The 144,179-nt window shown below is 39.7% G+C and overlaps 4 protein-coding genes across 4 annotated transcripts; 2 read left to right on the plus strand and 2 right to left on the minus strand.

Moving 5' to 3' along the window:
* Positions 1 to 3,539: 3,539 nt before the first annotated feature.
* LOC149067967 (uncharacterized) lies at positions 3,540 to 63,594 on the plus strand. The gene is made up of 20 exons (XM_089251997.1): positions 3,540 to 3,664; positions 9,137 to 9,239; positions 23,669 to 23,745; positions 26,350 to 26,469; positions 27,557 to 27,611; positions 28,964 to 29,052; positions 31,127 to 31,164; positions 31,333 to 31,467; positions 31,756 to 31,824; positions 40,053 to 40,181; positions 42,504 to 42,626; positions 43,658 to 43,757; positions 43,976 to 44,071; positions 52,604 to 52,791; positions 55,470 to 55,700; positions 55,884 to 56,012; positions 56,108 to 56,173; positions 56,252 to 56,552; positions 57,931 to 58,151; positions 61,555 to 63,594. Exons 2-20 carry the CDS (start codon positions 9,137 to 9,139, stop codon positions 61,643 to 61,645), a joined length of 2,361 nt encoding a protein of 786 aa, XP_089108123.1. The 5' UTR covers positions 3,540 to 3,664; the 3' UTR covers positions 61,646 to 63,594.
* A 2,069-nt stretch (positions 63,595 to 65,663) lies between these two features.
* LOC149067968 (protein GVQW3-like) lies at positions 65,664 to 67,282 on the plus strand. The gene is made up of 2 exons (XM_089252133.1): positions 65,664 to 66,134; positions 67,256 to 67,282. The coding sequence occupies exons 1-2, from the start codon at positions 65,664 to 65,666 to the stop codon at positions 67,280 to 67,282; spliced, it is 498 nt and encodes a 165-aa protein (XP_089108259.1).
* Positions 67,283 to 72,446: 5,164 nt separating this feature from the next.
* On the minus strand, positions 72,447 to 73,706 carry LOC149067969 (uncharacterized). The gene has a single exon (XM_089252134.1). The coding sequence runs from the start codon at positions 73,704 to 73,706 to the stop codon at positions 72,447 to 72,449; it is 1,260 nt and encodes a 419-aa protein (XP_089108260.1).
* Positions 73,707 to 82,038: 8,332 nt separating this feature from the next.
* On the minus strand, positions 82,039 to 83,545 carry LOC149067970 (uncharacterized). Its single transcript, XM_089252135.1, has one exon. It carries the CDS (start codon positions 83,524 to 83,526, stop codon positions 82,039 to 82,041), a length of 1,488 nt encoding a protein of 495 aa, XP_089108261.1. The 5' UTR covers positions 83,527 to 83,545.
* Positions 83,546 to 144,179: the final 60,634 nt, after the last annotated feature.

Below are 144,179 nucleotides of genomic sequence, written 5' to 3' on the forward strand. Positions count from 1 at the left end.
CCCGGTGCGAGTGCTATGAAAAATTTTCATTTACAAATACAAATACAACGCCACAACAGGCAAATTGCCCAACGAGGTGGCTGACTTAAGAACATCATGGATCCCGAACCCTTTTTTACCCTACCTACGAGCCCCACCTACTACTGCTACACCACACATGCACCCCGCCCACAACCCCCCCCCCCCGCGGAACCCCCAACGAATCGGTACATGCGGGAATGTGCGTGTACGTGTAGTGAAACCTGACGTGAAGTTTTTTTGTTTCTCTGTAATGCTTGTTATGTGTAGTGCTGCCATCTGCCACCAGTTTTTCAAACTATGAGTGAAGTGTTATGATTGAATGATTTTTCGTTGTAGGACTGTTGCTCTCTGTGGCGAGACTTTTTAACGGGGAGATCGGCTCGTATTTGCGCCTTGAAGTTGGGAACCACAGAAAACCAACTTCAGCCGACCACCACTGTGGGGTTCGAACCCGGATCCTCGCATCGCGAGTCCGTCACTATAACCACTCGACCACCACAGCGGCAAAAAGTGTAATTATTTGGAGGTGGGTGGGTTTGAACCCATGTAACCTGAACCCTTCCCATCTTTAACCCTGTACCTTACCAACCCACCACTACAGCACTCTATATTCAAAAGAAAATATTTCACATAATTTATGTATTCGTTTTACCAACGAATAAAATCCAGGACCCCCTAACCAATTACCCGGGACACCAATTCGCATACTTTTGGTGGGGCCCCAGACTGGATATATCTTTTGCTTCCGCTATCGAAATTTTTCAACGTTAAAGCAGCAAGAAAACAATGAGATTCATCAAGGGCCCCTGGAAATGAAAACTTTTTACTTATACGTGAAATCTTCCCCGGGTACCCCGACCCTGTGTTGGGAGCACTGCTGTTGTGTGTGTATATTATACATATATATACCTCTCGGCATGGACCTCCCCCCCCCCCCACAAAGGAAGGGCTGACGGGGCCACAACGATTCTTATCACTTTTTGATTTTTCACACTATAAATTAATCACAGAGGGGCCCCTGAAAAGCTGGTTTGGGGGCTCGAAATCTAAATTCCAGCCTAAGGGCTCTGCTGTAGGATGTAGGAGCCTCTTGGTACATGCACATAACATGGTCCCGATGGGTCAAATGGGTCCCGATATGTGAATATCGACCCAATATCGATATATGATATATGATATCATATCGATATATGAATATATGAATATGAATGTACGATATATGAATGTGAATATCGATATATGAATCGAACCCACTTCCGTAACAATTTCCGTCACTCAAAAATTTCACCCACTTCCGTCACTCGGTTGCTTAGCAACAGGCCCTTTTCGAGTTTGTTTGTGATTTTATATTATAGAAAATAGATATAATTATTATTATATAATATATATAATTATTATTATGATCGTTATATTATAGTATTGTTAAATTATATCATTGTAATATTACCGTGTGAGCAAATGAGACGTAATGACAAAATAATAGCGAAATCGTTAATAGACGCTGGGTTTGGCGATAAGTTGCCAAACATAGCAGCAGGAGGTACACTTCACAACGTCACAGATGCTTGACTCTGATTGGCTGCAACGAGGATCATCAGAATTTCTAAGCGTTAGTCTTACGTATGGAGAGCGACATCATCTCCGTGTAAGAGACCGTTCAAGTATTTCGTCATCAGATTTTTAGCTATTTTTGACCCCCTTTCCCTGCCCTGTCAGCGAAATTTTGTCAGCTGTCTCCCCCAACGCATATTATAATGCGCATCCCTAATGGGATCAGAGACGTACGTAGGAAGGGTATACTAAATGATCAAAGTTTATTTTTTATGCAAAAAAAATATTTAAAAACAATTAGGTAGAAAATACCTTTTATGCTAATTATGATAAATTTCTGTTAATTTCAATGCTATTTGAAGGGTAAGAACACGAAATTTCTCTAATAAATTCATTGCGACTCACCTTCTAAGCCATATATGATAAACCCATGGTGCCATCTCAAATTAATATAGCAAAAATGAATTAAGCGGCACATTTACAGATCGCTTAAGTGACCAGCGCCAACACTTAAGCTGTCCGTGGCACATTTAGAGATCCTATAAGTAACATGTGGGGCAGTTTTAGAGCACTTAAGAGGCCCGCATGCCTGTTCTACAGCACTCAAGTTATTCGTGGCACATTCCCAGATTACTTAAGTGGTCCGCGGCATAATTACGTATCATTTGAGTAACGCGCGGCACAGTTCCAGAGTACTTGAGCGGCTGCGACAGATTTCCAAATCATTTGAAGGATCCGCGGAACATTAACGGCCGTATTCACCAACACAGTTTCAACTGCAATCGCAGGTTAAACGATCAGCGATCGACAAGGATTGGTTAAAATCCTTAATTTAACCAATCCGTTTCGATCTTCAATCCTTTCATTTGCGATTGCAGTTGAAACTGTGTTGGTGAATACGGCCGTTAGAGATCACTAAAGTGGCTCTTTAGAGGACTTTTCAATAGGGAGAATGTTAGTTCAGGTGCACACAGATTAGGGATAAGTATTTTTCGTTCTTGGCACACCCAGTGAACATGCCATTAAGAATATTTCATATAAGAAAGACTGGATGTTGTGAAGATATTTATTATTTGAAATGTTAATTTTTTTTTTTTAAAGGAAGGAGTAACTCGTCTCTGCCTTTACCGGGAGTCGAACCCGGGTCTCTCGATTGCCGGATGAGTGCTCTGACCACTAATCTACAGAGGAGATAGAGATTTTCCTTCGCTAGAGCGTATATATGTGCTATCATCTCAAATAATAAATATCTTCACAACATCCAGTCTTCCGTATATCTTGTATTAACAAGTGGAGAGCGACATTCATGTCATATATATAGCCACCTGGTGGCTCGTCGTCCATGAGCTATTGGCTGATCGGTTCACCGTTCATTTCACGGTTCCGTTAGGCACATATATACGCTCTAGCGAAGGAAAATCTCTGTCTCCTCTGTAGCTTAGTGGTCAGAGCACTCGTCCGGCAATCGAGGGACCCGGGTTCGACTCCCCGTAGAGGCAGAGATGAGTTTTTCCTTCCTTAAAAAAAATTAACATCTCAAATAATAAATATCTTCACAACATCCAGTCTTTCGTATATCTTGTATTAACAAGTGGAGAGCGACATTCATGTTAAATATTTCATATACAATATTTGTAAAGGGTGGTTTGTCGACGTAAGCGACCTTCTAACCCCCATTGTCATCAAACGTCGGAAAACTCTAAACTTCCCCTATCGATGATGACGTAATACATGAATGATCCCTAAGTATCATACTGATCTGGTGAGTGTGGGCAATTGTGAGTTTGGCCTGAGTTAGGATAACGCGAGTTTTCTTTTTTTCCTGAATTCTTTATCGAATCAGCACACTGTTGAAAACCTTCGTAAGAAAATATGGTCAGCGTATTCATAAAAGATAAAAACAAATTTCGTGTCCTGCATTTTTGTCTTCTTAATGAAATTCGACCACGCAGGGTGAACAACCTCGGTTCCAACCAGTCAGTGTAATCCGTTCGATTTAATCTCGATTCAAAGTTTCTCGAGAGTTTTGTCACTTTTCGTTCTTGGCGCTAGCGAAAATTCTTTGGTGATTAAGATTCAGCGAAATTTTACGGTGAGTTTCCATGTTCTACATCTATGTTGAATCATGTTGACATGTATTTATACATCACTTCTTTATTATAGTGTGATAATTAATATTTGCCCCCCCCCACCATCCCTCGAAATCAAGTAGATGAACACGTGGAATCGGTTTCATTTTCCATGTAGATCCAACATGCGAATAGAAAGTGCACGTGGCCCTCCCCCGAAAGGAGCCATTTTCTCCCCCTTTGGACCCGGGTAATACCTTCATGTTTGTAAGAAATTTCCGCCTGAGGGCCCCCTCCACAGAAAATATTGCTGTAGGGGCCCTGGTCGAAGTTCTGGGGGGGGGATAGGAAGAGTTGTAACTATTAATAATGTAAAGTGATTTTTTATGGGCACAGGGTGGGTTATCAGGGTCCCCCAATCAATAAGGTTCCGAAATATTCTAAATGCTTCGTTCTATGTTAATTTTATGCGTTGGTCAGGCCTATAATTGGGCTGGGGCAACCGGGGCACTGCCCCCACAGAAATGCACATTTTTGCATAATAATTTCAAGGATCCCTGAGAAAAAGGTCTGCCTCAGGTCCCCCGAGAAGGCTCTCTATGGACCTGTCGTAAATGGGGCCCTGGGACCCCTAGAACTGCAGGGTGGTTGTAATCACCGGAAAATAAACTTAATTTTGTTAATGAGGTGTAGTCAATGATATTGTGTGTTTGTAATGGTTTGTTGAATGTATTGCGATGAGTGTAATATGTTTATTATAGCGAGGAGCCCCTCACGGTTCTTGGATGGGGCCACCCACTGCAGCATTTTTCATGGCCACCTTTAAGTAAATTTATAGCTTGAGAAAAGTAACACTGGTGTTTCCATGCTTCCCGCATCGAGTTTGTCATCACTTCAGTCTTCTTGATATGGGAGGGGGGGGGGCCTCCCATGGATGGCAAGGGCAGGGCTAACAGGGCCCGGGACAATTACCCGCATTGTTTTTGTTTTTTCATGCTGTAAATTCACTATAAAAGGGTTCGGGGGCCTCTGCCCAAGATCCCAGCCTGGGGGGGGGGCATGCTACATTAATATTTATGCATGGGGGGGGGGGAGGGTTCCAGCAGGAGCGTCTTACCAGGCTCTAGTTATACCCCCCTGTGATTGACCTTGTACATTTTTTAATTTATTCCATAGCTTGGAGAAATGTATGGGCCCATAAAAAAAAAAAGTTCGCCGTGGCCCTCCCCCCACCACAAGGGTGGGGTTGACAGTTCTTCAACGTGGGGACTTGAGACGATCATTATCATTTGTTTTGCTTTTCAAGCTTTGAATTTATAAGGCGAGACCCACGTGAAAAGTTTGGCCTGGAAGACATCCCAGCCTAGGGGCGGGCCAGGATGTCGGGGGGGGGGGCATGGGCAGCGCCGTCCTAACTCATGGCCCACGCGTTGACTCGAAGTGCCGAAGGGCTTCCCCACGTGATAATTAGATATCGTCTAGATAAGCGGTTCTCAACCGGTGCTCCGCGCGGAGTTCTCGGGACTCCATGTGCATTTCCCAGGGGCTCCTCCGCGACTCGGGTAAAATAGATCAGTAAATAAAAAAAGGCCTACAGGGCTCCGCCATAAAAATTATATACAGGAAAAGGGCTTCGCGAGTCAAAAAATGTTGAGAACCGCTGGTCTAGATTTTCGAAACAAAGCGTGCATGTATAGTGAGGTAATGTTGGGCCACAGAAAGACTGATTTGCCCGAGGGCCCTCCATGATGCCCTTTAGATGGCACTGGTCATGGGTCCCGCTCAAAAGCATGGTCGCGGGAAGGGCATGTGTTGGTATTTTTTTTTATTAATGAGCATTTCAATATTGTTGATATTTGTGTACCAGCACTTGATTTTTGTAAAAGTCTCGCTCAGTTTCGTTTTTGATAGGGGCCCTCAAGAGGCTCCTGTGAACGATAGGGGGGGGGGAAAAGGAGGGGATGTCTGGCGATCCCTCGTTTTTCAGCGGGATCAGGGCTTTATTTTGCTACTCTAGTTGGATTAGAGTACAAGAATCTGGGCTCAGTTTCATGTAAGGGCGATGTGATAGCTTCGAGATTCATTCATGCCCCCCCCCCCCCATATATCCTGTAGCATTGCGTAGGCCGACCTCTTTGGTCGACTGTCCCCTCTTCCCATCCTGCATTAAGGCCTCTGGGCTGGTATCTTTGACGGGCCCAGGCTAGATTTTTCGCATTATTTACAGTGCGAAAATGAAAAAAAAATTGTGTCGGGCTTCCGGGCTGGAGCCCTAGCAGCCCAACCCGTGTAGTAGTACTGCTTCATCTATAGCACCGGGCTGTACCTACTGTTGTTTCCCTCCTATGTAGAGGCCAGTGTCGTCTTAACGCATGGGCCCATCCGGGTGCCTGAAGAGAAGAGGGGCCCCAGAAAAATAAAAAGTGATTGAATTTTGAGAATTTTTCAGGTAGGGCCTCAGAAAAATCACTTGGCCCTGGGGCCCCATGATGCTTTTAAGACGGCACTGGTAGAGGCCACGTGTTTATTCATTTTTCCCATGAAAAGCTTTCACAGCTCTCTGTGGGGCCCCTTAACGACCTGTGATGGCTTAATTTTTTCACTAGATTTTCAACCGTTACCCCCTCCCCATTAGAACATAGGACCACAGTTATACTGACCTAAACAAGGGACATGAGGCCCCCAGGGTCGAGGGATGCCCTGAGCCTTCCCCAAGTTCCACGCAATTGATGTAAATAGCCATGCAAGGTTATCAGAGGAGGCCTTGCATTAAGAAAAGAGTCCCTGGGTCGTGTAGGAGGGGGTCACATCAAAATAATCAATTCCTTTTGAACTTTTTTTAACGCCAGCACCTTTGATTCCCCGCATCAGAGGAAGAGCACCCGTAGCTATTTCAGCATATGCTCCGACGTAAATGCTTTCTCTCCAGGATCTTCTCGTGTGAATCCGTCTTGAAATGACCAATTTGAGGTGGACTTCTTTTACAGTCGTGAGCACCGTCTATTGCCAGCGTCAGGGAAAGAGCACCTTTACCCAATGCAGACATACGTTGTTACCCTAGTGCTTTCACACTCGAGGATTTCTTGGTCTGGACCACTATTGAAATGACCGATTTTTGGTGATCTTTTCGGTCAGTAACGAGCACTGTTTCCAGCATCAGGGGAGCACCCATAGCAATTCCAACATACACTACGACTCGAATGTTTTCACTCGAGGATCTCTTTGGCTGAACTCGTATCGAAACGCCACATTTATTGTGGACTTAATTTTATTTGATTCGCGAGCACCATCTGTTTTGCAGAGGATCTAATGTATATATGAATTGACATCATCGTGCACCCCCCCCCCCCAGTCTATCTCCGCCTATGATCAGAAGAGCACCCATGGCAATTCCGAAAAATGATGAGACTCTGATGCTTTCAGTCGGACAAGCACTGGTTTTGAACCGATATTGAGAGGACTAATTCGTGGTGATTTCATTTTTACGTCACGAGCACCATTTAATCCCAGCGTCAAGAGAGGAGCACCCCCATTACCTATTCTGACATATCATTCGACGCAAGTGCTTTCTCTCTTCGTCTCTAAAACCATATTGAAGTGACCGATTTGTTGTGAATTAATTTTTTTCAGACGCGAGCACTGTGTTTTGCAATTTCGGGGAAGGAGCACTCATAGCAATTGCAACATACGCTCCAACAATTGTTTCCTCTTGATGTGGAAACCATGACCAATTAGTGATTTTTTTTTCCCGGTCGGTCGCGGGCACCCAGAGTCGAATCCCGTTATAGCGAAAATCTCGTTTCAACAAACACTTCTAGTCTCCCAGATAAGTTTACATAGGAATAATGCAAAAACCTAGAATTCTTTTCTAACGAAATGTCGTTAGAATAAAGTGATTTCTCCGGTCTCTTGGTGTTCGTTGTAACGGGATTCGACTATTACCAGGGTGGTTTGGAGACGAGCACCTTACGTGTTTCCGATATTACGTGGTTCCGATGCAAATGTTTCTTGTCTATATAAAAAACCAATGTTGAAAGCAGGACCGTAACTAGAATTTTCGCCGCCCGGGGCTGCCCTCACTATAAAATTCAGCTGTTTTATACAACGGTGTTTTTTGTTCCCACATTAAATTTCCACCCCCCCCCCCAAATTTTGCCGCCCGTGACAGTTGCCCTATCTAGTTCCGGCTCTGTTAAAACGACCGATTAGTGCTGAAATTTTTTTCAGTCCCGAGCACCATCTGGTCCCAGCCAGAGGGGCATTTATGGTTTTGCCGCCCTTCTAGTCGAATTTTCTTAAGACTTCGCCACCCTGGGCTATAACCCTTTTGCCTCCCCCTTTTCCTGCAAGTACACCTGTGTCTCTTAAGTCACTCTTCTGAACATTCCCATGTTCACAAATTCTCTTGATCACTCCCATGCCCACACTTGCTAAGTGTCACTACTTCAGTCATTCATTCACATGCTTGCACACTGTCACTCGCGTGCTTGCACACTCTTTTGGTCTCTCACTCAGTGCCGTCTCAACGCATGGGCCCACTCGGGCTTCAAGAGAAGAGGGGCCTCAGAAATAATTAGTTGAATTTTTCGAGAATTTGTCAGGTAGGGCCTCTGAGAAATCACCTGGCCCGCGGGTCCACGTTGCTCTTAAGACTGCCCTGCTCTCACTGACATAGTTCCTTGTTTTACAGGTCGCTCTTTTGATCATTCACACATGTTCTGTCATTGTACGCTAAGGACCGTTTCAAGAGCATCATGGGCCCCCGGGCCAAGTGGTTTTTCCAAGTCCCTACGAGACAAATTTTCGATAATTTCAACCGGTTCTAATTTCTGCGAGGCCTTCGGGCCCATGCGTTAAGACGGCACTGTGTACTCTCTCTTGGTCACTCACTGACCTGGTCTCACTCTGTAGATCACTGTTTTAGTCACTCACGTGCTTTCATACTCTGTCATTCTTTTGGTCATTCACATGCTTGCTCACTCTCACTCTTCCAGACTTCCTAGGTCACTCTTTTGATCACTCACTGACCTAGTCCCTTAATGTCTCGACAGAGGCGGATTTATGTAGTCATACAAATATTGCCGCCCTTCTCCCATTCTACTGATTTTTTGGCGACTCATTCCTAAAATTAGCCGCCCCGGAATATAGCCCGCTAAGCACCCCTGCAAATACGCCGTTGATCACAGCTTTAGTATAAGAGCACCCATGCGTGATTCCGACTTGAGCTGCTATTTGGTTTCGCTCAAGAACTAATACGATGGCGAAATCGTTGGTTTTGTTGTCCGTCAACCAAGGATAAACATCGTGAATCGCGCCAAAAAAGTCGCCAAGAAAAATGTTAATGGGGGATAGATAATAAATTCTGGACTCTTAGAGTGGAATTGCATTTCATATGTATACAGTATTTCAGTTTTGATTAGATAGAATGGGGGGGGGGGGGGGGAAAGGGTTGCATATAGAACTGTTACATGTTGTAATTGTCTATTTTCTTGCAGATGGATGATAGAGGTGTTGTAAACATCTCAGATGATGATGATGATGACGATGGAAACTCGTCTGCTGCTGAGTTTCCGGAATTCAGTGAATTACTGGCAAATCGTAAGTACAGTTTATCGGTTATGTTCCGTATTTCTCTTACTATACCCTCCGTAATAAACGCTTTAATTAGCGCATGTATGTCTTCATGTCGATCTTCATTATCCACGGCTATTAGCTATCGGGGCTGCCTTTACCGGACGTGGGGCCACAGACAATACCTTCTAAAGCAGGCTCTAGAAGGTATTGCCACAGACGTCTTGATAATTTCGGGGGGCCCCCCTTATTATCCCCGAGTTTTAATGTTCTGTGGGAGAATCAAAAAATGAAAAGCATGAAAATTCGGAATAAATGAAAAATGCTTTTAGCGTTGATGAAAATCCAAAATAAGGCAAGGAAATAATATTCCAGAACATTAAGAAATGATGAGAAGTTCAGAATTATTTCTTTCTAGATCAGAGGTCTTCAACCTTTTTCTAGTCGCGAACACTGCCTGTATCCATCATCAAAAAGAGAAGAGCACCCTTTTTCGGCAAACGAATGAATGAAATGACTATTTCAATTCTAGAACGAAATTTGTACAAGGATTTTAATTGGAACGTTGATCAAGTGCTTAAGTGCGTAATTTCATCTGAATTTTTTTTCTTTCAATGTTTGAGCTGAAAGTTGAAATTCGTTGCAATCTGACGAGATGTGTTCAAAAAACAAATTCAATGAGATTCATTAAGAATTACATGTAAAAGAAAATAATAAATTGCAGTGATTTTTGTCCTGTTGATGCTTTGCTGGTTTTTGGTCAAGAAAGGAGTGGGAATCCTGCGTTTGAAATTGCAAACAATTGCAAACATTAACTGACTCGTATAATCACCTGCTTGATTTCTAAAGGAAGTACATGTGAAAGAATACCAAAATAATCTGATGTCACGGGGCCCCTAAAATCTCCAAGAACCCTGGTTAAAAACCTCTTCTCTAAATAATCAATAAACAATTAATAGTCGTAGCACATTATTTGAATATAGAGTTTGTGTGTTTCGATGCATAATTTCGGGCAAATTTATTGAAGAGTGTGATTTCAGAAACAAAATTGCGAATTTTAACAATGGTCGAAATATTTCTAAAATTTTATTTCGATTTCTTATTCGATATGAAATTGTAAGAAAATATCGTGAAAATTACGCCATTAGAAAAATTTCTTCTAATTAAATGGAATCCCTCTCCAAAACAAGTTATTCAGTTATTATTGTTCTATTACATTATACACACACCTCTAGCGACGGTTCAGTTGGCTATCAAAACCTCCCTGTTGGTGGTGGAGGTAATGGAATTTCAGTGTTATAGTGTTGTTTTGTAGGCCAGATCAATGTACAAATACCAAAGTAATTTTTGTCACATCGGTGATCGTCGTACCACGTATAGCGAAAACCCTCGTTTGGGGGGGGAGGGGGGGGAGAGAGGCGTGTCCCTGTAAAAGAGTGATCGTGTTGAGGGGTTTGAAATGTGTATTTTTTTTACAGAAGGGAATTTTATTATTTGGTCGCAAAAGAAGTGTTTTTACTGTATTGATCGCCTTTGTAACGACTTTTGACCCCGCAAGTTCTTGTGGTTTTACCTTATGAGTTTTATTTTATTTACTAGCCATAAATACCCGGCGCACAAACCATTATAAAGGCATATACATGTCTGAAATGTATTGCTAGGGAGGCACGGTAACCAAAGTAAACATTCCGAAAGTGATTGTTGAAGCCGAGAAACCATTGTTGCCCGATAGTTTTTTTGCCCATTTCGGGCATTTGCCCATCTCTGACAAACTTTTAAAGTAGCCTATCGTTCAAGTCGCGTCCCATTTGGTATATATGCGAAATTTGGCGACGATAGATCTGAAATTCTAGATGATAGTACCATACATGTTCAACTGCGGGCCACAGATGACTCGGTGCCGTGACCGCCAACCTGATTTTTGAAAAAATGAAAGCGGCGCATTTCTAGATCACTTAAGTGACTCGCGGTGCAGTTACACATCGCTTAAGAGGCCCGACGTTAATGACCCGCGACGCGAATTAGAGTTCACTTAAATACGGGGCCGCAACAAAAAAGGTTTAGAGGAAGGTGGTACCGAATTCATCTTTCAATTGCGCCTTCCAGTATTAGACGAGGGCCCCAAAATGAGTGCTTGCCCCGGCTGACGTGTGGGGGCGAAATCGTGTATCACTTAATTGAGTGTTTCGAAATAGATCGATCAAAAATCGATGTTTCTAAATCAGTGAGAGTGGCCCGCACTTCCCACAGGTTGGAATACTTTGGTTTAAATCATACATGTTCAAACCATGGCCCCGCAGGCCAAATGAGGCACTCGGAGTCGTCTGATGTGGCTCGCGATCTCAACCCTAATTTTGTGAAAATGAAGTGGCACATACACAGATCTGGCGGTGCAGTGCCACAGGCCACTTAAGTGATGTGGAACATTTGCGGTGCAGTTCCAGACAGTGGCGTCGGAGCCGGGGTGCTGCGGGTGCTCCATCACCCACGGTAATTGTGACTAATTAACGGTTGGTCTAAGCGCCCGCCGAATTGATTCGGAAATCGAAATTCCCAACATACTCAAGACACCCACGGATTCGAAACACTTCTGACGTCACTGGTACTAGAGCGGCCCGCGGTACATTTACAGATCACTAAAATGCTGATCAGCGGCGCTGTCCCAAATCACATAATCAAGTGGCCCGCGACCTGTTTTCAAACCGATGAAAAGACCCGTGCTCTCCAAAAAGTTGACCTTGGTTTAAATCCCGTTTCCATATTCTTTCGATGAGTGACCAGATTTCAATAAAATGAAACCGGTACGGTTTGGTAAATATCCTTACTTTTAGGGCAGGTGCTGATTGGGCAGCGTACAGCGTGCAAGACTCAGCGCGCTCGACTGAACACGGCGCCGCACGCTCCACTACCTTCCGCTGAAGACGCTGTTGTTGAGTGCCGCAGCTTCTTGCGGACCACTTGTGAAAAGTCAAAACAAATGAAAGTATTGATCGCAATTTTAAATTAAATAATTCTAAAACTGCTGAAAATGCATATTTAATGAAAAATAACTAGATTAATGGAACACCAGAATTAGTGAAATTAATAATTAAATTTCAGATTTAATGAAAAATATTTCCTCCATCGATCGAAGGAATATCATAACGAATATTCGGAATTAAAGCCAAATTCAGAAATTTGACGAAAATTATTTCGTAGCTAATTTAAGAAATAAAAATGGATTTTTTTTCTCTAAAAATTAATGAACATGCAGAATTAATGACCATTCAAAATTTTTAAACAATCACACAATTAGTGAAAACTCGGTGTATCAATGAAAATTTCGAAATTAATGAATCCCATAATGAATTCCAAGATTAAAATAATTCCATAATGAATTCCGAGATTAAAATAATTCCATAATGAATTCCGAGATTAAAATAACCCCATAATGAATGAAAATTTAGAGCTAATGAGAGAATATTTAATAAAAATTCAGAAATAAATAAAATGATTCCGTTAAAGAAATAATTTATAATGTCGTGTTTATGTAAAAATCTATAGTAAACAATATTTCATACGAGAATTCCATTAAAATGACTATTTAAAAAAAAAAAACCCTAGCGGATAAAGAAGAATCGTGCACGTGTGGGGGGGGGGGGGACGCGAAAATCTGCGGCTCAACAGCAGTACGCGCGATTGGCGTAGTGTCGACACTGTGCTAATTGCGTGTATCTATCTGAATCGTTTTATTTCTTTCTGAATTTTTAAAAAATATTATTGTTCTTTCATTAAATTTTACTTTTCATTAGCCCTAAATTCGAAATTCATTATAGAATTCATTAATTTCGGAATTTTCATTGATACACCGTTTTGATTGCTTCAAAATTCTGAATTTTCATTGATTTCTATCCAACCATCCGTTTTCGTCAATTTTTAGACCAAAAAAAAACCTTTATTGAATTTTCTTTAAATTTTATCCATCCTAAATTTGCGTTGATTTTTATCCATTTTCATTAATTTATGTACTTTTAGTTGTTTACTAAAGGAAAATTATTCCGTAACTTCTGAGTTTTCATTATGATATTTCATCAATCAATTAATAATTTATCAGAAAAATCTGAATTCGAAAGTTTTATTGATTCACTAATTTCGAATTGTCAATTCCGATTTTTTATTTTTTTGTGTTCACGTTTTCTATGCGGTATTTTAATAGATACTTTTCAGCATTCCCGTACCTTATATTTTAATTAATGTTATGTCTTTATTTTGATGCCAACTTTTTTTTAATGACCAATATTAACATATCCAGGCTCCGGGAGCCTCTCAAATGCCAAAGTCCCGAGTCCCGGGCGCGTAACAATCCCTACTTAGTAACACAGGAAGCATTAGCACGCCAGTGATTGGTTACTCCGAGCAAAAAAGCTAGCAAGACGTCACAAGATTTTCAGCCATTTTTGACCCCCCTTGTCAGCAAAAGTCAGCATATCCGAAACCCACCCGATGCTGACGTAATACTTGCATGACTCCTACAACTGAGTGAGACGGGCAGCATATTTCGCAAATGCACCGCGATTACACGTTTTTTTCCCACACAGCCAATCACGTTGTTTTAACCTCTACGATAATTTGCGTAACTCTACGATATCTACATTTTCGTATCTGATCGCGGAACAATGGTGCAAACAAGGTAGACATTTCCACTGATGTACCGCGAGGTATTTCAAATGTGCAATCGCGCTATTTTCAATGCTATATAAACGATTTTATTTTTTAAACCAACAAATTTATGCATTGAATGCAAACAGTTAAAGGAGGATAACGACTTCAAATTTCAGAAAGTGATAGAAAGTCCTTGTAAATTTCAGTTAAAAATTTCTCCAATTTATCAATGCATTTTTCGATAGCAAATCGACTAAAAATAAACGAAAATTATTGTATTAAAAATATATGTATTCAACGTTAATTAGTCGTAAACGGCTATAAAATATTTAAAAATCGGAACTTGGGAAAAGAAGACACTAAAAGACAACGTTTTTTGTAACATCGGCCTTAATTTCTTCTGCATGCTTTTGTATAATATTCAACTGTTACAGTATTTGTGTGTATTTTAAGAGTCCGAAAAATATAATGTAAGATGTATTGCATCAGCAAAAAGAATTAAAATGTTTAAATCATTTTCTGACGAGTTACAAAAAAATAGATGACTTTCGCGAACTGTTCTCTCTCTGGATTCGAGCCTTGGTCTTCAGGTTCGCAATCCGATACACTATCACATACACTAACTTGGCTGACAGAAAGGTCTTAAAACTGTTTATCACCAAAAGCATATACTTTTAGTGAAATTTTTTTTTCAAAATTTATCTTTCATCACTCGCTACCATTATAACCAAGGAATTTTAATCCTTCCCTTACGCGAATTAAAATTATGTTTGTTTGGCATAACAGCGTGTTAATCTTTCAGTATACATTCCAGTAATGGTCATAACGAAGCCACCTTGTGACCCAAAGCACAACAGATCGTACGATATTAAGGTAGTGGGAATTATCGTAAACCAAGAAGAGACGTGATTAGCTGAAATCGTGTAGCCGGACAAGGTGTGGCCACGCAATATTCCCTTAGATAAGGTAAATAAGGTGGGAGAAATAAATATTTCTTACGAAGGTTTTTTAACAACTGGCTGTTGCGAAGATATATTTTGGAAAGAGAAAATTCAACTGCCCCTGCGGGGAATCGAACCCACGTCCTTTCACTTCCCGGGTGAACGCACTTGACTACAGAGGCACCGGATCTCTCAATCTTTCCTTGGAGCTTCCTTGGTACACTGAAAGGGACCGTACATGGACGGCCGGACAAGACTCTGGCCAAGCTCACAACTGCTGACGCTGCCACCAGATGGCGACTTATACAATGATTGACGTCACTCTCCCGCAGGAGCAGTTGAATTTTTTCTTTCCAAAATATATCTTCGCAACAGCCAGTTGTTAATAAACCTTCGTATGGTAGCAGAGAGACGTCATCCTTGTATAAATATTTCTTCTTAATAAATATTCCTTGAGATTGCTGTTATGACGCGTGCGCCCTCTCCGGCTGTACAGTCGTCTCACGCATTCACGTTTCTGTCCGATATTCTCATGCACCTGTATAATTTTTCCGCTTGTGGTTGTCGTATCCAAAGCGCTTGCAGAGAGCGTTGGTTGTATCTAAAACTTTAAATAGCAGAACTGGGGGTAAACAATCCCACTTTCCTTATATAACGCCCGTTCCCCGCTTGTCGTTAGATAAGGAACTATCGTAAGGAACGTGCTAAGCAGAGTTGCCAGGTCCTTAAAAAAATTCCAGCCAAAATCGTCTTCAAAAGTAGCCCAAAATATTTGAGCTTGTGCTGCCATCTATGAAGCAACAAGCGAGCTACAGTTTGACGATATTCTAGTCTGCAAAGGTGTGGCTTATAGCTCTCTTTTCTTGTTATAGTCACTTACTTCCCCCCCCCCCCACCTTTTCGTAAAAAATATGTTTGTTTTTTTTTACCGAATGAATTGATTTTGAAAATTTGCGAAAGTCAGGGCTACAAATTCTCTCTCCTAGAAAAACGGCCCGGAGATGGCCTGGAGTCACGGCCGTCTTAAAAGCATCATGGGCACTCGGGCAAATTGATGCTGCTCAGCCCTCTATCCAGACTACAAATGCCTACTTACCAATTCACATGCTTAATCTCGCAAATCTTAACTATATCTTATTTTTTATCCCTCCCCGCCGCTCTTCATTGAAGGCCTCCGTGACGTGCCCGGGTTGGCCCATGCGTCAAGACGGCACTGTCTCAAATTGTGCATAGGTGCCTACGAAATTTGGCACAATGATTTTAAAAATTTGGTATGGGTTCCAGACCAGATTTTTCACGGTCTAGTAAACAAAAAATTTAAGAACTCTTCTGGGTTCCTGGCAGGGCCATTTTAAGAGCATCATGGGGCCCCGAGAGCCAAGTGATTTTTTTGATTCCCTACATGGAAAATCCCCGAAAAATACCTTCTCTTGAGGCCCCCGGGCCATGCATTAAGACAGAACTGGTTCCCGGGCTTGAACCCTGCCAGCTTCACGTTTGTGGAGGCTACGGTTTTTTTCACAGGCTTCTGTGGTCTAGATACTGTGTTTCCCAACCGTCGGGCCGGAGCAACACCTTCTATAGCAGAAGGCCTCCGCGCGAAGCTCGTGACGTCACTGAAGTCTCCCATTTCCCTTATAGTGTTGGATATACTACTTCCCTTATACTACATTGGATATATTATAACCGATTGGCCGCGGTATCATAAAGGTTGAAAACCACTGATCTAGAGCCTAGGACAGTTTCCCAAGTTTTTGTTTTACGGTCCCTTCAATTATTGGGTGGCAAAGGCATTGTGGTTGAAAGTTCTCGCTTTCCATAGTTGGGTGAGATGCCCCCCCCCCCTCCCATCCCTTCTGCCTTGTCAGGAAGAAAACACAACATGAGGTGGGGACTGAAGTGAAAAAGAAAAACTTCTTTGCTCGCCAGCAAAGAAAAATAAAGAAAAATACGGAGAAATTCGCCATGAACACAATTTTGGAAAAACCGCCCAAAAAACCGCCACCCGCCAAAGCCAAAAATTTCCCGCCGAACCGTTTTCAAACCAGCCCAATTTGGCGGGAAAACCGCCAATCTGGCAACTCTGGTGCTAAGGAAAATTCCTTAAGCGGCACTCTCCCCTTTGCTAGGATCACGTGACGGGTTGCGGAGGAAAAAACCGGTCTTTCGGTTCATTCGTTCTTTTCTACGGTTCAGCTCACTATTCAACCAATCAACGTAAAGCAAAAAGTTTACAACTACTACGTATTAAAAATCAATATTTCGTCAACATTTGTGGCAACGGTTGCTTTATTTACTTTAATTTCCCGCAATGTTTTTCTTTTTTTCCCGTTAGATTGCGCACAAGTTTCCTCGCATTTTTAATAACTTGTAAGAAAATTATTAAAATATCTTATTGGACAAATAAATTTGTTTTAGAGACAATTCAAGTTTTTTTTATATAAATTTTATATAAATTACAATTTTTCTGAAAGATAATTTTAATTTCTCATGACATTACATCATAGAGGTTAATACAGCAAGTATCATGTTCAATCATGGGGGAAAAATATAGATTTTCCAGCTCTATGAATTTAACGCTCATGTTTTAATGTTAAAACGATTCTCACTTAGGAAAATGTATTGAGATTTCTTATTCTTCCATCAGGTCTTGACATGTTGGAACTGTAGCTATTCGCCCCATATACATGTTCGGCAAATATTATTTGATACTATATATTTCGATATTACAAGAACCATGTCATTCACCATATCTCGCAATAAAATTTTAATTTCTTTCCAATCAAATACAAATACAACGCCATAACAGGCAAATTGCCCAACGAAGTGGCTGACTTAAGAACATCATGGATCCCGAGCCATTTTTTGGAGTCCTTACCTACTACTGCCACACCACACATGCACCCCCCCCCCGCGGAACCCCCCAACGAATCGGTACATGCGGGAATGTGCGTGTACGTGTAGTGCAACCTGACGTAAAGTTTGTTTCGGTGTAATGCTTGTTATGTGGAGTGCTGTCATCTGCCCCCAGTTTTTCTAACTATGAGTGAAGTGTTATGGTTGAATGATTTACCGTTGTAGGACTGTTGCTCTCTGTGGCGAGACTTTTTAACGGGGAGATCGGCTCGCATTTGCGCCTTGAAGTTGGGAACCACAGAAAACCAACTTCAGCCGACCACCACTGTGGGGTTCGAACCCGGATCCCCGCATCACGAGTCCGGCACTATAACCACTCGACCACCACAGCGGCAATCGTTTTATTAAATTTTTTATCAACTGCAGTGAATCCCGCTTGTTTTTCAAGAAACACTCATGAGAAACTAAGCAGGGAAACGCTTTGGACAGAAAATTTTGATGAGTCGACAAAAATAAGTCATTCTAAATGGGAAGGTTATTATTCGTTTTGTGATTTCAGCTGCATTTAATCAAAAATAAATTATATGACTCTGGTTCAGATAAATCAAAATCAACACTTCATTCCACTGAGCTGTTTAAATCTTTGCATAGAAAACTGTTTTCTATGCAACTAATTCTCAAATTTATTGTAGTACAAAAATGTAACATTCATAAACATTTTTTCTAATTATAATCACAAAGAAAACACTCATTTTTTTGCTTATGATCATGGATAAATTTATTAGATAAATGTGTGAACAGTATTTCATATACATGTATGATTGCGGCTGTGTATGAATATACATATAGGTGCTGGTTAAATGAGTTGCTTGAGAAACAAAAATTTCTAGTTTTACACTCGTAAGCCATAACTTGTGTCATTGCATTCAACATTTTTACCTGAAATGAAAAGGGTAAATTGTATGATAGTTTTGAGTGTTAAACTTTGTGCACGCCATAAAAAATTCCAAAGATAAAAATGAAAAATATTCGACTTACCTGCGGTATCTATGTTTAATCCATCAGTACATAAGTGCACTTCATGAGCACCGATTTGTCTTCAACAGGCATGTAATGTCTTCATTTTGCGACTCTCGTTTCAGCAAATGGTCAAGAACCTAATAAGCATTTCAAATAGTATATAACAAAGTACCAATATATAAATAATAGTACCAAATAGTATCATATTTCAATGTATCAGCGGTGTGATGGAAGAAAATATGTTAGTTGTCAACTAAAACAATTTCCCAACAAACTGCTAGTACTACTAAACCACATATACAAGTGATATAGTTCTGAGGAATTTCTAATTGACATGCCTTGGAAAGTGTTATGTGTATACATAAGTTTTTGTGTCCTTAGCAAATTAATTGCAATATATAAGGAATGCATGTTTCATGCTCGACTTACTACCATCTATGTTTGATACTGAAAGCGATGATATGCGTTTGAATTTTTGTGCTCTAAGTACTGTGTTAAGGGTCCATCTGTTCTGTGGACATATATACACACACACACACACACACACACACACACACACACACACATTTCAACCACCACGTTAGGCAATTTGTCTGTTTTATGTATATATATATTTGTTAAACAGGAGAAAAAATACACCTAGGAGCAATTACTAATGAATAACCTACCCTCAAGTGTCAATTGTACAATTTGAACAACTACATTGAACACTTGTAACAGTGTTCCTACTTAATAAGTATAACACAGTAGTACAGACAATTATTTTCTGAAATTTCTCTACAGACCCATTAATATCAAGAATTCGTTCTTTATAATTTATTATGATTTATGCTTATATCTTATGGGTGGGGGGGGGGGAAATCATCTGAAGGACCCCAAACTTTAAATCCTTCTTCGCCAGTGATTTGAACAAGTTCATAAAACAAAATTGTACAAGCCAATTTTAAATACATTGTTTAATGCAAATGACATATATTATATTGTATTCATAGGTGCCGGAACCTAGGGGCTGAGGCCATTTGAGCCCCCCCCCCCCAATAAATTGGGAAAGAGGACTGAACCCCCCAAATAATTTCTGAAAAAACAATGCACTACACCTTCCCCCTCCTGCATACGTGCTCATGTCACATATATACGGGACAACCAGCAAGTTTCAGCCCCCTCAATGTTTTCATGTCTGCATCTCTGATTGTACTGTACAGTATATCGAAAGATTTAATACATAACTGATAATATTGAACATTTTTCAATCTGTGTCTGCAACCAACCTATCACTAAGAGTGCTGCAGTAATTTAATGCTTACAAGTTCTGCAGATAATGTAGAGGAGGTGCATGTGTGGTTTGGTAGTGCAAATGAGATTTGCGCACAATTTTTGACTGCAAGTATGTAAATTGGTCACGTATTTCTAATGCTGGGGGGAACCTTCAGAAAAATTACTCGTCCCGGGGGTCTATGCAGCACCTGCTAGAAATAGATGGTGCTGGTCTACGACACTCTTTAGATGGCACAAAACTATGTGCTAACACAAATATAAAATGTGACCTTATCCATATAGTCCAAACATTGTTATTATAATACATGTTTTCCCATGTTTATATATATGAACGAATTAATATTTGTGAATATAACTTGCATATATGATCATCTCGCTATCTGTACATAGAGCCGGAACTGGGTAGGGGGGACAATTGCCCCGGGCGGCAAAATTTAGGGGGGGGGCAATTTTAGGTTGGAATAAAAAACACCGTTTTAAAATTGCCGAATTTTAAAGTTGCAGAGACGGCAAAATTATGTTTGCCCCGGGGAGCAAAAATCCTAGTTACGACCCTGTGAGTACATATTATACAACGAGGTCGGTCGATAGGATTTTTTCTCCCAAAGCCTCGAGTATGTATAAAGCATCAATATTCATTTAAAATGAGTGAAATGTCATGTTAAGAAAAATAAAAAAAAATTGATTTCATATCATAAGTTAGCCTACCTTCCACTCAACAGCAACTCTTGTCTTCGGCTCAAGCTCCTCGCATAGGTGTGGCTGTATTTTTCGTTAGCCTAAATATATTTTCTTTTTTACATTAAATGCGTGTATCAAGCACTAAACAGCACGGAAAAACACGAGGAGAATTGTTTGAATCGAAAATATCTTCCATCCAAGCACACATCACGCCGCCATTACAGAGAAAAAGTTGTCGTTACGAGCTAACGAGAGGGGCTTCTTTGTCATTATCGTTATAGAAGGGAAAAAAAAATTTCCTTATTTAGGGAAAGGCGAGCGTGGAGTGCGGAAATTTCCCCTTTTTCGTTAAATAATGACAAACAGCGCGCATAAGGAAAAAACTGGTTCTAAGGACAGCGGGATTGTTCACCCCCTGCCGCGTGGTTTGCTCAAGTGGCATCAGTTTTCAATTTCTGGCATCTCCAATGATTTAACAAAATTCCATTCTGTTGTCGCCATGGCCACCACAAGGGGGAGGCCCCCGGGGTCCAGCCCTGGGGCCCGGGACGATTTTCATTATTTTGTTTTTTCATGCCATAAATTCACTATAAGGGGCCCATGAAAAGTCTGGTCTGGGGGCCCGCCAAAAGTCTCATCCTAGGGGCCTTGCTCCTAAGGGCCATGGTTGTGGCGTAATTAGATTCCAACGGTTTGAAATGTGACATATCATTCAGCCTCCCACCACTGATGCCCATAACACGCTCAAAAAATGTGTGTTGGCATATTTCGAGCAATCGGAAAGTTCAAGACTCCAATTATTGTTCAACGATTTGCATTTAAGCAATCAACACCTGTCACAATTACTTTGTGAAATGGAAAGTCTTAATGACGGAAAGCACACTGTATGTTATGGACCCAGCAGTTATCCTGGCATGTACCATTTATTCTCGGTGCTTGCAGTTACGAATCTACAAATATGTTTGTAAGGTATCCTGAAACTACTGTAGTCGCGACTGTCAATTCCCATTCTGAAGTCAGCACCCTCTGCACAGAAATTACCGAACTGAAAAATGTCTTTCAAAGAGTTCAGCAGCAACAATTCATTTCGAGTCGCACTCGCTATCGCAACCGATCCAGTCCATACCAAGGGCTGTGTTGGTATCGCAATAATTTCGGGTGAGAGGGCTCGCAAGTGTGTCACTCCTTGCAACTGGTCTGCGAGAAAGTAGTTAGTGCAGCTGCTTCGTTGGCTACAGGCTATGGTACATTAAACCGATTTTCATCTTCGAACGTAAAACCCGGGTTCGATTCCTTGTGAACGGCTGTTATTAGTTGCTTTTCAAAACAGCTAATGTCTTCCTACCAAATTCAGCTGTATGCAGCGAATGAGTCTCGGATCCGGACTTAAGGTAAGCTAGCACTAGAACTTGATTTTGGGTTAAGGCGTATATTTATACATGAAATTTTATTATTGCTGATATTTCTATCCCAATTTTGGGCGGCGATTTTCTTGAACGATTCAACTTACTAGTCAATGTCAAACAAGTGTATTCGTGATAATGAAGCGTCCTTATTGTCCTTTACTATTTAAACGCCCTTTACTATTGTCAATGGGAAATATCAATATGATGCCATTGTAGCTAAATTTTTCCAGTTATTGGGTTCTAACCCTCAAATCAAGCGTGGCTACGACATATTACTTCACTGTATAGAAACAACCTGACTTCCCGTATTTTCCAAACTGCAGAGACTCCAAAAAACCAGCTGCTGTGAAATCCGAAGTTCAATTGCTTATGAATCAAGGTATTTTGAGGCCATAATAAGCCCACTGGCCATCCCTATTTATTTTGTGCAAAAAAATACTTGGTGCATATGTCAGCCCATTCCTTTATCTAGTGACTTCTACTTAATTTTGTGTGTTTAACCAATTATTAATTCTCAAGATTCGATCGTAAGGTTTCGTTGTGTTTGACATAAAAAACAATTTCAGTAACCCAGTGATAAACGCACAGAGGTAAGTTTAAAGTATAAAAATATTTAATTTAGAAGTTTAACATGGCAGACGATAGACGATAATATATGTATTTTCTTAACACTTTAAAATTTTTTTTATGCTATCAGCACAATCGCAGGTAACCTTTTATCTAATGTATCTAAGATGTTGCACATTACATACCAATTCAACAATCACATAACTAGACATTACGGGTTAAAGGAACAATAGATGGTGTACTCACCGCGGTCCTCGTTGGTGATCTCTTTGGGAAACACTGCTCTAAAGCATAGTTTGCTGTATTATTTGTTCCATCTATCTTTCAGAAATTTTTTTCAAATCATTCGCCTCCTAACTCAAGTGAACCCATAGGATCCTATATGACAGCGGTTCTCAACCAGTGTTCCGTGGAACTCTTGGGCTCCTTGTGCATTCTCCAGGGGTTCTGTGGCCACTCTAGAAAAATAAAAAAAACCATTAAAATTTAAAATAATTATAAATATTTTTAAATAGTAAAAATAAATCAGTAACTTTAATGAATAATTAAAAATTGGCCTACAGGGCTCAGTGAGTCAAAAAGGATGAGAACCGCTGCTATATGATATTAGTAGCCTCTATTGCCCACTTTGGGAAACATTGGTACTGAGGTTAAAAGGTTATTCTATTTCTCAAATTTATAGAATTAAATTGATTTAAATGTTGTATTCATAGAATGCTAGCATATGGTAAGCATTATAAATCAAAATCAAGATCTAGAAGTCCCTAAGTGACCAGTTTACATGACAACAGAAAACTACAATTTTTTGTTTGTTTTCTCCTCAAATTTGCTGCCTCTGCCCCAGAGTTTGACACCCAGGATAGTTGCCTCCATCTTTACTCTTTATCCCCGCTAATTGAATTCTGACCTGCCCTAGGGCGAGATATTTCTGCCCTCCACCACCACCTGGATCACCGTTCCCTGTAATAAAGTAATTTTCAGGATCCCATAGTGTTAACGGAAAATTATTTTCCAAGTAGGTTGATTGACGTATCAATGGCTAATTGTATCTCGTTTCTTTCTCTTGCAGTCCTGCCCGTGCCACCCTTGAATTCGTTCTTTGACGATCAGCTGACCGAATTGGACAGGAAGAAAAAGTTCTACAAGGTGAGTAATGGCACCATTTCATTGTTCAAAATGAGTATTCACTTGGGGTTGTATTATGGATTGCTTGTTTGAGCACCTCATTGGTGGAGAAGGAATTGGAAGCGGTGAGGTGCTCTCGTAGCTAGATAGATAGAACTGCTCACAACCCTAGACTGGTGCAAAGCACCTTATTTCCATTACCTCAAAGAGGCAGAGTTGTGTTTGTAGCTAGAAGTGTTTTGAACCTGTGGGTACTTGTCTTGAGTTTTATTTGGAAAATTTCGGTTTCTGAATCAATTCCAAGGGTGCTTGGACCCTACCTTTGATTACTGTGGGTGCCCACGGTACCACGTACCCACAGCACCCCGGGCACAGTCTGGATGGTCTTGAAGCATTTTTCAGGGGACATCTGTTACATGTCAGTGGCATCTGAGATGACGCACTTTTGGGAGTGGAATCCCTTTGGCCGGAATCTTTGGTACCCATGTCCAGGATTTTCCACACCCCCTTCCCTCTCACTTGCAAATTTGAATTGTTGAAAAGCCCAGGAAATGAGAAATTCATCTTGCAGCTTCAAGTGGCTAGATCTCTGTTACAGCCTCAGCACTGTAGCAAATTAGTTTCACCTACGTCCCGTGATTCTAGCATCCATAATATTAACTCGCAGGCAAACTCAAAGAAACATTGTGTTTTTGACTATTGAACAACTTAATCTGGAAATTGCCAAATTGAGTTACAATGTTAATTCAAATGTTATAGTTAAACATGAATAGTCATTATCTCAAAAAATAAGATATGAACAGATCTCGCCCACTTATGTTGTTGGCAATCCACACAGACTATGAAGATTTAGCTGACTTCTCAGGGGAATCAGACTGGGAATGGGGTGGGTAATTAGATGAGTAAAATTATCATTAAAAGACAACGAATATCCGGACCAACCAGAGTAGTTTAGTTTTAAAAGCTCGGTAGGATTAGTCACACATTTTAGCGATTAACACAACATCATAGGTTATTAGTAAATTATCGTGAAAGGCCTTAAGGCTGCTCTTAGCACAGCAGGATAAACGAAGAAGAAATGCCATGATGTGATGTCTAGCCGGACTATTTATAGTGGAGGTGAACAGGTTTATTCTCTGACCAGTCGTCATACGACAGGCACTCAGCGTAGGAAGAAATTGATGACGTCATTCAGATGATTTGCATACAGATATGTGGCATTGAGTTATGTTCAACATTATGTTTTGGTGGCAACAGTCTTAACAAGGTGGAGGAAGTTGATCAGGCTCTCCCTATGTTGTTTACACGGCTATTTAATTATGAGATCATGGAACTATTAAGACGAATGGAAGCGGGTAACTCCGCCGGAAAGATAAGGTGTTTAATAATGCTTCATATTTTCACTATATATTTACATATATCAACACAATAAAATATTGTGACATTAAGCACAAATAAGAAATGTAACAAAGCAATTCTTATGATTTCTGACCGGATCCTCTCCCAGGGGACCACTTAGTGTTAATGGAACATGTGAACCCCCTAATGTAACATCCCTTTAATAGGGTTACATGCCCGGTTCAAAATACCCACTTAAAGCAGATAATAAGCACGAAATAAACAGGTTTGTTTTGTATCACTTCAATTGCTTTATTACATTTAGTGGATTTTGTAATTTTGCATCAACAGGTTAACCCTTAATTTTACATTTAAGTTTTTTTCCAGTTCAAAAATTCATTTTAGTATATGTGGTTGGATCTCGCCATATAAAGTGAATGGTGGAAAGGTGAAGTTCTGCTGAACATCACCTTTCTAGTCGTAGACCAGGGTTAGTACTGCTAATTGAAGAAATCACTTGGCCTGGGGGCCCATGATACTCTCAAGACTTCCCTGCCCTGAGTTGAGAGTAATGAGTTACCCACCCTGTACTGCAAGATAAGCATTCAGTCCTAACATTTTACTGTGTTAATGACACTGTTCACAAAAAACTTGAGTAGTTTGTAATACCATTATAATTTCAAACAGTTCTGCAAGATATTAAAAAATAGTTTGATTTTATTAATCATTGATTACAAAACTTAAAACTGAGGAAAACTAGTGTCCAAAAAGCACTTTTGGAAATGCAAAAACAAAAAGTGTTGGGAATTTCCTAAAATATTAGGACATTGTCACTCTCCATGGGGAGAATGGGAAGGTCTGCAATTGAAATTCTTGTCACAAGCAGGTTGTGCATCAAGAAGTTTCAGAATCACCGGACTAAAGGATGAGTCAAACTCAGTTTAACAACTTAGACATTTCAGATTGCGCTACAACAAGTCATTGCGGAGGCTTACCAAATGCGTATGAAGTTTCAGCTCTGTAAGGATGGGCCTGAAGAAGTGTGTTATATTGGTGATGGGAGGGAAGGAATAAGAATGTTCCTTTTGTGAAATATTTGAGTTTGACTGAAAGGGGCGTGAGAATGTGGGTGCCCATAGCAAGGCATTGGGGATCGGTCACCCAACCTCTGGACCTGAAGTAGGACATTTCCAAATGAATTTTCTATGGATTTTGGATCTATTTTATATCTTATTTCTCATGTCTTGCTTATCCCCCATGTTGAATTATCCATTGTTTTTTTTCCAGATAAGCAAGAGATTCAGCACCATCTACGGGTGCATCGCAGAGAAGGATGTTGATGAATTCCACTTCATTAAGGTTCTGTGCATGGACTATGAGGAGAAATTTGATGATTTGGACATCATCGTGAGTACACACATATTTTTGTACTGTGGGGATGTAGGCCCTTACTTTATATAACATGAGGGGAGCCCCAGACATGACAGGAATCTGAGGGCGAGTTGCCCTCTGCGGCAAGGGACAAAGTTATTTGATTAGCCAGCGAATACTTTGCATTAAAATTTAGAACTTTTTGCAACTGTCCCCCATTCTCCCTAGCCCCCAAAGCAGAATGTGCCAAAATCTGCGACATACGTTGCAGAACAATTTGGAAGAATTTTAAGAAAAAGTGAAAAAAAACACTATATATTACATGTATGGGGATTTTTACCACAGAACATTTCCAGTCAGCCGAGGGCTCGTCGCAGAACAGTGCTAAACCTTCTGCTTTGGGGTCCCTAGCTCTTGCTGGAATCGGGGCCCTGCTTGTGATGTAGGGCTTGTTGTTATCTATGATGTTTGGCTAAGTAACCAAATTTTCTTTGTCACACAATCCAGTCATCCTGTTATGAATTTTTTTGGGGCTCTCCCAAATATATTGTGATGATTTGAGAGGGGCCGTCACAATTTTTCTTCAAGTAACCACTACTAAACCAAACATGAACATCATCCGTATTCCTTTGTGGAATCTCTAACAAATTGGTACATGTTGGAACGTGCATGTATGTGTAGTGAAACCTGATGTGAAGTTTTTGTTGCAGTGCAATGCTTGTTATGTGTAGTGCTGCCATCTGCCACCAGTTTTTCTAACTATGAGTGAAGTGTAATGATTGAATTATATATCGTTATAGGCCTGTTGCTTTCTGGTGAGACTTTTTAATGGGGGGGATCGGCTCGCATTTACGCCTTGAAGTTGGGAATCACAGGAAACCAACTTCAGCTGACCACCACTGTGGCGATGGTGGGGTTCGAACCCGGATCCTCGCGATGCGAATCTGTCACTATGACCACTCGACTACTACAGCGGTTAAATTAAGGTTCTGCCGAGATTTGAACTCAGATCGCTGGATTCAAAGTCCAGTATGCTAACTATTACACCATGGAACCGCAAACCGTTGGACATTCAAAAAGATATAATAAACATGGTACTTAATTTCTTTGTCTTTCTTTGCAGGTTCTTCTACCAGTTGAAGAGTTGGCAGAGGCCTCTGATTACTGCTATGTCAAAGGTAAGTTGCGCACTCCCCTCCCCATATTGTCTATTTTTTGTTAGTTGATTTGATGTAGAGATGCAGTTATTACCCTTCCTTTCTAGTGTGCTTGGGGGGTGGGGAGCTGAAGTTTTAGTGCCTATACAATAGGCATGTTCTAGCAGTCACAGTCTGAGCAGTGCCATGGGCTCTGGGTACAAAGTGATGTTCTGGAGGCTCTTAACTACATCAAAAAACTTTCCTACTTATTTCTATTCTTGTATAGAAATGTCTAGGATGCTGCGGGTGCTTGAACACTCCTGCCCAAAAATGAATTCAGAAACCAAATTCTCATGCCAATAATGCACAAGCTGAGTACCCACAGGTGTAAAATTATTCCCAGTGCACTTATGATAGCTTATAGGTTACCCATAAGATCCTACTGCTCATCATTCCTGGTAGTATGACTCTACAAAGAGTTGTAGGAGAGGGTGGGACTTGAACTGTGAGAACAAGACTGTTCATTTGTGCACATTGGGGCGGGTTCTCTCGACCCTATCGTGATTTAGGAATGCTTTCATGCAGTTCTATGCCTGATAGTGGAATTAAGAAATGACCAGCAACCAATACCAAAAATAGCAGATTCTCGTTAAATTCTATCAATTTTTGCCAAATACCATTGATTCTTGCCAAGTTTTTCAGACCTTGGTTAGTTAGACTTTGGTTAGTTGCAGCTAAGATTAGTCCGAGCAGGCTTCACCTACATAAATAGGGTAGCAAAAATTTGCTGTGACAAATTAGAGATGTGTAGTTTATTCTCACTAAATGTCTTTCTAATTCTTGTCGAATATCACTGATTCTCGCTAAAGATAGTAAATTCCTGTCAAATATCACAAATTCTTGCTAAATTTCTCAGACCCTTGACTGGTTGCAAGACCAGGCGGGCCCTGCCCTCCACGAATAAAGCCGCCAAAATTACATTAGACTGGACTGAGTTATGTAGCCTACTCTCTCTAAATGCTATCACTGTTTCTCGCCAGTTTTTCAGTGAGATACAGTAGTAGCTGCCACTTGTATGAATCAAGTTTGGTTTGACCGTTTCAATTCTCATAGGTTTAACCGATTCTTGCAGGCAGTTGAATTTATATCTGGAAATTTATAAACCTTATATTGATCTTATATTGATGCGAGTAAAGGAACGATTCTGCTTCCCGTGATTGGTCACAATGGGTGAATAAAAAGTTGCCATACAAGGCATCTTAGCAGCTCGCTGTATTGTCTGCGGGAAGATTTTCAACACACAGACATGTTCCATCACCTCAAAATTCTGATCATTTCAGATGATTGCGTGTTGTCCTTCAGATTTCTGATCTGATTTCTGAATTTTTTAGCTGTGATTTTTGGCGCTTCTATGACTGAAAAGAAGATTATTGCCACAATCCAATCAGACAAGTTACCACAAGATCTCAAACAGAATCTGGTAAGTTTTGATTCCTATTCCTTTTGTTTCCTAGGAATGCTTGGTTTGCGGCTCTATTGGCCTATTTAAATGCCCATTAAGTCATTATCAATTATTAAATGAAAACAGCGCAAGTATTTTATTTCATAGCAGTCCTTGTGATTCTTTATTCATGATGTGTTATTCTTTTTCACCACTAGAGGTCATTGTTTGAAAATGAACATAGTTTGAATATATCTGGGTGGTCCTTTTAGTTATGGGTGAGCAAACTTGTTCTCTTAGAGAACCATGTTTCACCAAAAAATTAGTTACTTTTGCTTGCTGGCTGTAATGAGAGCTGAACTTTTCTTTGTGTGTCTCAAGAAGTTGAAGTGTTCTTTGAGTTCCCTGTGACACCTGAATTGTTTGTTGTTTGAGGATCATTTTAAGGGCCATCTTAAGAGCATCCTCTGGCAAAGTGATTTTTGCAAAGATAATGTCGCTTTCTGCTATTATTATAAAGGTTTCGTTAGCTGGTTGATGTAAAGGAAAGAAAATTCAACTGGCCTTGTAGGTAATCGAACCCATGTCCTCTCACTTGCAAAGTAAGCATTCTAGACCACAAAGCAGGGTTGTAAAAACCCAGGTTTTTTGGACAAAATGGGGGATTTTGAATTTCCTATTTCCACAACCTCAAAATATTTAATTTAAGCATGTATGTATGTCCTTTATGTGTACATCTTACATTATATCTCAATATACGTTTTTGGTGCGCGTTAAACTATGTATTTGATTAATAAAACTGACCATACAATAAGGGAATAATTCACATACAAACACACCCACTTCTGCATAATATGTGAACCTAGAGTTGTATGCAGGATGGCAAGAACATTGAGTTAAGAGATATAGATGGCTTTTTTTTCTCAGCCTGAGATATCGAGGAAACAGTTATTTTCCGGATATTATGCAGAGGTGAACTCGGAAAGAAAAGACGTGTAGATGGTAGCATGTAAAATGTTTAATATTTATTTTCGAGAATTTTAACTTGATCTCATTTTGAAGAGGCCTCTCTGCACTGAGGTTCCCTAGGCCGTAACTGGGTTGGCCCATTCATTAAGATGGCACTTGTCAAAGATGGATTTTTTTGATCTTGTAAAAGCTGAATCATCTCAAGGGTCATTTAAAAGCTGAATCATTTGAGGGTAGCATGAAAGTTGAATTACTTCTTTGTGAGTTGTTTGGAAGCTGAATTGTACTTTGAGTGCAGAATAAAGTGAAATTATGCAATTGTTTGATTGTTTTTTGAGTGTCTACAAACTGAATCATTTCTTCAAGGATAGTTTAGAAGCTTAATGAATTCTTCATAGGGTGTTAAAGGCGAATTAATTCTTTGATGAATTGTTCATCAAAAGCTGTATGAAAAATAAAGTACACTTTTTCAAGGGCTGTATGAAAGCTGAATTACTTCTTCGAGAGTTGTATCAAAAACCGAACTATTTCTTTGCCTCATAATAGCTGAATTAATAATTCTGTGTGAGAGAATTCAAAGTTCATTATGGGTGCAGTCCGATATAAAAGCTTAGAAACCATTGCTCCAGTCCAGGGTTCTTTATCTTTTGTGTTCCACTAACCCTTTGTGCCAATAAGACTAAGTCTAGGGCAGGGCTAAAACTGGGGGGGGGGGGAGGACAACTGCCCTGGGCTGTTATAAAATTATTGAGTTATGAAGTGATGAGGGCAGCAAAATAAGTGTGCCCAGAGTGGCAAAATACCTAGTTATGGCTCTGTTCCAGGGACCCTCAGAGACAGCAAACGCCTTTGTAGAATAAAATTTGGCACATAATGCAAAAACAATAAATCAATTGTTTTCTCACAGATCTCCTGGAACATCTTCAACGACTCCTGGTTAAGATCCCCTGCTGCAGGCAGACTTTGTGAGAATAGGAAAGACTGTAACTGGTCTAAGTCTCCTTATTTGTTTTCTCTCTCTTGCATCCGCCATTTCATTCATGTTGAATACTGATGGTGTGTAATTGGCATATTTTCATGACTTTTGTGACTTGTTGAATACAAAATGACGATAAATGTGTCCATCCTAATTTTTATTTTCTAGGGGCCCATAAATTTTGAAGAGTTGCCCCTCCATTATCGGTGAGTTCCAATAATTTTTTTTCACTTTTTCTCGAATATCTGCGATGTGAAGGAATTTCCAGATGGTGTAGGGGTTCTCTTCTCCCAAAACGTCAGCCTTTAATATATTGTAAGGCCTCTCTGACCATAACATGTAACTTCTGTTTTCTAATCGTAACCTCAATTTAGGTTGATGGTTGAGTATCCAGAGCGTGCTCTGTCTGATTACCTGAACGTTGTTGCCGATTTCGGTGTGGAAGAATGTGAGGTGCTTTTCAGGGGACTTGGGCTTAACCCAGAGCTTCTCGCCATGCCAGCGATAAGGTGAGTATTGCCAATACATTGACAAATATGCATAGTAAAATGCAATGTGTCGTTTACTCATGTTTCGCATGATAAGGGTCCCCACCTCTAATTTTGGCATTGTGTTTGTAGAGGGGCACACTACTACACCTTGAGGCCCTCCCAAATGAATCTTATTTCTTGTTTTTTTTATGTCATAATTTCACTTGTAAGGGACACTGGCGTCATTAAGTGAGGGACCCGATTCATTTGATTGTAATTTTGAGCAGTGTATAATTATGGATATTACAGTGTATGTATTTGTTATAGCGATCTTGGTGAAGAAGACTACGCCTCGTCCATCATGAGAGCCCGGGAGGCAAAACTCTTTGAAACATTGTAAGTGTCTTTATGCCCATTTTTTATTCTTTGTAAATTAGTAATTCGTGTACTAAGTATTTTCATAAACATTGTTATAACATGTTTTCTATCCTTCTACAAAAGGCTTTGCTTTCCTTGGCATTGGCAAAGATTTGGGGTGGGGGGCAGCATCAGTGACAGAGCTGGCGGATCTTATGTATGTGCATATATATGAGCTGGAATCATGTCCCTTCCCAACATTCATTATCGTGTGCCCCCCAGCCTTTCATGTCTATCTCTTATGCATTGGCTATACACTGGAAACTTTCATGAGAATTTCATTTTGAAGTGTTAAGTGGGCCAACTTTATATGTAGTCCCCACCCCTGAGATAAGGAATTTGTATCGGGTACTCAGGTGTAGGGCCTCTTCCTGATAAGTTTGGGTGCTAGGCAAATGTGAATTTTTGGGGCTCCTTATACCTAGTCTTTGAGGCAGATGTGTGCGCAGGAGAAAAGGGCAGGTGGGCTGTGCCGAAAATATAAAACGTAGCTAATTTTTTGGGCCCTGAAAATTTGAGCCCTATGCACATGCTCCATATGACCATGCTAGAAACAGGCCCTGCCCAAATGAATGCTTGCCTCTCCTCTCAAACTCATTAAGACACATCCTTTCCCAATGAACGTCTCCGGATATATTTGATAGTGCCATGTTGAAGCTTTCACAAACAAATATTCTCACTAACCCTGATGTTCCTTTAACTTGGTCAGTTCTTGCCAAGCCCCATTAATTCTTGCTGAATTTCTTAGATGCTTGACCAGTTGTAGTTACGAGTCCAGGCATGCTCTTCCTCCATAGATAGGGCGACCAAAATTAGGTTAGACAAGAATGCCAAGTGTGCTGCAGCATATTCTCTGAAATTGTGCCGAATGTAATCGCGATTTGTACAAATTTTTTCGTGTCTGTTCTGACAAACATAACCAATTTTCTTAACGAGTCATCCGACCAATAAATTTCTGTGCGCTACCCAGCCCCTTTTGTGAAGATGCATGTATTACCCCCCTTTTTTTTAAAGTTTAAGCTAATATAATATTTAAAAACAATTTTTTTTCACATGTGCTATAATACCTGGTGCTGCCCGGGTTTTCCCCATGCACTGGCAGCATTAAAGAAGCAACAAACCATTATAAAGGCATATACGTGTTTGAAACACAGTTAGGGAACCATGGTAGCTAAAGAAAGCGTTCCAAAAGTCATTGTTGAGGCCTAGTAACCATTGTTGCATAACAATTTTTTGCCCAGCTATGGTGAACGTTTTAAGTAGCGTATTGTTCAAGTTGGGACCTGTTTCGTATGTAAGTAAAATTTGGCAACAGTCTAAAATTGTAGATTTGTATAGGGGTCATTCCCAAAAAAAGTGTACATTCCACATTTTTTAGATGAAAAATTCAAAGTTGAATTTTTGAAATAAAATTGATCTCAAATTATAGCCAATGACTTGGAGTTTAATATTTCATAAACATTTTTCACTTTTATTTTGTAATATTTTATTTTTTGGGTTTTATGACTGAAAATGATGGATTTTGTCCTCTCTGTTATGAAAACAAATATCGCGGTAAAAAAATAAATATTATTATTTCTGCTGTTTTAACCTCATAAAATGAAATCGGCTTATTTCTTACACATGGGCTGAAAAAAAAAGTGGTTTAAAAATTTTTTTGACTTTATTTTTCTGTTGTTTTGATCGTTTTTCATGATTTTTTCGAAATAGCACGTAGAAAAGTTTATTTTTTACATTTTTTCAACTACTTAAAATTAATTTTTTTTATTTCTGGCAGACAATGGGTTGATAACTTATAATTTAGCATCTTAGTTTGAAGTTTTTTAAAATTTTTTTGCCTGTGAACTGCAAAAATGCTTCCCGTACCAGTGGACAAAAATGTTAGTAAGCGCACGCACACACACACACACAATCACAATTATTCTAAATACACATATTTTTTCAACAATTATATAGACGATATGAAAAGTATCCCAGAGACTCCTCTATGACATCTCAAAAACATCCACGCTATGAGGAAATTCATAAAACACGTGCCCCCCCCCCCCTCGTGGTTTGAATTTTGGCTCTGGCAAAATTTTTTAAATCTGGTCAAAGTGGATGTAAGAGATATCTTTGTCATCAGCTCTGAACAGCTTTCTAGCATCATTCATAGTTTGAGGCATATAACTTTGAACTCCCCATCATCTTCAATGTCATTTTGGGCTACAACAACGTATCTGTGTGTAGATTTATATACACCATCAGAATCAAATTTCATGAGCATACGAACACCTGCTTTAATTGACCAGTTGACATTTCTCCATCGCTGTTTCCTTTAGAGTCGATAGCATAGTTTTCACTTTTCTTTCTTGAAAATCATTTTCCAGAGATTCAAACTCTGAAATCGGTTGTGGAACTTGCAGTTTTATACTTCTTTGGCAAGAGTAAGTTTTCTTTTCGTAGCATTCACAGAGATTAGCATTTCTTTCACAAAAGCAAGAAACATCTCTGTATTGCAGCAATCCATTGCCAGTTGTTACTATTTGGTGGACTGCAATAGTGCTTTTCAGCACAGGTATATCATTTGGGATAATTTTTTTTATATATTTTATTTCTTCATTTTTGATTTCGTACAATTTTACATTGGTGGCATCTTTGAGAATTGTGAAAAACTGAGTAGCATCTGATGTCATTCCCACATGTTATCAGCTGTCCTTTTCAATATATCACTAACACCATCAACCGTTCCTTTCCATGGTTTGCTTCAAGAAAATTCCAAGTAAACCCACTTGAAATATTTTGGGATATATTTGTCCAATAAGTAAAAGTTTTTTTTTTGTTTGTACTGAGTACAAGGTCCATCAGAAAAAAAGTGAACCACATTTATTTCATATTCTTTCAAAATCGGTTCCAAATGAGCCCAAAGAGATGAAGGCCCCATGCTCCAAATTCTGTGACACTGAGCAGAACGAAATTGGCTTCTCATGTTCCGCAACATACAGCACACAGGTATGAAGACATACTTGATTTCTGGACCCATCGAAATGATGACTTTGCAAATTATCTGAAGAAGCGCAATTATGATTTTCACTGAAATACACATGAAGAACAGCTTCATGTTTTTGTATGTTTCTAATGCACATTTGGTAAGCTCTATATTTGTGTTGGATGTTAAAAATGTGTTTCTTGAACAATTTCATTTCTTTTTGAAAAACATTGATCAAGTCTGTTAGGTTCCATGATCTCTGCTCTTTTGTAACGTTTATCATTTTTCCCTTTTCCACTTTTTCTTGTTTGCACTGCCATTATTCACACTGTAGTACAGGTGCTATTCTCATCCAGCGATTTAGAAATTTCATTCATTGATACCATCTTGTCATGACAATTCAAACATTTGCCATACATACAGGATTTGGACTCTTTGCTGCATGTGATATCATCAACTATGGTTTCAGGAGATGTTGTTTGGATTAATCTCAGTTTATATAGTGCAATCAATTAATATTTCATATTACTGTGCTGCCAACGCACATAAGCATGTTTCCCTATTTCCAACTTTCTTTTACTTCAAATTTTTTTGTTGAAATTGAATTGTAATTTGATGTTGGTATAAATCTCGCATTTATGTCTTTCACATTAGTGATTGAGTATATCCAGTGAGACTTGGGGGGGGGGGGGGGTATAGAGCCAGGAAACAAAAATAATATAGGGAAATAATTCTGTGGTGTTTGGTCAGAACATGACATCTCCAAAAAATGGCTTTTTGATCTAGTGGTAAGTCTTGCTAATTATAACTAATTAGAAGTGAGATAAATGCACAAATATGTGCATACGGCTAAACAACATGTTAATGTACGATATTTTCATTTGTATTTGTGTGTATACTTTATTTTTGATTTTTAAATGATATTGAAAAGGCTTATATCTCAAAAATGTGATTTTGGAGTTATGTTCTGACCAAACATCACAGAATTGTTCTGTCCCTTAAAATACAGAATGTATTGCCATATTGTCACATAATGACCTTTATTCATACTAAAATGGCCCTTATGTCAAATCTCCCTGGATCTGTACCTGGCAGTGATTTTGACGATCTGTACTATTTAATTTTTGTATTTAACTGAAAAAATATGAGATGGAGGAGAATGTAGTAAAGGGTTTAAATTGAATAGGTAACTTATCAAATTTAATTTAAAACTTCAAACCTCTTAACTGAGAAAACTTCACTTTAAATCATAGTTTCCATTCTGTTGTGTTGGTTGAGTTTTTGAAAGACTTAACAGAGTGGACATCTGACAGAGAAAAATCTGGTACTAAAGACATAAAATGAATATTAAGTCATTTTGCGAAAGTCAAATCCAAAATTGTTAATCAAGCATTTAAAATAAACCCTTTGATGAGCTCAAAAGTGTTATCAGATTTAATCTGGTATAAAAATATATTTTCCAAATGATCGTAACAGAGTGGACATTTTAAAATGGGAAAAACTTCGGGACATGAACAAAAAAATAGTTTTTGATAAGAAAAAAAAATTTTTTTTCAAAACTTTGTCAGTTTTATTCATCTATGGCACATATATAAAATGTGATTCCAAGTTATCTGAAAAAAACTTCCAGGTTTGCACCACGTCTCTTTGTTTAACACTTTTTTTGAAGCTGGGACAGCCAGATTTTGACGTTTTGCTACAAATAAACACTGCATGACAGAGAATTAAATGAACTAGAAAAAAAATTAAAATTACCACCAGAGTGCTCTGAAATTTTTATTAAAAAAATTACGAAGTCTCTGAAACAGTTTGTACACTTTTTTTTGGGAATGGCCCATAGACAATACAGACACAGAAAATCAATTTTATGTACAGGGTGGTAACTCTTGGACAGTCCAATAATAACACGTTATTCCTTGTGAAAAACTGATGTAAAAACTGTTTCATTTTAAGATCGGACAAATATTATATTCTGCTATATAAATATAGCGGAGTTATAACGCTTTGAAATTTTGTGATATGTCAATTTTCTAACAGTCAGTTACTCATCAAACACTGAACGAAAGCTAATTTCTCCCTCGGCAGGAAGGCTGCAACTTTGAAAATAAACTGAAATATTCAATCCTGGTAGAAACCAAGTTTAACGTTCTTCTCTTGCGATTAGCGCTTTTCTGTTCGTGTAGTGTGATGTTGTAAACTTGTTACTACATTGTACCTTCGTTCACTATATCGACAAGTTTATCTCCAGATTTGTAAAGTGTTAGCTAAATGAGATCTATTTGAAAAAAATTTCCCCAAAAAATCAATACTTTTTTTGCCAAAATGTAATTTGTTCTCCACTATCAAGTCAAATTTTTTATGGGAAGGTGCATACAGTACAGTGTTTACTGCACGATAGCTTTCTACACTATCGTTTTGATCAAATTACATGTGATCAAAAAAAGGGCAATATTTTTGAACAGTTTACAAATAACTTTTGATGAAATTTTAAGAAAAGCTTCAACGAAGATTGTAAAAAATTGGAGCTTGACGAAGGTGACTTTTTGAAACAGAATTAATACGAATGATTCAAATTTTAATCAAACTAATTATTTTATGAATTGACGTTCAATATAATTAGGGGTGTTTATAGCTCGGTAACACGCCACCAGATGACGTTGTGTTTTTATTTTTTCTTCTAATTTTCATGTGGACGTTGGGTCTTATGCGCTTAATGTGTCCGAGTTATGTTGTTGTTTACCGCTGTTTCCAGAAGTATGGCAGCTTTATAATCTGATCAATTCAAAGTTCAATAGAGTTTTTGGTTTCATTTATACCCGGAATTCTTCTGTTTCGCAGTCATGAATGGGGCAAGTGGTTTCTCAGATTTTTTCAATTGATTATTCATTGAGTTATATTTTCATATCTATTTATACATGTTGCAACAAAGATTTTTTATTTTCTTATGACTGCAAATGATGGTTATCACGCTGAAATGTTAATATACTCATTTTTTAATTTATTCCAGTTTAGATCATTTGGTCACTTTTCAGATGAATTTTAATTCTGGAGAGTATATATAAGGGGGCTGTTGCCCTGGGCCCCTCTTAGTAGAGAGGGATTTCAGGCTCTCGCTGCCCTAGTAATTATTAATGCCTACTAATTTTATCATTCTTTCAAGATGCTCTTATATTTCATTTCTAACCCCCCCCCCCCCTGAAAAATCACGCCCTTTAACTCTGAAGATGAAAGCCGACTCTTTACTGCTTGCTTTTTTAAATATGGTTTTGAATATTGTTTCATACACACACTCATAACATAAATGAGATGCCATAGAAATTTCAAACTGTAATTATTAGACTTAATCATGGCAATTTGTAACTGTGATCAATTTCATTCAACATGCTTAAAGTTAATCAAGTTAATTGTGTTGCAGAATTGATATCAAAAACTGTGATGCAACATGTAAATTTCCCAAAACATCTAAATTAGAACTTGGAAAAATCTCACCTCAAAATTGTTAGCAATACTTTATTCATTTAAAAGGTGTCTCATCCTCTGAAGTCGATTTTTCAAACATGACTAAAATATATTTCATTCGTATGAAAATCAAATGTAGAATATTTCGTGTCAATTGGGTTACTTTGTTTTTTTCATAATATTGAATTATAGTGCAAAAGGGAACAAGAAAACACACTTTGAATGGAATTTTCTCACATTAGTTTTTGAGCTTGCATCTGTGAAATTAAAAAAAATTCTGAATGAACTTCGATACTTGATCATTCGAATTTGAGTTTTTAAAAATTTAAAAAAATTGTATAAATTTCAAATTTGAATTCGGTATTTTTAAAAACAAAATACTGGGGTTAATTTCTAAATGAGATTTAGTTATTACAAGGCAAGTGTAAACATTTCGTAAAATTTCAGAATTTTTGGAGGCAGTTGTTTTTTTTTTAAATCTTGGGATGAACTATATAAAAAAACAGCATTCTGAGAAAATTGTAATGACAACTGAGTAAAAATTTGAAAACTATGTGCGCATGCAGAAGGAAATTTTTTTTTACTTTTCTCTTTAAGGTTATATACCATTGTTCAGTTTCAAAACGCCAAGTTGTATGTTTGGTGTGCATTCAGTGAATTTGGGAGGAAAGTGACATCATGGATTTTTAAAGTGTGCTCATTAATTATATTAGTTTGAAGAATCCTGTGTAATTATTAGGTGGTTGATAGCTACCACCCTGTAATACAGATTAAAAAACACGATTGAGTTTATCATGTTCTTTGCTGTTTTTTAAAATCATCAATGAAAAAAGTAATTGAAGCAATATTGTCTGCGGCTTTCATGGCCGGTGTTAAATGACTTGCAAACAATTTCCGGGCTATTAGGCCCTAGACCATGGTCTAATAGCCCGGAAACCGTTTGCAAGTCAATAATTGAAGTTATTACTTTTCCAAATGTAGAAATATTTAATTCTCAATTATGTTCAGGATAAACGGGAAATTGACGAGCTATTTAGTCATGGGCACCCACGGTACGTTTGGCCATAGCCAGATGACTGCTAAAGCCTTGACTAGTGGAAATTGAGATGAGTGCATGTAAGGTCCATCTGCATAAATATGATGGCCAAAATTGAATTGGTCAAGAGTGAAATAAGTAACATATTGTCAAATGCCACTAATTCTTGTGAAATATCACTTATTTCACTAATTTTTTAAACTTCAATTTCTGCCATTTACTCTCACCAAGTTTTTCAGACCTTGACCAGTACCAGTTGATATATATGAATCCATGTACACAAAGGCTGTACCTTCATAAATAGGGCGGTCAAAATTAATTGAGGCAAGTTAAGAGACCTTTTTTACCTATTCTTGCCAAATATCCTCAATTCTTGTCAAGTATTACTAATTCTTTTTCGGGTGTCACTAATTCCCATCAAATGTAGTTAATTCTCGTTAAACATTACCAATTTCTGCCAAGCACATCAAATTCTTGCCGAATTTCCTAGGTTTTCGACTAGTTATGAGACAAGGTGAGTTCAGGTAGGCTGTACTTCCATATTGTATAGAGTGGCTATAAAATTGAATAGGACAAGTCATATAGCCTGTTCTAGTCAAATAATTCTCACCAAATGTTTTTGGTCAAATATTTCTCATTTATGACTAGAGTTAGATCATCAGTATCAAGGTGTGCCTGTCGGATTTTGGCATGTGATTGCCATTGTAACCCAATTATGGTTTCTCTTTTTCCTTGAATTTACAGTTACAAGGAGGGCATGGACCACATCCATGCTAAGGAGTTCAAGAAAGCTGAAGAAGCCTTGAAGATCGCCCTGAGCTACGATTTGAACCAGGCTGACCGCCAGAACACCACATTCTTGCTGGCCATGGCGTGAGTATTCCCCCTTTTTCTCTTGGTCATTTCATATGTTTTTTAAAGAATATTTTAACCGTGCACCTTTGCACACCACATCCTTGAGCAGGGACCTCTAGCCCAGAACTTTTAGCAGATCTCCCTTCTCTTCTATTGATTTTATGGCAAGTTCTAAAGAAAAATTTCTTTGAATTTGGGCAGGGGGGGGGGGGGAACCATGTCTTACATACCCTCCCCACTTGTTTTCTATCTTTGGATGTTTTTACTGTCATTACTCATTATTTTCTGCGAATTCCCCTTCCCTCGTTTCTTCACTCAACATTGTTGCCCTGCTGCTTCAGATGTTTTGTTCTCCTCAATGTCTCTTGTACAAGTAGAGGTATAAGATCCTACATATCTTATCCGCACCTACTTCTGTCCCCCGACCCATTCCAGCTCCCCTTCGGTTTCGAATTCCAGATTTATTTAAAGGGTCCAACTTATTTCTCCCCCCTCCAAACCAATGATTTTTTTCCTTCCTTAGTCCAGGGCCTAGATTTGACACAAAGAGGACTAGGAAAAAGAAAATAGGAAGGCTGCCAATGCTCCTGTGCCAATGACGTGGTTAGTCCGTCAATAAATATATATCTTAAATTATGGGGGGCAATAGGCAAATTTCTTGCTTTTCCATGCAGATGGAAATCCGGCCTTGCCATGAGCAAAATCGTGAGACTATCCTTGCTCTTCTTTTCAGGCCCCCATGCACTTTGACTCTGGTTCATATTAAAAATTTTGGGTTTCTGTTAGAAAAAGGCCAAACTTGATTGTTCTGCCCCTTCTATTCCATAAGCAGATCCCTCTCACATCCTGGAGGAAGACCCCTTGACTGTGATCTTTAGCCACTTCCCAAGTCAGAATTTTTATTGGCCCTTATATAGTGAATTGGGGAAAAAATGTTGGTAATTATCCTGGGCCCCAGGGACTGCAGCCCTTTCCGCCCCACCCTTGTGGGAGCCATGAAGCAGATATGTCCAACTTTACACGCTTATATATTAACAATGAAATATCAGTACTTTACGTTACACGCTTGCATGGCTCTATAGTAGAATTGCACGCGACATATATGACACTGAAATATTGTAAGGACATTGCAAAAATAATACTTCACTTTCACTTAGAAAATTACAAGTTAATTTTACTCGTTCGTGATAATCCTTAATTATGGTTGCACTACACTAAACTCGATATAGAATATAATCGAACAAGGGCACTCTCACACAATTACTTATACAGAAAAAAGGTTACATAATAATCAGTATTAAAATTTGGTTCACTCGCAATTTCCGTGAGAAGTCTTAACAATTGCTTTCGCCTACCAGTCATCAAGGAACCCTCAACCTGGGTTAGAAAGAGAAAGATAGAGTTACAGCATACTCAAACGTGACATGTTGGCCGACCAACTCCTAGAATATCTCCTGGCGAAAAGCCTTGTTTGTTCTCACATCAAGTCTGAAAAGCCTGCTATTGGTTGAAAGCAATCACCTGATATCTATCAAGGGTTTTCCATTGGCTCAGAGGCACATTGTCTGTTTCAGGTGACGAGAGAGAAAATTGTGACTGTGTTGCACAAATTGTATGTATCTCAGTACAAAAATGTGTTGTGTAGAATTCCTGGCGAGGGGAAAGAGAACTTGTGTGTTGCTTCTCTAATGTATTTGTGTGTAAGCGTGGGATTTCCCTATGAAGAGGGGGGGGGGGAGAGAGTGTTGGGTGCATTCATGACAGATACAGGCTTTTCAAATCAGGGGGGGGGTGGCAATAGGGTTCCTTCTTTTATGGTACCAAGTTTTGTCCACTAATGTTTGCTCTCATTAAAAATGTCAGTATATATAAGAGAGTTGTATAAGAAAATTCTGCCAACATAGGTGGATACAGAGGGGGTGATTCCCCCCCCCCTCTGTATCTCCCCTAGCCTTAATAGGCTAGGGGAGATTTACAATTGCTCCCTCCCAGGGGGGCATAATTAGACTCTTAGAAATAAAAGCTGGTGAATCACAAAGTATGTATACAGTGAGCGGGTTGGGGGGGGGCTATTGTTCACTGCCAATCTCCTGCCTATATCACATACATATTTTGTGAATGGGGTGATTTTTCGACACCTCAAACTTTTCCTGTGTCTTCTCATTTCGTTCCACTGTACTTTTTCGTTATTCCTTTTTTTTCCCACTGTTAGATTCGTCCCAAAGTCTGTTTCAGCTCCCCCTTCCAGGGGTGGTATCACATTGGAGAAACACAGCTCAAGTTTTGAAATGCTGTTATTCTCACTCATCCATTCTTTTTTTATTTTCCCCATTATTGTAGGTTCTACCTGGAGAAGAACTACGAAGAGGCTGCCACAAACTTCCTAGAGGCCTATAAGCTGGACAAATCCCGTGAGGACATTGCAGGGAGGCTCGTTGATGCCATAGATAAGCTTCTTGAGATGTAAGTTTGTACTTCCTTGTCACATGTCTTCTGATGTGAACCTTTTTACACTCAAAATCAGTTTTGTTTGCTGTCTTTTTTATTGCTGGCCCCTTAAAACTAATAAATAAGATTGATCCCCCAAATTGGAACCCTGCTAGCCCCCCCCCCCCCCCTCCATGTGACCCCCTGAAAGGGTTATTATGTGAAAATAAGTATTTTTTTTGTGTGGGGCTCATTTTTAAGCTTGAGGCCTTGAAGCAGTGTCCTAGTTTGCCTCAGCCTAATTACAGGCCTGACTATGAATAATTCAACTAGGAAGGGAAGAACCAAAAAATTTTAGGTCTGGAGTTCCAGTATTCTACTCCAGAAACACCACAAGCATTAGGACCCCCATTCCTAAAGATAGTAACTGTTGACAGAGTGATAGTTGTAAGAGTGGGGTCCACAGGCAGGGCTTTTGGATTGTCCTAACTTGAATGTTTCTGCATAGTGTTAATCTCAGCTCTCTGCATCCATGGTATAGTCTGGCGAGGCTGTTATTGTTTTAGAGGGCCGTAGGCCATAACTAGAGAGGAGCTATAACTAGGAGTGGGTCTGGTGCTCTGGACCAGTGGGTGTGCAAATTTTACCCTCAAACCTTCCCTTCAATATATATGGGGGGGGGGGGCAAAATTCATGCCTGAATTCCATTGATATGCTGATCCTATTGCTAAAGAGCCTACTCCTTCCCCATCTGTAACATAATCAAAAGTAATTTAAGGGGGCCCCCCCTCAGTGTTCTGCACTGCCCAGTGATGCAGTGGGTCATTAATAGACTTCAGGCCATAAAAAAAGGGGCTTCAGTACTAGGCCCCAAGAGGAATGTTAATTTTCATATCTCACTATAAATTTGCTTGGAGGGGGCTGTCAAAAATCTTGAAAAAGAATGTTGGGGGGGGGGGGGATACTGACTGGTATAGGCCTGGTCCGCGTATGATGGAAATGGCCTATCTATAAAGAAGTTCTTTTGTGTGTGTTATTAACGTGTAAAAGGTTGGCCTATCTTACAGGAAAACCGCGGCCATAGAGGACAAGATCAAGTATGCCATGTTGCTGTCGGACATGCAGCCTGATGACCCAGTGAAGTCTTGCAATGTCGTGAGGCTGTTTGTAAGTTTATTTACATATCTGTATCATGTTCAGAGCCTTATCAAAGGCCTGCGAGAGGCCCTCGGATATATTCATCTTTCTCTGTGATTTTGTTTGAAGCTCTGGGCTCTTAGGACTCCCTACGCAGCTATGGCTCTGATCATGTTTCACTTTTGAATATACAAACATGTTTTTTGTTTTCTTGGTGCAAAATTGTTTTTTTCCCTTATGTCTGTTAGTTGCAGGCCTATTACATAGCGGTGGATGGCCTAGTGTGGTTTAACAACTACAGCGAGGCTTCAGCCTCCAACGGTGAAGAATCAGTGGCCACAAGAGTGAGTTTTGTGTTTATTTCATATTTATTTTGTGTAGATATATATTAGAATGGCTCTTAAAAGGGCCATCAACTCAAAAATGCTGTCCTTTGGAAAAGGGGATCCATAATACTTGTATGCTAGACCATCGTTGTATTTCATCTCTGAATAGTAATTTTCTTATTTGGGTAGGGGAAACAGTAGGATGCCTTAAAAAAAAAATTACCTCTTTCAAGGCCTCTCCTCTTAGATGAGTTGCACAGTGGGGGCGTTCTAATAAACTTCAAATATCAGACAGATGGTGGGATGGTCAAATAGAAAGTTGAGCCTCTGACTATAAAATACACTTGCCAATTTTGGGAATAACTGCCTGAGAGTAAAGATCCTGTTGTTTTGCGAGCCAGACCTTGGCAAAGGAGGGGAGGGCTTTGAATGACTTGAGCCTGAAATCAGACATCCAATTATTTCCCAAAAACAAGACTTTGCAGACTTCCTTTGAGAATGTTCAGCTTGTGGAACAATGGGATCTGCATCTTCAGATCCCAGACCTTCTGGGCGTTATTTGAGAATGATTATCTGTTCGCTGATACCTTCATACACAGGATCCTCCAGGCCTTCTTTGAAAACAGTTATCTTCAGGAACAATACGATAGCTACCGTAAGCCACCCAAGATTAAGAGAATGACACTTCAATGACTTCTTTAAGGAGGTCTGGCTTGGGGAACAGTGGGATTGCTGCCATTCAGACCACAATCTTAAAGGAATTCTTTTAAAACGAGCTGGCTGGACAATGGGATTGCTGTTTTTAGGCTCGAGACCTTACATGCCATGTTTTAGAATGGCTGTCCTCTGGAACTGTGGGATTTCTACTAGGGATGGGACAAATAGTAATTTGCCTGAATACTGAATACTCTGCTAATATTTCAGGTGAATATCAATTTTGTTAAAATTTATTATATGTGTAATTGATTTTCTGTGTATGCACGCGCATGTGTGTTCTCCATACAAATCTACAATTTTAGATCTGTCGCTAAATTTTGCATGTATGCCAAACGGGACCTGACTTGAATGATATTACTACTACGAGGCTACTTTAAAAGTTTGTTAGACTTGGGCAAAGGCCCCACATATGCAAAAAACTGTCAGGCAACAATCGTTTCTTGGCCTCAACAATCATTTCCGGAATGCTTATTTTGGTTACTGTGGTTGCGATGCGTTTCAGAAGTGTTTATTAGGGTGGAACGAATTTTTTTTTTCTTTTCGAAATTGCCATTGCAATAGAATTTAAAATATGCCTTTATGTGAAGAAATGCCATTCCTAATTTTTTTCTCCAAAATTCAAACTTCTTGAGGTTCCTCATCGTCCCTGAAGTTTTACGCACATGTGTTGAATTCTGTAACATGACTTGCGGAGGCAGCTTTCCTATTCCCCTGAACACGATTCATTCAGTAACCTCTTTTTTCCCCCCCCCCCTTGTTTTCAGTATTCATTTGCAATCTTACCCCTTAACTGAGAGGGTCCATAGCAGTCAAAATGACCACCAGCAGCTTTTATCGTTATGACATTTTTGGAAATCCTAAAGAGGTGGATTGTCAGGTCTTTCCCACCTATGGCGATGTTAAACTTTGTTATTTGCTAACTCAACGCAATATGAAGGCACAACAATCAAGAAAAGACCCAGCTATAGCAGACATTCTTGAAATTATCGTGCCAAAGATAAAAAAATATTTGGAAAACTGCTTCAATTCCTACGGTTTCTCACCAATGGATATGCCAAATTTTCACACAAAGACTTTTACTGTAAATATGAAAGCAAGGAAAGGTTCTCAAACTTTCAAGTTGAAATCTTTTCAGTGCGAAGCACGGAAATTGTTCGACATTGCAGCATGCAAATGTGATTTTTAAGAGTTTAAGTGTGACAAATTGAGAGAGGTCCCAAATTTAGAGCGAGATTTCTTGCAAGATCAAAGAAGTACACGCAAGATGGCCATTGGTCGAGTAGATGTCCTAACAATGAAGAAATTGAAAAACAATGAACAAAGGAAAATGAAAATGGTATCCCATTTGAACTCATCTCAAGAAGAAACGGCGGAAACTAGTTTATCAACCACTGAAAACTCATCCATATCCGATTCTGAGGAAAATGGTCATCTATATTAGCCAAAACACAGTTTACTGTTGAAGTTAGCATTTCCATCTACCGGTACTGAAGCTGGTCCATTAGTCGGTGCTGAAGCAAGTACTTCATTTGCTTTTGAAGTTCTACCATCATCCTCACAGATGAGAACTAAATTACGAAATGTTGCTCTTGCTTGTGATAGAACTGGTGTGTGTGATCGATCAGCTGTAATTATTGCAAATGCTGTGCTGGAAGATGTTGGGTTATTGACGAAAGAAAAGCCAAATATGACAATAGACCGGATGAAAATAAGGCATGAAAGAGCATCACAGAGAATTTTTTTGCAAGATAAAATTCCTAGAACAAAATGTGCAAGGAATATATTTTGATGGTTGAAAAGACAAAACCTTAGCTAATGTCAAAGAAGATGATTCTTTCCATAGAAGACCCATATCTGAAGAACATATAAATTGCAGGAACCAGAGTCAATTTATCTCGGTCACACAAATCCAAGAAGCAGTAGAGCAATATTTAATATAAATATATTATATATATTTATATTATATATATAATATTTTAAAATAATATTGGAAAATATTTTAATATCTTGAGGTTCCTCACAGACCCTAAAGCAAAAAGACTTTTCCAAGTACACATTATAAAAAATCTTTTTAGACATAAACGAAGTTTATGATTTTTAAAAAGTATTTTTAAAGAAAGAAAAACACTTAATTAAAAAGTTATTCAGTATACATGGGTAAGAATTTTTCAAGCACTCCGAATATAGTGATTGATAGAGGGAGATGAAAATGACCTTGTTTTTGGGGGGTGGGGGGACAAAACTATAACCATGTCCCAAATTAAAAAAAACCATACATTTGACGATATATGTCAGGAGAATGCTTCTATTGCTTCCTCTGTTATCACATTTCACTTTTTTGCAAAATAGTCCGTATTTTTTTTTCAAACGATGGAAGTTTTCCTTGGTTTTATTCTGGCTTGAATGAAGCCTTCAAGAGACTCTGTTGTTGATACAGCAAGAGATGCTTCAGTTACGAGTCGTACGCACCGTTCAACTGCTTGTGTGTGACATGGAAAATTCGGTATAGATGGAAAAGTAGGTTCAGATCATTTTTTGTAGGTCCATTTCCTGATTTTTTATAATAAGAGGTTCAGTCACTCGCACTTGATCCCATGCAATTAGTTCCGAATAGTGTTTTGCAGTAAAGTTTATTTTCGGAACATGGAAGGTACGGATTTCTGCTTCTCATAATCCTTCATTTCTCATTTTCAGAATTCTCTTGATTCCCAGTTTTTTGTAAATGAGATTCTCATCTGAGAGTAATAAATTCTCTGGGTGGGCGTAGAAGTTTTTTTTTCTCCCATCGCCCCCAACACAATCTAACCCATAGGATCCCATGTTATACCCATAGCTTTTACCATTCCCTTGAAACAATCCATCCCCTCCCAGAGGGCGTTAACGCCCACGATGGGAATCACTGATCTAGATGCTTCACAAGATGCTTTAGAGGTAACTCATTTAAGTGAAAAAGACAAATAAGCCATTGCAAGGGATGGTCTATTTTTTTCTCTATTAATTTGATAACACCATTTTTATAACCAGTATTGGTAACAGCCCCGTCGCATCCGATCACCATCAATTCCTTCGTATCAAAATCTTGCTTTAAAAAATTTAGGATTGATGACTTTATATTCACGTATCTCTAAGCGAACTCAATATTTCGAAATCTAGAATTCAATAAAATTTTTTAAATTATAGATGTAACATAAAACACCAGATTTTTGCATTTCTACAGTGAAATCTGCAATTTTAACACTGACTTCTATGAGGATCACCGTTTTCCTGACCCTCAAAGTGATGCTGATGACGATTATGACGTCTATTCAAAATGCCTCACATTACTGGGAGTATTGAAAATGTGGCCAACCATTGTAAAGGCATAAACTGTTACAAATATGCTAACAGGATTAGAGAAGTGATAAACTATATTGTAAAGGCATAAAACATGTCTGAAAGGTATTGCTAGGGAACTACGGTAACCAAAGTAAATGTTCAGAAAGTGATTGTTGAAGCCCAAAAACTATTGTTGCCCATTTAGGACACTTGCCCTGCTCTGATGAAATTTTAAAGTGGCCTATCGTTCAAGTCAGGTCCCATTTGGTATATATGTAAAATTTGGCGACGATTGATCTAAAATTGTAGATTTGTAGAGAGAACACACACACAGAAATTCAATTTGATATATATGGAATATGTTGGATTATTATTAATCCAACAAATCTAATGCACTGAATCCCTCAATTTCTACCTCCACTCTGAGTCTCAAGAACCTCATCTCTACCCGAAAGTCCAAGTACCTATCCCACTCTTGACCAAATTACTTAAAAACAAATCCTTCCAAATTTTGGAACTTCTTCAGACCTTAATGTGTTGAACCCAGTCCTCTCAAAATCTCAAATAAAAACGACTCGTCTCCTTCAGCTATTGCTTTTGAGTTCAATTTGGCTTTCTACTCAGTTTTTTCAGTTGATCCCACTGCACCACAATACTCATTCGTCAATTCTATCCATAACTCAAATCCGGTCCTTTACACTAAAGAAGGTATTTTAAAGTGACTAAAAAAACTGAAACCCCATTCTGTTGGTCCCGATGACATTCCAAACTCCATTCTCAAAAATTGTGCAGAAGAAATCTGACAATCTTCTAATTTTATTTCATCTCAGTGAACACTGCCATCCTCCCCACCGATTGGAAAATCAATAAAATTATTCCCCTCTCTGACCCCTTCAGACCAATATCTATTACTTCATCCCGTTGTAAGATTTTCGAACATGTTATAGCAAAGGAAATCCACGCTTATTTAGGCTCCATGAACTTTTTCCCAACCAACACTGCTTCAGACAATCCCTTTCTACTACATCCCAACTGTCCCTTTTCATCCATGACCTTTCCAAAGCCATTAATAAGTTACAAACCGATATCATCTTGGATTTTTCTAAAACCTATGATAAAGTTCCACACAATAGACTCCTCCTTAAACTTTCAAATCTTGGTCTTAAAGTACAATTGCTCAAATGGTTAGAGAAGTTTTCCTAAAAAATCGTAAACAATTCGTTCATTTTAAAGATCATGATTCACCTTTTTCCACTGTAAATTCAGGTACTCTTCAAGGAGCTGTTCTCTCGTCTTTATTGTTTTTAATATATATAAACGATCTCCCTGAAACCGTCAATTGCACCACTAGATTTTTTGCTGATGACTGCAATCTACCACACAATCACAAATCTGATCAAGAAACTCTCCAACATAATCTTTTTTCCATCTCAGATTAGTGCTCATTTTGGCATATGCCTATCAACCTATCTAAAACAGTTTTTGTGAGAGCTGCTCGTAAAACTTTTCCCCTGCAATTCTCATACGTGATCAATAACGTAACGATATCCCAAGTTTCCCAATTTAAATATCTGGGAGCTATAACCTTGGCTGATTTCCTTTGGAATAATCATATAGATTGTCTACCAGAAATGTCTCAACAAATTTCTTTTCCTCGCCGCAACCTCACACATTCTACTCGTGACGTCCAACCTCTCTGCTACCGAACTTATATTTCTCCTGTTTCTTATGCAGCTGAGGTCTGGGACCCCCCACACCTCTAGTACCATTGACAAACTTGAATCTATCCAAAATAAATCCACCTACTTCATTCCAGACTGCTGGTCATCTTTTAGTTCAGTTTCCGATCTTAAACTTGAATTTAATCTCCACCCACTCGCTACTCATCAACGTATTTCCTGCTTAGCCATGCTTTACAAGGTTATTCATGGTCATTTAAATTTTGATACATCCGGTATTCTGACTAAGCCTTCCTATGTTTCCAATAGACTTGACCACCCAAAAAATTAAAACCTGTTTTTGCCTCTACAGATTGTTTTAAATTCAGTTTCTTTCCCAATAACATAGTTGAATGGAACAAGCTTCCCTCTACTATTGTTAACTCCCCCACGATCTCCGATTTCTTGTCAGATGTTTCAAAGCGTATGTGTACAAATCTACTGCATCCTCTTGTATAGGCCTTGGGCAAACACAGGGATGGGAACTCTGCGCCAATTGCGCTGCATTGTGCCAAAACTAATATCTTTCGCCATCCTGCTCCAATAGTGTATTTTTCTGCGCCAAATAGCGAATTTTGCTTCAGTATGCCCGGAATTTTGGAAAGGATGCCAAAAAATTTTTGCTCCTGCTTTCTGCGAAACAATTCTTTCTGAGAAGAGCGTGTTTTATTTCACTATACTTAAACTATTCCCTTATTTAAACTAATCAGTTTCCTTTTAAAAAGCTGCCACTGGAAGCAGCAGAAATTACTGTAGTCGATCGTCATTGTGTTAAATCCCGATGTTTCATGAAAAAAGTTTTCATTCCGGGAGTAAAAAGCGCATGTCCGCTGACTTATGAATGTTAATTTAGAAACTTTGCCGAATAATAAGCGTTAAATCGTCAATCTCACCAAATAACGAGTGTCAGATCGCCCATTTCGCCAGATAATGAATGAGTGCTAAATCGCCAAACATTGTGTTGATTTTTCTGAAATTCTTTCCCATTTTGCAACAATTTTTTTCCAAGTATAAAAAAATTGGAAACTTATAAAAATTTTTTTAGCCCATTTGAAGTGCTGCTGTTCAAGGCAGCAAATAGTGCCCTCAGTAAGCAAAAATCATCTTAAACAGATGGGTGCAAAAAATTTTTTGACAGCCACTCTTTCAAACAAGGTGTCAAAAGCCTAAACCACCAAAAACAAAAATCAAGCTGATGAAAAGATGTTTGATAACAAAAGACAGTGCAGTTGTTTTATTTTGAAAAGGGTTGAGAGTTAACGAAAATATTCTTGTTAATTTCACTGCTCCAATTTATAAATATCTGCTCAGAATCCCATATTTTGCTGCTCCAAAGCTGCTTCGTAATGTACTTTGTTACTTCCCACCCCTGCAAACAATATAGCATAAATAAATAAGTTTTATACAGGTACATCAAGGCTTTCATAACTATCAAGAGACAAAAATAACATCTCGTAACAAAAAGAAAATCCCCAAAGCAGAATATGCCGAAATCTGCGACGTACGACGCAGAACAATCGGTTCTACTGCTGAACAATCTGAAAGAATTTTAACTAAACACTATTATGGGAACTTTTACTGCAGAACATTTCCAGTCAGCCGAGGGCGTGTTGCAGAGCAATGTAAAACATTCTGCTTTGGGGAAAAAAACTTTGTGAGATTCTTGAATTGAACATTGGTAACGAACACCTTCAAGTGAAATAGAACAAAAATTAGTTTCTCTCTAAAAATAAGATCTAACCAGAAAATTAGCCTGTTAAAATTGTCAGCCAGGTGAAGGCATTCTGTTGCTATGCATGGCAGGTTGTCTTGTATAAAGTGATATTAATATACAATGTTATTGACATTTGTATTTGATGATAATTCACGTTATTCTGTAGTTTTAAGTTCCCAAAAATGGCTAATTTGGACAAGTGGAAAACACCTCCAGAGTAATGAATCCTCAGAATGACTGCTATCTCCTCTTAATCACATTTTTCAATTATTACTGTTCTTGTAAAAATATTCCAGAATTTAATTTAATGAAGCAGGGATATTTTTCAACAGTGAGGAATTCAAGAAAAAGAGAAGTATGTCACTTTAGCTCCTGAAAGTGTGGGGTCGATTAAAAAAAAATAAACTTAATGGTTCTGGTTACATAGCTAAAGGTTTTATTTTTGACGGATCAGGACACTTTTGAATACATTTTCTGCAGCATTTTAAAAATTTGGAGAAAATAAAATTCAGCCACCATCTTGATTTCTCAGAATTTTCATTATCCAAATGCATTTGTTCTACCACAAATAATTTTCTTGCTGCAGTTCTGCATACAACTCAAGGGTCAGATACAATTATGCAGAAGTGGGTGTGTTTATGTGTGAACAATTATTCCCTTGTTGTATACATAGTTTAACATGCACCAAAAATGTATATTTAGACATAATGTAAGATGTATACATAAAGGATGTACATAAATGCTTAAATTAAATATGCTGAGGTTGTGGAAACAGGAAATTCAATTTTTTCCATTTTGCCCAAAAAACCCACCTGGGCTGAGTTTTTTAAAATAAAAACCCGGGATTTTTACAACCCTGGTTTATGCAGCCTTGTCTGTTCATGGTTAGTAGAACAAACACTAGATGTCTTGGAGCAAAGTTCTGCATTAAAATAGGAGAGCTATTCTGCTATTGCTGCATACCTTGCAAGCTGCATCTTAAAGTCAATTGTGGATTTAGATTGTGCGATTCTGTCCGTAGCAGAAGTATTAACTATTACTGAGTGAATGCTTGTGGATTTAGTGGTTCTGTTTCAAAACTTTCAGGTGACCAGCGACAAGCCAGCCGTGAATAATGTCCAAATGTCTTCGAACGAGGAGGACGTTGAAGCTAGTGGTGATAATGAAACCACCACTGGTACTAGAAACACGGCTTCGCCTCCTCCTGTGACAATAGTCGCAAATCGTATCAAACGACCCAGAGCAGATGCGAACGAAAGGATGCTTCCAGTTAGGTGAGTACAGTTTAGCATAGTTAGTTTCTAGTTATGGGAAATGCCTCTTATCTATTCCTTGTTTGGAGTTTATGTCAGTCTCCGGGTATTGCTTGCAAAAGAATATTGAAAGTAATCCACGAGACTTGTGGGAATCGCATGAACTTCAGGCTTCATTCAATCCATCTGGGGTTTTTATTTTCACTCAAAGCGAATTGATTTAATTAGCATTTTTAAAAATTCATATCTGGCCTTAAAAGAAATAATTTAGGTTTATATGGCGTGCAGAAATAATGCTGTGAAACATGGTTTGCATAAGTAATCCTATGTTAAATATAGTTCATATCACTGATTCTTATGTAATGAAAGATTTCTCACAGAACAAACTCCTGGGTGAAGTATAATCTAAATATGAAGGGCTCCCAGCAAGCTTTAAAACAGATGCATCAGAAGTGCTTTAGACCTGTGGGTGCTTGACTTGATCTTTATGTAGGAGATTTTGCTTTCTGAATTAATTCTGGGTGCTCACACAAATCGGTGCTATGAGATATGTAGGTGCTTGAGTACCGAAGTTATCGCCACCCCCACCCCCTCCCCATTGCTGGCAAGTCAGAAATAAAGTGTTTAGGGGAAATTTGAAATATTTGACAGAAATCAGGGAAACATGTAAGTTGGAGAGGGGTGTACAAATTAATCTCTTATCAGGGCTTGTCATGGGCAGAGATATAGGGTGAGCATGAGGGGCAATCCTCCCCCCCTAAATATCAATGATTGACCTGATTGATCTAATGTATATGCATATCCAGTGAAACCTCAATATAACAATAGTCTGTGGACCAAGAAAAAAAATCATTGTAGAGGGATTATTATATCGAGAGGCAGCAGTTCGAGTATAGACATTTCCAAAGTTTCCCATATTTTTTCCTTGAATTTTTTTCCTTGAAAAAATATTGTAGTAGAGATTTATCATTATATTGAGTATCATTTGTATTGACATGGCACTATATGAATTAACATAATCGTCATCATCGTGCCCCCCCCCCCCCCAGCCTTTCATGTCTACCTCTTCCTATGATGTGTTGATCTTGAATATTGTGTGCATGAGTGATTCTAGGCCAATTATTGCCTGCATGCAGGGCTGTCTTTAGAACATCATGCACCCCCGGGCTAAGTGATTTTTCTGAGGCCCTACCTGAAACATTCTCAAAATTCAACTACTCGTTTTTCTGAGGTCTCTCTTCTCTTGAGGCCCCATGCCATGCGTTAAGATGGCCCTGCCTGCATGAGGGGAAATATAGTCCTGATGAGTGATCCCGGGTGAAATACTGTGTGCATGAATACTCCTGGGTCAGACATAGATGAATGAATTAATTGAATCATGGAAAAATAAATTAACACTGATTATGGGTGACTTCTCACATGCATGATCCTGGTGGAATATTTCTCGTCTAAATTTTCCTGGGTTAAATATAGCTTGCACGTTGAGTGATCCTGTGTGAAGTATAGTCCAGATGAGAGGCCTTGAATGATGTATTTCTATAAGAATTAATACTGGGTTAAATGTAGATCAGATTTGACCTCCTTGAAAGAACCAAGCTGATGCATCAGTCATCTATGAGCTAAAGTGTGACGTCAGTATTATTGCCATCACTTCCCTATTCATGAGCAGCAAACTCAGTTGCTGCTCCAAGTGACATTTGATTGCCAATAGCAGTAATACTAACATCACATCTGTGCTTAAGTGTGGCAGGTGAGTCAGCCTGGGATTTCCAGTAGCTATATAGCTATACCCCAGATGAGTGATCCTGGGTGACGTATGTCTTGCATGACTGATCCTGGTGAAATGTTCCTTGTACGAGTATTCCAGGGTTTAAGCTACGGTCGTATTTTTTGCGAAATGCGAAAGAAAATCGTAGAATGTGAAAGAAGTAGTAGCCACTTTCGCAAAAATGCATATAGGAGGTACGAAACGAGTAGACTTCCAACCACCAATCTTTACATTAGCATTGTAGCATTTTGCTAAAGTTTTCCCTCCATTTTTGCTTTTTTGCGAAAAGAATTTTTTATCCAGCTTAAACCCTGGAGTATTCCTAGTTGACATATACAAATACAGCTCCACAACAGGCAAAATGCCCAACGAGGTGGCTGAGAAAAAGACGCCCATAAAATCATGTGATATTATTATGATATTTTGAAATATCATATATTTCAAAAATATAGCAACCCAATTAAAAATGCAATTAACAAAAAATTGTAAACAATATATACACATGATAAAATATTATACAATGCCCATAAAAAATACTTATGGTTGTCTAATTCTAAGTATGGATAGCTTCTCGATTATGTGATATTATCATCATATAATATTTATTTATGTGACTCATATTTGTTTATTTGATCGATCCTGGTGGAATGTTTCTTGCAGAAGTTATCCTGGGTCAAATATCGACCAGACAAGCATTTTTTGTATGAATATTGCTTACATGAGTTATGGTTTACATATTTCTCGCATGAGTGATCTTAGTTCGAATAATCTTCGATTAATCCTTCTGTGTATATTATGTGTGACTGGAAATTTTCTTACTCTCATCACGTCCTTTCTATAAATGAGCCCCAGTTCTTAAAGTGTTACATGAATGAACAATTAATGCTAACATAATTACCACTTATACCATGTTGCATCTTTTTTAAACCAGCAAGGACCGTTTAGCTTCAAAGATAAAGAAGTGCCGTCATCCAAGAGCTTTGGTGACCAAGGACTCTGTTGCTGTCAAGCAACGCCGTTTCTGTAAACAGAAGAACCCGCACCGCAGTCATCGTTCCAGCAGCGTAGTGGTGGTCCAGGATGACGAGCACATTACTTCCGGGGGAGAATATTCCACTGACAGTGATGATGACTTGAGCCCCAGGAGTGTCAGAAAGAACAGGTACCGGTTGTTATTTATACAAGTCTTTTTTGTTATCATTGATGTGTCGATTCATGTAAGTTGAGTAAGTTCCCCCATTCATGTAAGTTATATTTAGGGCATAACCCTGTATAATCCAGGAGCTCCACAGAGAGCCCATGCATATAGACAGCCCTACATTTATTTTGTTCGTCTGCATTCTAGGTTCCCATTCAAAGATGATGGCAAGGTGTTGGTCAAGATGAAGCACAGACATGTTCTGAAGTCATCGTCTGTGGCCAGGATGAAACGCAAGATCTCTGCCAATCAAGTCCATAAAGGCAAGAATGTCCCGTAAGTCTTTTAGCTCCACCCCCCCAATCATTAACATGGTGTTTCATATTGGTTTCACTTCGCCATAATGATTTCTGTCCCGTTTTTACTTTCAGAAGCCATTTCCAGAAGCTGGAGGGCCGTCGCGTGTGCATCGATAGGTCCAGTTCTTGCTCGAGAGGGTACATCTTGTATTTTTATTTGTCTGTATGTCTTGCTTAATGTTAATTGCATATTAATTGTAGTCTTTCCCCTTCCAGGTGCAGTCCTCCGATGTCCCGTAGGCACTCATCTTCGTCTTCTTCCTCGAGTGTGGAGCACCAGTCGTCCTCTGACGAGAAGAAACAGGGCCATACGACCCCCATGGATCCGTCAAGCATGTTGATGACAACCCTCCCGTATCCCATGTGTATGTTGAAGCAGCAATACAAACACCATGAGAGGTCGCCGCGATCATACCGGAGACGACGGCGCAGTGGCAGCCATTCCTCAGCTGGCAGAGCTTACTGCAGATCATCCTCACCAGAAAGACATCGCCGGTGTCATGGGCAGGATGATGAGGTACACGCGAGCTCTATTTATGCATGGGAGACCGGCCCACCAGGGCATTCCCTGCAGGGGAGGGGGGGGGGGGACCTTGAGCTTTGCTTATGGAATTTGCTTTTGTGATTTTTCGAGTTGGAGAATAAGTGGGTGGATTGGTAAGCAGACACTTTCAGCTAGCGGGCCTCTGAAAATCAGTTTTACCAGAAGGGAGGGGGACTTGTTAGATTTGCTTAACATGTGCCATTCAGGCACTGTTTGTTCTCAATGGTGGTTGCTCCCAATGGAATGTGCAGTATTTTCGAGCTCTTTGTCTTGTAAATATTTTTTTTGCCCATTGCCTGGGATCAAATTTTCTTCTCGTGCCCCTGTCTTATCAAATATCCCACCCCGACTTTCATTCAGCAGTGAGACTTTTTAACTAATAAATAATTTGTCTCTGGGCTATCCTGTGCTTTAACTCGGTGATTTTCTCTGTTGGGGGTGGAATATTATGCAATGCCGTCTGAATGTTGTGGTTCCGAGGCAAAATAATGGTTCTGGGTCCTCATATAAAACTGGAAGTAACAGCTCACATATTTGCATGCAATACCCAAAATTTAAATTTAATTGTGGGGGACTGGATGTAATCCCCAGTCCATGCTCTTGTAGGCCTTGGTTCAATAAGCGGTTTCCTAAATTAGTCTTTCCTTCCCCCACCTAATTTTTTTATTCGCTTTATTTCTTATATCTGTGCCACCCCCACCCCCTTGAGCATCTGCAGTGTTTCCCTTTATCTTTTTTTTACACTTATAGACCCAGGTTGAGAGCCACAGATCTCAACCACATTGCTAGCAGCGATCTTGGCGAGTCACATGTGCATGGTGTGCTGCCCCCATCACTTAGAATGTTTGTTACCCCTCCCCAGGAGAGACTTTTCCCGAGCCCTTCTATAGTGAATTTATAGTGTGAAAAACAAGAAATAATGCAAATCGTGCCTGAGCCCAAGGACTCCAGCATTTAGTGTTACCCTTGAAGGGAACATAGTTGCCATGTAGTACCACTGCTGTAGGATTTTCAGCACCCCTGATACAGATGGTGCAGTGAGATGACACATATTCACCACTTGCAATCCGTTTTGGGTGCAACAATCACGCCAGCCCCTCACCCACTCAGTATCAAAAGTAAAAACCATTTCAGATGATCAAGTCGAGTACACACCCCACGCTGCCCTAAAAAAACTGTCCTCTGACACCCGTGCACTTAAACTCAGTGCACAAGCATTGTCTCATTTAAGGATCATTATTAATGCTTATTTTTGAATTTGAGAATTGATGCTGATGCTCATTATCTGCAGTAAAAGTTGCTCGTGAGCATTAAAAAAAAGGTTTCACTCATAGAATGAACACTGTTACAGGTGACTTCTTCGTCCGGTCGGGACAGGCTCAAGGAAAGAAGGAGCAGGGTGCGCAAGAGTGACCCTATGGACATCAGGATGAGTAGGAGAACCACTAGCAGTGGCCACAGGATCAGGTCCCGCACCAACAGCGTCAGCACCAGAAGGAGGTCTAGGACCAACAGCGTCCTTTCAGAGAAGTCTCCAGATAGACGGAGGCGTAAGGATCGCTATGAAACAAGGTATGGTGCTCATTTGTGGTTAGTTTGGAGCGTATGTCGGAGCTGTTGCATGGGTGCTTTTTTGCTGATGCTGCTGATGGGTATTAATGGTGCTCTCTCATGGCTCTAAAATAAACTATAGACTGTAGTGCGAGTTCAATGTTCATTCCAAGGATATCAAATGCTCTTAACATCAAGCCATTGTAGAACTCTTCTTGAAGTCTCTTGCATCATTTATGGCTCGAACAGCATCATAAGACGAGCACCCATGTGGCAACATTATTAAAATTAAGACCTACATAACACTAACTCTTGGCATGGGTGGAGATACTGGGGCAAAAGGGGGGGGCGTGCATTTCCCCCCCCCCCAGATGTCCATTTCTAACTCCGCCTATGACTCCTGGATGGGATTAATTGCAGGATGCAATAAAAAAAACTCGAGAGCCAGAAATCGGGAATGAGGTTGGAATCTGCAAGAGCTTGAAGATGGCCAAGAGCATATGCACAGTCGTCTAGAGTGCTTTAGGTGAGCTCCGTCACATTTGTCACCAAAAATTTTGAAATGAGTCAAGATCAGGTGCTCAAATTGAGATCAGCATGATACGAGTTACTGAATGGGATGTTTAAATTGGTGTTATTGATGAAAAAAAAACCCCTCATGAGCATTCTCGGTTGCTCATGAGCATCTGCTGTGTTCTCGAGAAATGGTTGGGTGTGGGTACGGGAGATGGCAAAATGAGACAGCATTGTTTGAATTGTTGGTCATTATTGGGAAGGGGAGGAATGTCTATCAATCCATGTTAAAAATCATGCTCAAGCATCTGTCACTCTTGGGAAAATTTTGAGTGATACCACTGCTCCTGAGCAAAATGTTCAAGACGAGTAAGATAGATGCTGAAATTGAAATGATCATCATATAAAGCTAGGTGATTTGAATCGAGGTAGCTGTTCAGAAAACATGTGAGCCAAAATTCAGGCATGACCAATCTTTGTGTGCTTTGGTGAGCACCGCAGTGTTCTCGGAGTAAGAGATTGAACATGAGTAGGATAGACGGTTGAATTCAGATCAGCATAACATGAATAGAAAGGCTTAATTGGGTTCCCAGATGAAGACCTGGCGGTCACTAAATCAGGTGCCTTGTGTGTAGCACATTTGGTGCACTTGAGTTTGGACCAAGGAACTCGTGAGCAAAAGTTTGAATAGGGTTTGTCTAAAATGAGTTGTGACTGATACGCATCATTTTGAACTGTTTCTATATCATTCACATTATCTAATGAGCGTCACAGTGCTTACAAGCAACCGGTCAGATGACGACCACCTCTATATCATTCGTGTGCTCCGACTAACACTGCTATGCTCACGAGCAATAGGTTGGATGATGGAAGTAGCCTAAATTAGACCACTTCGCACATTTTGCTAAATTACTGTCATACTATTCGTCAAAAAATCACCAAACTGAGGATGTTAGGTACAATATTTGTTTAAAAATATGGTTATTAAAACTTTGTATCTCATTTCACATTTAATGGTATCACGAAAATTAAAAAAGTGAAATTGGTTTAACTAAGGAAACTAGTCTCCCTTAATTTGGACCCTTTGTTTCTCAAGTTGTTGAAAAAGTTTTAAATCAATATCTTTAAACTTTTCTTTGACAAAAATAACTGTGAAGTAAAATAAAATATTTATTACAAAGGAATTAGGAAATCTCTCTCCAGAGTTAGAATTTTCTAAAAATTTTATAGTCACAAAAAACTAATATGAAAAATTTGAGAATAATATTGAAGAACATAAAAATTTGGGAAATTAAACAAATATTAAAGAAAAGAAAAACACAAATTTCAAATTTAAGAAATTTTAGAGAAAATTCCTAGCTTGATTATTTCAAAATTCAGATCAATTTCCAAAGACATAAAATTGTTGTCACTTTGTCTGCCCATGCTTTCAGTGGTTTGTAAATTTTATCTCTGTCATCGTCTTCTAATGCCGAAATGTCAGACATAGCAAGGAAAATAAATTAATTCATTATTTTATACTATTTTCTTGTGTAGGACAATTCTATATTGCCTCCCAAACTCTTACCTTTGACTTGTCCAATATAAAAATATTTTTTTCTTTTTCCATCTTTCAAGCCAACTAGGATATGGTCATTTACTTTTAATATGCTCTTACCAAGTTTTTCATTCCAAAGCAATCTTTATCTCTTGAAGACGAACCATTAGCTTCAAACTTTTCTGAACTAGAAGAATGATTGTGATCAATGATTGCTTTTTTATTTTTCCTCACATTAAACGTTCCTGATGTTTTTAAAAATCAGCTTAAATTTGCTACTTTTACATTTGTTTTACTGCAGCTGTTCTTTGTATGGATTGTTTATTAGCCCTATAGCATCTTGTTACTTTTTGTGGCTTCAAATAGGAGCCTGAGGTAGCAGTGAAACGATTTGAAGCAATTCCACAAAATTTTCCTGGGCTTCTGCTCTTATCCTGTTATACAATTGTGGTATTCACACCTCATGCTCCACTGGTGGCTGAGCGAATCTGGTGCTTCTGGTTTTTCCCATTATCCTCAATTCCTTTTGGTGTAGCCACTCTCATCGTTAAATACTCGTGAATTGTTAACATGTGTTTGCTCACTAATTTTTCTAAAAGGTCAAAGAATTGTGCCATCCTTTCTCCATTGAAACCTCTCATTCACATTAGAATATGATTATAATAGTATGTATAAAATCAGATGACTGCTTTGTTCAGATTTCTAAATTGGATCGGTCCAAATATTGAACAAAAGTAAAATATTGACTGGTCCAATTTAGGAAACATCACTATTTTGCAAATAACTCATTACAAATGACCATAAAGATATTTTAATTGCTTATTACTAAAAATACAATCAAAGGGTTAGGAAATATACCTTAAATATAACAAAGCATTTTCCTTGAATCAAGTTTTTTTTTAAACCTTAAGAAAAGGTGATGAAAAATAGTAACAAATAGCTGTAATAAAGACAATGTGCAATCATACCAAGACAAATTGCAACTGGAAATATAAAAAATGTGCTATGCATACTTCTATTAGTTGTCTTGCTCTCTGGTATCAAGTAAATGTACTAATCAATTCCTATTTCTGAGAACAAGAGGTGGTCCAAATTTGGCTACTTTTCCCTACCTGTCATTTCACTCGTCCCTAGATCATTTGCGTGTTTTGATTAGTACTTAGGTGTTCACAAGCAACAGGTTCGATGATGACCATGATTTCGACCGACTATAGATCATTCATGTAGTACTCAAAATCAACAGATTGGATGATGATAGTCATTTCAAACTGCCTTTTAATCATTAACATGCTCATATTTCTTTGGTTTACTTGACTGTATTATGACTCTTACATACAACTCGCAATTACAAAACAATTCGTCTGTCATCTCTAGGTCCAGCATCGCTGCCAAGTGTCATTGTTCTCGCAGGCGTCATCCGCGTTGCAGCAGTCATTTTTCTGGGTCACAGTCATCAAACAGCTGATTCTTCTTGCTGCAAGTTGCAAGTCTCTTTTTTACATATTATTGAATGCCGGTGCTCTTTGTTATGTCAAAAATATAGTCGCAAACTCACCCCCACAATATATTTAGACTGTTATAAGATGTCTTGCAAATTGGCGACTATTGTAACTTGTTTCATGTTTGATTTATTTTGTTGGGTATTTTCTGTTTGTAACCAAAAGTGGACCAGTATTGGGAGGGGGGGGGGGGTATTTTATGTGGAAAAATGGATTCAGGTTGTCATTCAGGGAGATAAAGGGACAAACTGGTTCAACCACAAAACACTGTCTTCTGAACAGTCAGCATCAATTTGATTTCTCGACAGTGAAATAGAGCTGAGTTGTGTATTGAAGGAACATTCTTCCCGTTAAATCTGTCTCTCATTTTTCCAATAGCTCGGCGATGACACATTCTTTCGAAAGGGGCGGGGGAGACTTCTAATTGGTTTTCAAAAATCTTTTGTAACTGTCTGTTTACGGAATTTGGTGCAGCATCAAAATCTTCCTATTTTCCAAGGTAGGCAGCTATGCCTTTTTAAACGTCAGAGAAACAACAACAGAAAGGCTAAACCCTGGACGTCGGTCCCAGAAACGTAACAGGATAACGTAACACTAGATAAATACAGGGTGGTCATAAATATAACTTTGCTGATGTACGAGTCCCTAGTGGTCACAAAATCAATGAATGGGAATGAAATTCGAGATACAGGTGATTTAGAGTATGTGCTTGAAAATGAAGAGAAAAACTAAATATATATACTAGCTGTCGTGGTTACAGTCACAGTAACAAAAATTCATAAAATTCAAATGGCAATGTTCATTTTTATGTCTTGCGAAGTGATAGGTGAAGTGAAAAACTGAATTACATTGGAATGGTACCTGTAGCACCGCACCATAAACGCCGCCGTAGCTGAAAACGATTCCACTTAGCGTTTGGAGCGCTAACCCCTTGGAGAAGTACATCCATCAATGATCTGCATTGGTTGTTTCCACGTGTTGTTTTGTGTCTAGTGCCCGCTTATATGGTGCTACAGGTATCTTTCCAATGCCGTTTATGGTTTTTTATTGCGCCCATCACTTGGCAATGAATAAAAGTTAGTGTTGGCTTTTTATTTTTCTGAATTTTTATTGCTGTGACCGTAACTTTGTGAGAACTTGGGTTTCATTTATATTTTCATTCTCGGGCACATACTTTGAAACATCTTTATAGGGCCGCAACTAGATACTTTGTCACACGGGACAGGCTGGTATTTTGGTGTACAGTGCCATGTAGAAGAAGCAGTTAAAGGGTTAATTCGGCGCCCCTTCTGGTCCAGCGGCTGGGGCACCTGACTTGCTCTCTCCTAGTTGTGGCCCTGTATCTATATCTCTAATTTCATTCGCATTGTGTTTTTTCAGTTGGGCTCGTATATCTGCAAAGTTAATTTATAATCATCTTGTATATATCTTACGGTCTAGATTTATGACATGTATTATGTTGAGTAGACACATCCCTGTATATGGAACAGACTGGCTCATAGTTCCAGTTGAGTAGTTTCGTGTCTATTATCAGTTATCACTGGAAATCCTAGATAGATACTAGGCTGGGGCGGGCTATGGGTCAGTCTAATCATAGATGTATCTGCCTAAAACGAACCTGATGTAAAATATTTCATTTGCTCATGTCACACTATGTTGCCCGCCACATGCCAAAACCCTGCATAATTGTTTCCTTCCTCTCACCCCCCCCCCCCAATATTTAGTGTGTATATATATATATTTTCATTTATTTTGACCCAAAGAATTGGTCATTCTCCCTGTGCCATTTATTTTGCTTCTCTGGACATGAGAATTGTCTTTGAAGGTTGTGTTTCTTAATTGGCATTTAATGTTTCTTTTGATTACTTATGTGTGTGTTTGTTGGTGATATTTCAATAAAGCAATTCATACGCCATTGCTTTCTCTTGTTTATTGATTTTAGATAAGTGTATTTGTTGAACACGGGATACAGGGGGCTTGAAAACGTGTGCAGGGTTTATGGAGCACATCAAAATGAATCGTTTTTATATTGGGAAACGTGTTCAGAAATCTGATGAAAGAAGGCTATAGATGACTGTTTGTCTCTCTCCTGGGGGCATATCAACACACTTCACATTCATGCGGGTAAGAAAGAAATTTACTCTCATGATTGGTCGCACCGTGTGACAAAGGAAAGCAATACGCCACCATTGACGACATCCTTGGGGAAAAGTTGATTCAGAGTTGAGTAGAATATTAATAGTGGTTGGCTTAAATTTTGCCAAGAATATCGCCAATATTGACCATTGCTATCTATCACGAGTCAAAATTTTCTTCTTATTCGCATGAATATTAAGTTTTTGTTAATGACTGTGCGCAGTCAGGGCTCCTCTCCCCCCCCCCCCCCATTGAGGATAAAATATACGAAAGATTCTGAAATGCTCTTTCTTGCATGCAATAACTGGTAAGTTTCAACCCAGCAATGGTAATTCTTCTCATGATGTGTATATCTGGAGTTTGTTTTGGACAAATTCTTTGTGTACGGAGGAATTCAAAAGCTAAAAGTCTGAATCCCTGAACGATAGAAAACAGAGCCATCTATTGTCTAGGAAGGACGGCACGTGATGGACTGCAGCTGATGGCAACTGCAAGAGGGCCTCTAGTCAAGCTGTTAGCTCGTAAGGTACTCGCAGAGTGAGAAAGGGGAAACCCTTTCAGCAATTTGGTTGTAAACTAAGTCCTAGTTTAATTTGTTCTCGAGTGTACTGCGCATGACTACAAGATGCCCATTTTATCTTTTTACAATTTGGTATTGAACACTTTGCTATTTAGTTGAAACTAAGATTAAATTTTGACCGGTGTGTTGGAATTTGTTCATAATGGTAAATATTCAGTCGTGCAGGTCCAATGATGACTACATCTGAGGACCATCACAGTCATATTTGACTTGGAAAATAGAAAGAGGAAAAATAATCGTTAGTGCTTTATTATCGGCCGGCTGCAAATGACCGGTCTGTCCTAGATGGAGCATTGCTTATAGTACATGCCCTATCTATGGGACGATGTCTGCTGTTCGTGGAGACCATAGGTTCTAAGGTGGTGGTCCTTGTTGTTCAGGTGCGCTAGCTATGGCCTAGTTTTTCGGCCCAAATGGTATGCTTGAACTAGTCCCGTCCAAGTCGATCAGCAAAATGTGACAGGTTTATCTGAGAGCTAGAGGTAAAATAAACTCACGGGAGAGAGATCTGTCTTTTCTGGACGATGTGGAATTGGTGGGTGCTGTTACATGTTGCTCTTGTCTGTAATGTGTCTTTTTGCCTGCTGTGTGGTATCTCTGCATGCGAAACAGAGCATCTGCCTTACAAAGAAAAACCTGTTTCTTGGAACTGTTCCTGGATATCAAGGAAACATATTTCCCAGATATTATGCTGAGGTGAATGATGAAAGAAAAGTAATCTTTTCTCAGCCGAGACTTGAACCCAGGCCTTCTTGCATACCAGACAAGCATTCTACCATCTACACTACTGGAGATGGCCTGCCTTCCTTATTTCATGCACTGTGGCATTAATATCCTCTTAGCTTCAGCAAACAGTCCCAGGTGGGACGGTATAGAGATAGATGACTTTTTTCTCAGCACAAGATATCAAGGGAATATATTTTCTGGATATGCTCTTTTGAAGTCTGAAAGAAGTGTCACCTTACTGGGCAAGCATAATCTTATCCTTGCATATACAACCTCTGGCAATAAAGTTCGGTGAATGAAGTCAGAACGGCCGATCTGGCAACACTGGTGAAGCAAAACGCTGCACATGCGCAGCGGCAGGTGTTGATCATCTGCCGCCACCGTTGTTCAGTTGAGCGTCGTTTGTGTTCCGTGAAAGACTTGTTTTACAAAGTGCTTGTTTAGTGCGTTGGTTCTTAACTGAGAACAGGAAAATGAACGAACAAAAGATCAATTTAAAGTTTTGTTTTAAGCTTGGCAAGACACCGAAAGAAACTCACACGATGCTGGTACGTGTTCATGAAGATCAAGCACTGTCCATGAAGTGTGTGTACGAGTGGTTCGCCCGTTTTAGAGAAGGCCAGGAAAGTGTTTCTGACAACCCCCATAGCGGAAGACTGGCGACCTCCGTCAGTGACGAAAACATTGAGAAAGTGATGATGAAAGATCGTCGATTAACTGTGCGCATGATAGCTGATGAACTGCAGATTAACCGTGAATCCATGCAACAAATCGTTACCCAGAATTTAGGGATGCGAAAGGCGTGTTGTCGTCTTGTGCCACATCACTTGACTGACGATCAGAAGCAGGCACGTTTACAGACTTCACAGGATTTTGTCGAAAGGGCGGATGCAACAACAAATTTCTTGAACTGTATTGTCACTGAGGATGAGTCCTGGTGTCTCAGGTACGACCCTGAAACGAAACAGCAAAGCATGGAATGGCGTTCTCCTGCATCACCTTGTCAGAAAAAGGTCAGAGCAGAAAAATCACTCATCAAAACGATGCTAATCACCTTTTTTTGATCCACAAGGAATTTCTATCTGAGGGAACGACGATGAATGCTGCAAGGTACATTGAAATTTTGACCCGTTTCATGAAACGTCTACGCAGGGTACAACCTCAGTACGCACAACAAGGCTCATGGTTTCTTGTTCACGACAATGCTCGCCCTCACACAGCCAACATCGTCAAACTGTTCCTGGCAAAAAAGGGGGTGGTGCAAATTGAACATCCACCACACTCGCCAGATCTCACTCCTCCAGACTTCTTCCTATTCCCACGACTCAAACTCGCTTTGAAAGGAAAGAGATATTCCTGACATTCAACGAAACGTGACGAGGGTTTTGAACTCAATCCCAAAAGAAGACGTCTTGCAAATTTTCCAGGACATGTATAGGAGATCTCAGCAGTGCATAGTAATAGGAGGTGACTATTTCGAAGGACAGTAAGGTAACTTTCGTTAACATTTCATCTACATTCATGTTACAGGACTATTCACCAAACTGTATTGTCAGAGGTTGTATGTATACAAGAGGACCTGGGCTCAATTCCTGGCAGAAACAAGATGACTTTCCTTTCCGAGGTCACCTAATATCCTAATAGCCAGAAAATGTTTCTTTGATATCTTGGACTGAGAAAAAAGCAGTCTCTTTGTCCTTGGATATTTAGCAGGTTATCTAATTAAACCATGTAAATAAAAGAGGAACAGACCGTCACTGGCAACGTGAAGATACTCTTTTTCAGCCAACCATCAAACATTACTGCCAGAGAAAAACACAACTCTTGGCATGGCCGCCACGAATATATATCAATGCGAATGCCATTGAAGGACAAGACCCACTTCGCTTCACATTTCAGAGATATCACGATTTTCCCCATGAATGGGTGCATCCAGAACTTTAGTAAATAACCATAAATTTATGTATATAAAATTGATAAATTGATTTTCTGTGTGTGTATCTATGTTCTCTATGCAAATCTACAATTTTAGGCTTTTATTAATCATCATTAATAGATCATGTCACAAATATTTTTATGAAATCTGCAGTATCTTTATATTGCTGTAAGTTATGATTTTCACTTTTTCATATAGAGCTTGAATAATATGCACTCTGAATAATTGTACCATCAAGCTCAAATTCTTTTCAGAGTTACTAGGATTGAGACTTTTGAATGATAGAGAATAGCTATACTTTACCAACTTGTCTACTTCAGCAGCATACAACCTTCTTAAAGTTGAGGAATGTAATACAAATACAAACACAACGCCACAACAGGCAAAATGCCCAACGAGGTGGCTGATCCCAACGAGGTGGCTGATGTGATAGACCTCCTCATGGTGCACCCTGGGTAAAGCCAAATCTATTACATCCTCATGTGCTCATATTGTTCACTTTTAATACCCCAGATTACATGTTTATTTCTACACATCTTACGGTACTTATCTTGCGTCTAGTTTTGTCCTGTTCTTGTCTTTTATGTGGGTCCCGCTCAGGCGGGGAGGGGTCCTTCCAGACGGGGCATAACTTCTAGCGTATGCCCTATCTGGGATGCTGTCTACCTTGCAGTGCGTGGAGAGACCCGTAAGGCTAGAGATTACCCTAATGCACTAGCTTTGGCCTCTGATTCAGCCAAAACGGGAGGCTTGGATTAGACCCGTCTGGGTCAATCGGCTGGTCGCCTAGGTGGCTGAAGGGGTTACACTACTGGGCAGGCAGAGGGGCCGGGCCTGCCAGACTTCGTTGAGGTTTGTTGGTGCTGCTTCATGATGATCTTGGATCTTGAACATGTCTACTCGCCTGTTTTGGTGGTGTACAGCTCTCACCTAACCTGGTGGTGCTACTAACCTTCATTGTTTACGTGTGCTCGTCCCCTCGTAGGGCTCCATGGTGGACAGGAGTAGAACAATACCCATTTAAACATGGGAAAAAATCAAAATGCACCAAGACGTCAAAGAACTGCTTCAAATCAAACATGTCACTGTAACTGCTTCTTCAAACTCATCAACTGTCTTATTTTTCTTTCTGCACTCTTTTGATACCAATAAACCGCTGGCCAAAGTATCACCATTCCTAATAGATAAAGCTGTCTATGGCACGGTAAGTACTTTAAAATCAGTGTAGGCTTTTAGTTCAGGAGACCTGCTGGTCGAAACTAACAAACCTAAGCAAGCCGAACTCATTCAAAAGCTTACATCTCTCGAAGACATTCTAATAACAGTGACAATTTATCCCACACTGAATTATTCACGTGGCGTCATTTCCGATACTAACTTGAAGAACTAACACAAGAGCTTACTCTAATATGGTAAACATACCCATATCGTCAGCAGGTCTGAATCTAACAATTCAGACCAAACCCATAGCTGATACATCAACTCAAACATCTAACCAACCGTGCAATAGTTGTGGCTGCTGCTGCTCCTCCGCTGGATTCTAAAGGGAGTCTACCTCCGAAGAAGCGGAAAAAGCAACGGCGAACACATCCAAAATTTCTACAGGTATTGAATCTAAAACTGTTTCTGTAAATAAAGCAAAAAAGAAACATTTAAAAACCAGATATTCACAAAAAGCTATTGCAACGTTTTCATTGCAATAAGGGTTTTTGTATGCGTCGCTGCAAGTGACCAGGCAAAGTCACATTGATAATGAATAAATAAATTATTAGGTTTTCTAACAAAGAATTCTGGACTGAAAAGTTAATCATCTTTTTCACTTACCTCGACACCTTCGCATTTCCAGGCAAGTCCATAAACAATGTCTTCTTGACAAGTAGTAACGGGTCCGGTCGTTAACGATGAAACCATAGATTCTGAATAGCAGCGATGAATGTCCGGCGACGAAGTCGTAGGGTCCGATAGGCGGCGATGAATGATCGGTCCCAAGATCGTAGAATCCGGTCGGCAGAGAAGAGCAATCGGCAAACAGAGCAAAATGTCCGTAGGTCCCAGTGGGAGGCAATGAACGACCGGTGACGACGAGTCGGTAGGGTCCTGGTCGACGTAGGTGAGCGATCGACGACGAGTCCGTAGGTTCCAGACGGTAGCAATGAACGACCGGCGACGAGTCCGGGTCCAGTCAGCTCCCGATATTGGGTTTAGTTCATCTGATGATAACGAAGCCAGAGCGTTCAAGAACGGTTGGTTAGTCCAGCGTAGCAGATCGAGAAGAGTCTATCTAACAACTCGGCATAGGCAACATCTAGAGGAGGTGATCCTCAGTGAAGAGGGAAGTTCAATCCATTATTTTTCAGAGACCAGCAATGACTTGACAGATAGCTTCCAAAGTTGGAGAACACACCAGCACTGCTCACGCGCTAACAAATCACAAAAAAGGGCACAAGTAAAAAGGAACTACGCCGAGAGTTGAAGTGCTCCAAGTGCCATCTAGGCTAATTTGCATACTAGGAAAAAATTCTCTCCGCACTAGTGCAGTGACGTAGCCGAAAAACGTACGTCTACGTGAGGAAGATGACGTCATTCCTCGGGAGACGTACAAACTAGGATCGTCGTCACATTTCCCCCTCCTAAACACGTGTAACTTATTCATAAGTCGTGAATGTTTCTCACGAATATCACTGCCTGGAACAGTTATTTGACCATTGAAATTAAAGTTTTCCTTAGCAAGAGCTACCCCTTGGAACCTTAAATATCGTTCGACTTCTTTTGCCACTACAAAATTTTTGACCACCTGGAGAATAGTAGTAAACATCAGTTCTGTTCCCATCCTTTCGAGGAACCATTTCTCTTTTCCAACCCATTTTCAAGGGTCTTCGTAACAGATCACCGGAAGAGTCAAACTGAGCCTGAGGCGATCTCGGTATACCTTGATCGGAAGGGCCAGATTCCTTTAACTTCATTACTTTCCGATACAACTTCTTCAGGCTAACGTCATTGTCAACGCTATCTCCGTCACAAATTCTGTGTAATTACCAGGCAGTATTTGTGGCCTGGTCTAAAAAGTATGTTATCAAACAAAAGTACCACTTCTTACCTCGAATAACACCCTGTATTTGTTTACATTCTGATCAAGTCGATCAACTCCACCAATGTGTTCATTATAAACTTTCACCATTCTTTGTTGCACAGTGATACGGTCTTCCTTTTCTGATGAAAATCTATCGCCATTGGGGCCACACCCGCAGAATTAGAGCACATGGTCACAACATTATTTTCATTCCATCGGCAAGGGACAATCTCGGCTGTTTCATCCACTTTGTAGTCACATGCTTCTCTTGCAAATCATTGTTTCACCAGAGGGCACTTCTCTATTTGATTTTCTCTAATGATACCTGTGTCTTTTATAACCATATCATTTAGTTTCTCCACCAGTTTGACTCGTGAAAATACAAATACAACGCCATAACAGGCAAAATGTCCAACAAGGTAACTGACAAAAAGATGCCCATAACAGATATGGATATCATATATTTCAAAAATACAGCAACCCAATTATAAACAATATATATATATATATGTCCAATAAAGGACACGCGTAGCTCTTCTCTGCACCCCTTCAACCAAGTCTATGTCCCTCTGTAGGTATGGTCTCCAAAACTTTACAGCATACTCCAGTCCAGGGCGGACTAAGCCTCAAAAAAGCGGAAGTATGTCTTTAGGAGAACGCTAAAAAGACGTTTTCGAAAATTAAACCAAGCATTTAATCTCGTTAATGAGAATTTCCAAATCGGTGACCCTAGTTGAACCCGAGATAGGGACACCATTCAACTCGTAAGAGAACCGTGGGTGGTTCGAATCAAAATGAGCGACCATGCACTTGTCAACGCTAAACGTCATGCTCCAATCCTGTTCAAGTGGGTCTGGAGCAACTCCCTATCGCTTTGATTCCTGATTAACCCCATTAGCTTCACATCATCTGCGAATTCGCTAGTAATTTCGTCAATACCCTGATCGAGTTTATAAACTGGCCTTGGGTTAAAATTCGGCGCTCGAAGACATGAAATAATACAAAATTGCTCAAAACAAAAAACTAAAGGGATGATTTAAATCACTAAATAACGCTACACAAACGAACCAGTAGTAACAAAAAATTATAATCCTCGCGAGTAACAGTGTTGCCACTCGTAGCGTTACTAACACAGAAATACGTGAAAAATATTGATAGGAGACTGGCAATATTAGAAATAAATAGGGAGAAAGGAGCTAGAATTTAACGAGTTTTGCTACCAAACTAAGTGCATTAAGTACGTATGAAAGGATGACGTCACTCTCCACTATGCATACAATGGTTTTAACAACTGGTTGTTGCGAACATGACTTTTTGTTTTTGTAGAAAGAAAATTCAAGTGCCTTTGCGGGGAATCGAACCCACGTCCTTTCACTTTCCTAGTAAAAGCCCTAGACCGCTATACTACAAAGGCAACGAATCTCTCGATCTTCCTTGGAGCTCGTGTGTGCTGAAAGGGACCGTACATGGATGGCCAGACCCAGGGCCCGATCATGACAAATCGGGGCCCTAGGCAAGGATACTTTTGGGGGCCCCCCCCTAATCTAAAATAGATTTCTCGGGTGTAAAACGATATAAATTGCATATTTTTAGAATGTTTTGTCTGATCAAAAACTTTTGAACATAAAACTGAAAATTTAAACCATTTTGTTTCACGTATACCCTTTAGTTATCAAGAAATAATAAAGTATGAGACAAATACTAACCACATCAATAAAATCACCAGTTGCGTGGCTAATGCATCACAAAAATGTTTTATTGTGAAGTAATTCACTTTTTTTTCTGCTTTTCATTTTCGCAAAATCAAGAATTACATTACTGAAATCCAATTTTTTTGTTACTTCTCCTTCAATGCAGAGTAATGCTAAAGAGCTTAGTTTTTCCTGCAGAATACTAGAGCGTATGGGAGACTTTAGACGCTTTAACAAAGAAAAGGATCTTTCACCAGAACAATTTGTTACTGGCAATGTTAAAAAAATTCTTACGGCACTATCAACATTGGAAAATGTCTCTTCCAGCTCTAAACATTTCAGTTTTTTAAACATATCTGCAATATTATATCCATCTTCCACAAGTGAAGAAAATTGCTGTAGCTCTTCAGGAAAAGAATAATCTAAATCCTGAGGGTAGGATTTTTGCAAAGAAATCGCTTTATCCATAAGTTTTGATTTCAACTTCATTTCACTCAGGCAAGCAAACTTTTTCGCTGTGCTATTATACGGCTCTTTACGAAAAGAAAGGTGTGAAATTAAAGCATCACAAACAGCATAATAAATACTTGATTTATAAGCTTCACGAGGTGTCAGGTCAACTTCACAGCTATGTACTGCATGAGGATCTTTGCTTCTTGGCTTTAATTTTTTTTCTTGCTACATCGTAATCAACATCCGGCTCACACATCTCTCTTGCTAATTTTTCATACTCCTCAAAATTGTCTCTCACATATTGAGTAAATTCAATTAAAGATTGGTACAAAAGTGTGACACGCGTTAAATTCATAGATGATTTTTGAAGTTCCACACTGGTTTGATTAAGCCTTTGTAAAAGGGTATTCCATACAACGATGTTCAGTACAGTTTTCAACGTTTTCAAAAGGGATTGTGCCTCCAATTTTGTGTATGCAGTTTCATTTTCTTCTGTACCTAATCTGTTAAGAGTAAGTACAATGGCATTATAGTTCTTCCTTAATGATTTAACGGCATGAGCATCAGCACACCCCCTAGTACTACTGCGGTTCTTCAATGTTGAAAAATCGCCACGTTTTTTCAGTTCTTCATTTAGTATCTGCCACCTGTGTGTTGGTGAAGAAAAGAAAGTATATATTTGTTGCACAAGACAAAAAAACTGCATTGCACCACTGCATGACTCAACAGCATTAACACCAACCAAGTTAATAGAATGAGCTGCACAAGGAACAAAATCAGCGGAAGGATTTATGCTTTTTATTCGGGCTTGTAACCCAGAATATTTGCCGGCCGTATTTGATGCGTTGTCATAGCTTTGGCCACGACAATTTAATACATTGATTCCAGCATCTTTTAGAGTTGTTAAAACAATTTCTGCTAGGGTTTCTGATTTATGGCTGTACATTGGAACAAATTTCAGAAATCTTTCCACAGGTTCAGCTCCGACAACATATCGAATCATAAAACACAACTGATCAAGATGAGTAATATCTGGGGTAGAATCAATAATAATTGAGTAGTATTTGGCAAGCAGAATTTCATCAATGATTTGTTTTTCCACTTGTTTAGCCATTATATGAATAAACTGATCTATACATGTTGAGGACAAATAGCTTACATTTTCTTTGCCAGGATTCCCATATCTCTCCAAATGTTTTGAAAGAAATGGATCAAATTTGGCTATCACTTCTAAACAGCCTAAAAAATTTCCATTGTGCCTAGATCCAACAGTTTCATTATCACCAAAAAAAGGTAGACCCCGTATAGCCAAAAATTTCACAACAGCAACAACTCGTTTAAGCACAGACATCCAATACTTCGTCTCCTCTTCATATTGCTGTACCAAAGATGAATCAACTCGTTGTGAGACGTTTGCCCGGAGTGACAGATCCATCATGGCTTGCTTATGTGAAGAAGAGTTTTCATGCTCTTTTAATCTGGTAGCAGCATGCTTCCAGTCCCAAAATCCTTCAATTAGCTGACCTTTACATGAGCTGTTGCTATTGGCATGTAGCAATTTGCACACCCAAAATAACAAAAACAAAATAACATTTTCGATGAAGCCGACAAAACCAACTATTTCCTTAAAAGTTTTTCACCATTTTTTTTGGTATGATAAAATTGAGAAATGGTGAGACTTCTCTTCACACCTTCAAAAACTCTTTCAGTCTCCGACAGCAAATCGGTATTTTGAGGAGGGGGATTACATATAAAATATTCCACCATTTCATTATTAATAACAGTCTACATTGCTGGGTCTGGATAACGAAAATTTTCATTTTTCTCAGTAGCAGCTAGGCTTACACAACTAGGCTTACTATCATCATCATCTTGAATCTGAACATTCCTCAAACATGCTCTGGAATTATCATATTCATTAATTATTGTTTCATCATCATCAGCTTTAGATTGTTCATTACATGGCGCATTGACTTTTGCATGTGCTGCAAAATAATTTTTTAATGAACTAGCAATTTCCCCCCCCCCCCCTCATCTTTCTGTTTTTTCAACTTTCTCTTTGCAGAGCCAGATAAATAAGTTCGAGGGGACATAATTAAACTTAAAATATTGAAGTTACCATTGAGCTATAAAATGCTAAACATGTTGAAAACAAACATTGTTTGCTTTTCTCTGTTATGGATTGTGATGCCTTTACAACGGCTAGCATCGCAGCACCGGTGCTGCTTCTTATCTGAGATTTAACTTTTTTGGTGTCAACAGAAAATTCCCTGAACCGACCAATCGGAACTCATTTTTCCTTTATTAGAAAAAGTAGTATTACAGTTGAATAATAGAAGTTCAATTTCTCTCCCAATAACTGTAAAAATATTTTATTAATGTAAAAAAAAAATTATATTTATATTTTCTATTCTTTAAAAAGTTTAGATGCATTACGAAAACGAAATTCCTTTTTTTCTAAGTATTTAAGTTTTACTTAAAAAAAACAACTTTTCAGACTTTATTATTATAGATTTGGGGGCCCTGGGCAAAGTCCCGATTTGCCCATGCGATAATATGGCCCTGGCCAGACCTGATTCAAGCTAAGCTCACAACTGCTGATGATTCCACCAGATGGTGACTTATGAAGGTATGGATAGCGGAGAGTGACGTCTTCCTTTCATAAATCACCGATGAAATACTGTCGATGAGGGCATCCAAACGCGTACAGTTCTCTTTGAGTAACTCGAACAGGGCAGCAGACGACCGGAACGGTATAAAGTCTTTTCCTGGAACTTGTTTAGCTGAGGTGACAACATAGGCTCGACGTGGATTCCATCTTCATTCTGGCCATGGTGGCTCACTTACGGACTAATTCTCCAGGATCATTCATCTTGTGATTAGACTCGGGCAACTGGAGGTTTATTCCATAGCGCGGAAAAACTACTGAAAACTTACGGGGGTAATGGTGGGAAATTTTTTCTCGGACGTGTCGAATTTCAGCAGGACAATGCAACACCCCACACGTCCAGAATTGCTACAAAGTGGCTCCAGGAACACTCTTCTGACTTTAGACACTTCCGCTGGCCACCTAAATCCCCAGACATGAACATTATTGAACATATCTGGGATGCCTTGCAACGTGCTGTTCAGAAGAGATCTCCACCCCCTCTTACTCCTACGGATTTATGGACAGCCCTGCAGGATTCATGGTGTCAATTACCTCCAACACTACTTCAGACATTAGTCGAGTCCATGCCACGTCGTATTGCGGCACTTCTGCGTGCTCGCGGGGGCCCTACACGATATTAGGCAGGTGCACCAGTTTTTTTGGCTCTTCAGTGTACATACACTAGCTATAATACCCGGCGCTGAACGGGTTTTCTTCAATGAGGCTGTTAGAAACACGTGATATCTCCCTTTTTCTTTGAGGGACATGCAAACCGTGTGTAAGTTAACCAATATGGCGACTTCCTGTGCGACTCATGAAATAAACAAATCTAGATTTAAAGAAACATAGTAATGAATAAATACTTTTCTTTCCTCTTTTAAGGGGCGCTATGTATTTCTATTCCCCCCCCCCCAAACTTCAAGTTAATTATCTGCCTGTTTCAGCTTTCAAAAATGCTTAATTAAAGCTGTGGAATTTTTTCGATCTACTTTTTATGGGCCCATAATTAATTTTAAAACAACCTAAACTGTATGAATTGATGCAGTTGAATATCAGAAGATAATACGGAGACATTAATTTTTCATGCTTGAGAAGATATAAAAAGTTGAAATCAATGTTAATACATGAATACCCAACTCAAAAGTAGGTCCGGCTAATTACTTCATATTCAATCTTCTGGGCTTAGTATACCTTTAAGCAAACACAATATTTCAGAAATCGGGAATTCTATACAATTTTTAAAATTATTGATGTGGCGGAAAACCCCACCAAATTTCAGCATTTCTACAGTAAAATCGGCAATTTTAAGTGATTTCTATGAGTCTCACCCTTTTCCTGACCCTCAAAGCGATGCTGATGATGATTATGACGTCTGTTCAAAAAGCCTCACTACTGAAAGTATTGAAATGTAATTGTATTGAATAGTAGTATTGTGTAGTATTGGCAAACCATTAAAGGCCATTAAAACCCGTAAAGGCATAAACTATTATACATATACTAACAGGATTAAAGAAGTGACAAACCGTTGTAAAGGCATATACACGTCTGAAACGCATTGCTGGGGAACCACGGTAACCAAAGTAAACGTTCGGAAAGTGATTGTTGAGGCCCGAAAACCATTGTTGCCCTACAGTTTTTTTGCCCATTTGGGGCGCTTACCCTGCTCTGAATAAAATTTAAAGTAGCCTATCGTTTAAGTCGGGTCCCATTTGGTATATATGCAAAATTTGGCGACGATCCAGCAAAAATTGTAGATTTGTATAGAGAACATACAGACACACATATATATATATATACAGACTGAAATACTATAACACGACTAGTCCCTAAACCTTGCAGGTCGGAGATTATGGAATAAGTTAGTCTTTGGACAAATAGGTACATTAGATGACGTGAACATAGGAATGTCACTCAAAGACAACAAAGGAATATCATTTATGTACTGCGTCTTTTGGTTAGACTGGGTTTTGTGAATTGGAGGACAGATTTTCATTTACGTTAGAATCAAAAGAAATGAGATTTTCTGTGGTCTTGAGTCTGTCAACATGGAAAACTTGGATATCCTGCGCATTATCATCTTACTGGTGACAGTTTGTGTAATACTTTGTACGGTCCTGTGTTTTTCTTAAAGAATTTCTTTAAGAGACGAGGTGGCACTTGGCTGCTTTCACTGAACGATTCGACTCCTGGATTTCTGCAACGCGAAGATTCTCTTTAACTATAGTTTGTTTCAGGTTAACTTTGCAGTGGAGAGAAAGGTAGAGAGTGTATTCCTTCGCCGCAAAATATAGTTCCCATACATCGGAGGTTTATGATGATCATTTATATAGAATATTTCAATTTTTTTTATGATTTTGAAAAAGATACTGAAAAAATACCGTTTTGAACCAATGTATATTCGTTTAAAATTTTTGAATTAGAAAAATAATGGTTACCATTATCAAAAATCCATGACGAGCTCAAGAACATTTTGGCGCGATTTCCAAGAAATTTTCCCCGCCAATATTACTATCGTGCTTTTTTTTTGATTGCGCAGTTATATAATATCGTCATTTTGTTGAATTTTTTCCCATACAATTTTTCATTCAGTTTTGCGTGTAGTTATAGGCCTACACACCCAGACGAATATTCCATTAGGTTTTTTTTTTTCTCCCGAAAATAACCTCCAACGAATTCACATATACACGAAGTGTCCCTCTTTCACGACAGCGCCAATACCGTTGTGAGAGGCTCTCTTTATGGGTGTAGGTTACGGTTCCAGACACCCCCCCCCCTTTTTTTTATATCTATTTCTTGCCGTGTTCGTAGGATAGGGGTGGTTTCTGAATTCCGATAGCGGAATGTGTTGACATAAGTAATGTCTCTTTTTCACCCACACTAACGCCATCTCCCCCACAGCAGAGGCTGTTCTTCCAGATGCCCCTTCAGTGTCTCTCCAGATAAATATAAATAAGCAAGAGAGAGAGACCCACAATGGTTTAGGCTTGCAGTGTATTTTTTTCTTCTATGACAGTTGTATATTTTTGGCAATAATTGAAAAAGAAGAGGAATTTTGGATTGTAGATGGCCTGATATGGAACACAGGTTGGAGCAACAACAATAATTGATAAGTAATAAAGAATCCGATAGTTCTACAACTTCAAGTGAGGATTCTATAGAATGGGAATCGGTAAAAAATGACTAAAACTGTATTGATAACAAGTGGCATCGACGTATATGCGTTCGGGTGGGTGAGCGACGGAAATATCGGCAAGAATTCTAAATTTTTCCGTATCATTTTTATTAGGGGCTATTCCCAAATTCAAACGTGAAAACCGGGTTAATAGGAGTTACTAAGATACTTTTCAATAAAAAAAAATGATTTCAAAAACCGCACTTTAATTTCTGAAAGTATCGACAATGATTTTTTTTTTTCATTAGCTAATTTTTTATTACTAACTGACTGCAATTTTTTCTACAAGCATTACGTTACACGTAAAAAATATTTTTTTTCTGCGAAATTGGCGAGAATCGGCCATACCTTACCGAGGCCGCGCATCGATACATAGGTTAAGAGGCTTTCGTTGTCATAGCAACGAGTGATGCTGTTCCCTCGTAGCTTCCTCTTCACTGCAAAGTTAACCTGAAACGGACTATACTTCAAATGATTTTGAAAGTCTCTTGAAGATGCTGTTCATAAGATGTGTGTACAAAGGGGCTGGACTATTATTGTAGAGCATATTTGCTGGTATTCGAAGTTCACGACCGAACAAAAGATATGCTGGCGAATAACCCGTGGAAGAATGTTGTGCTGATCTGTGAGCCATAAGTGCTCATGGGAAATGAGTATCCCAATTTATGCGCGTGTCATGTACCAAGTGAGAGAGAGAGAGACTTGACCAAAGTTCCATTTAAACGCTCTAGAACATCGGCGTGGGTAGTAATTTTCTTGATTCCAAGGGTAGAATAGATGTCTGTCATAACCTGAGAGAGGAAATTTGCACCATTGTCAGTGATGATCTCTTTTGAAATACCATGAGTGGCAATGTATCAAATCAAGACTTGTGCAATGACTTCTGACTATGTTTGGAACATCGAATGCTTCTGACCAACGAGGGAAATAGAGATGACAACAATGTAATTATTTCCTGCTGATGTTTGTGGTAATGGACCGACGCAATCCATCGCTATTATCGGTTTGGACAAGAAGTGATTGGAACTCTCAGCATCTGGGACTTGTCCTGAGCACAGTGTGCTCGTAATTGTTGACAGACATGACACGAAGAGAGATAAGTTTTCAGCAGCGAGTACATACGAGGAAACCAATAGGATTGTCTCAATCGGGCAAGAGTCTTGGCGAAACCCTGGTGTACTAAAAGGCACGTCATGAGACAACTGGAATACTTCTGTGGTCAGAGCATCTGGTACAAGTAGTCTGAGTCTGTCAGGAACGTCAATAGACCGAACGTGAAGAAGTTTGCCCACAAGAAAGAAATTTAAATTTTTATGTTTGGTGTATACACCAGGCATAGCTTCAGAGTTACCATTGGAGTGAAAAAATTTGGAACAGAACCAGGCCCGTCATTTGGGGTGATTGGAGACCGTTGCCCCCCTGGCTTTTGAAAATACATTAAAAATGATATATACATACATTGAGTACATGTCTTTGCCCCCCGAAAAATGCTGAAATGACAGCCGTGAACAGAACCGATCTGACTGTTGTAGCTGGCAGAGAGTCTTCAGTGTAATTTGATACAGCCATGGTCTGCATTGTGGCTACTGGAAAAGCTTCTCTGGAGAGAAAGTCTGTGTTAGTATTTTGACGACCTAGTTTGTGTATGACTTTGTAATTATGCTGTTGCAGTAACATCAGCCATCTGGCAATTGAGGGGTTTGCAGCAACAAAGAGTTAATTCCGATTTTTATCATTTTTGGGGAAATAAAAAAAAAACTGTTCAAAAATAGAGAATGTATTTAAATCGCCTTTGTCACCTACCACTACATGTTTTGGCCAAATTCGCAATATTCTAGTCAATTTTATTCTGGAGTTAACTCCTTTTTGGCCCAAATAATTGAAAATTATTTTCTTTTTAAAGTAAGGAAGCATTGAATAAGGACAATTTTTCAAGAAAAGAACACAGTAACGAGTGTACTAACTAAATTCTAAGCCCAAAAACACTTTTTCTAGTACATAGTACTTACATGAAAAATGAAGCTCCAAAGAAAAAATAAGAATGCAAAACTACTAATGATCATAGCATTCGGCGTCGGTGATTTCTTCTGGATCCTCGACATCATTCAAATTTAGACCATCGTAGAACATCTCGTTGTGACCAACATACTTCGCAGCGAGTTCTTTCACGTCTTTTAGTTTAGCAGGGATGTACCACCTTCTGATTCTTAATAAGAATCCGCTTCTTAACTATGGATTTGATCTTTAGTTAAGAATCGAGAGAGAACTTTGCTACCACATTCTTAACTAAGAATCGAGTTAAGAACCAAGACTACCCACTTCTTAGCTTGATTCTTAGTAAACATTTTTTTTTTCTTCTATGCGAGATAACTTAGAAAACTTCTACTAAAGAAAGAATTTATGATTCATATTTTAAAAAATGAAAAAAAAATTAACAATGCATTTTTATTTCAAAATAAGGAATTCATCAGACTTTTTAAGTTATCTGAAGGTTGTGTGGGAGAGTTGAAAACAGTGTTAGAGTCTATATGCAGCACATATATGTTGATAATAGTGATAAAATATCGGATTATTTCAATAAAGTTTGATAAATTTTGCTACATTTATCACATTTACCAGTGATTATGCATAATTCTCAAATTTTCAATCCGTAAATATCATGATCGATGAGTCGTAAACAATTTTTTTCATATTATGGGAACTTAATATAACTCATGGAATTATTAAATTCAAATCATATATGATTTGAAATTTTTTATTAGTTTAAAACTTGAGAGAAAATTGAATTTCGCCCACAAAATATGTGAGATAAAGCTTCAATCGGCCGAAATATAATTGTACATAAATTAAAAATCATTATTAACCTGCTGCTTCGTTTGTTTTTTTCACATACTTTGGTGTACGTGAAAAAGCCAACATTACAGAAGCGATGACCATTTCTAATATTGGTCTGATCACTATATATTATTTTTATTTGGCCACGAAGCAGCTATGCAATACATGTACAGTACCGCGTTCATTTCGCCATGACAATTAATTTAAAGAAACATGAAGCATATTATAAAAATTGTTAGTCTTGTAATGTTAGCTTCACTTACATACATAATGTAAACACAACGATGATTCATTTATCGCATTAACCATGGTTTGACAATTATGCATAATGACCTACAAATGTGATAGATTCACGGTATATGAGCAAAATTTATCCAACTCACCGAAATGGCCGGTGATTATTTATATAATAACCGCAGCTCTTTATCACTTTCACCATAACATATATAGCATAGCCCCTCTTCATGGAGGGTGGCAGGGATCCATCCCAGTGAACGTGGGATGAATTTTTGATTCGAATCATATCGGATGATTAAGTATGGATATGTTTGTTTTTTTACTGTAACATGTTAAAAAAATATTATGTACTTATCATTTCTTCAAAACCGTATTCACATTTGCTGAAATAATCTCCGCCATTTTTTCAGGCTAGCGTCGCTCTAAAATTTCTTTTCCTCCTTATCTTGTCAACAATAAGCTGTTGTTAATTTTTAGCTGGGCGCTGATTGGCCAATGGGGAAATTTATCGGCCTGTCCATCGTCACATGACCTTAAGAATAACTTTTAACAATCACATCGTGGTTGCATTCGGAGCCCGATTCTTACGTATGGATGATTGGTTATTAAGAATCAGAAGGTGGTACACCCCCTGTTTTCAATGTTAGAGGACCACTGTATGCCTGTTGTAGACTTTCGAGAGTCAGCGATGTCTCATTTCTCGTGTCACGGATTTTTACGCTATGGGCTACCTGTATGCCTACAGTAAAGCTGCAACTGATGGTTCCTTGTTTAACGGCCTCCACATCATAAATTAAAACTCTGTATTTAGTTATGGCGTACTTATCTTTCTTACCATTAGGTTTTATAATGTAAGGAGCTTTCAAAAAAGAATCACGAAAAGTTCCAACAAAGTCGAAGATCATTGACCTGTCCACATGTACAACTGAATACTTTTTGCACGTATTTTGGACTATTCTCACATATTCGGAAGGAAGAAAAACTCTCAGTTTTTCTCAACCTTTTTTCTATAATCCCAAACGCCCGATCACATGGCATGAATGAATGCCCTGGTTCAGGAAACCTGTGCACTATTTTAGTGAGTCTTCCACTGTCAACCAAATAGTACAAAAGCTGTGTTAATGCATGGTTTTGGTTCTGAGCTACACAGTTGTCCGAAAAAAGATAAAGAATCTTAACTGCGGGATTCAACACATTGTATACATAACGGTAAAGGAAGCTTATTGGCTCATTCGATGATTTTTTTCCGACTGTCTCATCGTACATGTAGAAGTGATGATGTCCCGTTTTCCCAGAGGATATAGCAAAGTTGTACACCCAGCATTGGCGTTTGTAAAATACATCCCCGGATGGTACTCTAGGGAGAGTCATGTTCTGTTGGTAGTCCATGCATAGTGCTTCTGTGTCCTCATGTTCTGCAGTCAACTTATGCTTTTCTTTCATATCCTTGAAGAAAAAAGTCTCCGCCTTTGTTAGGTGTAGCTTCTTCTCTGATTCAAGGTTTTTTCTTTCAATATCAGAAAGCGTACTAGAAGAAAGCTTCTTTTGAAATTGATCACAAGTTTGACACGTGTCAGATCGGGGACAGCCGAAGTGGAGATTAAAATTTGCATTGAAGTAACGGAAGAAAAAATCATATGATACCTTGGCTTCGGAATGTTTTTCCAAATACATCTCGTGCATGATTTTGATATTCAGTTCAGGGGACAAGTATTTCCTCTGATGATTATCATTTCGGCAGTAGTGTGATTGCCTGGCTGGAAAGCTCAGAATATGGTCATGAACTTTGATGGGACGATTATTGTGTTTCCCGCGGCCATCTTCTTTTGGTGTAACAGCTCTTCCTTTCGAAATTTCCTGCGCTATAAGCTCAATCCGTTTTTGAGAGACTCCATGCAGAGCCGCAAAAGCTTTTCTGCAAACCTTAGTGTTATTGCAGCCTTCTCGGACTGAATACTTGGAAGAGAAGGTTTTGCTGGTTCTCAAACCGTTTGAAGGTCTCCTCCTTTCAACATTTTTTATAGAAATCAGTCCGGCCAAGTACAAATCCTGTTCTCTTTTATTTTCCAAATGATTGAAATGGGAGAGCAAACGTTGTTTTTCTTCATTGTCAACTTTAGTAAAACAGTTGGACTTACACCTACAGTCGGAACCAGTTTTACGGGCAGAAACATACCTTTTCCCTTCAGTTCTTAACTGTTTTCGGACATTCTTCTTCCATTTTCCAGGATCGACAACCTTCCTTGTTTTCCTTGCTGGCGCAACACTATCTGATTCACTGTCTTCAGAACTTGGTACATATTCGTCTGACGAAGCACCACTGAACAAATCATTTTCACTGTTTGACATACCTTCAGCCATTAGAAACGTATAGAAAAACACGAATGATGTTCAAAATATACGAAATTTCATTAAAAAACAACAACAAAAGGTGAAAAAAAACGTGGATCAGCTAATGTAGGTTCACATATATTTGCAGCAGACTTCGAGGGGGTGTGGTTCCCATTGAAGTTCCTTTAAATGACATCATTTTAAATACATATCTCAAGTTCTAATTAACGTACATTCAAAAAAAAAAAAAAAAAATTTTTTTTTAACGTTCATGTGCCCCCTCAAGTAAAAAGCACCATGAAATAGGAACTCAAACATTGAAAACTTGTTTACAGAATAAAACAGAAAACTAAACAAGACGCTTAACCTTCCGGCAACTGTTATCTCCATGCTGTTTTACGACAATCATTTGGGGCTCCTGGAGTTAACTCCATGTTGTCCCAAGCGAATGAAGCAGCTAACTCATTCTAGCGGATACCTTGAGAACTATCAACGGGAGATAACGCCTTGTTGAACCAAACGAAAGAATGATTTTTTTCCCCCAAGAAACGGTTGTTAACTCTGTTTGGCCTGAAAATGGAGTTGACTCTTTGTTGCTGCAAACCCTTCAATTCTTGAATGTGAGTCTTTTAATTTTAACACATTGGATATACTAGCCTGGTGTGACCAGGCTATAATAATAACACAATAAATAACGAAATGTCCTGGTACAGGTACGGTCTGAAGCAAAGACTAGGGCAAGAAGTTCACGCTCTACTGTACTGGATTTCTGCTGGCTTGAGTTTGCATGAAGCAAAAGCGACTGGGCCATAGGTGGAGATTGGCTTGGAAGTCTGGGGGGGGGGCACGCTGATGATGATGTCAATTCATATATACATTAGATCAGTTGACTCCACCTTTGACTCTGGGGGAGACAATGCCCCCCCCCCTCGTATCTCCGCACATTGACTGGGTGATGGATACCTTTCTCATCATCCTGCATCAGGACTGCACCTGCTGCTTCTGAAGATGCATCGGTGTACAGGAACCATGGTTTGTGAGGTTCGACAAGTTTTAGACATGGAGATGCAACACATTGAGGAAGTTAATAATTTCGAGACCATATCCTCCGTGATTTCTGCCTTGACCCTGAAGTCAGCCCATCGGGCGACCACAAGCTTCCACCGAGGTCCCCCCTCAAGAATGCAATGGCGTCGATCAAGGCACTTAACCACTAGAGGGAAATGATTGCTCCCGTGGAGGTCCGGATCAACCGACCAGGACCAGTTGGGCGAGAGTGAAGGTGAGCATAACGATAAATCTATTGCAGTGAAACTATTGTTTGTGGCATAGAAATGAGTGAAACTGCCATCATTCATGATGGCGAGGTCCATATTGTCTAACAGTAGTTCGACCATATCCCCACGAGGAGTGTTGCTGTTAGAACCCCGAATCATTATGTGCGTTAAGTCTCCAAGAGGAAAAAATGGTGGACTTGGCCATTGGCATTCGAGCTGCAGGACTAACCGAAAGGAGGAAGTTCCGCTTGCCCGGTTACGCATAGGACACAGTCGCATCACACAATCATATCTTTTACTACGAGAGAGTCAACCGCAGTGCCCTCAAAGTCCATTTACCATTGCCCATGCTTTTACTTGTTCGCACCATCGTCATCATTTTACGACCGCTTTTGGTCTGAATTAACTTTCACTTCGTGACATTTTATCTGACCATTGCGATGCATCTCGCATTTTTAAATTCATCAAAGCCATTGGTTTATACGACAAATTATAGTTTTTACAATTTATGTCATTGTTTTATGTTGCTTTTTTATCATGCACAGTTTTAGTTTTTGACATGACAAAAGGACATTTTTCTTATTTTTATATTTGTTTTGGCGCAGTTTGACCAAATTGGTCCTTGCGCCAATAAATTAAAAATCCAATCCAATACATCATCTGGTAATGCTCAGGGCGAGAGGATCAACACCTCGCTAAAATCAACTATTTCAGCTCTGAAAGAGCAAGGTTTCTCTTTCAAACATGCAGTAGATATATATGAATCTATTTATAATGGTTCTCAACACTCTTCTAACCTACTGCACTTTGGAAGAGAAATCTCCCTATTCTATGATGTATATAATCCCATTGTACAAAATGTCAACATTGATAATTCGCATAATTTGTCAAAGGTTTTATCAAATATGAAATCCATCTATGACAATGTGTTCGATAATCTCGAAACGTCTCAAAATGAACAAAACCAGAGACAACTTCCACATTCTAAAACCCGAAACCTAAATGTAGGCGATGTTGTGTATCTAAAATCAAAGGAGACTCTTTTCGCCCACGATATGATAGACCATACAAGGTCACAAATAAGATTTCGAGTGCAAATTACAGCATTCAGTTATGTAATAATCCTCATTCAAATGTTTTTACTGTACATATTGACCGTTTGCACTACACCATACCCAGAAGACCATATCTGTTGCCCACACCAACTGCCACACAACCACAGATACATGCATCACTTCCCACACACACATACAAATTATTTTTTTCTTTTTCTTCCACTTCATTCCCTGAGTATTGGTGTCATGTTGAGACTTGGATAGAAAATGTATCAGCTAGCAATTATGTATTTTGTATCCCACTGCGCAGAAGTTTCAACGTGTAAACAAAATGCTCAGCTCCTTCTCTGTTTTCTCTTTTTCACCCTATCGACACTTTGACACTTAATCTCTATGCTGGAGCTTCTTCACAATTTGACACTGCACACACAAAACAAAAAAAAAAACAAAGGTGCTTGTTTTTATTCCCCTCCCATTCATATGCTTGCAAACAATGTTTTGTATATAGTCATTCTTGCAACCAATGTTCATTTACTCAAGAAAATCTGTTATCTTCAAAAAAAAAGATTGATATGTACAGCGTGTGCAAGAAGAATATTTCCACATTGTGGAACCACTGATCACACTCAGATATCGTATATGCATAACATGTCAGTACGCCGTTGACACGCTGACTGAAGTACAAGGTGCTTCACAAAGATGTTATATATTTTTATACTGTTTCGTAAAATCATGTGCTGTTCAATTATTTACCATGTCATAATAGCATGATTTTATATATTTCCCTTTAGTTTAATTTTGGCTCTGCTTATCTTTAACATTTTTGTTCATACAACGAATGTGTGTTCTCATATTTTTTTTCGTTTTTTTTGTGGGGTAGAATGTCATCACAGGCATGAATTTTTATTTTCGTACTCGACCCCGATCGCAAAATTGACTCGTACATCTCCCCCCAAGAATGTGTGTGGTCGCTACAGAGAACGAGCGGTACCTTTTGTCGGCACACAACGTCATTCAACTATATACATCGCTGTTGAACGTTCAACAATCCACGAGACGGCATGTCGCCGCAGCAAGTAGGGGTTGCCAACCTTCTACCTACTCAGGGCGCACTATCGTCGCTGATTCGACGCCAGGTCCTTTGTACAGGCAGGGTAAGAACCAGAGAGCACCGGTTACAGTGACCGCTGCTGTACGAAGGGACACTCACGTACACCAGCGGCGAGCTCGTAATCGCCAAGGTGTAAAAACATCGAGAAAAACGGGGTTCCTAGCGTCAGGACAGTCAACATGTAGGAGAAAAAGGAAGAGGTTCTCTTGGAGGGACCTCCTGATGATCGTGCCGTTGCCTTGATTCCACTGTAAAAACCCACTCGAACGTGAATCGGACATCGAATGATCGGAAGCATCATACAATGACATCTCCCCCCAAGAATGTGTGTGAGCGGTACCTTTTGTCGGCACACAACGTCATTCAACTACACTGCTGGCCACCCAAATTGCAACACCAAGAAAGACAAGAGATATCCAACAATATTTATTTTGTAGATAACATGTTGACCAAGCATCAAATGATTAAATTTATAGACTTCTGTGAAGTGTGGTTCCTGCCAAAATCAGTAGCCGCCACACGCCTCGGCATTGATTCAAAGAGACTTTGGATGTGTTCTTGGGGTACAGCAGACCAAGCAGCTTCCACGCGTTGCCAAAGTTGATCTGGTGTGGCAGCTGGGGATGTAATCTGGGTCAATCGTTGAGCAACCATGGACCACATGTTTTCTATCGGCGAAAGATCCGGAGAGCGAGCTGGCCAGGGAAGCAATTCAATCTGGCGATTGACGAAGAACCTTTGGACAATGCGTGCCACGTGTGGTCGCGCATTATCCTGTTGAAATATGGCTGTGGGCAAGCCCTGAAGGTAAGGAAGGACAACTGGCTCCAACACCTCGGAGATGTAGCGCTGGCTTTTTAAAGTACCGGCAATGCGTACTAGAGGAGTGCGAGAGTGATATCCAATACCGCCCCATACCGTAATACCCGGTGCAGGACCAGTGTGGCGGTGCATAACGCAGCTGTTCAGCATCCTCTCTCCACGGTGTCTCCAGACTCGAATCCGACCATCGTGGTGTTGCAGACAGAAGCGTGACTCGTCAGTAAAGACAATTTCATTCCATTGTGCCGTCCACATCCTTCTTTCATCGCACCATTGGCGGCGGAGACGTCTGTGGTTCTGCGTCAAGGGTAGACGAAGCAATGGACGTCTTGCGGACAGACCACTCTGCTGTAAACGGCGTCGAATGGTACGCGCATACACTGGATGATGCGGTACAGACTGAATGTGCTGTGCTATGGTTCGTGATGTGGCTGAGCGATCCGTCACTGCCATACGCCTGTCATCACGTGAAGTGGTGCACTGAGGTGGATGCGATCGAACACGTCGGTCCGTCGTACCCTCCTGCATCCAACAATCACATATCCGCATTACAGTTGTTTGGTTTCGTCCAACAGGACTACCGATTTCCCTGAAAGATAATCCACAATCTCGGTAGGCCACTATCCTTCCTCTGTCGAACTCGGATACTTGATCAAAAGATGATCGTTTTTTTGAAGAAAAACACAATTGCCGTACTTCAAATCGTCGAAATCTCCAAGCCTTAAATAGCGCTTTGAAGTGGTGCGTCTGCGCTGAAATTCTAATCATTTGCATATCTCACCTCCGCTAATGCATGTTGTAAATTTCATATTATTTGCATGCTTCCTTCAGGGTGTTGCATTTAGGGTGGCCAGCAGTGTATATACATCCAATACAATGACGATCGGTCTTGATGACCTGCCTGAAATCCATCTACAACTGCATCGACACTCACCTGAATAGGACACTGCTCCGAGCATAAAATTTGAGAGCATCACATCAAGACGCATTAACTGACGACCAGGATCACCTCCCTCCACCATGCTACGGCCATAAGGACATTCATGAATAATTTATGAGGTACCTCATTGGTTTTTTTTTTTAATATTTTTTTATGTGCACATTTTCAATTTAATGCCAACATTTTTTTTGTTAAATGTCAATTCCGCTATCAAAAAATTCTGACATGACCATTTAGTGATTTGATTTTTGTTGTCAATTGCAAGCATTTTACCTTGTGAGAATCTCCCTTATGCAATGAACTAATAAATGTGATTTTTTTAATCTTGTTAATCCCACAGCTTGCTGCCAAAAATTAGTTTTTTTTGTACTTTTGTCATTCCTAGCCATTTTCTTTTCAGGTATTCTTCGCTCTGGTGACAAATCCATTATTTTATAACATCACCTTATAATAATCTTTCACCACACCCTCATTGTCAAAGTCCATTAACCATTGCTCATGCTTTTACTTGTTTACATCGTCATCATTTTACGACCGCTCTTGGTCGATGTCATCTTTCACTTCATGACCATAGCGATGCATCTCGCATTTTTAAATTCATTAAAGCCATTGGTTTTAATTATAAGTTTGATCTGTGCTTGCTGTGCGAGCGAGAGAGGCGGGTTCCCAGAGGCCAACTGTAGAACTCTGTTACCGTAGTTATGTAAAGCAATTGTGACCTTTGGAGGATTTTCATTCTTCTAGCTGTTGGCAGAAGATTCCTATGGTACCCCCATGTAGCACCAAGAAGTTTAAACTCATGTAAAGTCTTCGACGTTTTATTTTAGATATGTAAAGCGTGGGCCATGAAGTTCTTATCGATTGCGTACGACTCCTAGAATTTTGAGACAGAGAATGTGTTTAATAGATATTCCATCCAGCTTGAAAGATGGCCTCTTTATCTTTGGTTGGGCTAAAGAAAGAAGGATTTTTCCGGCTCCACCTGTAAGACGTTCATTTTTAGCCATGTTTGAATTTCTTGAAGAGCGAGTCTTTCAAGAGCTGAAACCATGAAAACCAGATCGTCCGTGCAACCTAGGATGTGACCGCCCAGATCTTGAAGATACAAAAGCCAGGTTCCAAAACACTGGTCTACTGCAGGAGCCTGAGAATAGATCCTGACCAGAATCCTGGAAGCCGAAAGGAGATCAGTATGCAACTGCTCAATTGACCAAGACATGTTCAAAATTATGCCGAGATGGGGTGTTGATTCGTCGAAGACTGTTCCCTATTGGTTCATGACGCACGCAATTAAACGTTCCTTTGATATCGAGTCGAGCGAGATAACAGCACATGAAGAGCAAAATCGGGGTTTTCATGATCATTATAGAAAACAAAAAGCTCTGGATTTTGCTGTATTTGCCTATATCTATTTTGGCAAATGTGGAAAAAGCATGGTTACTAGCATTAGGGAAAACCGTTTTGAAGGTCTCGAAAGCTGTCATCAGACTTTCTGCTGAAAGGTTAGGTTTAAAATTTAGCAAGGCACGAAAAAAGACGTGTGAGTTTCCTGACTTTTAATTGAAAAAGAGCATAAATTGCTGGAATCACGTTATTACATTTCATTCCATGAATGGTATATACTTGAGCGAATAGGGTAGGAGACGACTCAAAAGTTCCATCAGCGTACCAAAATGGGCTCATGTTTGGAAGTGGAAAATAAATACGATACTATACCAGGTCCACTGTCGAAAAGTAGGAACGGCTGTCCATCTGCGATTTACTGATATTCAAATAAATCACGTGGGGTTTCTCGGCAATGGTTTTGTCTGTCTGGTTCGCTGAATTGTTCTTCATTAGCGGAATTGATAGCAATTTTCCGGCGGTGGCTTGAGACACGCTACAGGTTTAATTCGTGATGTGTTGAGGGTTATCCATGACGAAAGTAGCGGTGTTCTTGATGTTCTCCATGATTTCTTTTACCCCCAACACAGGCAGAATCTGCAACGTGGCTGTGATATTTTTGATTCGTAGACCACTTAGTCATTCCAAATATGACAACGTCCACGACATATTTTGTACGTATACTCTACACATCTCTATATCAACTTGGAAGTGCCCTCTCTCTCTCCATAATATAGGAATGTCCATTATGAACTAGCAGACTCCGGATTTTTCATCTTTCCTCCTGCTCTCCGGATTTTGGCAGAAAATTAGATTTAACGCGAGCTTTCACGTTGTCATGACGTCAATGACTGCCGTGGTCGTTAGGGAAAACACCCAGAGGACGGCCATCATTTCCATTAAGCAGCCGTAAAAAAAGTCTTTGCTAGTTGCTTAAATGCGGTCACAAAGACGTGACTTTGTTTGCGTAGCGTTTATCGGCAATTATTTATCAGGGGAATGCCCTTGGTTGCCGAAATTCCTGTATTCCATTAACAGCCGTGCGGTAAACACAAGTTTTTAATTGTTTTCTCTGATTAAATATGTCTTCAGAAAGAAAATATAAAAATTTAAGCTATGTAAAGATTTTAAGAGTTCATTTATAGCATCCACGAAAAGGAACGTATGTTTTATGAACATTATGTAGATGTGATTTATCTATTCTGCATGGAAAGACTGACATGCAATTATATTCCGCTCAGGGGAAAAGCACAACCTGCCTTGAAGGAAATAGAAGTTTTTTTTTTTGGTCTTGTCTATGAGTGGGTCTCGGGAGAATCTCCGGATTCCGAAAGTTGGCACGTCTGAACTAGGATGTTGTTTCCTTTTTGACTTTTTATAAATTTAAATGGCAGCTTGATGAATTAAAACGATTTCATCTAATGAAGAAAACGTCCGCACACAGTAGCATATGGTCTTACCAGTGTTCCCTAGTCAAAAAATTTTCGGGGTGTAATGTGATAGGCCTCCTCGTGGTGCACTCTGGGTAACGCTAAATCTATCACACGCCATAGTCATACAAGACGTTAGGGATCAAGAAACGGAATGGAATATTACTCAAAGCGGCTACGCCTGAGTTACGGCTTCTTCCTGAAGGTCTCATTCTATCTCGCCAAACACCTTATTGTGCGCCAACCGACACCCTCTTGTGCGCCAAAACAGCGTAGTGTTCCCACATAACAACTTGCAGTTACGGTTAAATTGAGCAGGGAAATTATCACAATTTATTTCCCTCTATCATCATCGTTCGATTTCATCGATTGGTGCAGACGCATTTCCCTCTCCAAAAACTGCTATATCGCTTCCTTTGTTGACATATTTGCAAATGTATTTGATAGATTTCACTGAATTACAATACTCGACATTGATGTGTGCTTTGAACGTCTTTGAGAGTAATGGTGAATACGGCACAACCCAACGATTATCGACTTCAATGTCATTGTTGCGCACTTTTAGAATGATGAATTTGCCACCATCTTCAGTATATCCATCATTTCCACTGATAGTTTCGGCGTGTAAGTCTCTTGGATAGCGTTTCGTGTATTTTCCATCCTTCAATCTGGACGGCCGTATGCGCGAACATGGAAATAAGTCATTGCATCTTGTGAGTATTCATGTATGTGCCGTGGGCTTCCTGTGAATGTAGCTGGCAGTATGACCATTTTTCCCAGTTCATTGGGATTACCATCAGTAGCAATTGCATCGCGTAAATGAATATATTCTTCTGAGCGCAGTTCGGTTTGATTCAATCAAATAAAGGGAAGCCGTTTGGTCTCGATTTTTGCATACATATCGACAATGTATTGATGGAACAATTGCCGACATTTCAAAATGTGATTGTCTGGGTTCTCACGAATCATCAATCGATATGAATAGTAATTCATGGCCTTGACTTTCTTATTGGTCTCCTCGTTTGTGGATTTCTCATTTTGATGTTGAAATGATATCCATCTTCTCCTTGCCAGAATAAAATTGGATATTGCAATGCATCGTATGAGCGATGAGTTTCGGAGACTCGCTGAACATTACCATCTCTGCGATGAAGAACTATATCACGCGAGTTAAATTCTTCGCCAACTATGACGATCGCCACTTCATTAATTGTTGGTGCGTTGTATTGTCTTTGGTGTTTTGTCAGCTCTAATGACAACAACGTAATCATCAGCTGGCATTCGCTCAAGGACCGTCCTGAACAGTCGAACTAATTCGTTGTGTTGATCGAATAAATTTTGAATGGCAGCAAGAATTTCTCTATTAGTGTTGGTATTGAATCGACAACGTTGATCAACTTGTTCATCAGTGGTTCCCATGAAATAAATTTGGAGAAATTTGTGATCTGAATCCGGCAGTGGTAGAAGTGATCCAACACGATGATGAATTTGCCCTTGGACTTTGAACGTTGGCATGTAATTGTCACGTATGATTTTTGTTGCACCGTACGATGTCATTTGGAAACATGAATTGTACTTGCATATGTTTGCCAAGAAATGTTTCGACTCGCTTGTGTCACCTGATACCAACGTTGATAATGGTTCGGGTGGTAAATGCAATTCTGGCAATTTCACTTTTCCACCTGCTCAGCACATTCCTGGAGTTTCATTCTTGAATTTCAATGCACGGCAAAATTCGCATAACTTGTCCATTTTTCCAATAACGACACTTCAATGAAGACTGTAATCATAATCAGCATCGTAATGGAACGCAGCATGATTCAAATCAGCGTGCAGTGTCCGTCTGGATAGAACATTGCGTTCTCGATTGGTTCCCAGTCTTGCTCTTCGTTGGTCAATTGCTTCATTCGAACGGGCTTGAGCAGTGCGTACTCGATCGGCTTCTAATCTTGCTTCCCGTTGCTCGTCTGTTTCTGAAGCTCGTAATGCCTTTTTCTTTCGTGCTTCAGATGTAGATCGACCAATCGATTTCAGTTTGGGGGAGCATAACTGTCGACTATGCTCGCAAATTCGCTGAAAATAAATAAATGGAAAAATTCATGGATATGCCACACAGTTGGTTATAATGATAACGAACATAATGATAGTGACATGATGAATGGGTCCTGGGCCCCCAATAATCTTTTTCGGAATGTTTATTTTGGTTACTGTGGTTCTCAAAAAATGCGTTTCAGACATTTGTTTGCCTCTTAGTTAATGCTGCCAGTATAACAGTTTATTCCTTTGTAATGGTTTGTCACTTTTCCAATCCTCCCAGTAACTGAAGAAAACTTGGGTAGCACGGGGTATTATTGCTAGATGAACATGATAGTCATAATTAATTATTACTCCTTTTATGTTTATAAACAAAATATTTATTGACACCTCAACTTGATTTCTTCGGAAGTTACTTATTTCCTACTGATTATCTTATTGTTGTATCACCAAGCTCGATGATATTTCTTTTTTTTAAATAAATCAATATGTATATAATATATAAATCAATAAAAAAATGATTTAAAACTCTTAAATAATAAAAATAAAACATAAATCGCCGTTGTCTAGCACCCGCTACACAACTATGCCAGGAACCTTCGACACGCGCGCCACCTATCGTAGGATAGATTGTCGCCTCGGACAATGGCAACGAAAAAAAATATATATATATATAAATGATCGTCAATCCGAGATCATATAACAGGTAATTAAAATCGAAACAACAAACGCGATTATACGATGATGGCATTCTCAAAGAAATCAAATTATTGTAAATAATCTAAATACTCCTATTTACTCCTCTCCTATTTTCAAATATTTTAATTAAAAACTTCAGGCAATCGCTTGTAGATACACAATATTTTTTGTTTTTCTACTTGGTCTGTAGATGTACAAATTTTTGGATTACGCGAACAGGCGACGAAAAAGCTGTCCGTGTGAGAAACAGGGCTCAAGTAGGTTGATACCTGCCACTGCTAACGACTGACGCCTTGAGCTTTGATTTTCATGGCAAAGCTAAACTAATCGGGAACTGTGATCGCTTGAAAGTGAATGGCATTTCTTCAGTGATAATTGGGATACGTGGAATGAAGACTTCTTTTTCTTTGTAACATCCAGTTAGAATCGTTGCTTTAATGATGTAATTGTGCAATTTCTTCACGCAGAGTCTGGTGCCATTGCTGAGTCTCGGTGTCGCCAAATTCCTTAAAAGCATTATAGGTGCTCCGACTTTGGGTGTCAACTTGTGTGGTGGCACACCGGAAATATCCTAAGAGTTCAGAAATTCTGCAGGATACAGAACTGTCTGTGACAGTGTCAACCGATTTGTAAGATGTGGAATCTCCTGGAATAATCTTTAGAATTTTTCCGTTGATCTTGTTCACACTGTTATTTTTCGGTGCCAGAATCGCTCTCACAAAGCCACTCGTGGTTCTGGTGATTTTGTTGAATGTTTGGGAAGACTTTGTCTGCAACTTCTTGAATTGAGTTCAACAACTGGCAAAATCCATTTGGGAACGCAATCAGTCCAGTGCTTGGGTCTACGGGAATTCTTCCATTGCCAAGTTTGATCAACTGATGTGAAAATGATAGTGAAATGATGCAGTGCCGAGTCATTTTGCAGTTGAACTCTCCTGTTGGTGGATAATAATTTTTTAATTTCGTGCCAGTATGTTGATGATTTGAGGCAAGCATTGAGTTCATCAGATGGCGTTGAACTTTTTATTCTCAATTTTGTCGTCGTAGTTGTTGTTGTCTGTTAGTGACGTCACATGCCCAGCTTGTGCAGCGAATATTATTCAAACGCCTTTTAAGCATTTCTTAAATTCAAGCTATACCTCTACCATGGGTGGTTGATGAAATAAAGGCCGCATTAGCACTTACAGGACACCCTGTATATAGGCTAGCAAAAATACCCGGTGGTTTCCCGGTTTTTTTTTCAATTACTGGGAGGATTGGAAAGTGACAGAAACGCATTGTTGGGAGCCATGGTAACCAAAGTAAACGTTCAGAAAGCATTGTGTAGGCCCAAAAACCATTGTTCCCCGACAGTTTTTTGCCCTGCTCTAGCGAAGTTTTAAAGTTACCGACGGTTCATTCCTGGTCCTGTTTGGTATATATGCAAAATCTGGCGACGATCGGCCTAAAACTGTAGATTTGTATAAAAAACAGACATACATACGATTTGTTATGGCGCAGTTTGACCAAATTGGTCCTTGCGCCAATAAATTTAAAATCCAATCCAGATATATTTCAGTGGAAACCTTACATCTATGCAGATTTTGAGTGAAGTCCTGTATATGTGATACCGGATAGTTATTCGGCACGGTAATTCGATTAAGACTTCGATAATCACCTAATGTGGTCCTTTTGAAACCATGTACAACGGGGAATCCTTGTTTCAAGATCTGGAATTTGGGCTGGGTGCAATTTCCATGGTTTCGCGAAAACAGAGAGGAGACTTTTATTCTTAATGTAGTGTAAGGTATTATGGGACGCTTTCTTCGAAAACGGATGATGGGTCTCGTTAATTCCTCTCAAAATATTAGTTACAGCACTATTTTCCGAGATTGTTCTTATTGTCGTTGAAAGTCCGTTGTTATGTAGAACTTTTATAAATTAGATATGTGAGCGGATCTATCAGTAGTTTGTTCTTGATATCGATTACGTGTCCATAGTGAGCAAGGAAATCGGATCCGATAATAATCGAAGTCTCAACGTGAGCAAGTTCGAATTCCTTTTTAAAATTTCGCAGTAGGTTCAAACGGTAATAACTCATTGCTATAAAAATTTGCGCACCCAGAAGAAGTCAAAATGAAACGAAATTTTACACATGTAAGTACTACGTTGATATAAGTAAGTGATTAGAAAATCCAAGAAAAAGGATCATTTATTGCAGAAAAAAGTACAGATGAACAGAAGTTTTAGTACTCTGTTGGACCCCCCCCCCTCTAGCGCGAATGCACAATGCTATACGAGCGGGCATTGAAGCATACAAGTTCCGCATGATGTCCTGAGACATCTCGTTCCACAGTTGCTGTAAATGCGCCTCTAGTTCGACCAACTTTGTAGGGTGTCCAACTTGCCGTCCCAAATATGCTCGATTGGTGACAAATCTGGGGATAGAGCAGGGAAGGGTGATAATGTGGCGGAGGCAGTCTTGTGACATCCTTGCTGTGTGTAGCCTAGCATTGTCTTGTTGAAAAATGGCTCCTTGGAGCCCTGCCATGAGTGGCAACACATGTGGCTGAAGGATGTTATGGACGTACCGCTGGGCTGTCATTGTGCCATGGATCAATGTTAGGGGTGACCGTGTATCGTAAGCAATGGCACCTCATACCATGACACCAGCTGTGGGAGCGGTGTGTCGCTGTAAAGCGAAGGCAGGATTGAAGCGTTCACCACGGGGCCTCCACACACGAACACGATTGTCATCACTGCTCAAGTTGAATCTCAATTCGTCGCTGAAGACGACATGGTTCCATTCCGTTGCAGTCCAATCCCATCGTGCTCGACACCACTCCAAACGGAGGCGTTGGCAGTACACGTAATGGGCACCGCGATACCAGATGTCCTTCAGCCAGGCGCCTTGCGATGGTTCGGGAAGACACAGGGGCCCGTAGTGAAGCTGCTGCCTGTGTCTGGATAGCGGCCAATGAGGCAGTTGGCTCTACGCGTGCGTTTCGGATGATGTAACGGTCTTCTCGACGACTGGTCTGTCGAGGGCGTCCTGAACCTGGTCGCCGTGTAAATGACACCTCCTCACAGTAAAATCAGAGCTGACCACCCAGCTTCCATCATCCCGATGATTCTTTCCCTATCGAACTCTGACAACTGCTCATATGGTCTTCGACGGCGGCGTAACGGCATGTCTACCTCAGCATTTCCTTTGCAAACGATTAAACACACTCCAGCAAGCTCTGCTTACCTGTTTTATACTCCAAGGAGAACGAAGTGCAACGCCCTCTAGTGGCATTACGGAATGCGCAATCACGCTGCATTTCTAATCATTTGCATATCTGCCCGACATGTACCTTCAAGCCAACTTTCGTTACGATCCCACAATTATTTCTTGGTGCGCAAATTTTTACGGCAATGAGTGTATATATGAACTATTTGCAACTTTAAGCTGAAAAGTAGTCGGTTTGCCGTTGTTAGGTAAGATTGATAATAAATTTATTTTCCTAAAACCATTTTCAAGGAGGAAAAGGATAATTTTTTCTGTGGCTTCATTTTATTTTCAATGGTTCTATGAACCTAGACAAGTACAGGGAATTTTTTGCCTTTTTGTCTGAACTGAAAAATGGGGGGGGGGGGTGAGTAAAATATATATATATAATCTAAATCCAGCTAGTAAAAAGTTAAGGCAGAAATATTTCATAGCACCAATTTTACTCTCGGAATCATGAGTACGCTACATATATCAAGTCGATTCCACAGTGCGTAGCGCAAGCAGTCGCCTAAGTTTAATGACGTCACGAGCTCGTGTTGGGGCCTTGAAAATTCTCTAGTAGGTGTTGGCAATGCCGTCATCCAGGGCTGTCGGACCAGCAGTTGGGATCCGATCCCGGAACATCCACAGGCTCAGAGCATTCAGTCTTGTTCAGGTGGCACCGATTCCTCCTCACAGATCTCGGGGTATCTGCCCTGCGTTCGATTTCATTCACGTCTTCATGTCCGCCACCCACACTCGAGTAAGAACACCATGGCGATTGTTATAATTTTTCCTCTACTTCTCGATCCTTGCCTTCTCCTTCAAGCGATCGTCGTCGGGTTGGAAAGACTTCAGCTGATGAGATTAAATCGAAATCATTCTGAGGTGACGCCACATCAGTAGTTGATTTCGACTATAGCCATCCTCCAGTGCCGTGTTCTTGTACTGCAAGAGTGCTAGGTATAGATATATCTATTTCAGTGAAACTATTTTTTTATTGGAGAGAACACGTTACAAAATGCAAAAGAAAGACAGATGACAAGAGAGAAATCAACAAAAATGGACACATACATATACAACCACTTTCTTACCCTCAAGGGACTGCTTGTCCTTCCACAAGGTCGAAAGTAATTTGTAATATTGAATTTCTATTTTTCAAAGCAACCTTCGTTATCATTCTATTATAAACAGTAATAATTATTGTGCGTGAACACGTGTGCAAATGAAGTTTTTATAAGATGTCGTAAAAATTGCTAATTAAAACAGTTATATCCTGTTGATATAATCTCCGAATTTGTTGATAAACATCTCTATGCTCAAAAATAAAACACATTTATAGTAAAAGTGGAAAAAAAATCTTTTTTAATGCAAAAATATTTCTATTGTATTAGTGTTTCAAAAACAATACTCTTCGCGAAACCAAAAATATAACTTAATCAATTATTAGCTTGAATCTTCTAAGAAATGTATGTGCAAGCAAAGCACCAGGACCAGATGATATCTATCCCAGGGTTCTCAGGGAAGGTGCTAATGAATTGTTGGGGCCAGTCGCACAGATATACAGGAGTAGTGTTGCTGAGGGTATCGTCCCGAGAGATTGGAAACTGGCTAACGTTGTTCCGATATTTAAGAAGGGTAGTAGAGAAGTGGTGTCTAATTATCGTCCAGTGAGTTTGACGAGCTCCCTCTCGAAAATTTTGGAAATTATCATCAAAAGGCAGTTTGTGAAGTGGATAGACGAGAATAATGTATTGTCGGATAATCAGCATGGGTTCAGGAAGGGGAAGTCATGTGTAACTAACCTCCTTTGCTTCTATGATTACGTGACTAAGGCTTTGGGTAAGAGCAAAAATGTCGACGTGGTTTACCTTGATTTCCAGAAGGCATTCGATCGGGTCCAACATGGCAAACTCTTGAAGCGTTTACACGAGATTGGAATAGGGGGCAACTTGCTGAATTGGATAGAATCGTGGTTAAGAGATAGGTCGCAACGAGTTATGGTGAACGGGGAATTCTCTGGTTGGACAGACGTCACAAGTGGAGTTCCTCAGGGAAGTGTCCTTGGCCCCATACTTTTTTCACTTTTTATCGATAAACTCGATCAGGGTATCGATGGAATTACTAGCAAATTCGCAGATGATGTGAAGCTAATGGGGGTAATCGGGAATGAAAGCGATAGGGAGTTGCTCCAGACCAACTTAAACAAGATTGCAGCATGGGCAAATGAATGGAGCATGACGTTTAGCGTAGATAAGTGCATGGTCGCTCATTTTGGTTCGAACAACCCACGGTTCTCTTACGAGTTGAATGGTGTCACTATCCCGGATGCAACTAGAGTCACCGATTTGGGAATTCTCATTGACGAGCGACTTAAGTTTTCTGAACATTGTTCAGCGGTTGTCAAAAAAGCGAATAGAATGCTTGGTCTCATTTTCAAAAAGGTCTCTTCGCGTTCTCCTAAAGTCATTCTTCCGCTTTTTCGAGGCTTAGTTCGTCCTGGACTGGAGTATGCTGTAAGGTTTTGGAGACCATACCTACAGAGGGACATAGACTTGGTTGAAGGGGTGCAGAGAAGAGCTACGCGTGTCCTTATTGGCACACAGGGCTTGAGTTATGAAGAAAGACTTCATTTTTTGAATATGTTTACATTGGATGAACGCAGGTGTCGAGGAGATATGATCGAAGTGTTCAAAATTTTCAATGGGATGGATAGGATGGACCATGAACTTTTACTACACCGCCAATCGACTGCTTTTACAAGGGGACACCAGTATCGATTGGTGAGGGACAATGCAAGGTTATGGTGTCGCAGGGAATTTTTCTCCAATAGGGTTGTTAATAAATGGAATAGCTTACCCCCGGAGGTAGTAAATTGTAACACAATTGACACGTTTAAAAAGAAATACGATAAACATGTTGGGGTAAATCGAGAAGCTATCCATTCTTAGAATAAGACAACCATAAGTATTCTTTATGGGCATTGTATAATATTTTATCATGTGTATATATTGTTTGTAATTTGTGTTAATTGCATTTTTAATTGGGTTGCTGTATTTTTGAAACATATGACAACCATATTTTTATGGGCATCTTTTTATCAGCCACCTCGTTGGGCATTTTGCCTGTTGTGGCGTTGTATTTGTATTTGTATATTGATTTAATATTTTTGGACCAACTAGATTAACCATTCTTCATTCGCTATTGCAAATATTATTCAGTATGTATAGTTTTGTCTTATGGATAATGCGTGGCACTCAGTTTTGGTTAGAGGGATCTGATTTTATTAAATTATCTAATTTATTTATGTTGTTATAGTATGCACCTTCTCAAGCACAGATTCCATGTTACAATTGAGTATATCCATGCATAAATTATAATCTGTCGATGTCTACATAGCTGCCAACTTTTGAAAATGAAAATTCGGGATATTTTCGCGCGGCCCCATATTTTATGCTAAAAATCACTCCCTAATAAATACAAAAGGGATTTTTCTAAATAGAATAGGGATTTTCTACACAAAAGTTGAAGCATAGGGAATAAAATCCCTACGCAAAAAACAAGTGAAATTAGGGGCCAAAACTTCAAAATGGTGATCTAAAAAAATAAATATCGTGTTCAATCAGAAACGATGTGAACAAACATTCTGCGCCAATCGCCCCAAAATCATCAGAGGATGAAGGAAAAAAAAGCGTCAATTTTTGAAGAATACTTTGATGTTTTTTTTCATTTCACATGAGTGATGTCAGTTTTTCCACCGTGACCAATGTCTATGTCCTTCACACAACACAACTTGTACAAAAAGAAAAAGTCGACCTTTTTCTGGAACGTTTGATGAAAGGAAATTCATCGGGGAATATGCACCTTTAAAAGTGATTAAATATTTTTTTGCTTATCAGTATTCATGTTTTGTTATATCGCACGTACGTAACTTCAACAACAGAAATTTTGACCACATGCGCGTCACTATAATCTTCAATTATTATCCAGGACTATTGGCTGCTTAAGCTTTTTCCCTGCACGATAAGACAAACAACTTTCTTGTTACCATCACAGGGTTTGTAAAACTTCCTTAAAAAAGGAATTTCCCCAATTACGACGTGTCATTTCGAAAAAACATAAGGAAAAGACGTCATGCCCCCACAAGAAATTCCTTAGGGATTGTTTTCAGGAGCGAGGATTTTTTTTTAAATGAAGTGTAGGAATTTTTTGCGATATTCGCAAAAATTCGGGAGATTTGGCAGCTATGCTTCTATATAATACTGCTGCAAAAGTTCGAATTTTTTTAGTTATTTTTTCACAGTGCGAATTCCATTTGAGGTAGTCCTGTATTATACCCAGATAGTTATAGAGGAAAACTCTTGATTTCTTGGCAGTTAGTGTGATATGCTTTAACTAGGGGAATGGGTTATGAATTTTTATATGTATATTCTCAAGATTATTCATGTTCCTTGTCTTTAAGTAAATATATTTAGTTTCTTGTTTTTACTTAGCCAACTATAAATTATGAAAATGTCTTATTTTTTTAAAATAAATTTTCTATTTCCATTTCTTCTACATACAGTACTGCGTCGTTGGCAAAAGATATTAAGTTTCCATCTAGTTTATGTATATGAGAAAAAGTGCAAGTCCTAGAACTGATCCCTTTCTTACATCCAAGAATGTACTAATGTTTTCATTTACTTTAACTGCTTGTTGTCTATTGTAATAATATGTTTCAAACCATTTCAATAGATTACCACGTATGCCAGCTGAGTAAAGTTTCTTAGGTCAACGTAATCAAAAGCTCTTTTTAGATTTAAGAATATGGTTATATTGAATATTTGTTCTGGTTGTGTCCATTATGTAATCGATTGCATAAATCTATTATAACTATTTCTGTATTTTTATTATTTTAGAATCCCTATTGATTTAATGCAAAAAGATTTTGCGATTTAACAAGTTTAGCAGTTTCTTTATACATTTTTTCCATGACCTTTGAAAAAACATGTAGAATAGAAATCGGTCTGTAATTTATTAAATCAGCTGTGTCTCCTTTTTTATAAATGGGGTGTATCAGGAAATATTTGAGTTCGAGATAAAAAAAAACGCCGTTTCATATGGATGAATTTTAGATTTTTACAACATCTAAATGATATGTTGAAAATTTTTTAATCATTTTAGGGGTAATTTTATCATATCCTTTATTATTTCATCAAAATCCACACACAGATCACTACAATATACAATTAAAAATGTGTCATTATATAAGATATATTCGGGAAAAAATTTGGCGTGATACATCTCAACAAACCTATAAAAGACCTCACTTCATCTACTCTACATTCTTTGGCTCAGGAGCCTTCTCCATTGGGTGCAGTCCTTCGGAATCGATTCTAGGCCCTAGAAATTCTACTGACGTCTGCGTGAACGAGCACTTCGAGGGATGCAGCTTGATACCAGCTATAACACTTCAGTCAAATTCCGTAAATCATCCGAAACAGAGCTGCGTGTTATTAGCAAGTCATCTAGGTAGCACAACGCATTTTCATGCCTTTGCAAAAACTTGGAGCTGACGCTACCCCAAAAGGCAGTCTCGTATATCTGGACAATCCTCTGTAAGTATTAATTACTAATAAGTCCCTGTAAGCTTCATCCAGTTCCACTTGGCAAGTTAATCTTTGAAAATGTCACCTCCCTGAAAGACAAACGAACAAGCACTCAACCTTGAGTAACGGATACCTCTTGAGATCCGTAACGTTCCGCAACGTTGGCAGTGAGCTTGAAGTCATCACATAGGAGAGCAGTACTACAGGTGTCTCCCATTCTTATGGCGATACTCGTTCCAAAAATATTAAATCCTAAAGTATATTTCTTATACCCATAAGGCACGGGACGAGCTTTCAAGAATTTTGGTGTAACACAGAAAAACGAAACGCGAGCGAGAAAAAAATTTCGTTGAGGTATGAATGCCCCCGGAGACGAAGGACAACAGGATCCAGTGTAATTCGCAGTGAACCCAACTTCGTAGGACTACATTTGAGTCGTGGTTGCTTGTTCACCTCAAATGAAGTGCTTTCTTTTTTTTGGCAAATGTAAAATGACAACATCCACAGTATATACTTATATTCGTTCCTGGAAGTGTTAATGAGACTAGCCATGCAGCGTGGTGTAAACCTGTGCAGACAGCTGAAGAGAGGGTGCAAAGGGAACGACGGGGGGGGGGGATGGTGGGGACAACACATTGCAAACAGAGAGAAAAAGCTATTTTAGGTCTAGCCCCTATCGCACCTGTACCCCCTACACTGAAGCAACAATTACCCTCGAGCAGTAATTGAATGGCTCTAATGTCCAATTGCGTTAACAGTCCTTGGTAGGAACTAATTAGGACAAGGTTAGAATAAATATTTAGGATAATACCTGTGTGTCATCCATTTTACATAGGGAGGGAAGGAGTGTCATCCCTCTTCTGTGGAAAAAAAATTATAGCTGCTAGCACAGAACAAAATTTCTCACCATCCACCGAACGGAATTTGTACAGGTGGTTAACTGCATATGTGTGATTAACTTACAAAATGATAAGTATCCCTACGTCTAAGGTTGTAATGCCCCTGTATACAATTACTCGAGTCACTTAGTGAACCAGTAATTGGGTGCTGTTCACCCCTCTCTTTTTTCATCAGTAGTCACTACTCGTGGTGACTTGAATTTCACCAATCTGTCCACATGTACTCGAAACACCCTACAGGGTTGACTCACCAGTCTAATTTCTAAATTCACTGGTCCCAATTTTCTCGACACAATGTAGGGGCCCTTATTGGGGTGGACTAATTTCCTGTGAACCCTTCGATTGAGATTAGGTTGATTACAGTAAACTGTATCACCGACCTTTCTCCCTAGTTTCTCCTGTCGTTCTGCTGCTCTAAGCAGGTTTATTTATTTATTCACGTCTCAACAGGCAACGATTGCCCAATTACAGAGATGGACAAGAGAAGAAAAATACAAAAACACTAACACAACAAACTACAAAAGCAAACAAAAAAAACGAGTGGAAAAGCATTCACGTACATAAATATTCAATACTCACACATAACTTTTAAGAAATTCTCTTATAGTTGAATTGAACCGGTTCCGTTCACAATCCCGACTGGGTCAAAATGAAAAATTTAATTTCTCCGTATAAGCCGCACTTTCCGATTTCTGTCGGGATGTGGATTTCTCGCGGCGAGGGGCGTTGGGGCGCCGATGAGAATAATAAATTGCGATCAATTAAATTTTTCACATTTTAATGTCAAATATATTATGCAGAGGAGTGTCCGAGAGGTGACGTTATGTCCTGTTATTCTGCAAGCCTATTCAACTTGTTTACGCCGAATGGACGCTTTTTATTGCCGAGCTGCAGGGCCGGATTAACCATGCCATAAGTGCTTAGGACATCAGGAGGGCACCACAAAAAATAATCAAGTAGTTGGTACATTTTTGTTTAAATGCACAATTTTTTTCTTAGCATCAACCATCCTGTAAGAAATTCTAAAATTTTAAGAGCATTGGATTGCACAGTTGACCAGGGCCACAATTAAAAGAGGGCAGGGGCGGGTCTGTTTCTCGGGAGCCGGACCAGTAAGGGCGTGGAGCTTATTATTTTTCCGTTAAAAATTACATGGAGGGGTACCAAAATACTTATAAATATAATAATCTAGGTACAGACCCCCATGCGACAGTAAATTTTTGTTTGTAGTTGCGGCCCTATGGTTGACACAAAGCAGAGAAACTGAAAGTTAATTTCGAACAAGAACTCGCGTTAATGCACAGTTTTTGGATTGAGAGATTTTGTCCTACAGAAATCGCGAAGTGCGGCTTATACGAAATTGATCCAGTCCCGAATTTAACATATCGGGTTTCACATCGCACTGATTATATATATTGCACATCTCAAAAATAGGGGGCCGTGTAAAATGTTTGTTCGGGGTTTAGGGAGGCGAGAAGTTTTCCGAACAGGCCTATTTCCAATTGGCACAGAAAAATCAAGTTGAAAAAGGTAGAAGTCATCAATTATATTATTGACAATTTTATACAAAAAGCCTAGGTTACTACTTCTTCGGCATTCCAATAATTGGAAATAACGTCGCAGTTCAGTTGTACTTACGTCATTGATGTAGACGTGAAATTGCCTGTAAAACATGTAACGTAGAAATCTGTTCTGGACTCTTTCTAGAATCAGTGAGTCTAGATTGTTGTTATGACTCTAGTTTCGGGAGCACACAAGTCCTGAAAAGTGTTGCGGTTGATTTGAAATTATTGCTACTCCTGACAACAAATCCTAGCAGTTTTAAGCATTTATTGGTGAGATCATATATATGATCGGTAAATGCAAGCTTGGAGTCGAAGAAAATACCAAGGTCTTTGATTACGGAAACACGACTGATCGAGACAGCATCAATGGTGTAGTCGAATTCGGTCGATGACAATTTTCTTGTATAGCTGATGACGTGGCATTTTCAAACATTGAGCTGGAAGAAATTAGCCCCACACCAATCATGGAGAGACTGTAGAAAAAAATTTTAATCTCGAAACTGGGGTGATGTAGGTGTTCTCTAATTAATGGATTATCACATGTGGTGTCACTACTACATTGACACGAAGAAGCTTCGCATGGCAAAGATCTAAGTAATGTTCATTAGAATTCGGTGAAGATATCAGTTGCTGAATATCATGATAATTAAAAAAGGATAAAAATTCAAGCTCAATATCTCGCAGACAGGTGTGTTGATGTACGCCACTGACCCGATTTAAAGACGGAAGATTAAAATCACCAACTATTATGCAGTCAGATTCAGAGAATTCGCGATTGTGGGCAATGAAAGAGAAACATGTCCGATACAACTCCACGGACGAGCCGGGAGGAATGTATATTACGCCAATGATGACACGGGAACTGACATTTTTAATTTCAACAAACACACTCTTTTCAGGTGCCGCATCATGAATTATCCTTTTCGCACATAGAGAATTTTTGACTGCAATAAGCGATCCTCCTCCTGTTCGTTTGTTTGTGAGTACAAGGTTTCTATCTTGCCTAAACACAATGTATCTATTGTCAAAAAGTTCCGAATCAGAAATGTCGTCTTGAAGCCAGGTTTCATTTAAGCAGATTATATCATAGTATTTGCTGCGGAATTAAGCCATAAATCGCGAGATTTTGTTCGCAAACCACGTACGTTTTGATAGTAAACTGTATGCAATGCCATAGCTCTGCCATATTTAAGTCACTCTGGACAGTGCTCACCTGGGGTCTGTTCGGATCCAGACGTTGCTTCCGAGTTGACAGCAACCTTGTCAGTCGGATTTTCCGTAAGATGTATTTCTACAAAAACAAAGCCACAACAGGCAAATTGCCCAAGGAGGTGGCTGACTTAAGAACATCATGGATCCCCGAGCCATTTTTTGGAGGCCCTACCTACTACTGCTACACCCCCCCCCCCGCGGAACCCCAAGTGTAGTGCAACCTGACGTAAAGTTCTATGTGTAGTGCTGCCATCTGCCACCAGTTTTTTCTAACTATGAGTAAAGTGTTATGATTGAATGATTTATCGTTGTAGGACTGTTGCTCTCTGTGGCGAGACTTTTTAACGGGGAGATCGGCTCGCATTTGCGCCTTGATGTTGAGAACCACAGAAAACCAACTTCAGCCGACCACCACTGTGGGGTTCGAACCCGGATCCTCGCATCGCGAGTCCGTCACTATAACCACTCGAGCACCACAGCGGCAACTTATCATTAATACCGAAAATACCATCGCATGGTATTTTCTGCAAAGTAGCGTTAACAGATTCATCCGAAGGTATAGTATGGGCTTCTTTGAAAGATTCTGGACTCGTCTTCTTGGGTAGAAGAGTTTCCGTACAATTACCCCTCGAGGCCAAAAGGATGGTGTCGAGAGCAGGAAATCAGCATTCCTGGTTTCCGTTTCAATGCGGGAAGAGGCATATGCAGCGTTACTGGAGTAAGTAATAAGTAAATAATAAAAACATACGATTTTTTCACGGGGTTTGCCCCCTTCTCGTGTCCCCCAAAACCTCCATTCAACCATATCTCAAGGCGGGAAACCCTATTTCTTAATCGCCACTTGTTTTAATCGAAAATAAATCCGTATTTTTGCAATAGGGGTCAAAAAAGGCCGCTCCAGTAGTTCTAGTTTTGAAGAGTTTCGCTACACAACTTTTTGCGAATGAACTCAGCATCGTCAGATGATTTAAAATACGTATTCATCAAAAAATAATTGTTTGATTGCAGAAGGTGCATTATTTACATTTAAATTTAATTATGCGGTGGACATACCGATGCGGTGTTTATTTCAAGAAATACGATGCATGGTATAAAGTCAGCGCATTCCTGCTTGAAACTATACATTGTCAGATAATTCGTCAATTTGGCGATAAAGCTGGCGAGATATTTGTGTCATGGCAACCTTGGTCGAGTTAAACTCTAGTTATCACCCTGATCTTATTTTAGTATCTATGATAACTATTTCTTTGGATTTTATGGCCACTTCGTAGAGGAGTTCAAGACGTCTTTAGGGGTTTTCAGTTTTAAATAAAGGATATTTTTTCATATTTTTTATTATAGATTAATTAGGAACAAGAATAACCAGATTCGAATTATGTGGATTAGTCACAATCTGAGTTGGTTCTCATTACTAATCATCAGTATCGTGCACATATCATCTGTATCATGTAAGTGTAATATTTTCGTAGGAATATTTTATAATATCGCATAATTATATGAAAATACCGTTTCTATAACTTAGTTCAGTGAAGGACAAATCTTTTTAGAACAGGCCAAAAAGCGAAAATTTTGGCGGGTCGGACATATTTGGACATTAGAAATGAAGTGGGATATGTGTTGTATAATTTTAAGACTGCCGTGATTTCATATGCAATAACTACTCCTCTCATTTGCAATGTGTTCCATTTTTTTTTTTTTTGGATATGCAAAGGTATGTAAAGAGAAATCTCTCGATTTAAATAAGTTCTTACAGCTATATTTTACGTATGTAAAAAAAATATCCCCTCAAATAATTTTTTTCAAAACACTGAAATGGGAAATTCCTACGCTATTATTTAGAAATATGCAACGGGTCGAATTTGCCCACCACTTTGTTCATTCTAGGAATTATTTTTTTCTATTTTTTATAGTGTCGTATGCAAATCACACATATCGTATTATCGCATCGCGTCGCTAAATGACACCTAAACATCAACGAATTATTGAAGCCATCAGGCAAAATTTCCAGGATGTCTGCATTCATAGTTGAAATTTTTTCTCTCTTTAATAAAATGCTGCTTAAAATGGTAACGGCTGGATTACTGTATTTAAATTAGGTTCATATATTTTAGGAAAACCCACGTAGTCGAATAAAAGTTTTTTTTAATAATAAATATAATAAATACATAAATATAAAAATTGTAAAAATGGTTTAAATATGTGTTCAACAGTGGTAAATGGTTTAACTACTTGAGGGTACGTGCAATCGTTTTAATTGCTCAACGATGGAGTTTTACGAAATACACGTATATTGGATAAACAGTCAAGTCCGTTTCATCTCAAATACCATACTTTCAATCAGGGGCGTCGGAAGTATTTTTGATCCGTGGGTGCTCACACTGCCGCAACCGGGGGGGGGGGGGAGTGAGTTCCCCCCTCACCCCCCCTTTCTCTTCCAAGATTGTTTTTACCGCAGAACATTTCCTGTCAGCCGATGCAGAGCCGCAACTAGGGGGAACCAGGCGGGTCTGGTGCCCCGGGAGCTAGACAAGAAGGGGAGCCGAATTCCCTCTTTAACTACTACTTCGACATGGCAAGGGGCGCCAAAATTCCGGTTTGCCCCAGGTAACAAATTATCTAGTTGCGGCCCTGAGCCGATGGCTTGTTGCAGAACAGCGCAAAACATTCTGCTTTGGGGCGAATTACACGAACTTGTTACGTTAGTGAGATCCAAAGTGCTTAAAAATATTTTGCTTCACTCCCCCCCCCCCCCAATATCAAACTAGAAATATCTTTAGTGCGGTGCTGCCCAATCCTCCGTCAGAGAAACTTTTTGATGACGCTCTAAAGAAGTGACACACTGACAGAATTAACACACTTTCAGTATAACCTTGTTCCCAAGCTGTCTTGCAGCACTTCACATCTGTGCTCCACATTGGCGTACGCAAGGAAGGAGTTTTGGGGTTCTAACCCCCCCTCCTGAGCCAAGATTATAGTGTTATTTTACAAGAAAAACAGTAAACCCCACCCTCAGAAGGAAAAAAATCTGAACCCCCCCCCCCCCGAGAAAAGTATGCGTACGCCTATGCTGCTCCATAATAACGTTTTTTTTTTCATGGTTCGTAGAATATTTTAAAGTATTGTTAAATAGCCGTTTTACTGCACAATAGTACTGTAAGAGAAATTGCAATGTCACATATAAAAAAACAACTCTGATAATATTACTGAGTATGGAAATGTAAAGCTGCGATTAGCATGATTTTAATCCTCAAATTTTGTTATTATTCAACCTATTTTCTGCTAATTTAACAGTATTGTACACTCAAGATTTGAAGAACGGACTTGGCGTGCAATGCAACTGTCTGGCTACGCGATTCGAAATTTTGCCTTGAATAATAAAGCCCGTTTAAGGTAACTAATTGAACTTGAATAAAAGATAATCAGTTCTATAAAAAATGTGTAGTATACAAAGATACATACAAAAGAGATAAGTTCATTAATTTCTACCAAATGTTTTCACTCTTTCGGCATTCCGACCAATAAATTCGTTAATCACTTTTTCCAAAGGAATTGAGGCTGTTTTCTCCTTATGTATATGCAATAGAAGTAAATTGTTCAAACGTTTTTGAGACATATGGCTGCGCAAATGTGTTATCTAGTGAATGTCAAGCTAACGGTTTAATGCCCTAAAAGGTCTTAATGATAATTTAATAATGGTTTTCAAATAGCTTTTCAATTATGGCCCCACACCCTGGAGTAGGGCCCTTAGACTGGGATCATTTGCGCGCCTCCCTCCGGCAGCCTTTTCACGGGCCCTTCTACAGTTAATTTATATCGGAGAAAAAAATGATTAGAATCGTCCCGGGCCCAAGGGCTACAACCCTGTCAGGCACGCCCTTGTGGGGAAGGTCATGTCTTCAGTGTTCTCGAGTGATCCGGCGCGGCAGGTTTACACTAGCACACGAAAACGACTATCAAACTGTGCATTACTATAGAATTTTAATGAAAAGCTATTTGACAATAAATTTGTATAATAGTACCCATCGCCCAACAAGAAAATTTGTATGAGTGGGTCCGGGCACTTTAACTGCTCTATTAGGGACCGTTCAAGTATTATGTCAGCATCGATGGGGGGGGGGGGGGTTCCGATTTGCTGACTTTTGATGACAAGGGGGGGGGGGTTTGAAATATGCTTACGTCATCAACCACCCTTAATGAAAATATGAACTATTTTCAATGGCATCTTACTCGGTGCGCCAAAAACGAGAAAACCCTTTCGATAGTTTGTGGGCACTTGAAGTAACATCCTTCCCCCCCCCCCCCTATTGATAAGTGCCCTACACAGACTCTTTAGTGATCTCTAAAATTTTCGAGAATTCAAGCGATCTGGAAATGTGTCCGGGCCGCTTAAGTGCTCTGGAACTCTGCCACGTATCACCAAGTGATTCGTAATTATAAGCCGTGGATCACATAAATAATCTGAGAATGTGCCGCGGGTAACTTGAGTGATGTAGAACCGCACTGCGGGCCACTTAAGTGCTCTAAAACTACGTCGCATGTCACCCAAGGTATCTCTAAAAATGTCACGGATCGCTTAAGTGTTCTGGAACTGTGTCCCGGGTCATTTAAATGATCTGAAAATGTGCCACGGGCCGCTTAAATGTTCTGGAATCGTACCACGGAACACTTAAGCGATCTGTAAATGTTCCGCGTAGTTCATTTTTATAAAATTAGGTTTGAGGAGGGCAGGCCGCATCAGATAACCCCGAGGGTCATATTTGGTCCGCGGACAAAGGGCCTTTATGCGATTCATCATTATATGGCTTACAGGGTGGGTCGCAACGAATTTATTAAAAATAAATTTTGAGTTCATAGCCTTCAAATAACATTGAAATTAACAGAAATTGATTATAATAACATATAAAGGTATTTTCTTCCGAAATTTCAAATTAAAAAATAATAATTTTTTTGCATTAAAAAATAAATTTTTGATCGGGGGAGGGGGCACGAGCCCCCTATGTTCCCCTTCCGTGTACGTCTCTGATCCCACCAATATGCGTTAAGATTCAGAGGGGCAGAGCTGATGACGAAATTTTGCAGACAGGGGGGGGGGGGTCAAAAATGGCTAATAATTTGCTTACGTAACACTTGAACGGCCCCTTATGAGCTGACATGGCTCCAGCGTGGAAGATTCTTATTGTTTTTCTCCTTCGTCCTGTAAATTCACTACAGGGGGGAGGGGGGGGCAAGGAAAAATTGCCCCGGTTGTTCACCATAAAGCACAGCCACCAAGAGTCGCCCAGGTCGATAAGATACTCGTCTAAAGCGGTGTTTCTTAACATTTTCAGCTCATGCCCCCCCCCCCATGGATCACATTTTTTCTTGTGCCCCCCCCCCCTCCTGTATGGGCCAGGGCCCCTCTACCCTCATCCAAGATTGCGGTACTTTTATTTTTTTATTATGAATGAAATTATGAATAAATCAGATCAATAGCTGGAATCCTGGCTAGGTACGGATTCAAATGGTGGATTGTCATCCCTCCCAGGAGTCAAATTATATGGTAAAAAACGGTCTGTGTAAAATACGGGACGATCCAACGAACCTGCACGATAAATCGACGACCTTCCCAACACATTACTTTGGCGGCCCTCCATACTTAGCTGGAAATAACAGCCTACATATGAAAATCACAGTACCAGATCCCATATAGTGCAGTCCCCTCTCTCCATTATAGACCCAAGGGCTAAGATGCCCCTGGTTCTATGGACGAATCTGATGGATTCTGAAAGTAGTAATATTTTTCTCAACCATGTTTCCCTTTTAAAAAAGCTTTTCTCTTCACAGCTTTCTATGATCTATGACTCCCTTCACCACTTGTCGTGGATCACCTTTCTTCTGATTTTCTCCTGTGCCCCCCCCCCCCCAGAATATCTCAGGACCTCAAGGGGGCCATATGGCCCCAGGTTGAGAACCACTGGTCTAAAGTACCAAAGGATTTTTAGAGGTGGCGCGAGTTCGATCGTGACCTACGTGAGTGACACGTACTTCGAAGGTCACGGTTCGATACCCGATTCGTCCTTGTCAGAAAATTTTCCTGGCACAGGGGTACAACAGAAACGGCGACATGACCGCAGAAAACATCGTTACCGCAGGGAGTCCCCCTATCGAAGGATTAGCGCACCAACCTCTCGATGAGTATAAAAAAAGCCTGATGTTCGCAATCGGCAATAAATTGTAGCTCCCGGTCTAATTAGCCCTCGTTTGCAGAAAATGACCGTGGTGCGACAAAAATGGTCAAAATAATCATAGCCATGAAGCCACGTCTATAATATTTATACGCAGGCCACCAAAACGAAAGAGCTTTCATGGCTAAACGATCACTTACCAAAGCCACATTTAAATAGTACGGCCGGGCAAGCATGCTTCTCCCCCTTAATATAGTTCTAAATACGTCGATGAAAGGAGAATTTAGCGCTCTTTCCGATCAAGCGCCCAGGGCATAAAACCTGCTCACATTTTTGGCTTGGGGAGGGGGGATCAAAACGCTAAGGCCTGTGGGTTACCTGTCTGTAAAGAATTTTAAGCTATTGCTCTATTAAGAAGTCAAAATGTAATTTACTAAAATTATTATTTTTTATTCCGTTGTAAAGTATTTTTACTCCGTTTTGCGGTCCGTAAAATTTAGAGACCTGATGCGGCTGCACCTTTCGTACCTGCCCAAATCCGGCACTGATTTCAACACCCGCATACTCCGCTGAAATGAAGTGGTTGAATAAAACCATCCAATATTATATATATATATATTTTTTTTATCGTGTGTGTAAGTGGACGTATTCAGGAATTATTCAAATTAACATTATTCAAAAAAGTAATATAATACACGCACACCCATCAGTGGCGGATTAAAGTCGGTCGAGGCCCCTGGCGTAAAATATTAGGCCCCTTAAATTAGAGAAAAGTGTGAAATTTGGGTTTGTCTGAGCCCCTTTAGAAGTCGGGGCGGCCGGTACGCCCACCGTTAAATTCGCCTCTGTTACCCGTACATAAAAAAAAAATTATTTTCACCGTATAGTGCAGTTTTTTGTTAAAGAAACAAAGGCCACAACAGGCGAAGCGCCCAAAGGCGACTTAAAAAATGCTCATAAAAAATTATGGATGCCAAATATGTCTAAAATGCAGCAAGATATCTCACCTGCTTATAGTCCTCATATGTAAACATTGGCAAGCTAAATTATTTTTGTGAATTATACAATTATTATTTTTATTTTTTTTTTTTTGTGAAGTTGATTTCTCAACTGAACACTTTTCCCTATATTATATATATTCGAATCCCTTAATATTCACCCGCTAAAAAAAGCGACAGAAAAACAACATCAGAAAAGATATAGCAGTTATAGGGGTTTGGCGATTTTTGCTGTGTTGCTTAAAGGTTTAAGCATTGCTGTATCTTATTTACAGCAGGGCATTTTCATTCAACAAATTATCAGTGTTTTCTGCGTACGCGGGATAATACATGCTGCACACGGGACAAATACACCGCATTTTCCCTTAAAAATTTATTTTAATGAAAATAACTGTAAATAAGATGGATGTTTTGGGGAACCTTTCTTCCATTCTTTCTCCAGTTCATGATGTTCTGTGACTTTCTTGTGGATCTCTGCCTTAAGATGTTCAACTACCAGTTTCAATTTTGCTTTAGAATCCACTCTAATTCCTTCAGCTATGGGTACCATACCATTTCGAGTGTTTTTGGCTATATACTCGTATTCGTGGCGTATGTTACACACAACGTAAATACGATTTCGTTCATTTCCCGTTTTTTTCAATTCGGTCAAACATGTATTGTTTCTTAGTAGCCATTTCAGATCTAGTTTCATTCCTCGGCATCACTAATCTCCATCTGATTTTTGCAGCTCCTGCGATACAATTAGAAGACAACTAGAAGTAACAGGGGTCGATACAATTGAAGCAACCGTGTTGGTTGATTGGTTCTGTAGATTTTGATCTGATGACGTAGATTCATTTTCGAAAAAAGATGAAATTTTTCGGCATTTGGAAGCACAGTCTACAAAATCTGCAGATCGCTTTTTTTGATATCGTTCGGATGATGAGTAGGGGAAAAATGGGGTTTTCAGGATAATAGGCAATCCCCACTTACTCCCCACCAGGACAATAGGCAATCCCCACCTTACGAGGGGATGTCTTCCGCAGCCCTCCGCTAGATGGCGCTCCCACGCGATAAGGGATGCCTCGATAAGAGGATGACGCTTTACTGTTTTTTTCCCTAAATTAAATTGTTATATTGGGGGTCGTTCTTAAATTAAAACTTTTTATGCCACGTCAGGGATCTTTCCTAAATTACATTTTTATTGGGAGTCATTATTAAATTAGAATTTTTTATGTCACCCTCTGTATACCGGGGCTATGGGGCACTCACGTGATCAACTGTGTCCTACTTTTTTCATCCAAGAAAGCTAATGACGAACAACATCATTAAAATATCGTATGATATCACATTAGGGGTCGTTCTTAAATTATCGTTTTCTCCAACTTACTTTTTTTTTTCAAACAGGTTTGATGAGGGCTTAAATTATTTTTTTAAAATAAAAAAAAAATTATCGAGTTTAGCAAATACGATACCAAGGAACCTTTCCCAAATTAAATTTATTTTATGTCACATCAGGGATCTTTCTTATATTGCATCCTAAAATATTGGTTTTTTTTTTCAAAGAAGTTTGATGAGGGTTTGAATTACTTTAAAATAAAAAATTATCGTTTTTTTTTTTTTTTACGATGCAAGTCGTTCTTACTTTTTATGTCAGTTTTCCCAAGTCTGACTAAGAAAAGTCCCTAGAAGTTTCCAACGCTTTTTTTACCGTTCTTAATTTTTTTAATGTAAAAAGTTTTCTTCCCACACAAATTAAATCCCCAAGATGAGCTTAGCTGTAAAAAAAATAATAAAACAAGGGAGCAATAATATACAGAGCCATTTTATGCGAATGAAGTTTTCATTTATTTCAAATAATTTTCTTCTATCTTTGATTTCAAAACATCAAAATCAATCGCATCAAAACATTTTTCTACGACATTGTAATTTTCCACAAGAATTTTTGCGACTTCGCGAAAGTCAATTAAAGTTATAGCGTGATCTGAATATTTGTAATACATGTCATCTACCTGCAGACATTCATGGCCCAGCTGATTGGCATAGCCCATAGAGCATCCGTGACAATCAATAACATTTCCAATGGTAACTGAAAGTTTTTCACTCACCAGTTTAGCGAGAACATCTGTAATATCCAAAGAGTTTGTCCCTTTAGTCTGGATTTCGCGCACACACAATTTGAGATAGTCCAAGCAGAGTGCTTTCTGGATGAACTTGGTGATAACACTATGAAGCTGTTGTTTTTCATCACACCAGAAAAGTTTATCTGCTACGCGAAACGACATCTTGACGATGTTTCCAAAACACTGAAACTTTTCACCGTTGCGATGAATAGGTTGAATGATCACAGCATCACCGCTGTAATCCGCTATCAAATTCTCGGACACTAAGAATGTTCTTCCGACGCGTTGAGACATACTGCGACGGGAGAATTCAGTTAGCAAGCATTGCCACACGTATGGAGAAAGGGTCACACCGTTCTTGCCTGGCTTCACGAGTCCCTCTTCTTCGTAGTATTCGCGTATGTGAACTTTCACTTCCCCGTTGAAGATCGCTACACTAACATAAAAGTTCTCTTCGATGTGGAATATGTTGGTTGGTAGTTGGCTTTTATCGAAGCCACTGCTGCGAGATCTCTTAGCTGGTGGTGATTCTGCCACGGCTTTCCTCTTTGTCTGGACTATTTTCCGGAACGTGAGACTAACGCGAACGTCTTTGACTTTCGAGTCCTTTGGAATCGCGTGACGCCACAGCTGGTTAGTTGGAGGTAGCATTGTCAAGAGGCTGTTGTGCTCGAGGATTCGGTCCACGGACTTGTGCTCCCGACGAGAGAAGATGATGTTTCTTTCAGCGCCCAGGGAGAGGCAAGCGATGGGATGATCTTTCACGAGCTGCGCCTCATCATCGGAGTGAGGGGAGATGCTCTTCTGTCCATCAGAGTATCGGTTGATGACAACGAAGTTGTAGTCGTAACCTGTGATGCTCTCGACCACAGCTTTCAAATCCAATAGGAGAGGCGTCCACGGTTGGGCTTGGAGCTTCATTCCAGAAAATTTGTAGAATAAATCGGAGTCACCGTAGGCTGCGTGTTGGCGGGGCATTGGATAAGCCCTATCACCGAACTTGAAGATGCATTCCTCGGCCGGACGGTATACGATTTCCCTTTCAAGTTGTCGTAGCACAGCATTGGGTTGTTCCAGAACGTTTTGTGCGTATTCAAAGCAAAGACTTGTCATTTTTTTTTCTAAACGAGAAGAGTGACAACACATTCAATCCGCAAATCTCACGATAAGAAAAAATTTATGAAAATTATTCCCCAAACCAATGAAATATTTTTTTTTTCTGTTACGCATAAACAAATAATTTTAAAAAAAATTGTAACTATTATTAAAAAAAAAAAAATTAGAAATTAATTTTAACTATCTAACCATTCAGCGTACGCCATGACCTTCCCTCTAGCACAATGACCCTTTTGCAGAGGGTGAAAGCTGCAAGAAACGCTGTTTGTCGCTAGCGATTTAGGAAAGTTCAAGACTTCTACCGTTTTCAAATTAAATCGCTGCTCTAGAAATTTTTTTTTCTGCATGCAATTAACATAAATTTGACTAAACTTATTATTTACGCTTACGAGATGAATTTTCATCAATTTATAGTCGAAAAGACCTTCTTCCCATCCAATATTATGGATATTTTTACTAACCCAAACCATTTGCTTAAAATCTTCATCTGCAAGCTCATCGCTAGAAAAAGGTGGCAGATAGAGTGAATGATACACTCTCCCTGTGCCTAAATTGAAGCAAGCCATTTCCTTAACTACATATAGTCCATTTCTAAGCATTACCCCTTCCAGATCAAGTACACAAGAAGCCATAGTTATAAAAAAAAAATTCTTACCGAGTGAGATTTGCGGAGAGAGAGCGTATCCAAAGCGAGTGAGTGAAGTAAATCTGTCTACCCTACAGCTTTTATATGCGAGTATGTGGATATACTATGTTGGAGTCAAATATAATCAGTACTATTGCATTGGCAAGCGCAAAAAATAAACAGTACCCTTTGGTGATTTGATAGCACCAAAAAGTAATCGCAGTATAACATTCGACTGTATAAAAAATAATCAGTACTACATTTGGTAAGTCAAAAATAATCAGTATTGGCGTGCACAAGTTGAGTCAAAAATAATCAGTAGAGTGAGATTGTCACGAGTACTCAGATGCATGTGAGTCACCGCGATGACCGTCGGCTGTACATGAATCATCGATAACGCTCTGGTCATCACCTTTCGCGATAAAAAGTGTCGTCTTCACACGATCTCTCATTTCGTTTTTGATCTCAATAGAGTCAACTTCATTTCAGCTTTCTTTCTTCTTTCGCATTGGAAGTATGAGTTCTTTCGTGAATTTCGGGATTAATGAAGAAGATCTAGTTAGGTTGTTTGCTGATGAACAAAATTTCATTGATGAATGTCTCAACGATAATTTAATTAGTGGAAGTGAATTTAAATTTTTGGTAGAAGACGAGGAGAATTTCGTCAAACAATGTATGAGCATGAATAAGCGTATAATGGAAGAAGCTGGACCGAGTGGTTATGCTCCAACAGAGAAGAAGAAAAAGGTCAGTGTTTTCTTTTAATTTTTTTTTTTTTTGGTAGAACTTTTCCGATCCATTATTTTATTTCATGTCGCGAGGTAAATTTATTTCGACACAAGAATTCAAATACATAGAAAAAAATATATTTTATTCAGTTGTATATGAGCACATCCGCAGACTCGTGAATCAATTTATACATTTGCGCACTGGTGAGATTAACGGCTTTCGTAGTGGGCGCATTTCCGCTAAAATAGCGTATATCGTAGGTTTTATTGCAATACGTGAGAAAAATATTTCCTCCCAGCGGAAGAGAGGAATTACATCTTTCAAAGTCCATTTGATTTTTATATGTTGTTGCTATAAGAGTAAATAATATAACAATCAGTATCGTGAATATGGCGAACATTCTCTTGTGTCTTATCAGTTCTCCATGACTCTCCAATTCGTAGGACCAGCAGCTCGGTAAATCGAATGACGGTACATCCGTTTTCCATGCGATTCCCTGCTTTCTATTGTTTTGATCGTAGATCACGGCTTCCACTGTTGTTGGCATTTCAAAGCTCTAACCAAATATGTTTCAAAAATGGGTTTTTTATATAATCTCTCGGAGCTCCGGTTTCTTCTAGTGCTTTCAAGAAAATCTCTTGACCCACCACGGGTGATTTTCTTCGACCGACCACACTTGATATCAAATCGCGAATGTCGCTTCCTTTGATGAGTCTGCTCTTATAAACGATCGAGCCGTTAGAATTAATTTTTAATACGTTCGGATGCTTATTTATATGCGTGATAATTTTTTCTGAGTGCCCTCTTTGCGATTTCGGGACAGAAATCAGAGCTATTGGTGATTCGTCAACTTTCTTTTTCTTCTCTTTTTCTACTTCTTGAATTTTCGGTTCTGGTAACCGCGGTGGATTATTCTCGGCGACGTTGATTCTCTTGTTCAGCAGATTCTGATAGAGTTTAATTTTTATAGCTTCGGGCTCCTTGCTTCGCAGTATTTTCAACATCTCGTTGTCCAACTCAGAAAGCTGCTCTTTTGTGGTCGCATGACGCGATAACAATTGTTCTGGAACCAGAGCGAATTTCTGTGCGTGCTCCATTATCTCGTGAACAAAGTGGCGAGGGTTTGTACGGCGGCTGGGATTAACTGGAACAAAAAACCTCCTTTCTGAATCAGCACGCGCTTTTTCTCGTATAGCGGCGTCTTTTTGCAGGCGAGTTTGCGAAGTGTATTTCTGTGTCTTTTCAGTTTGTTTTTCTGTTTTGAGGATAACGGTATGACACCCTTCAAAATATTGAGTGAGCACTCGCAGACTGTCTTTAATGCTGATTTCGGTAATTTCTTCAACAAATCCTTACGTTTATTCCTCGGACAGGCAGAGAGTAGACGAAGCACTTGTTGCTTCTCCAATGCCATACTTTTAAATAACGGTATTTTTATTCCAACCATATGCTATATGCTATAGCCTTCTTCAGTGCGCAGTGCTTTATCATGCTTTCGTGGCGACAACAGTTCGCGCTCACTTCCGGCAAGTCCACAATATTGGGGCAGAGAATGGCATCGAGATTATAAACCTTTAACCCGTACTGTTGCAGTAGCATCCGGCACTTGTCGTGGCCTTTCGCATACAATACGACTTTTGATAATCGCTGCAAATGTTGCTCCAGCATTTCAAAGGGTACATCACCCGCCGACCACGATATTTCGTGTATGTTGTTGGTGACGTAGAGACATTGGTGTCTATCTCTAGGAGATAATTCCGAAAATTTTTTGGGCGGTTTGTATACAGAGTGAAAATTCTCTCTCGAATGCATGAAGCACCACGCCAACTCCTTGATTATGAATGTTCTATCCGACAGCTGGAAACCCTCGACCTCTATCACTGCCGTCATTTTCAAAAATGGAAAGTTTCATTTCCTGGGTTTATAGATATATTGCGTCTGCCCAGGTAACACGTTAGTGCGCAGGCGCATTTCTTCCTCCGTCTCGGGTCGTAAATCTACCATTAAATACGAATACGGTTTTTTCGTGCTATCCTCGAACACCTCGTTGAAAAATTTGATTTTGCTGGGAAACAGCTGACGTCCCAGGTGGGTCACTTGACTGACATCTCTTCTATTTTTGAATAGAAACATATACTGTGCGTTCAGAGAAACGTTTCTCATTTCCCGCCCCTGATGAAACACGTTCTGCACAATGAAAATCACAGTCAATTTTCTGTGGTGGCTGTATTTTGTGAAAAGGTTTGCTAATTTTTTCTCGCCGGATAGCTCGTTCATGAGATCATCTAAAATCACCAAGCTGTCTTCTTCCACGCTTTCGAAATTGCTCCCCTCTCGAAATTCCACGTAGTCTTCCATGTCTTCGAACAGGGCCTGATATTCGCCGTAAAACCATATAAAGCGCTTCGGGTGAGGTTCTCGAAACATTTCGTTTCTGTGTTTTAATAGTTCTCTGAGAAAATATGTTTTTCCCGAACCGGTAGGTCCGGCAATGAGCACGGTGCTCGGATGTGTCAGCTTGAAAGGTTCCATAGTAAATGACAAAAAATTACAATGCATTTTTTATTTAACAGAAAAATTTTTCTTTACAAAGCTTGCTACGCGCATATCGTTTTGCATATTAAAACGCGATACAATATTATTCATACTTTCGCCGATACATCGAGAATAGATAAAAAAAAATCACATAGTGACCGCACACGGTTGTCTTATCTGATTGTAACATGACGTCATTATAGTCGACGCGCGAGTAGCGTCGTAGAAATCTGTTTATGTGTCCCTTCTTGAAATAGGTGGGCGGGTTCCCGTAAGAGTCGAAGAAATCAGCTCTCGCTTCGTTTTCGATGTAAATAGCCAACCAGTGCGTTCCGGGTTCGTTCTCACTGTCCGTGTTCACAACCAGTGCAGCGGGATACGCGATCACATTTTCGGGTAAATTATCACTCGCAAAAACACCTAGGAAAGCCTTTCGTGTGTGGGGGTGTGTCGAGAGGGCGCGCTCTATCTGTTTAGTGTTCATCCCGCAAAGTCACACAAGACGCTTCTGGACTTTGTTATTTCCACCAGCGATTCGAATTCGGCAAATATGATAACCGACACGGTCTTGGTCAAGGCTGAGGAGAACTTGAGTTCCACTCGCAGATTACCCTGCTTTTGTAGGTGCACGTGTCCGCAGTCGCTCATGTCGGGTATCAGGTTGAAAGCGAAGAGGCTGTAACCGCCGGCTTCGTATTCTTCTCTGCTCACGTCACATCCTTTATCTTCTCCGGGCCTTCCGGTGCCCACGAAGAGTGTGTTGTAGGCTCTGATGACGTGTCTGTTCCTAAAGTCTGGTTGTAGCGACGTGTGGGGGACGGGTCTTCCATCGATAGAAACAGAAACAAAGTTAACGTTGTTGTGCTTGAAGTCGAAGGGGTTCAAACCGAACGTTCCGTTGAATGCTTCCGTGTCCACCATGCCCATAACCAATCGCTTAGGCATGACACCCAGAAATACGTTATCTTGCACGAAACTCATGCTTCCCATGGATATCGAATAGACCTTGCATATCACACGGTTAATGCAATATTTGGCTGTTGTTTTCTCGAGCGCCATGGCATGCGCTACAGCCACAGCAGGATTCATTCTTACTTTGCGCACAAAAATACTCGCTTGCTCGATAACCACGTCGCAACCCTGAGCAGCAGTGATCAGAAAGAACTCGGGTTTCGATCGAACCAATCTCATCTTCAAGTCCACGAGAGAGAGCATCAGCTTCGGTTGATAGAATATGTCGACGTGAGGCACGCCCATCATTTCAAAAGAATTTTCCGCGAGTTTTGCTCTCTTCTTGGCCCCTTCGTTCTTGGTGAGGTCAGACATGTGACCTGCAGTGTCCTTGTAGTACCCCTCGGCTGTCAGGGGTCCTCTCTTTGCATCCGATCCGTAGTTAAGCAGTGTTTCCAGGTAAGCTCGATACGGATAAGTGTGTGATGAGTTCGTGAGCGTTCTCCCGTTCAGCGAGACGTCAATCTGGGAGAAGAGGGAGTGTAGGAAATTATTCGCCGTCGATACGGCTTCGTCGGATTCTGGTTTTGTCACCTTTACTCTGACATACAGCTGAGTGGCAGAAAGGTCTATGTATTCTTCGGCACTACCGGCCACGTGAAATTCGAGGGGGGCCCCCGAATCACGCACTTGAGATATGGGATGGTACTGCACCCACTCGGCTGATTCTATAGAGGTTTCCGTGGGTGGCACCGTGAACAGATCGGCTTCGCTTTTCAAACATTCATGAGAATTTTCGTGGATTAAAGCCATCGCTGAATATATCGGATGTCGACAGCTTTCTAGCTCTCTTCTTACTGACAGTTTTCTTGACGAGTCTCTTCCTTTTATTCTTTCCTCCGAGCATGGATTTGACGTTACTGGCCGCACTATCCGTGAGAGACCTTCCGGCTTCCTTGGCACGGTCGCGAGCAGCTATCTTTGCGTCTTTTCCTTGAACGATGTCGTTGGCGAAATCTACGCCCGAGCGTAACAGTTGAGATCCCACGGCCTTGGCACCTCGCTTCAACAGCGGTACGGCCGATCTGAAGAGAGAGCTGAATATGGACCCGAGGCCATAACCTCTTTGCAGAGCGCTACCCTGATAATATCCGAGTCCGTTTCCAGCCTGTGTCAGATAGTAATCGTTGATGCTGTGGGCACAGCTCCGGTACGGCTTATAATGCATGTCGCAGTCTAAAGTGTAGTTTCACTATCACCTTTCCACGTTGAAATGTGAAAAACTTGCCCATGTGCGTCCTTAAATACATGTGAACGATGTCGAAACTCTTTCTGGCTAGCGGCATGTAATGGGCGCGTTCGAAAGACACGCTGACTATATCCCCATCTTGACCGCTAGTTTTCACGATTCTCAGTAGCGGTGCGTAGGTGTTACCCACGACCTGAGGTTCAACCAGGTTGCAGTACACGTACAAGAGATGAAAGTCCAATTTAGGATCCGCTGTGAAAGTGTGCTTCGATCTGCTAATGCGCACGTGATCACCCACTTTAAACTTACATTCTTGTTTCTCGGATGTATTCCCATAGAGATTGTTCCACACCTCAGACTCGTTTCCGGGGTTCACGTCGACCGGTCTCATTTTTATAGATCTGTGATACCTGTGATTGTAACTCCACACGAGATCTTCGATCATGTCGATGTAGCGATAAGTATTCTTGGCAGTGAAGTACTTGTACATCCAGTTTCTGAGCGACCTGTTCCACCTCTCCACCACGCTGGCTTTGATCTGTTCGTTCTCCGTAGTGAAAAACTTGATGCCCTGGCGCTTTAGATAACGCTGTACTGGCGCGGCTATAAACTCTCGCCCCTTATCGCTCTGTAGCGCCACTGGTTGACGTTGTTGAAAGATGCTTTCTAAAGCTTTGACAACGTTGTCACCGGTCTTTCTTTTGAGGGGTATGACGAAACCATATTTGGAGAAGACGTCGATGCATGTTAAAAGATAGTTGTAACCGTCGTTGTGAATGGATAGATTACGCATGTCCACCAAATCGATTTGAAATTGACTGCTCAGACCGGCCACTATTGTTTTGTTGCGGGGAAACACTTTTTTAATGGACCTGTGTAACGTGTACGCTCTCTCGCCAGCCAACCAATCTCTGATTTCTTTTTTCTTTGATGACTTGAGCACGCGCTTGAGGGCGGATACGCCACCGAAACTAGCCGGAAGACGTGGGTTTCTGTATCTCTCATCCATTGCTTGTGTTAGACTTACGTGTCCTACATTCCCTTTTTATTTGTTTTTCAGGAGCGACACCTATGCGAGACGTGCGGCAAGGAGTTTTCCCTACGTCGGAATCTAAACCGTCATAGGTTGACGCATGGTGAACGCCAGCACAAGTGCATGGAGTGCGGTGCAGCTTTTCACCGCAATAGTCACCTCATGCGCCACCAACGCAACATGGGCCACGCCCCCCAAAGAGCACCCCAGCTTGGAGGGGCACCGAGCCATCACCGAGCACCACCGCAGCTAGGAGGAGCACCGCAGCAGGGAGCATCACCTCATCTTGGAGGAGCATCCCAGCAAGGCGGGGAAGCGGCCCAGCCTGGGGCATCGAACCATCACCGAGCACCACCGCAGCAAGGGGCAGGAAGGCAAGTCAGGCGTGCTTTAGGCATGTTATCCACTCACGAACTGACCCCCACACCAGACACAGAGATGGACATGACTACCTTCCTCGACAGCGTGAGAGGGGAATTGACACAGCGCTTGGGGGAAGATATGATCACTCATAGATCATTAAAGTGGAATTTAGTTGCGACTGCTGTGTTTTCGAGGAGGGGTAGTGACGGGGAAGACGAGTTCTGCAGCGGTTATCTCCGCAGCAAGATGCTCACCACTTTAGATATCGAGCAAATCGATGAACAGCTGCAGGAAGCCTTCGATAAGGTAAAGCAGGCGACAGAGGATTTCGAGGGCTGTGGGAGTGGGCGGGTGCTCTTGCTTGAGCTGAACACAAGTAGGTATCAACCACTGGGTGCAGCTAGTTACATCACATTGCCAAATGGGGTAGCCAACAGGGGAGCCATCATCAACATCAAGAACCACGACGAGAAATGCTTCCTCTGGTCGGTGTTGGCTGCCCTACACCCAGTGCAAGTACATCCCGAAAGGGTGAACCAATACACGCAGTTTGAGAACGAGCTTGATACCACAGCTCTCAAATACCCGGTGACCCTAAACCAGATTGGTAAATTCGAAGTGTCGAACTCTCTGCGTATAAATGTTTTTGGGTGCGAGGGGATGGAAGTTTTCCCTCTTAGGATAAGCGAGGCGTCATCGCAGACCATCATTAATCTGCTACTCATCAGCAACGAGACAACGGCCCATTATTGTTTAATCAAAAATATGTCTCGTTTGCTATCATACACCACGAAGCATAAAGGTGCTTCTTATTTCTGTAATTACTGCCTTCAAAAATTCTCCACCCGTGAAAAACACAATGCACACATATCGCATTGTCGCGAGCATGGTCCGCAGCGCGTCACTTATCCTAGTGAGGGGGATAACATCATGTTTTACAAAAATCACCATTTCCAACTTCATGTCCCCTACATCATATATGCAGATTTCGAGGCAATCTTGGAACTTGTAGAAGGATGCGATCCGAACCCCTCGTTTTCCAACACCACGCAGAAACATCATCACCGCCCCGGCGGTTTTGCATATACACTTGTGGGACCCGATGGGTTGTATGTGAAAGAGCCCAAAGTTTATAGGGGTGAGGATTGCATCAGTGAATTTTTCCGGTGCATCATCAATGAAGAGCGGTTTGTCATGAGCCAGTTAGATAACCCGGTGCCTATGCGGATGACTGCTCATGATCAAAAAAGTTTCAGCGAAGCCTACACTTGCATGGTTTGTGAGCAACCCCTGGGCGATGATAGGGTTCGTGACCACTGTCACATTACTGGGGCGTACAGGGCCGCACTCCACCAGAAGTGCAATCTCCAACTGCGGCTTAGGAGATTCATACCGGTGATTTTTCACAATCTGCAAAACTATGATGCTCACTTTCTGGTGAAAGGTTTGAGCGAATATCCAAACCGAAGGATCGAAGTGATCGGGAGGAACATGGAGAAGTTTATCTCCTTTTCTCTCGGTCGCTTGCGATTCTTGGACTCAAACCAGTTCCTCAATGCGTCATTAGAATCCCTTGTGAAGACTATGGAGCCCGGTGATTTTCTAAACTTGTCCAAATGCTTCGGGGGTAAAAGTCATTACCTTCGAAGAAAAGGTATATATCCATATGAGTATTTGAACTCGTTCAGTAAATTTAATGACCCAGTGCTGCCCCCAAAAGAGGCCTTTTACACCTCTCTTGGGGATCAACATATTTCCGATGAGGATTATGAGTACGCACATGACGTTTGGAGAGAGTTCGAGCTTGCTAATCTCGGTGATTACCACGATCTGTATGTAAAGATAGATGTGCTTCTCCTCGGGGATGTGTTCGAGCGTTTCAGGAGGCTGTGTGAAGGCAACTTCAAGATGGACCCTGTGCACACGTATACATCCCCTGGATTGGCTTTCAATGCATGCCTGAGGATGACCGGTGCCAAGCTTGAGCTGATCACTGACCCGGACATGCACCTCTTTTTGGAGAAAGCTGTGAGGGGTGGTGTGTCAGTTATCTCCAAACGATATGCGCGGGCAAATAATCCTCTCGTATCCGGTTATAATCCCAGTGAACAACTTCTTATATTATGTATTTCGATGTAAATAATTTATATGGTAAATGTATGATGGAGTCTCTCCCGGTGAGCGATTTTAGATGGTTGTCACCGAGTGAGATCAGCGAGATCGACTTTTTAGCTGTGGACGACAACGCCGCCAAAGGTTACATACTCGAGGTCAGCATGGAATACCCGGTGAATCTGCACGATAGTCACAATTGTTACCCCCTAGCAGCTGAGAACATAGAGATAACCCCAGAAATGTTGTCACCGTATGTGCAGAGACTCGGTGGCAAACCATCTAAAAAGCTCGCTCCGAATCTGATGAATAAAACTTCATACGCCATCCACTACCGTTGTTTAAAATTATACACCTCGCTGGGGATGAAGCTGACGGGTGTTCAACGTGCTATCGAGTTTACTCAGGAGCCGTGGATTCGACCATACATAGCGTTCAACACCGAGAAGCGAAAGCAAGCTCGGTGTGAGTTTGAGAAGGACTTTTACAAACTTCTCAACAACGCTGTGTATGGGAAGTCCCTAGAAAACCTGCGAAAGCACGTTGACATCCGTTTGGCCAACAACCAGAAGAGCTTGAGGAAGCTCACATCATCCCCAGCGTTCGAAGATTTTCGTATAATCACCGGTGATCTAGCTGTGGTAAGGATGAACAAAATCAAAATTCATTTGGATAGACCAATCTATACCGGTGTGACTATTCTAGACCTATCCAAATACATCATGGCAGATTTTCATTATAATTTTATGAAAAGAAAGTATGGATCCAATGTTGAAGTTTTATTCACAGATACGGACTCGTTCTTATACGAGATTAAAACCGGTGATGTATATAGGGATATGCGGGAGGAGCTTCATCTATTCGACACTTCGAATTACCCCAGTGACCATCCTCTGTTCAGCCTGAAGAACAAGAAAGTGGTGGGTTTGATGAAGGATGAGAACGGCGGCGAACCCGTTGTGGAATTCGTTGGTCTCCGCGCTAAAATGTACTCGATGACCACAGCAGTCGCAGAGAAAAAGACCGCAAAGGGGGTAGTTCGCGCAGTGGTTAAAAAACATCTAAAGCACGAGGACTACTTGGCTTGTCTAAGTAGCAAGGCCACCATAAAAAATAACATGATTAAAATTGCATCAAAACATCACCAGCTGCAGACGGTGGTCATGAGGAAGACGACGCTATGCCCCCGTGATGACAAACGATATATTCTCGGTGATGGTATAAATACATATGCATATGGACACTACGCGATCCCCACGACGTAGTGTTTTGTAAATATTTTTTCTTGTAAATATTATCTTTCTTGTAAATTTTTTTTATTACTCAACTATTCAATGTATATATCTTTAATCATGTAAATAAATGAAAACTTGATTCATATAGAATGACTCTGTAATTTATTATCGTTGTAATTATTTTTCTTTACAGCTAACTTGGAAAAAAAAAATGGGGGGGGGGATATGTTGAAAACTTTCTAGAAAAGTCATCTTTGAGTAAAAGTGTGTTAAAAAAAAATTACAAACGATAATTTTTGTACGATCCCTATTTAATTTTCTAATGAGTGACGTCATTTAAAAAAAAATTACAAACGATAATTTATATACATCCCCCTATTTAATTAAGGGGGAGGGGAAACATGTGAGCGCCATCTAGCGGAGGGCTGCGGAAGACATCCCCTCGTAAGGTGGGGATTGCCTATTGTCCTGAAAACCCCATTTTTCCCCTACTATGATGGCATTATTCTAGAGTCAGAAATTCTAGAGTTCTGTGAAATTAATGAAAATGAAATTATGTGTTTTATTTCAAAAAGGCCGAAATAATGTTGTGTGTTCTACTTGCTACCGAAAAATTTCATCTTATATTATCAAGAGAGGCTTATATGTTTACATAATCGCCTAGAATTGGTGTGTTAAATAAGTTATAACAAACTGCAGTGACTTGTGATCATGTTGCAGAGTTGTGAAACTACTTTTTTTCAACGAATGAAAAAAATCAAGAAAATGGGAGTGTAAAAATTCTCAAACTGTTGATAATACGGTAACGGGTACTCTAAACCAGCGAATTACTAAGAAAAATTAATTTAATTACTTAAAATTACTAAGTTGTCAACACTGTTTTAGCTTGAGCTGGCACTAAAGAAACACATCAAACACTTAAACTTTAGAATGGAAAATGAAAACAAGAAAATATTTTACCTTTTTTCCCGATGTCAAAATGTAGATGTTGATTTCTATCCTTTTTCAATGATAATAAGATAGCAATACAAAATGCACACAAAAAGAGATGTAAAACAAATACTCAATTTGGAACAGCTTCGGTATTTAAAAAAAAATTTGAACGAAAAGTAATTCCGCATTTGCAAATAATAAATTCTCAACATGAAATTCCCGGTTATAATCATTTCAAATTTCATCTTACGTAACACAGATCCTTCTAAAAAGGCGTTGACATATCCCCATGTCTCGATTGGTATTTTTTTATGGTTTGTATGGCCCGCTTGCGAGTGACCATTGGCTAGCTTCATCACAAAGAGATACTGTCACCAACACATTCCCCCAAAGACAGACCCATGCCATTCTCTCCTTCCCCACCCCTCTAACTTTTACAAACATTGGAGATTCAATAGTAGCGGAATCACTCTTCAAGTATTGTATATTCACATATAGTGGGGTTCAGTATACACCAAAGCTGCATTAAGAGTCTTTGAGCGGCTTCGGTATACACAGAAACACTCATAAAACCACAGTACAGTGGAACACTCGTTTATACGAATCTCATTCATGCGACTTTTACCTATTCATTTATACATGTTTGGCTTCGGTCACAGTTCATTCCTATACATTTTAATGTTAAAATATTTAATTCATTAGACGCACAACATCAATTACACGGTGTTTTCATTTCGACTTGAACCCCGAAACTCCGTAAAAACTTCATTTTTGTCAATACGATTTCAATTTTTTTGTAAGCAACGAAAGACGTCACTGGAATTACTATTTTTTACGAATATTATCGCCGGAAAAAGCCATAATTTTTAGTATGATTGCAAACGGATACATCAAAATTCAGCAATCTGATGACCCCTTTAAAGTGGGCTCTAAAATGGGTTGTTTATTGTAAGTTTTTGAGAACTCTGGAGACACGGCGAGCCATAAACAAAATATTTTTCGAAATGCAACTATATTAGATGTACAGACCATACTTCTTCTTCGCATACTACATGTTAATTCCGAGTTTTTTCCATTGTGTTAGTGCTTTGTTTCCCAGCGTTATTCCTGGAGCATTTGCAACTGGTCTGCTGGTGGGAAACGTTCAATATATCAGTTCGTTTTTTAATTTCAAGTAGAATTTCGTGTGGTTGTGGTATCTTGTATACTAGCTGGCTACATGGAATCAGCTGTTCTTAATTTCTGAAAAAAAATCCCCCCCCCTTCCTTCTCTTGAACGTGAAATTAAAATTTCGACAAAAAAATCTGGATCTATGAAAAAGTGAAACTTGTGAAGAAATTAAATATGCCGAGTTACTTTTGGGGACGGTTGCAAAAAAATATAATAAAAATAAATCTGTAGATATAAACAGAATTGTTCGCAGAAAATCTTACAAATTTGTTTTTAATTTTCTTTTTTTCTCATTTGTAAAATAATCGTAAGAATACTGAAGAGAGAGAGAGAGAGATTAAATATAGGCAAAGTCATATTGGATTAAATTTATCAAAAAATCGCAATCTAATGACCTTTCTTTGTTTTCTTCATATTCAGATTACTTTTAAGCATAATCCGGAAGTTAAATAAAAATTAATTTCTGAGAATTTGGGAGAGTTGTGGCTAAATAAAAACTATGCCGTGATTCGGTCTCTCGAAAGTCGTATAAACGGGGTTCTCTCTCTCTCTCCCCACTGTATTTATTTTATTTTCTTCATTCCCCCCTCTCTTCAGATTTGGAGACCACCCAATGTCCGAATTTGACTGGTCTTGTGCTACCACATTGATGTTTATCTATCTATATTGCTCTAAAATAGAATGTTTTAACCCCGGCATCTGATGACAACCCGGTAACTTTAGATCCTTTCTACTCCCAGGGAACACTCGTATATAACACACTTATATAACTAAATCGTTTCTCTTTAATGAGCGTCAAAAAAAAAAAATCAATAAATGGTCATATCCTTGGCCATCGCCATCCCCCATCTGTTCTTTGTCTTTTTATGAGAGCAAAAGACCTATATTCCAGAGAAGTCGGTCCCTGAAAAACTTATCTTTTCAGTTGAACTTTCCTTTTCCTTTTTGAAAAAAAAAAAAAAAGAGCAGTCATAAAACATCGATCTCACAAATGATGGAATCTTTTTGTGCAAGTTTTTTCTTTGACTCCCTTCATATTCGTTTGAAGCTGAAGCTGCTTCAGGAAAACAAGAAAAGGGCTTTGCCCCACCAGTGGTCATTTTTTATCTTCACTGGTGGGGCAAATAGAAAGGCTAGTGGGGCAAAATCCCCCCCTAGTTAACATGTTAAAAAAAGGCCTGGTACATGAAAATTAAAAAATGTCCTTTTCATGGGCAATGAAAATAAAATTTTCAGGCGCATTACCAGAGGAGTGTACACAATCATGGAGGGCTGCTCAAGAAGAAATAAAGAAAATATAATAGAAAGCGATTAGCGCCCCGTGTACTAGGGAGGTAAGCGAATTACCCACCCGTTCCAGACAAGTATGGGGGGCGGCGCTATTGCCTACTAAACAATGAATATCTATAGTGGGTCGTGGTTCGGCTATTCAGTTAAAAAAAAACGGAATGCCCCTTTACTAGCTGTTCCAAAACATCCTCAACTCATTGCTAAAATAGTGTGTGCTGCTGGCAGCTGAGTGTTTAAAGAGATGTATATGTCCACTGATAACAATTTCTTTGTCCCCACTAGAACTACAGCGACAGTAAACAGAAAGGAAAGAAAAATTCCACATTTTTTATTTTTTGCCGTGCCCCTTTTCTCTTGATGTCCTAAACACGTGTTTATTTTGCTTTTTTCCTTGCTAAAAGAAGAAAACATACAAGAAGTTTTCCCTTTCAGTTTTTTTTTTAAATTGTATTTGATACTTGGGAAAAAAAATCAGAAATCTACATAGGAGATTTTTATTTCTGAATCTATAATTCTGTGGGTGCTCCGCCCCGTCATACAAAGGACTGTGGGTGCTCGAGCACCCACAGCACCCCCGGCTCCGACGCCACTGCTTTCAATTAAAAAGGTATTTGAATAAAGGTATTTGTTTATTTTAGATACGTCATTTTCACTGAGGGCCACATATATATATACTAAATTTATTTTTTTCATTATGGCACCTCTGTCCTCTAACTTCCAATTCAAAAGATGTTGCCCTGCCTCTTCCAACCCAAACGTGTTAAGAAAAATTTTGGAACATTCCTATATATTTATTTATAAACTCACACAACAGGCATATGTCCAATTATAGTAGAGTGAAGAAAAAAACAAACAAAGATCACGTTGCAATACAGAAACGCAAATAATACCATATGTGCATTCAAAAAAGCATATGAGGCCTCAGTCCCACGAGAGCGAGCTAGGGGACCCTTGGTAAGATAAAGTCTTTGTCAGGATCCGCGGTCGCCTCGGGGAAGCAATAATTTTTATGGCTTTCAATACAAAGGACACGGAACGGGAGGAATATCTAGCCAACAACAGGGAACGTTCAAACATTTCGAAATGGATAGAGAAGGAAGACTGCTCGTTTGCGCTGCTGTGTATTATGCCCTAGTATGCGGTGAAGAATTAGAACGTGTGCGAAGAAGAAAACTGCAGCGCAAAAGACGATGGTAGATGACGTTAGTTAATAAGAGCCGCAACAGGTAACTAAAATTCAAAATTAAACATCACTTTTCATGTAAAGAATTTAATTTAAAATGAGTTTAACTGTAATATAACAAAGAAATGACTGAGTGAAATCATGTCAGCAAATTGTATTATATTAGTTGAATACTTTTTTAACCATTACGGGAAAACCCATTAAAATTTAATGAAAAATCCACCATTATAATTGAGATTAGTTCACGAGAAATGTAATTAGTTTACACACACACGCATAATTTGAACAATAATACTATTAATGTTATAGTAATGCAGCTATTAGAACAAAAATGTATGAAAATAAGTATGCACGCAATAATGTACATAACGACGATATACTCACTTATTTCAGATACAATGCCAGTGATTTGCTTTGTGACTTGAGGAAGGAACCATCTGGGAACCATTGGTGTGAAGAAATTATGCCCTTTTTTCATACGCAAACTACTCGGGTTTATATACATCATTTGTAGCAGCACCCGTAACTTTGCTTTTTTTCACTTTCCAAGCAAGTTTCCGATACGGTTTCATATAAGCGTTTCTCTTTTTTTCTTCAAATCATCCACTGATACGTCAAAACTGAAACTGCTTTGAATTCTTTTCGAGGCGTCGTACACTTTGAACCTGTCCTTATGCTCGTCGTTTCTCGAATCCCATATGGTGGGTTCTCCTTCGTACAGATCCAAAAACTCAAAAATTGTATCCTTGCTCCACTGCATTTTTTATTCACGATAATAAAAATGTTGTACTGCCCTTCAGCAAACTGCTCCGCACGGTCGCCTGACAAAAGTATAACTGCAACTATGGGTAAAAATTTCCAAACAAGAAATAAGGTGTCAAAAAAAAAATAGAGGGCGCAGATAAAAGAGATTGTCCTACTACTTTACATACTAAACCTATTACACATTCCCCGAATTTTTTCTCCCCACCAAGCGTCTTCCTTTGTGAAAGACCGAAAAAGTACGGATGCACTTCACGCCGGCTGTGGTTTTTGCGGTTTATGTTCAACAAAGACTTTTATTAACTTTAATTATCTTACCAAGGGTCCCCTAGCCCACTCTCGTGGGACTGATCCTTGACAACTGAGGAAGCGGAAAAGAGAATTTTCCAACACGTTAGTTCGGTATGGTAGGACATAAAAGGGATTGAAGCTACAACTGATTGATGCTGTATTACATTGATGTACCAGACATTATAGCGCAAATCAATTTCCAGAGTCGAAGTGCAGAATTTTCACAAGAAAAGGTGATCAATGCATTCAGACGGCGGATTTCGAGTGATTTATAGTTAAAAGCAGATCTGGGTATTTCGGTAGGAATTCGAATATCAAAAATTTTGAATTTCTTGAAGTATACAAAGCGCAAAAGCCTATTTTGCGTGCGTTCAATCCTCAAGTTTTTGTACATGTAATATGGATTCCAGATTATGGAACAATATTCTAGATGAATTGTAAAGATGCAGAAAGGTTTCCGTATTTTGAAAAAATTTGCTGTTGCGGATTATGAAACTGACATTTCTTGATGCTTTTGAAACTATGTCATTAATATGCTGGTTAAAATTGAGTCTTATCAAAAGTGGCATTTAAGTCCTTCATGTACTTTACTCTTTCGAGCGTTTGACCATCAATATTGTAATTGCATAGGATGGGACTGTGCTTCTTACTGAAAGACAAACATTTGGACTTGGCAATATTCAGTTTTAACTTATTGGTGTTACACCATGAACTGAGTTGTCCGACAGAATTTTGTAGCGTATCGGCGTCGTTTGTATTATTTGACTTGGAAGATTTTATCATAAGCATATATCAAGCAGTCAGAATCTATGTGATTTTCCAAATCATTGATGAATAAATTAAAAAGCAAAGGGCCCAAAATGGACCCCCTGAGGAACGGCATATAAGACGAGAATAATGGGGAAGATTTAGCACCATTAAAACTTGTTATCGACCAATGATTACTAGTTCGTCATATAAAACGCCCCCTTCTCCCTATTATTAAATAATTTCTGAGAGTTGTATAATTTGAAATTTAAAGATGCTCAACCATATACTTCTAAACTCTTTTTTTATACTATATTTGCCATCAGTGTTTCTACGGACTAGAACTAACGTTTTTTTCGTGATTAAAAAATCGATTGACTTATCAGCTAAACGATAATGCTGAGCAGCTAAAACCATTCAATTTATCTACAGTTTACCGTTATTCACAAACATTTTATCATGGTGAGTCAAGTACTCGTTGAATGCTAAAATGGCAGTTTCGAAAAGAAAGTGTCGCGTCAGTAGTATGTATATAACAAACCCTGTTATCGCAACCGGCGATGTTATTTTAGTATGCCTTGCAACGCCAGCCTTCTTTTTTAAGATCCATAGCCGATAGCTGCAGAATATCAGACGGGAATAACTTCTGACGTGCATACGTCTTTTAAATCGTCTGACGATACCGGATGCATTCGCAAGAAAGCTGCGTAAAGAAATCATTTAAATGTGGATATCTTGGGAAGTATTTAAAATAAATCGGTGTTTTTGATGTCTGCGGATTGATCTCGTTAAGACGAATCCAGTGGTCTCGGTCTGGGCACCAGGCTTAACGAAATCGTTTTACGCTATACCTCGAGAAGTTCACAACGCAAATAAAATCCAAGTCTCATACATATTCTTAAGACAAACCTAATGATACCATCCAGGTTTAAATATATCTACCAGTCTGGGTATCAGGCTCACAGCCCGCATTCGTTACGAAATTGTTTTATGCTATATCTGGGAGAAGGGGGGGATCGCAGGGCAAATACACCCCCAAATCCAAAGTTCATACAAAATTTTCTAAATAAAAATTAACGAGTCATGGCCAACTTCATAATTTACGAGTTTTACAGCAAAAGAAGGGGGTGGGGCACGTACGCAAATTTATTTTGAATCTGTCCCTCATGAATTTTTCCCTTTCAAAAATATAGACATATATGCGGATCAGTAAACACAACTTTTTATCTGATTATTGCGATGCATCTCGCATTTTTAAATTCATTAAAGCCATTGGTTTTTATAACAAATTATAGTTTCTTACAATTCATGTCAGTGTTTTACGTTTCACATTGCTTTTTATCATGCGCAGTTTTATTTTTTCACAATAACTTGTTTTGGCGCAGTTTGACAAAATTGGTCCTTTCGCCAATAAATTTCCAATCCCATCATTATAAGAATTAATGAGATAATTAATCCATACCTTTCTGTTGTCACCAAAGTATTTTAAAATAAAGATGGATGATGATTTTTTGCTCGGCTAAGATACATGAAATATCCAGAAAGTCTATTGATTTCATGTGGCTGATGATTTGATTTCTACTGCCGTCACCTGGAGGCCGTTAGCTGAAGTTAAGAAACAGGCTGCAATCGCGCTACTGTGCGTGTTTTAAGGAAAAAGGATTATCTCTCTGTGGCATAATAGTAAGTGCACTTGCTTAGTATGAAGGAGGTCCTGGGTTCGATTCCCGGTGGAGAGAAAACACCTTTTCCTGTTCAGCTCGGCATAATATCCAGAAAGCCTATTGATTTTATGTTTTAAAATAGTCAATTTTGGTCAAAAGTATGACTCTTAACAGCGTCATATAAATGACAAAAATTCTAAATGATATTCATTACTACGAAGGTTTTTAAATCGAACCCACCCCTCTTTTTCCGGGTGAGCGATCTAGACTACAAAGGCAACGAATATCTCAATCTTTCCTTGGAGCTCGTGCTTACTGAACGGGACTGTACATGGACGGTCGGACCTAACTCCGGCCAAAGCTCGCAATTGCTGACACTGCCACCAGATGGCGACTTAGCCGAGGGTACATCACTCCCCGCTATCCATACGAAGGTTTTTAACAGCTGGCTGATACGAAAATATATTTAGGAAAGAGAAAATTCATCTGCCTTCTTGTGCGGGGAATCGAATCCGGGTGAGCGCTCTAGAGGACTAGACTACAAACCCCGCAAGGGCAGATGAGTTCTTTCCTATATATATCTCCGCATCAGCCAGCTGTTAAAAACCTTGGTATGGATAGGCGGAGAGTGACATCATCCTCGGATATTCATTCCTTCCTCAATTATTCATAATAAAAAACTAAAACTGAAAAAAGCTTTTCTTTACAAAATTATTTATGTTTGTAGTCATTTCTCGGTGAAAGAGGATCAACACATACACAAAAATGATGTAGTATAATGTAAAAATTTTTTCTGGCAGGAATGATTAGCACTTATCTAAGTATTGATTTCGATTTCAGTGCGTGCGGCCGTCCGTCCATTTCTTTAATAACAGAACAATCGTACTGTTTTTCTCAGCATATTAGACTTCAAAAACAAGGAGAGGTCTTTTTTGATTCTCCTTTCTCTACAAGTGTGTCCGCTTCTTTTTTATCCTTCAAATTTTCAATATTTTTTTCAATACATCTCTTTTTGCTCATTTGTACTGTTATTTTTTGATGTATTCATGTCTAGCAGATGATGCAGAGAGCCTTAATTAGTTTGTGATAGGAACATTTAGAACAGCACTCCACAACCTTATTTGATCATAAACCAGTCTTTGTGCAATGTATAATTCCTTTAAAATTCTCAACTTCAATGACTACTTACTCAAAAACCTCGTTCCACAGACGCTTGTCCATGGGACAAGATCAAAATAATTTTGAAAAACTCCAAAGCCTATCGTATTTTTTGTCACTCAAGTATGACGAGAAAACTGTCCAATGATATAGTTCTTGGATTGAATGCTTCAAATGCCAATCGCTTTTTTTCAAAACTTGTAGAAAATCCTCATACTGGAATAAAAATTCTATAACTATTTCTGGTGTGAATGGTTCCGTAGGAGAAATAGAGTTGCAACAAGATAATGAACAAATAAAAATAAAGACAAAAAAATAAAATATCAAATAATTTCCCATCCAAAACATTCCCGGGCATTATTCACTAGATGACCAAAATATTTGGACTCAAGTCACAGAGGCCCTGATTCCTGCCTTGCCCAGGACCTCTTCGGGTCTAAACCGGGCTCCGGCTATATGCCATTTATTTTTCAAACCACATAGGCCTATAATTATAAGAATTCCATTTTGGATTGTCAAACAGGATTCTCACTGGCAAGTATCAACGCGGGGGAAAATCATTGCAATTGATCATTTTCTTTTACATATGAATCTCATTGAATATTTATCATTTTTTTATAAGCATATCAGAAATCTCTCGTTAGATTGCAACGAATTTCAACTTTCAGCTCAAACCAAGCTAATTAAACGTAAAAAAATAAAAAAAAAACCTTTGACAGAGATATGATTGATAATATAATTATATCATTTGAGTGACCGTGAACTGCGATGTAGAGCGCCAGATCCAAAATTATTTATTTAAGGGCCTAGATCACTATTGTCGTGATCACTATGAAAGACTATTAAGGGAAACCCTTAGTCTATTTCAGATCGAAGGTTTTTTTTTCCTGCTATTTGCAGACTTCCCCAGGAATGGGCGTGATTTAGATTTTACTTCATAATTCTTGCTTACAAAAATTTTTACCATTGATAACCTTTTGCACACTCAGTCATGACATGTAGATTCGGTTATATCTTTTTTTTCTAATGGAATTTCACTTCCAAAAAATTTGTTATCATCCCTTTTCCTCTCTTTTTTTTATTATCAATTTCTGCTTTTCTAGAAATTTTTTTCTTTTGTTCATATTCTAAATCTATGATATATATTGATTATATGCCAATAAATAGGTTCCAGTAGACAATATGTTGTCATTTTTCAATTATATGAATAATATGTAATTTCGAAGTTCCATATATTATTTGCATTATGTATTATTAATGCCTTTCTATGCATTTCAAAAATATACAACTAAATTGTTTCAGAAATTCCCATGTATATTCTTTTCCAGTTCAGAAAAATTTAATTTTTACATTTTCTATACTTGATCAATAACTATTAACTATATGAGAATAAATAGGTTCCAGGTGACAGTATATTATCATATTTTCAATTGTTTGAATGATAAATTATTTCAATGATACATGCAAAAAAACCCCCATAAATATTAGAAAGCCCATTTATGCTTTTCATGGTGGTACAACTATTTTGTTTCAAAAAAAGTTTTATATTTCTATTTTTCATTCTGGAAAAAATCATTTTTTCTATCTTATGTACAGTACCCACAACTTTTAACCGAACGATGGCGTCATCTTGGGTTCTAAAAGTTGTAGAATGAAGCAGTTTTCACCAAAAATTATGGTTTGTGATTTTCTACCCGAATATGTGCAATTTGTCTTGATGAGGGGTCATCTACATATTTATTTTTTTTCAAACTTCGAAATCTTCAATATAAACTATTATTTTTCCATCTTATCTGATTTATCGCATTGCATTTACCCTAAAAATTAAATTTCATCGTTGTAAGTATAAAAATGAGAGAGATATGAGTAAAAATGTGTTTGGGGACGCTCTCAACATTGAGAAACTGAATTTTGCAGGGAGAAAAAAGACACACCAAACAAGTTTCGAACAATAAATACTGCATATGCTACGCGAGTGCTTGGATTTAGTGCTGCTAAAAAATAAGGGGTGTAATGTGATAGGCCTCCTCGTGGTGCACCCTGGGTAATGCTAAATCTATCACACGTCATTGTCATCGCTTATTTGTGCTCATATCCTACACTTTCAATAGCCCAGATTACATGTTTTTTTTCTACACATCTTGCAGTACTTGTCCTGCGTCTTGTTTTGTCCTGTACATGTTTATGTCTTGTGTCCAACCCCTCATTGTGGACCCCGCTCAGGCGGGGAGGGAACCTCCCAGACGGGGCGTTGCTTCTAGCGTATGCTCTGTCTGGGACGCTGTCTACCTGCGTGTTTGCCGTCCGTGGAGACCCGTAAGGCTGGAGATGGGGATCCTGGTTAGCCTGATGCGCTAGCTTTGGCCTCGGATTCAGCCGAAACAGGAGGCTTGGATTAGCCGCATCCAGGTCAATCGTCTGTGGTCGCCTCGGTGGCTGAAGGGGTTACACTACTGGGCAGGTAGAGGGGCCGGACCTGCCGGACGTCGTTGAGGTTTGTTGGTGCTGCTTCACGACGATCTTGGATCTTGAACGCGTCTGCTCGCCTGCTTTGGTGGTGTATAGCTCCCACCTAACCTGACGTTGCTACTAACCTTCACCGGTTACGTGTGCGCGTCCCCTCGTAGGGTTGCATGGTGGGTGGGAGTGGAACAATACCCATTCAAATATGGGAAAAAATCAAAATGCACCAAAACGTCAAAGAACTGCTTCAAACCAAACACATGTCAATGTAACTGCTTCAAATTCATCAACTGTCTCATTTTTCTTTCTGCACTCTTCAGATGCCGAAAAACCGCTGGCCAAAGTATCACCATTTGTAATAGATAAAGCTCTCTATGGCACAGTTTGTACCTTAAAATCAGTGAAGGCCCTTCGTTCAGGAGACCACCTCATCGAAACTAACACATCCAAACAAGCCGAACTCATTCAAAAGCTCACATCTCTCGGAGACATTCCAATAACAGTCAAAATCCATCCCACGTTGAATTATTCACGTGGTGTCATTTCAGATAATAACTTAATTAACATGGATGAAGAAGAACTAACACAAGAGCTGGCGTCTCAAGGCGTAACATCTGCCAAACATATTATGAGCCGCAAAGTTGGCAATCCAGCTCCCACACGAAACATAATTCTCACATTCTCATCACCAACATTGCCGAAAGATATCAAAATAGGTTATTATAACCTCAAAATCCGGCCATACATTCCTAACCCTGTACGATGCTTCAACTGCCAAAAATACGGTCACTCACGAACGGCGTGCCGCAGTCAACCCACCTGCGCAAAATGCGGTGAGAAGGACCACATTTCGGACAACTGCACTTCAACATCATTCAAGTGCGTCAATTGCGGTGGCGACCACCCCGCCGCATTTGACAGAAAGTGTCCGAAATGGAATGAAGAAAAAGAGATCCAGAAGATCAGGGTCCTTAATAACATCTCATATATTGAAGCACGCCGTCGTATACTCCCTAACCAAACTCCAATAGCTAGTAGATCATACTCTAATATGGTAAATCCATCAACAGCGAATACGACTAACAATATCACCAAAGCATCTGTAACAACTCAGACTGAACCAATAGCTGATACATCAACTCAAACATCATCATCTAACCAACCGTGTAACAGTTGTGGCTGATGTTGCTCTGCTGGATTTCGGAGGGAGTCCACTACCTCCGAAGAAGAGGCAGGAAAGGTTACAGCGCACACATTCAAAAAAACCTACTGGTACTAAATCTAAAAAGACCGGATATTCAAGAAAGGCAATACAGAGAGCAATGAAATGTCCCACCCTCAAGAATGTGTCACTAATTGATGACAAGTCAATTGGTGACATGGATCTTGATAATCCATCAGAATCTGGTGGTACTCGCCGGAAACTAGACCGGAATAAATTTAAAGACCTCGAACCGTCTACTTCTACCTAATTTATGGCCAACATAATCCAATGGAACATTCGTGGTCTTAGATCCAATTATGAAGAGGGGTGTAATGTGATAGGCCTCCTCGTGGTGCACCCTGGGTAACGCCAAATCTATCACACGTCATTGTCATCGCTTTTTGTGCTCATATACTTCACCTTCAATAGCCCAAATTACACGTTTATTTCTACACATCTTGCAGTACATGTCTTGCGTCTCGTTTTGTCCTGTACATGTTTGTCTTCTGTGTCCAACCCCTCATTGTGGGCCCCGCTCAGGCGGGGAGGGGTCCTCCCGGATGGGGCATTGCTTCTAGCGTATGCTCCATCCGGGACGCTGTCTACCTGCGTGTTTGCCGTGCGTGGAGACCCGTAAGGCTGGAGATGGGGATCCTGGTTAGCCTGATGCGCTAGCTTTGGCCTCGGATTCAGCCGAAACGGGAGGCCTGGATTAGCCCCGTCTGGGTCAATCGGCTGGTCGCCTCGGTGGCTGAAGGGGTTACACTACTGGGCAGGTAGAGGGACCGGGCCTGCCGGACTTCGTGAGGTTTCTTGGTGCTGCTTCACGTCGCTCTTGGATCTGGAACGCGTCTGCTCGCCTGTTTCGGTGGTGTATAGTTCCTACCTAACCTGGCGTTGCCACTAACCTTCATCAGTTACGTGTGCGCGTCCCCTCGTAGGGCTCCATGGTGGGCATGGTCGGTAGGGGCCGAACAAACTATCTCCAAAATGGGGAAAAATACAAATGCACCAAAACGTCAACGTATAGCTATGAGCGAAACAATTGTCACTGAACCTGCTCCTACTGTTTCATTTTTCTTCTTGCATTCTACTGACACCGATAAACCTCTGGCCAAAGCATCACCATTCTTAATAGACAAAGCTCTCTACGGCGCAATAGGCACATTAAAATCAGTGAAGGCTCTTCGTTCAGGAGACCTTCTAATTGAAACCAACACACCGAAACAATCCGAACTTATTCAAAAGCTCACATCTCTTGGGAATATTCCCATAACAGCAAAAATTCATCCCACGTTGAATTATTCACGTGGTGTCATTTCAGATACTAACTTGATTAACATGGATGAAGAACTACTAACAGAAGAGCTGGCGTCTCAAGGCGTAACATCTGCCAAGCATATCATGAGCCGCAAAGATGGCAATCCAGCTCCATCACGTAACATAATCCTGACATTCTCATCACCGACATTGCCGAAAGATATTAAGATAGGCTATTATAGCCTCAAAATCCGCCCATACATTCCTAACCCTGTTAGATGCTTTAACTGCCAGAAATTCGGTCACTCACGAACGGCGTGCCGAAGTCAACCCACCTGCGCAAAATGCGGTGAGAAGGACCACATTTCGGACAACTGCACTTCAACATCATTCAAGTGCGTCAATTGCGGTGGCATTCACCCCGCATTTGACAGAAAGTGTCCGAAATGGAATGAAGAAAAAGAGATCCAGAAGATCAAGGTCCTTAACAACATCTCATATATCGAAGCACGCCGTCGTATAACCTCTAACCAAACTCCAATAGGTACTAGATCATACTCTAATATGGTAGCAAATCCATCGTCAGCTAATAAGACTAACACTGTCACCAAAGCATCTGTAACAACTCAGACTGAACCAATAGCTGACACATCAACTCAAACATCATCATCTAACCAACCGTGCAATAGTTGTGGCTGCTGTTGCTCCGCTGGATTCCGGAGGGAGTCGACTACCTCCGAAGAAGAAGCGGGAAAAGCAACGGCTTACACATTCAAAATAACTACAGATACTAAACCAAAAATCAACTCTGCAAACAAATCAAAAAAGAAACCATTCAAGACCGGATATTCACGAAAAGCTGTACAGAGAGCGCTGAAATGTCCATCCATGAAGAATGTGTCACTTCTTGATGACAAATCAATTGGTGACATGGACCTTGACAATAGATCAGATTCCGGTACTACTCAACGTAAACTAGACCGGAATAAATTTAAAGATCTTGAACCGTCTAATTCTACTTAATTTATGGCCAACATAATTCAATGGAACATTCGTGGTCTTAGATCCAATTATGAAGATCTCAAGGATTTGATCAATCGTTATCATCCTGTTTGCGTGGCACTCCAGGAAACTTTTACAAAGCCCTCGGAGACATGGAACATCAGGCGACATTCCCTGTTCCGCATCGATTACGATGACGGGAGTAGAGCTTGCCGCGGTGTTGCTCTGCTGGTTCCACATCACGTGTCGTCGCGCGTTCTAACGCTGCGCACGAACCTGCAAGCCATCGCGGTGGAAATTTCTACTGGCCTAAGAATTACCATCTGTTCCATTTATTTGCCACCAAATGACACCATCTTACAGAGAGATCTAGAAGATCTGATTGATCAATTACCTCCACCATTTTTTCTTCTTGAAGACTTCAATGCACATAGCATGATAAGGGGTTCTACCAGCAACACCCCTCGTGGGGAAATGGTTGATCGTCTGTTAGACGACATGGACCTCGCCATCATGAATGATGGCAGTTTCACTTATTTCCATGCCCCAAACAATAGTTTCACTTCAATAGATTTATCGTTATGCTCACCTTCACTCTTGCCCAACTGATCCTGGTCGGTTGATCCGGACCTCCACGGGAGCAATCATTTTCCTCTAGTGGTTAAGTGCCTTGATAGAAGCCATAGCATACCTGAGGGTCCTCCTCGGTGGAAGCTTGTGGCCACCCGATGGGCAGAAATCACGGAGGATATGGTTTCGCAACCCGACGTCGACCATTGTGTCGACCTTGTGACCAATTGTATGATCTCAGCAGCCAATGAAACAATACCCAAAGTCTCCTCGAAACTTCCTAAATTTCCTAAACCTTGGTGGAACCACGAATGTAATCTTACGATTAAAGCACAAAAGAAAGCATGGAGTAGGTTCCGGCGGTATCCTACCCATGACAACAAGTTGACATTTTTAAAAGCAAAGGCGATAGCGAGAAGAACCAGGCGCCAGGCTCAACGCGAGTCCTGGCAAAAGTTTACCTCGGGAATTAATTCATCTACAGTTATTTGGGACCGGATCCGACAAATCAATGATCATTGTC

This window comes from Pholcus phalangioides, unplaced genomic scaffold (assembly GCF_987345545.1).
Source record: "Pholcus phalangioides strain wild (caught in Gottingen) unplaced genomic scaffold, Ppha-v1.0 ptg000028l_1, whole genome shotgun sequence".
NCBI classification, from domain to species: domain Eukaryota; kingdom Metazoa; phylum Arthropoda; class Arachnida; order Araneae; family Pholcidae; genus Pholcus; species Pholcus phalangioides.

What these genes read in the sequence shown, in the direction of transcription:
- LOC149067967 (XM_089251997.1), top strand. Translation starts at nt 9,137, where the DNA reads ATGGATGATAGAGGTGTTGTAAACATCTCAGATGATGATGATGATGAC. An exon ending in TGATTACTGCTATGTCAAAG is followed by an intron (nt 27,612 to 28,963) that starts GTAAGTTGCGCA and finishes TGAATTTTTTAG; the next exon opens with CTGTGATTTTTGGCGCTTCT. An exon ending in AAGATCTCAAACAGAATCTG is followed by an intron (nt 29,053 to 31,126) that starts GTAAGTTTTGAT and finishes TTTATTTTCTAG; the next exon opens with GGGCCCATAAATTTTGAAGA.
- LOC149067968 (XM_089252133.1), top strand. Translation starts at nt 65,664, where the DNA reads ATGCTGGTACGTGTTCATGAAGATCAAGCACTGTCCATGAAGTGTGTG. An exon ending in CATCACCTTGTCAGAAAAAG is followed by an intron (nt 66,135 to 67,255) that starts GTCAGAGCAGAA and finishes TTTTTCATATAG; the next exon opens with AGCTTGAATAATATGCACTC.
- LOC149067969 (XM_089252134.1), bottom strand. Translation starts at nt 73,706, where the DNA reads ATGGATCTGTCACTCCGGGCAAACGTCTCACAACGAGTTGATTCATCT.
- LOC149067970 (XM_089252135.1), bottom strand. Translation starts at nt 83,526, where the DNA reads ATGGCTGAAGGTATGTCAAACAGTGAAAATGATTTGTTCAGTGGTGCT.